The following is a 144179-nucleotide window of genomic DNA, read 5'->3' on the forward strand; positions in this document are numbered from 1 at the left end:
GTTGAAACCTGGCTCTGTCACATTAAATTTCAGTGTTACTTTGAAAAAACAACTTACATTTTCTTTGCTTTGGTTTTCTTATTTGCAAAAAATTTTTAAAAATTAATAATATCTGTGATTTCCCCTCTGAGGTTGTGGGTTGTGATAAGAATTATAATATATAAGGCAGGGCAGCATTTCTCAAAGCAGAAATGTGTAACATCAGAAGTAATGAAGTGTATTAAGCTGGTATTGGAAAAGTATTGTTAATATATTATAATAGAGGCATATCTGAATATAAACGTGTGTAAGTGAGTGTGTGTGACAGGAAAAAATGTATTATTAGTCGACCCATAATTCTAGAGAACAAGAAAGAATTAAAAATGAGTTCATTATAAAGAGAATGAGCAAAAAACAGGTGCATCCTTAATGTAACAAAATAATGAAAATGAAGTTTGCAAATCACTGTGAAAATTCATACCAAATTCTCAGAAGAGCAAATGGTATATAGAAAGCACTCATTACACTGTAGTTATTGTTGTAAAATGCTAGCATTGTCCTATGGGTTTTCACATACACTACTTTATGTAACCCTATCAGCAATCTAACAAGGCATGAACTGTTGTTTGCATTTTAGAAGATAGATAATCAGACGGTCACTATATTGAAAAGTGCTTTGCCAACATCACACAGCAGGTTTGGCTTATCAGGGACTCCAAACCTGGCAAGTCAGGATGACACTGTCCTTTTGCAGTTTTACTCTGTCACACCTGATTCTTGATATAACTATTCTTTGCCAGAAATGAGGTGGTTATTTTAGATTCTGTAATTTTTTTTCCTCTGGCAGATAGAGTTCTGTTTGCTGCTATCATCTGGCAAAACTATTTTTTTTAATTAAAAAAACTATATTAGAATTCTACTAGTACATGTAATCATCCTGGCAGTACTAAAACAAAGAACACCACCACCACCACCAACAACAACAACATGCCCAGTGAATGTGAGTACGATAAGCTGTTCATGCCAATAACTACCGAACTCATGCAATTATTGCTTGGAATTCTTAGTAACTGCGGTCACTACTAGCTCTTTTCAGGTTAAATGGGGACTTCTTAACAAAAGGAAAGGAAAGGAAAGAAACAACTGTTGTATTTCTTAAGATATCATTTTTAATAAAGTGATTTTAAAAAATTAATTGGTTCTATAATGATAGCCAAAAATAAAAAAGTCAGAATCTTAAGAGAGTCAAGCAATAAATTTAGATCTCTTGCATAAATTGCAGAGGTTACTTGAATTTTGGAGAAGAAGCATTTATTAAGTTGCTACCTTATTTTCACTTACTTTAATATATATTGCAGTAAACATAGAAGCAGAAAAAGGCCTATTTTAACTCTTATTAAGTAGCAAAATTGTATATTTAGGAAAATAACTCAGGAACCACCTGAAAGCAACATGTGAGAGAATGATTCCCAGAGTCTCTCTGTAATTAACAAAGAAATTCTAAGTGGAAGAATGTTTGAATCAAGGTTAAGCAGCGGCAGTGGGGGTATAGCTCAGTGGCAGAATGCGTGGTTAGTGTGCTTGAGGTCCTGGTTCAATCCCCAGGAACTTCATTAAAAAAAAAAAAAAAGATTAAATGAAACTATGTATGAGGAAATAAGGAATATTTTCATTGATTCTTCAGATAAAAGTGCATTTTGGATTGAATGCTGTGCAGGACAAGTTGAAGGACATTTGTAAGCTTAGTTTAGATGAGAGGGCTATGGATATTGGTTATCTGCTTATGATTCAACCCTTGACACATAAGTAGATGGGATCACTAAGCAAGCCTTGCCCATAAATACCAAACTTCCAGAGAGCAAAGAGTGAGTGCAGACAGACTATGTGGTTCCTTATAAATTCATTATTGAAATATGATGTATATGTAATGGACTTGTGTATTAACTATCAGAACTTTAAAGTATGTCTGTTAATTCAGAAAGGAAATACTGAGCAAAGGAAAATCAGGAAATCATCTTTCCTTCCTCCCTCCTTTCTTTCATTTTTTTCAATAAATATTTATTGATGTTAAACTCCATGAAAACTCTTCTTCTGAGCACTAAGGAGAAAGACGAAAATGTATATGAAATCTTTTCTGCCGACAAACACTCTTATATAGTGGAGAAAATAATGCTGGACTGTAAATACTAATTCAGGCAGAAGAGGCTAAGTACTATGCAAGAAAGAACCAGATAAAGTTAACTCCTAACAGAGGAAGGAAAGAAAGCTTCTGTGGAGACAATCAACAAGTCCATTAATTTTACCTAGAAACTGAACAGTCTGAGCCAGATGGAAGGTGAGAATGAGGAAGAAAGCCATCTCAGTATTAGGACTCTGGTAGTAAAACACAACCTTGGTGAAATTTAAATATCTGTGTAATTGGCTAATATGCTACTGTTCCTAGAGGAAGGGACACAGAGGTACACAGAGGTAAGGCTATAAATGTCCACTGAGTTCAGATGCTGTGTATGCGTGTGTGTGTGGGTGTGTGTGTGTGTGTGTGTTTAGGGGCAGGGAGCATCGGGGTTAGACTATGAGCTTTATTTATTTACTTGTTTTCCAGTAAGGCTTGGAGGAAAGCTTAAAAGAGATTTTGAGCAAAAGACTGACATAAAAGTATTAAAGCTCTAATAAGAAAGTGGCAGAGGAAGGATGGATTGAAGAAAAGAAGCTTTGAAGCTCAGACAAGAGTAGAATTGAGAAGTGATGAGATCCAAATTAAAGAGGAGGGTAAGTTCAAAACAGACACAAGACATATTCCAGAAATAAAATCAAATGAGGCATATGAAAGATACTCTCTAATTTTAAGTTTCAGTGACAGAATTGAGGAATACAGAGGAGGAGCTTTAGGAAATAGCATGGGCACTTCTCTTGTGATTCTCCTTCAGTATAGCACATGATGTAAACTAAATTATTAAAATCCGCTACTACAATTCATTGATACTGAATGCATCACAACAATTGAAAAAACAACAAATTCAAAAATGACGCTGGAAGTTTAAATGGCCCATAACTTTTAAAACAGATGATTATATTGCAAATATTTTTATAGTCTTTTGAATTCCTAGCACCAAGAGCTCAAAATATAGTTAGATGCTTTTATCATGAAAACAAGCTAAATGAACAGAGTATGTTACACTGATGTTGCATTAGCTTCAACAGACACATAATAAGGCTCTGATTACAATTCTCTAAAAAGTTATTAAGGGCTTAAAAATTCAAAATTTAGGAGGTTTTTATTGTAAATTTAGACTAATTAATACATTTGATTTAGGATAAAAATACTAACAGGGTTTCACCACAGCACTAATTATAAATATATTCAGGTTTTTTATGTTAAAAAAGCTGTCTTAAAAATTGCCATATTTTAAGTTCACATACATACTATTTCCTGAAATTGGACTCTAAATGTCTTTATGATAACCATGATGCAATTACATTTTAAGCTAAACATCATATGTGAGTGTAAGTTAAATGTTATTATGTAATGCCTCTTAATTACTTGTTTAATAACTGTCAGACCTCACAGGATCACAGAAATTAAATATGCAAAAATATATTAATTCATCTATGCCAGCCTCTTGACAGTGAACAAATATTCTCTTTTAAGTAAAATGTGCTTTTATAAAGTGCTGCTTCTATTTCAGTTTTAAATTACTTTGTCTTTTATATATATAAACATATACCTGACAACATTGCATTATGAAATGAAATGATTTGTGTATTTTATTTTCACAGCAAGACTAATATTTGAGCTGCGGAGTTTGGGGGAGAACTTAGATCAATGGATTAAAACAATACGCTGCACACATATACATGATTAAATTAGGTTAACATCATGGTAAATAATAATATAAGATATTAAAATAATATAGGCTTTACAAGTGTTTTTGTATTAAATAGTAAAAATCAACTTCCAAGAGATAAAATTGATAGGACTTGGTAAATGATTCAACGTGGTAGTAAGATAAAGAGAAATGCTGTGAAATGTCCAGAGATTTCTGGTTTGAAACATCTGAACGGAAGGTGGGACGTTAGGTACATCCAGGTCAGAAGCATGTGCGCATAAGAAAGAGAAGGAGAAAATTTGTCTGGAGGTCCACTCTAAGTACACATCTTTCCCATTCCTCTGAATCCCAATTGCAGGCTCTCTTCTTCAACTGCCCAAAGCCTTGCTCTACCCTTTGGCTGCATAGAATTCCATTGCAGGGCTTCAATACTTGACCTGCTCTCCTCCAGAGATAAGTATGACATAGCAATGCTACTTTACACATTTTGTACACCTCACAATATGGAAAGCATCTCTGCTTACCATAACCCAGAGCGTAGCGATAAATGTTATACTCTACATTTTGCAGAAGAGTAAATAAAGGCTTCACAATTTTAAATTATTAGAAATAGATCCAATACTAGAAGCCTGTTCTGCTCCTAAGCAAGCATTCTTTCCTCTTTTTCTCAGTCTCTCCAGGATGACCAGAACTTTTGTGGTGTTTCTAATATATTGTAGGTAATTAGAACACAGTTTACTGAATTACCCAACAGTCATTTCAAAATTTTTGGTAACATATTTAGCAAGTGATAGAAATATTTTAAGTGAAATTTGTGCCACTTAATAAAGTTCATAATGATACAATAATTCCTGGCATTTTAGCATTATAAATATAGATTGCAAGCATTTAACAGATAGATAGATAGATAATATTTAGAGTTGTATTTCAATAACAAGTAAGAGCCTTGAGTCTGATACTGAAAATGCACAGTTTTAGTAATGCTGTTTTTCTGAAATGAAGAGTATAATCCTCACTAACAATGAGTATTCAAAATTGTTCTTCAGAAAAAGTAAAATGAAAGAGGTTGTTGATTTTTGCTTTTGAAATCTCAAGTTGATGAAGATAACACTTTGACAATTGAGCCTCTCATGGAATACATTTCATCAACAAAATCTCACATATGCCATGCTCATTTATTTAACAAGTGGTATAACTAAGTCGAGTGTATGGAAACAGTTGTATTCAAATGTAGGACAGTTGTAAATTAGATTTTATGATGACACTTTATGCATGCTTTTTGAGGAATAAATGTCAAAACTATCAGTTCAATGAGCCACTACAGCAGAGAAGAGACTCATCTATATTAAAAGAGATTGATAATAAACATAAAATATATAATTAAATAAAATAAGAAATGAGGTCAAAAGTTGAATAATAAGCTATAGACAGGTGTGTACTCTTTTCCTCTCTCAAGTCTAAATAAAGAATATTACGTGAAGTCTGGACAACAGTTTCGGGGTTAATTTTTGTTGAAATGATATATATTGACTTTGATATTAGAATTTTCAAATATAAAATGGTTTGATTTAAGAATTATTTAAATAATTTGAAAGAGATGATTCTGATGCTTATTTTGCAAGGATGTGTTCGGTTGAATGGGAATACCAAATAGTATCAAATGTCCTTCATAAGGAAGAATCACTTATTAACCCATTAATTATGATGCTGTTTTGAAAGTTTGCCCTTTTAATTGTTTGCGCTACTTTTATAAGGCCTTTGTCAATGTGCTATTAGCAGGTATGAAATTGAATTCTGTAAATGTAAAGGATTTCTAGTTAGCTATTCAGCCACATCAAATGTTTCCTTTCATTTTGGTTCAATAAAATGTATTTTTCCTCTTCTGTAGGAAGGGCTATACTGTTTCCTGAGAAATACAAAGATAACCAATATATAGACTTTGCCTCTGGGAATTGATAATTCCTTTGGAGAATCAGACATAAACACCAGTAATAGGGGATCATCTCTGATGTAGGTAGAAGGGCAAAAGTAAAATATTTAAACATCTAATGTTTAGGATAAGAAAATTGCAGGTAATGAATTGCACTGTCGTTTTTCTTTAGTACAGATATTAGTTATATTCAGTTTAACCCGTGCAATCAATGACTTCTTATTCAGTGATGCAACCACTGGCCATTTTTCTAATCATGTGTTTCATTTCCTCGTTCTTTTTTTCGCAAATTTTAAAAAATTTATTTTCACATTCACTTAAGATCTCAGTTTTTCTTCTCTTTTTTTGTATTTTTTTGAATGCTATAGATTCTGATACAATTTGAATATTCTTGTGAAATTATGAGCTGAAAAATTAGCCAAGTTCATGTCTCAATATGCGTTAGTAACCAAAAGATTGAGATGATCCTTGTTCTATTTAAAATAGTTCAATGTGCAATCCCACATAAAATCATTGTTTCTCTCTTATATTTCCTCTTAGCTTTAATATTCATTCACTTATTAATCATTTAATCAGCAAATATTATTGAGCCCCTAATATGTGACAGATACTGTTTTAGGTACTGAAGGTGTAGTAGTGAAAGATACTGACAAAATTTTCTTTATGTTGAACTTGAACTGCCATTCTTGAGTGGGAGACTGAAAATATGTAAGTAAAATACATTGTATGCTAGATAATGAGATGCACTAAAGATTCAAATCAAAACATAGACTCCTAGTGCCAAACATAAATCATACACTGAAGCCTGGATATAAAGGAGTCTAAAAAAAAAATCTAGTTACCAGGCTTTTTATCTCTTGTGATTGAAAGAAGAGCAGAGGAGAACTTGGGAACAAATGCTGGGTGCCAAAAGAGATAATAGGCAGCAGAGTATATGCCACTTTGGCCAAGATTTAAAATTTCAACCTACAGCAATGCTAAAAACAAATGATTCTTTCTAATATAATGGAGCTTTTCTTCATACAAAGATGTCCCAATCTTTTCCCCCCAAACAGAGACCAAAAGTATCATCAATCACCAAATCCAACCCTGAGTGATGGATTTCCTTAAATTCAGTTGCAACTTCTTTTTGATATATTTAGTTCCTAAAAACTAATTTATATGAACCACAACAACACTATGTAAATTATTAAGTGAAGAGAAGTTGACTTAAATAGACAAAGATATACATAACAACATAAGTAAGAAAATATAAATATATATAGTTTTTTAAAGTTCTCTTTTCTCCAGTGGGTCACAGGGTTGTAGTTTGCATATTTTACTTTCTCCTTCAACTAATCATTCCTTGTTTCTTTTCTCTCAGCTAGCATTTAGCTGGTGGGTTTAAATCTTCAGTCAGGCTTTGTAGATCCCATCTGTAGTGAGTGCTTATAGTTCTCTAAGAGGTATTAAAATTCTCTCTAAGGAGAGAATCTCCCATGATTCAGATCTATGCCTCTTTTTCCCATTGTTAAACAATACTGTGTTGGACATTTTGCTGGATACTAGATAATACAGTGTTTCAACAAAAGCAGTGAGAAACAGACCCAAAATGGAAACATCTGAGATGAGTTTTCAGAGCTGACAGTGTCTGAATTCACTGGTAACTTCTTTGCCACCCTGGGGTGTGCTCAGTTGGCTCATATTCAGTGTGGCCATGACAGTCCAGGTGGAGGTTTTACACGGGCTTTAAATGTGAACTTTCCCTCAGCAAGGCTCACCTGCTGCCACCACCACTGCTGCTGAGTGTCTAACCAGACAACAGCAAAGGTCAACACTGACTCATTAATAGGGCTTTATGTCCCAGGGAAACCAGACAGTCACCTGGTAGCAGGATAATTATAGGAGATTCTTTTCAGTATGGAGAGGCCAGAGATTCATCCTGATAAAAATAAACCTCCTGGATATGGATTATTATTTCCCTCAATGCTTGCAATGCTTCTGCAAAAACCAACTTCTTTCACATCCTGAATGTTTTATTTTAATAGGGTTCCAGGGCACTCAAAGGGGAAAGATCTAGAAGTTGCTGCAAAATGCCATCTCTGTGAAGCCCATGTATTTGTGTGCTGCCACTGTGAAAGAAAGCAATGTATTTAAAATTTTTTTTCTATCTCAAAATCTAATATGAATAAATCGGGTTGGCAGAATGTTTATCACATTGAGAATCCTTGAAGAAAGAGAGTGATAAAAATAGTACTTGGCCTTCTATCCCTTACAATACAGGATAGAGTATAGGGAAGTGTACAGGTAACTACAGATTGAAATACAGGAAGGCACTGAGAGATTTTTGTCCTGATAGATAACATGATCTAACTTTCCCTTCTAGTCCTCTGCCCATGTGTCCTTTTCTGAATCAATTGCTTCTCTTTCATCACCTGCAGATTTAGACAATTTGTCTTAATTGGCTGATGCAACATCGGAACTATATTCAAGTTTTAGAATAGGTGAAATATTTTTCTTAGGAATCAAGGTTTTTGTAAGAGTTATCATAATCCCTTCATATACTAAAGATGTGTTGATTAGATGTAGGCATTGAGAATATAGTGTTTAATGACCTAGGCTTCTGGACACAGGATCCCACAGTTAAGTTGGGAATGTAGTTTTTTTAAAATATTATAAAAAGTTTCATTACTAACATGCAAACCTTTCAGAGAAGAGTATCTGATACAAACTGTAAGAGAAAAAGACTTAAAGACCATTATTGGTTTAATTGACTCTTGAAGGATAAGAAAAAATTAAGCAGTTGAAGAAAAATGGGAAAGATGTTCTAAGACAGAGTAGGTAGTAATTACAACTGTGAAAGCATATGCTCCTATCAGGGAAGAACAAGGAATTCCTAATTTAAGTAGGTTGTTAGGATGACTTTCCAGTCTCTAGAGGGAAGTCAAAACTGTATTTCCTCCTGAAGAGGTTAGCTTTGTTGTACATGTAGGAGAAAATGTATTTCTCAACAACACAACTGGACCACTCTACTCAGGTAGAGTTGAGTAGAAGAGTAAGTTTTGTCAATAAGAATAAATGGGTTATACCCAGAACTAAAAGGGGTATATGTTCTTCTGACTCACATAACTTGCCCTTGGATGCCCTTGTTCCTTCTCAACCAGCTGCTAGGTTAGTGCAATCCTGAGCAACCTAGAGGAGATAGTTAGCCTTGGAAGACCAAAGGAGAATAAAGTTGACCCCATGCTGGAAAGAAAGCAGGAATAAATAGGCCACAAAATCTTCTCTGTCATGGGTTTATTTTTATGGGAGACATCTTAGCTTCTGGTGGTCTAGCCCAACTCAACAGATGCAGAAGCTAGGAAGAGTTTTGTGGTTCCTGTCCTGGCAGTAAATGAGAATGCATTTTCCAGTAATGTTGTCCACGGCATACAGAATAATCATCAGATGAACAGAAATAGATGCAGCGTAAAGACAGCTAATCAAAGAATAAGGAATTGGGTCTTTATATTGACTACTTACACTCCAAAACAAGTAATGCCCGTAACAGTCAAAGACTCTTTGAAAAGCATCTGTTTTGTAATATTAATTTGACTAATAAAGTAATACTGAATAAGATGAAAAAGAATTCATGTTCAAAAAATGAGGTTTCCAAAGAAGATTATGTGGTAGTCTAAAAGCTTTATTTAAATTCATAATTCCTAATAGTTTTTATAATAAATTATTACTCAAATTTGGGGGGAGGTTCTACAATATAGGCAGCATTCTCCGTCAGGCTTTATGTAAGTAGAAGTATGGAGTATGCATCTGTGTACCAATGTGTATCATCTTGATTCTATTCCTTCCACAAAAATTAGTCCCACAGTTTAGAATTTAAATTTACATTAATGTCTTTTGTGTTACATAGATGTTATGAAATATTTTACCCTGTGAGCTGCTTAAAGGTTCCTACATTTCTCTAATTTTAAGCTTTGTCATCAACAGATACTTAGTAGAGGTTTCCTTAGTAAGAGATGGTTTTATATTAGATGCTGTAAAATCACAGTTCAAAATTACCTGAGTAAATTTATTTTCTTTAACAAGTACTTTATAAATATTCATTTAAAAAGTCATGTTTATGAATTGAAATGGTCCTTTACTAAATGTCCAATTACAATAATTTGACAAGTATAAATATACTTTGTGGCCAACAATACACTGATTTATGCAGATCCCATTAGATATGACTGTGAACTATAATTATCTGAGTGGACTATAATTTTGTCTGCCCAGTCATTCATAGAGTTTAATATACTCAACTGAGACTGAATTTTCAAAGCTGTTTCTAACAGTGGCAATGATGTATGTGTCACCGCCCTTTCTAATTCTGTTTTTGCTTGAATAAATAATCTCAGCTAGAACCTCATTCATGTTATTTTGCTCAATTCAACAGGTCCAAAACAAAATAAAAATAATATTAATAGCAAGTCATTCTTACTTAGTCTATAAGAAGGCTTGTTTGCAACCTTCGTAGGTACTTTTTCTCTTTGGTAAATTTGATCATTGGAGTTTAAACACATTAGTAGTTACACTATTGCCTTGATGAAGTAAATTGCCTCCGTTAGAGGGTATCATTTATGAGCAAGAAATGACAGTTAAAATATACGTGTCAAGTTTGAACAAAAAATTGCATGTCTACTCCCCTATTTTAAATGCATGATATCATTTCTCTTAACTTGATAGGTAAAATCTGTTTTTAGAATTTAATATGCCTTTAGTACTAGTAAATAACAATCCAACTTAATCACAAGAGAGCATATACAGGGAGTCCCTTTAGCAAGGTAAGTTTGCATGAAACCAAAACAACCATGTAGTTCAGAGGAATTACCTATTTTGGCATAATCCAGAAATACATGATACAAACACAATGGAATAATACTATACTGATCCTGAACAGTCTCAATGTTTTGAAGGTTTTCAGTTGACATTCACCAAATAGTTCTGGAATGTAGCCGTATTTTCTAATTTTAGATGATATTCTATGAAGAAGAGAGTTTATTGTCATAGAGCAGTTCTTTCATTTCTTCTCAACTCAGCAGTAAGATTCAACTATTCTTTCTGAAAGTCTTCTAGTACTGTTGGCCCTTGAACAACGTGGGGTTTAGGGGTGCTGACTCCCTGGGCAGTAGAAAATCCGAGCATAACTTGTAGTTATGCTCCATATTTACAGTTCTGCATCCTACTGAACCAACCTCAGATCATGTAGTATCGTAGTATTTATTGTTGAAAACATCTTCATATAAGTGGAAATGCACAGTTCAAACTCATGCTGTACAAGAGTCAACTGTATAATATTGCCTTTATTGATTGTTTTTTTAAGCATAAAAGTAAGGTAAGTCATGCAATCCCAATCAAAACCCCAGCAAGTTAATTTATGGATATCAAACAATCAATGCTAAGGTTCATATGGAGAGGCAAAAAGTAGATGCTCTTTTTGTTTTGTTTTGTTTAAGAGAAACTTGTTATGAAATTTAATTTTCCTTAATACAAACCTTTCTCCTACACCCACCCATTCTAGGGAGGAGTAGAAAACCCTCACCCCCTCCATTTGGGGGATTCCGTGTATAAAGCCTGAGATGATGAGGATGAAGAATATTAAGAAGAACAAAGTTGGAGAACTGATGCTATTTGACTTCAAAATTTACTATATAGCTATTATAATCAAGAAAGTGTTGTGCTGGCAAAAGAATAGACTGTTAGTAAAACAGAGTAGAGAACCCAGAAATAGAACTCCGTAAATATGATAAAAGGAGCAAAAGCAATACAATGGAGCAAAGATAGTCAGTCTTTTCAACAAATAGTGCTGGCATAACTGAATATCTACATCTCCCCCAAAAAAGAATTTGGACAGAGACCTTACACTCTTCACAAAAATTAACTCCAAATGGACCTAGACATAAATGAAGACAAAAGTATAAAACCCCCAGAAGATAACAAGATAACAGGAGGAAACCTAGATGACCTTGGCTATAGCAATGATTTTTTTTAGATAAAACACAGTAAAGACAAAATCTATGAAAGAAATAATTGATACATTGGATGTCATGAAAAACAAAACAAAACAAACAAAACCTTTTCTCTCTGAGAGATAATGTCAAGAGAATAAGAAGACAAGACACATAATGGTAGAAAATATTTGCAAAAGACACTTTTGATAAAGGACTGTTATTCAAATTACACAAAGAACTCTTAAAACTCAACAATACTAAAACAGAAAACTGATTTTAAAATGGGCCAAAGAACTTAACAGATGCCTCACCAAAGAAAAGCTAGGGAAGAAAAATGAGCACATGGAAAGATCATATCATATGACATCAGGAAAATGCAAATTAAGACAAGATAAGATACCATTAAATACTTATTATAATGACCAAATCTGGAACACTGACAACATCAAATGCTGGCAAGTATGTGCAACAATAGGAACTTTCATTCATTGCTGAGAATAAGAATGGGTGAGAATGCAAACAATACAGCTATTTTGGAAGACAGTTTGGTGATTTCTTACACAACTCACCAACTCCATGCATTCTAGCAATCATGCTCTTTGACACTTGTTTACCAAAAGGAGGTGAAAACTTATGTCCACACAAAAACCTGCCCACAGATGTCTATAGCAACTTTATTCCTAATTGCCAAAACTTGGAAGCAATCAAGATATCCTTCAGTAGGTATACAGATAAAATGTGGTGTATCCAGACAATGAATATCATTCAGAGCTAAAAAGAAATGAGCTATCAAGCCATGAAAAACCAAGCAGGAAACCTAAATGCATATTAGTAAGTGAAATAAGTCAATCTGAAAAGGCCTACATACTCCAACTGTATAGCTTTCTGGAAAAGGCAAAAATATGGAGACAATAAAAAGATCAGTGTTTGCAAGGGTTTGGTGGAGGTGATGAGCAGAGATGAACAGGTGCAGCACAGAGGATTTTTAGGGCAAAACACTCTAATTTCTGACATTATAGTAATTGATGTACGTTATACATTTCTCCAAACCCATAGAATGTACAACACCAAGAGTGAACCCTAAGATGAACTATAGACTTTAGTGATGATGTGTCATTTCAGTTCATCTTTGGTTTAAAAAAAACAAAAGCATCATTTTGGCGAGTAAAATTGATAATTGGGGGTGGGGATGCATGTGTTGGGGCAGGGGTTATATGGAAGTATCTGTATGTTTCTCTCAATTTTGTTGTAAACCTAAAACCACTCTAAGAATTTTTTTTTTCCTAAAGGTAAGCTTACAGAAGATTAGAAATTATAAAATTGAATGCAGCAATTTAAAAATCAATTGTAAAGAAAAAAATACTTGTTTCACAACACAAGTATTTGTTTCTTGGCCACTCCCATTTATCAAAGCAACTGGTCCCTGAATGTTCTTGAAGACTGTCTCTGAACTGCTTTCTACAAAACATAAACTCCATTGTTTGGTGATGTTTGCTTCTAGGATATCAGGGACACTATCATTACCAGGGACAGTATCATTACCAGGAAGTGCTACAATTAGACTGACCCCTGCACCTTGGACCCCCAACCAACAGACTAGTCTTGAATACAGTGTTGTGTTCCATGTCAATATATGGAAATTATTTATCTTATATTTTGCAGTTATACTGTTATATGACTTGCAAAACAATATTAATTTTTCTCTAGATATATCACTGAAATAAAAAATACATTTTTCATTGTTTTTAAAATAAACTTGACTCAATTTTAAAGTTAATCATGAGCCCATAGGAGGCTGGGCACAGTATATTCAAGGTAGGGAACAAATGTGAATTTTAATTAACAGCTGGCATGTATAAAACCGAAGGAATTTGAAATCTATAATCTTTAATGTCATTATAGGCAGGTGTACAAGACACACTCCCTTGGAGAGAAATTTTTTTCCCCAAGACAGACTATTTCTTTCCAAGGGGCTTCCAATCTCTTTTGCTGGAACTTCTGCCCAGTCACATTGTCAGTTCACTTCCAGAAGTCCAGACATGTTTGCAACGCAGCAAAGAGCTCAATTAAGACTCATGATGGACTTCTGCTATACCGTGAAATTATACAACATAACATTTCGTAATTCTATATATAGCATTAAGTATCCTGATACATGTTGTCATTTATTTTCTCCCTCATCTCCAAATTTTGTGTTTCTATGTTTTGTTCTGAATGTTTTCCTTGTTATTTGTATAAAAATTATTTTGATCACTTTATTATTGTCTATATACAGACACACTTTTTTCCCAATTTTATTTACTTGGAATTATGATTAAGGAGAAATGACAACAAATTTGATAATTTTTTCCCCACAGCAATTGCAAAATCATAAAAATTGCTATGCTCTTAAATTACTAAGGTCTATGTCCATTAAACTTTCAGTCAGTTTTGAAGATGATGTATTACACTACTTCAGAGGATGCTTGAGGTGAAGTTCCTTCTATACTAAGAATTTACCATTTCTATACACTTGCCTTCTATGCATAACACTAGTTTTGGTTTGTAATTTTTGTATTCACCTTTGGGAAACAAATTCCCAAATTCCACATTCAAATGGTATTAAAATTAACTGTTTCATTGAGGAAAAAAATCATTTTTTGAGATAAATAAGACAGTGGCATAGGCTCACCCATGCTACATCTGTTGTTCCACCCTCTCCAATGGCACATAAGATGTATTGAATGCTTCCTAAAAAATGCCTGCACAATAGACCCACTCTGAGATGAAATCAGAAAAGTTCCGAAGTAAAAGGAATGTTCCCTTTCTCAGTAGGCTGGCTAATTGTATGTGCATTCATTTTGATTGATTTTTAAGACTGATGGAAAAATGTGACTTTTCAGTGGAGAAACAATTACAGCAGGAACTGCTATCCTTTACTGAATGAACAATGCTATTTATAAAGGAAGAAAATTACAAAAGGTTTGTTTCCTGCTGCTAATTTTGCTAAGGTACTGAATTAGTATGTCACTGCTGTGAGCTGCAGGAGACCTTTATGATACCTGAGCAGGAAGGAGGCACCCTGATGAGTGGTGTTAATCATCAAAAGCTCCAGTTAGTGAACGTGTCAACACGGGGCCAAAGAGGAATTACCCCGCCCCCCACCTTCCAAAGTCAGTGTGAAAGGTAATGTTAAGTAAAATCGAAGGTGACCCAAATCATTGATTAATTTTTTACTTGAATCAATTAGAGGTAAGAAACAAAATTCTTGGAGGGAACAAGTGATTATGTTAAAGGAAAATCAACAACAAAATTAGTCCATCTCTATTTTCTTCTTTAAAGCTCTGCATCTAATTTATATTAGTTTGCTAGAGCTGCCTCAACAAAGTACCATAAACAAAGTGGCTTAAACAAACAGAAATTTATTGTTTCACAGTTCTGGACTCTAGAAGTGCCAAATCAATGTGTCAGCATGTAATGGAGAAGAACAAACCTGACTCCATATTGGATCTATTCTTTTAAATCTAACCCTTGCCTGTGCTTAGTCATGCTGGTTCTTTACCTTTGTAGAAGAATGCTGCCTATAGCCTGAATATACATGACAGCGCATTCTTGAGGCTCTTACCTTGAAAGATAACATTTTTCTATTCATGTAGAGATAAAAAGTTGCAGAACAGAAAAGAACAATGGTCTTGTTGGACGTTTATAGGAATATTGTGACCAGCTGTAAGAACAAAGGATTCTGGCACCAAGAAGTTTGCAACAACCAACCACGCCTCTATTCCCTTTAGTACAAAAGAAGCCTGAATTCTAACTTGGGTAAGGCTGTTCTTTGGGATATTTCACCATCTTCTCAATATGCTAGCTTCCCCAGTAAATTTGCTATGCCTTGCCCCAATAACTCATCTCTCAATTTACTGGTCTGTCATGTGTTGAGCGGTATGAGCTTGGACTCAGTAACAAGTGGGTTTAGATCTTTTCGAAGGCTGAGAAAAGAATCAGCTCCATGCATCCCCTCTGACTTCTGAAGGTTGTTGGCAATCTTCGTCATGTAGAAATATCACCCATCTCTCCCTTCATATTCACATGGCTTTTTTTCTGTTTGTATGTCTATCTATAAATTCCCCTATTTTACAAGGAATCCACTCATATGGGATCAGGGCCACCTTATGACCTCATTTTAACTTGATTATATCTGAAAGAGATCCTATTTCCAAATAAAACCATGTTCTGAGATGCTGAGGGTTAGGACTCCAACACAGCAACTTGGAGTAGGGTAGGGAGACACAGAATTCAACCAGCAACGTGACTGACAAATAGTAAGCTGGATTTTCAACATATAGCTAAAATAATTTAAAGTTTGCTTGAGGGATGAAACATACACTTATCAAAAAGTTTGCAAGGTGCAGAAAATGGAAATATGTATATATTAAAGCTTTCTGAAATATTTGTAGATTAAAACTTTTTTGTTGTATTATTTGTAAAGATAGGGTCATTGAACGATAGCTCTGTAACTCCATTTTTTACATGAAGAAACCAAAGTTACCTTGATGTTGAAAGTTTAAAGCTAATCAGAGGCAGGACATGCAGTTTAGTAAGAAGACTAACAGAACCCCTGAAACAGAAGGCACACTTTACCCTTTCTGGGTAAATTTTGTACTCAGTAGGTCTTTTCACCTTCTAGCAGACATAAAACATGCAATTATTTTTTTAAAATTTTGTTATGTGAATAAAAGCATCACATGTAGGTTCTGGAGTGAAGAGTAACTCTTAAAGATATACATGGTACCTCTGTGAGCAAATAAAATTTTCATCAGAAGGAAGAACACTGTCAAAAAGAATTAACATAGCATGTGTCGATACTGACCATAAAAGGATCATATTTTAATTTTCACAAGCCATGTAACATCTCTATTGTTATAAGGTCACTGCAAGAATGATTATTACAAGGGTTATTTTTCACTTTATAGGTGGTAAATGTCAATGTGAACATGATAATGCTTTCAATCATCAGTGACCATATTGGACATATCTCACAAACACATTTGGTTTCCACACCACCCATGTGTCCTAGGATTGACAGTTATCCTACTAGAAAACTGTTATTGAAACAGCTTGAGTAACAAAGGCTTGTTTTTCTCTTTATTTTATTTATTTGTTTATTTATTTATTTGGCGATGCAAAGATTTATTCTGTGGAAGACTTATTCCCTTCTTCGTAGTTTTCCTTCAATCTGGGTTTAAAATATGGGATTCTTGCCTCCCTAAGGCTATTTCCAGTGGTTGGGTACTGACAGGGAAGTCTGACCACTGACCTACTCCTATTTTCAGCTAATTATGTTCGACAAGAAAACCTTGATTCAATCATATCATTTAGCAACTCATTTATTCTCCAGAACTTTAAAGTTTTTCTAAAATATTGTAGGGTGGGGGGTGGGAAGGGATAGACTAGGATTTCAAAATTGTATGATAGATAAACAGGATTATACTGTATAGCACAGGGAAATATATACAAGATCTTATGGTAGCTCACAGAGAAAAAAATGTGACAATGAATATATGTATGTCCATGTATAACTGAAAAATTGTGCTCCATGCTGGAATTTGACACAACATTGTAAATGATTATAAATCAATAAAAATGTTAAAAAAATAAATAAAATAAAATAAAATATTGTATAACCAGCTGCTATGCTGTTTGCCTGTGTTTAGTCAAATGAGATTTTAATGCACTGTATTATGACGAAAGCTGACCACGTTGGCCAACCTGAAGCAGCAACTATAATAGTGTAACTTACATGAGAGTTTTATACATTTGTAAAGTCCTCCTATCATGCTTTTTTATTTTTTTAAACTAACTTTTGTTTTTGGAAGTGGATTGGCAGGAATTAAGGTCATTTATAGCATTGGGAGTTCATATTCATGAAATAATTTTTAAGAAAAATATCTACCCTAGTGCTAAAAGAATTTTAATTTTTAGACCCTCACTTATTGTTTTCCTTTGTGGCTAAACTTACCGTGCTTACATAGCACTCTCTGCAAGACTTAGTATAACATGTGTCACAACAAGTACTCAACAGATATCAAATGAATAGAACTGTTATGAGAATAACCAATAATTATTTTGAGCTTAAAAAAAAATCACTAGACCCTTTTCAAGCTCTTAAAATCGATCATTCCACTTAGTTATCATAGCAGCCCTAAGAAGTTAGTACTATTATTATTCCCATTTTACAGAGGAAGAAAAGGCTTAAAAAGGTGTTAACATTAACACAGTACAGATGGGTTTTAAACCCAGGGTGTCTAACCTCAGAACCCATTCTATAACAATTATACTGCACTACTTTTTAAATGTGGAGATAGTTAACAAAAGGTGCTAGAAAATATGTTTTGTTTTCATCACAGAATAATCTTATAATATCTGGAGACATTAAACTTCTGAGAAAGTGCTTTGAGACTGTTAAACCAAAGGCATCATTTCCTTACACTAGGTCAAGGCAGCCTTGGAATTTTCCTTCTAATAAACTTATGTTTAGAATTATGATTATCAGATGTTCTTACAATGGTTTAGCAGGAGTTTACTATCTTAGGTTCTCACCATGAAGAATCTTTAAATAAAAAAGTATTAATAATCATTCTCCTATATCCCCCCACCAAACCAAATCAAACCAAACAAAACCAGACAACTGGGCTCATATAAAAATAGCCTCAATGCCAAAGTTCTTTGTATTTGCAGGGTGCATTCACGCAAGCACAGCAATCATGGCAAATAATTGTGGATTATCTATTTCCGAATCATTAGTCAACAGAATTTTTTAAAAACCTCAGTATTTTGACAGAAATCAACTTATACTGAAATGTTGTATTCAGATATACTGTAATACATAGAGAAATAATTAATAAATTAGAAATAAACCCTGTGACATCACATCCGCCCTGATGCTAATTTAGGTAAGGATATGCTAATTACTTGACCAAGTCTGAGTCATATATCCCAGCACTGGAAACATTTTCTCATTTAAAAACCATTATTACTTGTAAAATTAACTAGCATACATATGCAATACTATTTATTTTGTTTCCTTTTTTGAAAATCTGTTTTATGTAATTTTAATGAAAATTATTTTTAAAAATTTCTTACTGATTTTTAAGGACTGAAAGAGACCAAACATATGAGTTCAAAGTAGTCAGTGGCAATATTATCTAGATTTAAAACTATTTTACAGCTATGTCAGAGAGGTATATATAATTAATACATGAATTTGAAGGGGAAAGCTAATGTACGGAGAACAGAGGAGCAACAGGCCCTACTATATTTAGTAACTGGTCATTTATTTTGAACTGATTACCTTGACTAATTCCAACTGTTGTAGAATTACTCAGAGGATCTTCCGGTATGGGGCGATTTCTCCTGTTCCCTGAAATTATAAGATATATATGACTTTCTGGTAAATAACACTTCTGGACTTCAATAAACAGAACAAACAGCATCAGCTTCATCTGGAAATATCTGAAGTTCCTAGTCACTATTGTTGTTTGAATAGTTTCAAATATGGTGCTCAAATCAGAGAAACATAACACAAAAGACTTCCTTGAATGAGGAATAATTTAGTTTCCTCTAAAAAAAAGCATATATTTGTGCATGGTCCCAGTGCTTGTTGATTTATGATTAAAAGAGCTAGACAAATGTAGCCACAGAATTCAAATCTGCCTTTCAGAGATACCTGCTAACCTAGAGGTGTGGCTGTTCTGGAGGACTTAAGCATGCTGAGACCACTGGCCTGTGCATTTTGAGGAGATTATAAATATCATTACATTGTGTACTACAATACAGAAGAGAGAAGTCATTATTAAACATCTGCCAATGGATCAATGCCAATCTTTCTTTTTTTTCCATAGGCTGAGAAGAAATACACTCAAGCAGAGTTCTTCCATGCTAGATTGCATAGTGGAAGTCAGAACTCTTGGTTTGGTCCACCCACTTTGGTATGAACCCAGGCCAAGATTGTAGCCGCATTTGCAAGAACAGCATCATTGCCCGGTACTCTAGGGTTTACTATTGGAAATGTTATATGTTTCTGTCCCCTTAAAATTCATCTGTTGAAACCCTAATGCCTAAAATGATGGTATTAAGAGGTGGGGCCTTTAGGAGGTACTCATTAGGTCATGAGGGTGAAGCCCTCCTGAATGGGATTAATGTCCTTATAAGAGACCCCATGGAGCTCCTTAGCCTCTTCCATCAAGTGATGTTACAGCAAAAAGACAACTATTTATGAACCAGGAAGTGGACTCTCACCAGGTACCGAATTATCCATCACCATGATCTTGGACTTTCTAGCCTCTAGAACAGTGAGAAATAAAATTCTATTGTTTATAAGCCATTCGGTTTTTTGTTGTTGTTGTTATAGCAGTCCAAGCAGACTAAGACAGGAGGGTTTGGAGAACTCCCATTTCACTAAGGAATTCCTGTTCTCTGTAGTTTTTGAGGGTCCTCACTTTTGGGCTTTTGAGGAGGGCAGAATATAGTGTCTTTAGCAACAGGCTTTATACCATAAAACCTTATTTCCACAATAAAGTGGTTGGTTTCACTATAAGAAAACTAAGCTACCTGTTTTATTTGTGCTTCTTCTGATATTGGCAAGAAAAGCAATGGCTGTGCTCCACCATTTACTTTCCTACCTTTCACCCCACTCCCTGGCTCCACTTCAACTAATTGATTCAACCTGAGTAATGACCAGTAAGTGTTCTAATCTGTGTCCTTATGCAAATATAAAAATGTATATACCCGCTGGTTGGTTGTAGAGCATGTGTTAGCTTATTGTGCAGCACTTAGCTGAGAGTCTTTCAAATCATTTTCTGATTGTGAATCATTCTAGAAAAGAAGAAATGAGGGTGCCTTATTCTATAGCACACTAGCCACCTATATCTTCCTCTTATGTGAGAAAATGGATTGCAAATTCTTCTGTATCATTTTAAAGCAGCATTGTGAAACTTTCTCAGAAGGGTGATTAGAAAACATCTGTAATCATTGCTGGAAAGCCAGCCAATCTGCACGAGCTAGTTAATCTGTCTCTCCTGTCTGGCCAGCAGGATGCAAGAAATGAGATCTTCCTGATTTCTTCAGTAGAATCCTATCTTGAATCACAAAAAATATACAGCTTCATGTGAAATCCAAATGGCTTTTTAATAGGCTGCCCAATGCTTCTCTGAAACATACACAAAAAGGCATTGCTGGAGAAAGTGGGCTTTCACAGCTCTGAGAGGTGAGATCTGTGAGTCTGTGAGTTTGGAGAGCAGTTTATCCACAGTTAAGAAAAATATGATATTGCATGCATGCTGTTTTTCTCTTTAGTGCCACAGTCTTAAGTCACAGGGGCTGGAAAATGTCAACAAGCTCATCAGTTTTGGTCAGGGACATATTCTTTGTCTTTGGCAAAATGTAAAAATTTCCCCCAAACTTTCTCCCATTTGAACTTGTCTTAATCTCACGAGGGCTAGTATATCAGGTTCTGAGGAAACTGCAAGGCAGGTATGTCATGAGAGAGATTCAAAGAGATGAAAATCTATATGGAGAACCCATATGATACAGCTCAGGAACTGAAAATGATAAGCAAAAAAATCCAGAAACCAACAGGGTACAGCAAAAAGTTGCAAGTTATAAGTCATATGGAAGTATGAACAAGTTAGAAAAATGTGTATAAACAAGGACAGAAAACCAATGATTCAAATGCAAGTCATCGTCCTTTATTGCTTGGTAATTGGCTAGCATATGATGGATTCAGGATGTCAAACTACCTGGGACCATTATAGGTAGGGCTAGGGATTGTTTACATTATTGAAGTAAATGTTATCACCCACGAGGTTGATGAAAGTGACGAAAGAAGTCAAGATAGACTCTGGGAGACCATAGGTTTCAAATTACGGGTGAAGGAAGAAGGGTGAACACAGAAGGCGGGAGGGTCAGAATGATGGCCAAGGAAGCCAGTGAAGAGGAGTGTTGTGACAAGGAAGGTGAGGTAAGAAAGTCAAATGCTAAAGAGAAAGGGAAGAGCTGGAAAATACCAGTCACTATGGCAATTAGACAGCAATTGGTTCAGTAAGAAAGTAAAAACAGTTAGAGTGAATAGATGTGGCTGAAGTAAGAAGTGTGAACAAGACAGTAAATTCAGGTGTGAAAGAAAAGAGGCAAATGGAGGAAAGGGGCTGGTTTGAGTGTGGATTGGTTAGTTTTCTAATGGGAGAAAATTTCTTACATATGTAGACAAATAAAGAAATAAAGAGGGAGAGGTAAAAATCAAAATGGGTTTTTATAGACATTTAAAATTATATTTTTATATAAATTTTATATTTCTATCTATATGTGAGGTGGGGTATGGTGAGTCAGATTGTAGAAACTAAATTTGTTTCTATGCCTGTAAGTGGAAAAATAAGTAACCTATAATGCTTCCGGAGCCTGGGCAAATTTTGACATCAAATTATTACAATCCCTTGCCAGAAAGTAATGAAAGAGTAGAGGAATCCTCCTCCTCTCCTGTCACCATCACTCCTGTCCAGAAACATGGTGGCCCTGTGGCTAGAACCAAAGGAATCAAACTGTGTGGCTACTGCTTTGAAGCCTTCAAAGAGATGCATTTGAATCTATGAATCCATGGTCAGGAGACAAGAACAGTGACGAACAGCACCCCCACCCCCATCCCTCCATGTACATATTATGCCCACATAAACTAAAGTAGTTGGGGATTCCTAGACAAATAACATTGAGGGTAAAGCTGGAAGTGCATAATATACTGGATTTTTTGAATTGACAAAGAGAATATCTGAAATATCTGAGCATTCCTAGAATAACACTTAAAAGATTTTTCTAAATAGTCAAGCATATGGGTAACCACAACAAATGTTTTGCCTCTACTCATTATAATTAAGAGATTTAAAAAATGTAATGAATCAAATACAGATCTCCCATTCTCTTGCTGCTCAGAACTATTACTATTAATATTTTGGTGCTTTTTCTTTGAAAATTTTAAATTTATTTGATCTGATAGAGATGTAGAAAAAACCTATTTTCATTTAAATATGCATGGTCATTTTTCCAATTGTATAAACTGTAAAAATAGTTGCAATACTTTCACAATATCCATCATATGCCAGCAAATTAATTTATATAAATGTCTTAGTGTTGAAATTTAGGTAATTAATTAAACTATTATAAACATGCAATGCATTTTTATAATATTTCAGAATTTTTCCTTGGTATATGCTCTCAGAAGTAGAATTACTCAAATACATAAAAATTTAAATGAATCTTGATAATGTAAATTTTCCCCTAATATAGATCCAGTTTAAATTCCTGCTTATCATGCAAAAGTCTGCATGGTTCTCTTTGTCCTCAATTAATTGCCTATTGCTGGTCTCATTAAATTCACATTTTATTTTGGTAAGATAGTATTTTACTGTTTGCACTGAACATTGCATTTTCCTTGATGATATACATTCTAAAACCTTGCAATATTATCTATTTATTTATCTGACATTTAAAACGCCCTTAATGATGCCTACTTCATAGGATGGACTAATCCACAATTGGACATGTAAGTGTAAAATTCAGGGGAAGGAGGAGTTGAGGGTTTGGGGAAAATAAAAGTTGAAGTGAAAGTTCTGAGACTTCTGCTAAGAAGTTGTGAAAATGAGAAGAGTTTGAGGCTCATAGACTGAGAAAAAGAGAATGGTCCAAGGGACTGAGGATCCCGATTTTAATATAAAAAATTAATAAATAAAAACCTATATTAAATGGAGTCAGGAGACCAGAGAGGAGAGCTCTCATGTCCTGTGAGGATAGCAGAGCCCAAAGGAAGAAGAAAGACTTCTTTCCTGGCAACAACTCAGCCAGTGAAAAGTCATGGAATCTGCTTACTCCAGCCCTCCCAACTTCCTTTTCTGCCCTATAGAGTGTTCTCCTTTCTGCGCAGGGCAGACTTGCACAGGGTTTGCCGTAGTTCCAGACCCTGAACAACAGTTTTCTGCTGATCCTGAATAAACCCATTTTTAGGGGGGAAGGCTGGGAGAAATAGGTGACAGTCTGTTTATTTTAGATTAAAAATACCAAGGAACAGATGTGCTTGCTTTAAAGGAAAGAGGGCATTAGCAGAAATAACTTTACTAAAGGATGAATAGTAAACTATGTTTGTACTTCTGTTTGATGCTGTGGTCCACAGAACTGTATAGAAATAGGGTACTGAGTGGGGTGAAACTGAAATCATTGGAATTGAAGTGAAAGAATGTGGCTATTGAACCTGACATGTAATTTACACATTCAAGGTGCTTGTAGAAATTGTTGCAAAGTCTCTGAACCTGAAAGCCAAGGTGAGAAGCCAAGTAGATGTATCCAGATAGCCTAAGCCTCAAAGGTATTTTTTTCCTTAGAAAGGGAAAACAATGATTTATGGTGATCAGTCATAATGGGAGGGGTCACAATAATGCTGGAGGTTTCCTCTAGCCAGGTAGGATATGTAACACAAGATACTTCTTAAGAGTTCTAGCCAGATATTATATAATCATATAATATAGAAAATCATATAATAAAGATCTTTCTAATTCTTTCCTCATAAATCAGATTTAAGTTAAACATTTTTGTACGTGTGTCAAAAATACTAGATGGGTGATTTCCTGTTGCACAACAACATTATGACACATATAAGAATGCCATTTTCTCCTTATCACTGATGCCAAGTTTGATTATTATACATGCTCTTGTCTTCTAGATCCTTGTATCAGAAAGGAAAATATTTTCCTTTAGTATTAGGTAAATAATACACGAGGTGTTGCTTAAAACATGTGTCAGTGATTTTTAACATTTATTAACAATCTTTGCTTGATTAAGAAATTATTTTAGTAGTCACAAATGATGATTTTCTGTTTTCCTAGTACATGTATATGTTAGTATTCTTCTGTTAAAAAAGAGCTTTTTTCTTCCCCCCTTTTCTTTTAGGTAGCACTACGGATTCATGCATAATATGTTATAATTAGTTGTGTTATAATTGACTACTCGTATTTTTAATGATGTTTATTTGTCTCTAATTTGGCCCTTGAGGGCCCCTTTCTTGCTAGATCCTGTGCAATTTGATATGTTCCCATTAGTTCTGGTGTATGTCCTTGCTTTCTGAGTCTCTTACTCATTTCGTAATATTCTCTTATGTGCAGTGAAGTATGGATGTAATTTCTCTTTTTTTCCAAATGATTACTTAATTGTCACAACATCATTTACTAAAAATTACATTCCTCAATGAGAACTCTCTAAAACCAGAGAAATGAACACCGATTTGTGATGCCATATTCATATATGTAATGCAGTTTCTTAATAAACTTTAATCTTTTTCCATAAGAGAGCAACACCTTTGGGCTTGAGTTATAGTTGGTCAACCTCATTCCATAAACAGTCTTTATATATAAAAGAAGCAAATATATATTTTAAAGACTTCACATTCAACAATCAATTTCTCTCTCTCTCAGTTTCTCACTCCCTCTCTTTCTTCCTTCCCTCTCTCCCTATTTCTTTCCCTCTCATTTCTATTTTGGACTTGATCTTAATCTCTTACAACACATAATTATGAAATAATCAATACAAATGATTATTGAAATATGAAAATAAAAATTAGAAGACATTTGTTTTTTAGTCTTATATATAACTATTTAGGTGTAAGAATTCTGAAAAACACTAAAACATTTTAAAAAATCTGAAAAACAGTAAAAACAGTAAAAAAAAAAATTATTTTACTTCTCTTTGACCTGGGCCTTTGATAGGAGTTAGAAAACAGGCACATTAAGATACATTAAGATTAATTTCTTATTCAAGGAGCCAAGGTCCTAATGTACTACATTGTGACAACCAAGATAAGTGAAAGAGGAGTTTTTATCTTTTCAATCCAAACCAATATCTGATCTCCCATCCAATTTTGGGAGAACTGACCACTGCAACAAAGAAGCTGAATAGCCTGGCTCTCACTTTCTCTGCCTACTTAGCAGCTTGGGCATTTGCCTATGATTGAGATTGGCCAGTCTGAGACAGAGAATTAAAAGTCTGTGATGCAAGAACAACAGAGAATTAATCAGGTATGTGGTTACCATGGCAGAAAAAAAAAAAAGTATCTGGATGAAGATACATTGGAGGAATATTTCCCAGTGCTAATAGGGGCAGTGAGGATAACACTAGTGTCCAGTGTCCAATGTTAGTGGCACTTTCCTTGTTGAGTCACTTCCTATGGTGTGAGTCTGGCTATGATACTTGCCTCTTAGTCTCCATTGGTGCATGGGTATTTTCTGAGTCTGACTCTCTACCACACCCATCAGTTCTGTAGGTCAGTCAATATTCTTTCAATAAATGCATTTTTCTTTTAAATGACTGGGAATTAGTTTTTGTTGCTTATGAGAAAGGGGTAGACGTTGCTGAGAAGTAATTTCACTTAATTTAAGATAGCAGTGAATTTAACTTTATAGTAGCTAGTATTCTTTAAAAAAATGATTAAAGAAGACAATTTATGTGCTACAAACTTTATTTAACACTTCATAAAGTGGACAGATTCCTTTTAAGGAACTGCAAAATGGCCAGAAGGAAAAAAAAAACTTTAATTTAACTAAAAAAATAAATAAATAAGGATGAGAAAAATAGAAAATATCTGATTGGTGGGGGCCACATTGTTTAACATTTTTATTAAGAGCAGACCAATAATCTAAAAAAATTTTCCTTTTAACAGAAAGAAAACCCAGTACTAAAATTGCACCAGTGTACTTTTGATATTAAAACTCTTTAAGAAAAAAAAAAACTTATCTATGTCTATTCTAACCTTAGCCAGTTTGACCATATGTAAAATTCCTTTCCTAAGAAACTCTTTCCACAAACCTTCTACAACTTTTTATATTCATTCAGATATTGTCCATTTTTTTCTATCTTTCTCTTTATGGAACTATCAGTTATTTTAGTTTAGAAAAAAATTACTCTCTTTTTCCCTTAACAAAAGCACATCTTCCCATACCTCATCCTTTTTCTTACCAAAAATACAATGCAATTCCCTTGCACAGACATGTTTCCCTTATTTCTAGTAGTTTTATTTATTTATGTTAATTAGAATGTTTAACATTAAAATCCTTAATTCCTAGTGAAAACTAAGAAGAAAGCAATTTGTGACCTATTACACTAGCATTCTGTGGATTGGTAAATTTATAAATACATTTCAGAAGTTCTAGAAGTATTTTTTTTACAAGATATGTAAAACATCATACACTGTGATATGTTTACATATCATAGTACTAGTAAAAATATACTATGAGTAAGTATACTTTTACTCATAGTAAATTTTTCAATGTGGTACAAAACATATTCACTAATATACCCAAATATTTTATCTGTAAAAGGAAGTTAAAGTGGATAAATGTATGTTCAGCAACTAATATTTCAATATTTTATCTTATTTGAAAATGATTTAGATATAAAATGAATATCCATCATTTAATTTATCTCAATATAACTTGAAGAACACAAGTTGCCAAAACAATTTTGGAAACTATTTTTAAGTAGACATACCATAAAGCATACTTATTGTCGAAAAATCCATTTGTTAACTTTTACATTACTCAGATCTATTAAATTTACTTGTTCTTAACCCCTATGTTTAGATTATTCATGAAATTTTTATGAGACATTAAACAGCTAACCATCATCTCAGTTATCTTTCTTGCTGACATAGTCTATAACAGAGATAACATAAGCTTATTTGACTTTCAGTTAACCTAGGTAAAATAAAAGTATTATATTCAATGCTGATAACTCTAAAAACATGATTATTTTTATTAAATCAACAAACTTAAACCAGCTTTTATTTACTGAAGATTATCTTGTGAACCTGACCAGAGCTCTTTACATATAGTACCATTGAAACATAGAAAAAAATCACACATTTATAACATACATACAAAGGAATACATAAATATACAGACAGACACAGATCTATAGCTTTTGCTTTAAAATTTTTGCCATGAGCTGGGTATGATAATGCAAAACTCACTAATTTATGAAAGAACAGTTAGATCCAAATTGAGTTTCTGGCAGATTAAATAAGTTAAGGTACTTGCTCAGATGGCTTAAACTTTTTATTATTATTTGTAGAGACTTCTAAAATTTTCTTGCACCTAGTTTTCAAATAGCTTTTCCCTTTTTCTTTCTTCCTAACAGAAGAAGTACTACCTCTCTGAAGTTTACATTTCAAGGAGATGGCCTTTAGGTCTTAGAGAAGACCAGGTAGAATATTTACAACTTAAAGGTTCAGAGAAAGAATGTGAGTTCCTGCAAGAAGGATTTTTGTTTCCTAAACCCAAAATTTTCTACAATGCATACAAGTATTTTGAGATGAATAGGGGAGGTTTTGGGATTGGTAAAAAGGATAAGGCTTTTTTCTGTCCTTGTAAAGACTCAACTTATAAGACAAGTTGTACAAGTTGTCCTCAATTTGTAGAATGGTTGTTTTTAATTTCTCAAAGAATTGAATTGCAATGGGAATGATAAAAGGGGACTGATCTACTCATCAAAGTACATTATTATCAATTTGCTTCTTTATATCAAGGAGGAGATCTTCAATTAAGGTAGAAATCAAAAGATTCATATATTCTAGATTTAGAGCTGTTTTTCTTTGAAATGTTTTTCTTTCCCTCTGGGTATATAGTTTCATTTAGCTTAGGAGAGAAGGCCTTAACAAAAAAGTTCCTGTCAAGCTCTGAATGTCAGTTTCCAATTTTGCCAACTTCTGACCATAGAAATACTTTAAAAAATACATCCTTTCAAATTTCTTGTCAGGTTTCAGCTGAGACAAACAGTAAGTATTCCTGGAAATATTGAACAACCTCATGGAACCAAGAGGCATCCCCAAAGAAGTTGTAAAAAAAGAAACTATCTTCCCAACACCAAGAGACACTCTCCAAGATAGCTCAAAGAAAGACTTAGGCAATTTCCTGAGCACTGGCAATAGTCAGGAGGACCCCAGCTGTGAATGCAGTGCGCTCAATTTCGTCTGGCAGTATCTAACCCAAGATGGGTTGCAACTCACATTTCTGTCTGGCCATATTTTGGGGCCTCCAACCTGACAGTTGGGCTGCCTGCATATGTAAGAACCAACAATCTACATGTCCCAATGTGAACGAAAATACTGCAATGTGAGTGAAAATACTGCAAACATATCAGTAAACAAAGAATGCTGAAACCAAGTCATCAGCGGTTGCAGCCACCCCCCAGTGTGGACGGGCCTGTAGCCCAGCCTCTGCAGCCACTCAACGGTGCACTCTGAGTGGACTCAGAATAAGAAAGGACAGGATACTGGCCCTAGATAGCTAGGTGCTTGTCAAATGAATGAATTCAGTGAGCCCAAATGTTTGCTTCCTCCCATACATAGAAAAGCACTAAATACTTTAACTTGAGATGCCTGGCCTTCTTTAGATTACAAGCAATCTTCTATTGTTCCAACTACCTGGTTTTTGTTGTAAAGCTCCTATATATCCTTGCTCCTCCCCTACCTCTTTGGAGCAGTCCCTCAGAGCGATCTGAGAGGCTGTCATCCCAGCTCAAGTCCTCCCGCCAAATAAAACATAACTCTTAACTTTTAGGCTGTGCATTTATTTCAGTCGACACCAGAATGGCAGAAAGCCAAGTCAAATTCTCAGGACACAAAATGAGACCAATAAGAAGGCAATAGCTGTCTCTGGGAGAGAAAAGGATTGGTAACCAATAAAGGACAACATAAAATTTTACTTTCCTCTCAACGGGGCACTACAGAGATCCAAGAGAGCTCACTCTGGTAAGAATTCTCATCCTTTGTTGATTTCTGCCAGTTTTCCCTGGATCCCATCTGCAGGCTCCAGAGTTACTGGGATTAAAGTAGAGAGTGTAGCCCCATATCTATTAGAATTATTTTGAAGGTCTTCCATTAATTTTAATTTTGGTTTCTCCTTAGCTATTTGAGGGTATAATTGGTAGCATTTTCCCAGAGAATCCCTCGGAGTCCCATCGACCACAAGAGGGGCTCTGTGGGGCCTGCTTTCAAGGGTAGATATGGGGGTGTCGGAGTTAGTGCGGAAAGCTTTGATTTTTGTCTATAGTATTGTAGCTTTTTCCAAGTGGAAAGGCAATTAAGACAGAGAATTAGTAGACTAAATATTCAGGTAAATAAAGATAGAGGGCAGTAGCAGACAGCACATCAGTCTTACAGTCTTTCGTTTTAGCTATCTCCTGTGTCTTTAATTTCTCTTTAGTCTTTTGCAATGAATCTTTTAATGAAGCTGTTTCGGAAGTTTGAAGTTTTTTGGAGGCTTCTGCATACCAGTTAAAATAGGTAGCCCATTCTGTTTGATTTGGAAATCCTTGCTTTCAAGTGCATCTCTTCAATGAATGACCTTCCTAATTGGAATTCTCCCCATAATGTTCACTGTAACTGTGGGTTGTCTTAGTAAGGCTTTGCCATTTTTGTAGATAACTAGAGTTTCCAAAACCACAGTTCTTAGACATAAAATAAGCAGATGTGCCAGAAAGTGACACGATTCTTTGAAACTTGAAGATTCCATTTCTGTAGCAAGCCTTGGTTCTCTCAGAGCCAAATTAATACCTAAGAGGGGTGTGCCACTGGGTTGGGGACTGTGTGGTGTTTTACAGTGTACTTTGTTGCACAGAACCTTCCTTGAGGTTGGTAGTGATCTAGTGTCAAGTTAACTTATCGTCGCACAGGAGTCTTAGAGTTAAAGTGGTGAGCACTGTAACAGCTTTTAAATGCTCCACCTCATGCATCAGTTTTGAAGCTTTGGCTTCCGAGGTTCCTGTTAGCAAGAGATCTATCGTTCCCTTCAGGAGAAAATTTCTCTATAGTGGTGAACACCCTAATGGCTTTTAATAGTGTTTCTTATGCCTACTTAGATTTTGATTTTGATGATCAAAACAGTCTGAATTTCTTATCTTATTTCCCCAAGTCCCCTAGTGGTTTATGCTGTAGGCTTACCTTAAGGCTTTGTGAGCCCCATGATGGATACCACCTGATGTGGACTTCCAATAAAGTTATCCTGGAAATTTTCTGGGACCCCAGAACATTTCTGGGAACTTTAATAAACCCTGGAAGCTCTCTGATGTATACTATCCATCAATCCCAGGAAAATTTCTGTGTAAAGAGGTACATGCAAAACATCACAAAACCCTTGCCCAGCAGCCCATTCCTCTTAGGTATTAATTTGGCTCTGAGAGACACAAGGCCTGGATAAAGAATATATATGTATATATGTGCGTGTGTGTGTCTGTCTCTCTCTCACTTTCTCTCTCTATTTATATATATATATATATGTAATCTTTTAAATAAAGTTTGCTTGGACTGAAGAGCTGTATGCAAGGGATTAGAGCTCAAATCCCAGAGTGACTTACCCATGGCTTTCAGTAATGGTGAGAGGAACAGTGAACTCAAAGGAATCAGCAAGTGTCTCCCTTGTGTGTCTTCTTGTTCTATAGACCACTGGCAGTCAGCTTAGGATCTCATTCCTCCTCACCAAAAACTATAAAAGAAAAAAAAAAAAGATTAAAGAAGACAATTTAGGTAATACAAAAAAACTTTAACACTTCATAAAGTAGACTAGTCACCTTTTGGGGAATTGCAAAAAGGGGTGGAAGGCAAAAACTTTTATAGGGTAAAGAATAAAGTACAAGGAAGGGACAAATACAAAATATCTGATTAGTGAGAGCCAAATAATCAACCTTGTTTGGGGTGAGGAGGCCCAGAGTTGATCTGGCACCTGTGAATTAGCTGACTGACTAGACTGTGTTTCTGGTCAAATAAAGTATTGACAGGAACAGGAAAGCTATCTAGGTTTAGGTTTGCTGATGTGGCACCCTGGGTAGGACGGGTTCCCTCTTGAGCCTATAAATTTATTTCAACAATATTAAATAATTATTTCAGTTATACATTATAGGATTTAAATTCTTTGGAAAAAATTTGAGAGGAATCATTGTGTGATGTAGTGTGGACCATGGTCAGGTGTTGGGATATCAGTTATACAGTGTTCACCTTTGAAAGATCATTCAATTAATATAACTAAGAGGTTCAAAAATAAAAATTTCACTAAGCTAAGGAAATAAAATATCAAAATATTGGCCTGAGAAGGCAATACTTTAAAGTACAAAGAATAGGAATGTTGGTTGTATTGTATATATTTTTAATTAGTTGTATATTGTGATATTTTGACTTCGTAAAGAAACTTTTCTGGCTAGGGAGAAACTGCCCCTCCTTGGGTTAAGCAATTCTTAGAGATGGCAAAGGGCCTAGCCTGGAGCATGTCTTTGATATGTAAACTAATCAATTCAGAGCCATTCCTCATCTATCTGGCCTGGGCACCCCAGGAGGCAATATTCTTCTGCCTTAATCATCCTAGGGCCAGGTGCAGGCAATTGGGGACCGCTCTTACAGCCCAAAACCCACAGAAATTATTCAAACAAGCCAATTCTAAACTGTCCATCCTGCCCTGCCTTGCCTTGCCTTTCCTGTGAAAACTCCAATAAAGACGGTTGCTGAAACCTTCCCCTTGTTTCTGTCTTCTACTGCCTGACCTGATGTCTTTCCTACGTAGCTCTGTGTGGTGAGCCATACCTCCTGTTTCTAGGAACTCTGAATATAAAAACTTTGTTTTTTCCTGAGCCACACCCCTATCTTCTCTGTGGCTTCACCTGTCTGACCATATCAGTAAAAGAATACAACACATTGGCAATCAGCAGATTATAAGGATTATTTTTTCACTTGATATTATGAATACTTGGGCAAGTTATTTAATCTCCTCCATAGGGGAGAGATAACTCTCCAGAAGTGCCGTGCAAGAATATGGTTGTACTTATGCTACTTAGAGCAGTAGTTTCAACTGTAGCTTTACATTAGAATTAGCTGAAGAGATTAATAACAAAAATAGATAAAAAATTAAGTAAAATAGAACAATTAAGTCAAAACTAGTGATAAAACTGGGCAACTGTGATTTTTTCACAGCATATGCAGGCAGTGTTGAAAACATTCCATGTAATGGAAATAGAGATATTCTTATGAACTCTTGTCTTTTCAATTTAGTCTTGGTTGCCCAGTAAGTGACATAGTGTGTTTATTTATAGACATGAGACAACAAAGATAGAACTGATTCCATTTAAAATGATTATTCCTGATCATCTCAGCAGGACCAAATATTTCCACTGACAGTGCCAGGCTTTCTGCCTGGTGGCATTTTCTGGGACTCAGTGCAGAAAAGACATAACCAGATCAGAACATGGTGGTCTCACAGAGTTGAGAGCACTGCATTTGGGGAGATCATCATGAAAGTAAATATAAAAATAAAAATATTTAACAAAATGATTAGAAATTCTTTTGAGTAATATATAAAAACAATATTCCATGAAAAGGTCTCCACCCACCCCAGGAAAGCAAGTTTAACGTTTTAAAGTTAAAAAAATGTATAATTAATCGTATTAATAGAATAAAGGAGAAAAGTATAGGATGGTACCATTAGATACAGAAATAACACGATAAAATTCAACATCCAGTCATAAGAACTGTCATACAAATAGGATTAAAAGGGAAAATTTCCATTCTGATAAACCTACTTATTTGAAAAATCTTTGAAAAACCTACTTCTAATTTTATACTTAGTGGTGAATGACTGATTGCTTTCCCTCTAAGATTAGGGAGGCAAGGATGCCCATTCTTACTACTTCTTTATAACATTTTTTTTTTCCTGGAGGTTCTATCTAGTACAATAAAGAAAAAAAAAGTTCAAAGCATGTTTATTACAAAAGATGATGTAAAAATATTTTATTTTATAGTTGATGGAATACCCAAAGACACCTGGGAAATATCAATTGTGTTTTTGTACACTGGGAAATAATCAGTAAATGAAATAAAAATATCATTTAAACTAGCATTAAAAAGGCAAAATAATTTAGGATAAATTCAACACAATATAAGAAAAAAAAATTTATAAATAATTACAAATATTACATTTCTGCCAATAATTTAAGACTACATAAAATTTGGAAAGACATGCCAATTTCATGTATTGAAATAAATGATACTGTAAAGGTCTTAGTTTTCCCAAAGTGGGTCCATATATTCAGCATAATCTCAATCAAAAGTCCTCAAAAAATTTTTTATTTGGTTTTGTTTTGGTAGATGACAAATTGATTCTAAAATTTGTATGAAACTACAAAGTCACAAAAAAAAGCTAAAATAAAAATAAAATAGAACAAAATTGGAAGAGTTACACTAATGCATTTTAAGACCTACTCTCAAAGTCTTAAAAGGGTGTGGTATTCACTTAAGGACAGATTTAGGTCAAATGAAGCAATTCACAAAATTGAGAAATATACTATTCACCTCTACTAAAATCCACGTGTGTCATTTGCTCAGTTCACTAAAAAATGAATCTTTCCCAAATCATGTTAATTAATTTTTCAGTGCTGCTATGGAAAAAAAATAATCTTTTTACTAAATAGTGGTGAAATGGTAGAATGGGTATCCCAAGAAATATATCTTAACAATTTCCTCTTTCCAAATGGTTATTAACTCAAATGCAGTCATACACTTAAGCATAAAAAAGATGAGGTGTAAAAGTTCTGGAAAGAAATGTAAGAAAAAAATTTCCCCAACATAAAATAGACAGGGGTAGGCAAAGATTTTTGAAAGAACTCAAAAAACACAAGGCATAATCTACACACATATATATTTACATGCGTATATATATGTATGTGTGTATGTGTGTGTGTATATATATACATATGTATTTATATGTATATATCTGTACAGTTGGCCCTCTATATTCCACAGGTTCCATATTTGTGAATTCAACCAACTGTGGCTCAAAAATATTTTAAAAAATCCAGAAGTTCCAAAAAGGAAAACTTGTTGCAATGGCAAAAATTGCTGCACAATGGCTACTATTTACATTGTATTTACATAGAATGTGTGTAGATTTTATGCAAATACTACTCCATTTTACATAAGGGCCTTGAGTATCCATGGATTTTGGTATCCACAGGGGTTCTGGAACCAATCCCCCATACATATATACAGTCATCTCCCGGTGTATACACACACACACGCGTGCGCACACACACACAGGAGTTTGGTATAAGCCCACAATATAACACTGTGCAGTAAGAAAGAACGAACCATGGATAACACAAGAACATGGATAAATATCAAAAGTATTTTGCTAAACCAAAAAAGCTAGACAGGAAAAAAGAAAAACATACTGAATTATTCTATTTATGTGAAATTCTATGTCAGGCAAAATTAATGACAGTGACCAAGAGCCAAAATGTGATGTCCTGGAGCCAGGGATGGATGGGTGGGTCTAGTGCAAAGCACTAATGGAAAATGAAATGTCTATGTACATCCTGATGTGTGATTACACAGATACTAATACGTTAAAATATATGAACTAAAAATTAAAAATGAGTGTATTTTATCATATATATCTTGTATCAAAATTAAGTAGATTTAAAAAGCAAATTGCAACAGCTAAATAAAATAATGCTCAAGCTCTGTCCTAGAACAATTAAATAAGAATCTGTGCATCAGTATTTTCTACAAAGCTTCTGGGGGAAATTCTAATGTGTAGGCAATGTTTAAAATATCTTATTTAATGGAAATGAAGGTGTCATTCTTATAGACTTCTAGTGTCCTGCCTGTCTCACTTACTAGTAAGGGATGTAATTGTCGATTTTATTTTGTTTTGTTTTGTTTGTATGTTCCTAGACCTAATTCACCAAAGATGAAACTACTTCATTATAAAAGTCTCCTGATGATAACCTTAGCAGTCAGAACATCACCTTTGACTCAAAAAAAAAAAAAAAGAAAAGAAAAAGAAAAAATGTTCATACACTTTCATACAAGGGATATTCTTCTTTTAACTTTCCTAGAGATAATTCCAAAACAATGGTAGCAAACATTTTATAAGAGGGGCTGATTTATTTAACTAGTTTTTACACAGCCTGTTGTACTCAAAAATATTTCAAACAGATAACAATAGAATTAATGTGCACATTCTAAAAAAAATGTCTGAAAGAAGAAAGAATATCAGTGTCTCAATGAAAATTTGTCCATGGACTCTCAGTTGTCATGGACCATGCATTGAGCAAAAATGATCAATAAAATAAACATGCGGGAGACATATTGAAGTAACAAAGAGTAGACAAATCCGATTATGGATTGTCTCCTTCCAGAAGATTAGAAGATTCAACATTGACTGATGCCTCTTCTTTCTTTCTTACCATTGCTGCCTGTGTCATAGCTAAGAGTTTGGGCTTTGGAGCCAGACATCTTACCTCCATCACTTACTAAGTGCAAATAAACCCATCTCTCTGGACTTCATTAGTAATCTTGGATAAAAATACTTGCTATTGGATAATGTGACCATTAATTGAATTAATGTATGTAACTTGCCTAGCAATTTTAAATTAAAATAAGTTTTGAATACCATTAATCTTATTATATTTCAAAATTTGTCCCTTATTAATGATCATACAAGGCAGAGACAGTGACTTTTATATCACCTAAATTCACATATGGTATGGTAAAACAAGAACTATACCTATACAAATAAGATGACAATGTACAACCATTTAATATTACTCCAACTAATGGAGAAAAGATAGTCTTTTAGATCTAAAAATATATTATTACAAGTTTGCAATATTGGAGGAGGAAGTTCTGCTTTCAATAAAAAGACTTACAAAGCTTGTGTAGGGAAATCTGGAAATCTGAGGCAATAGGTCAAGGTTGGCAAAAACAAGGCAGGCATACTGCCATTATCCCCTCTGCCCTTGGTAGACATCTAATAGATCATGAAACTGTCCTACTGTGTCTTCAGAGAGTCTAAGAATCTTTCTTATTTGAAAGCTCTAGGCTGCCCCTTCTATTGAAGTTGATATTTCTGATAAATTTGCTATAGATGGATATAGATGATCCTTATAGCTATAATCATTATAAACATTCTTGCCTCTGTTGATATAAATGTGAAAACAACATCCAATAATTTTTAGATTGAAAAATACAATGAAAACAACAAGAGTGAAAAATAATATACTTTATGTGTGGAGGAGAAGGGGGAGAAGGGGTATCTGAGAACTCTCTACTTTCTACTCAATTTTGCTATAAACCTAAAACTGCTCTAAAAACATAGTCTGTTGGTTAAAAAATTTTAATACAATCAAGGTGTAAATTATACGCATAACCAAACAAAAAAAGAGATAACTTTGTGTCAAACTAAGATAAATTATAATTAATTGAAAAGGATAATGTAGAAGAAAGATGGGTCATGGGTAGTTGAGCTATAATAAAATGAGGAAAATTACAAAGACACTGAGAAATTTTTAAAAAGACAATCTCAAAGAGGCAGTCATAGTTGGAAATGGGACAGGAATCAAGGGCTTCAAACTTTTTCTCAGCGACACCAGACCCTTTTACACTAAAAGAAATGGCAGGATCTGTAGGCTTTGAGATTAGATTCTACCCAAGACTTAAGGTTGAAAGCAGATTTTTCTCCAACTGGAAAAGTAAAGAGGTAAGAGCAAAAATGTTTGGCCTTTAAAACCCTTATGTTCACATTTGTTAGCTTGAAACTTCAGACTTCCAGCCAACATGTAAATGGAGAAGGCAGGGCAGACACCTCTCAGGTGTCCTCAGAGCTCACCTCTCTGTGTTCATATCTGGTCACTCCACAACGGTAAAGTATAAGCATGAACTATTTTTATTACATAAACTCACAGACTAGGTACACAGCTGAACAATCAAATTTGAGTGCTAGTTTCTAAAAACTAAGTAAACAAGGTATTTTCATTTCTTTGATTTTCCTTATAAAATATTGTGAACATTTATCTCGACTCACAGTTGATTGATTTTTTTATCCTTAAATACAGCAAAAATAAAACTCTTCTGGTTCTTTTTAAATCTACTCTCGTAAACAAAATTATTCCATTTATAACTCATTCCGTGTGTTTCACATACACAAAATTATTATGTCTAGAATAAGATAATCCATATGAAAAGCAGATTTTATTGCTTTTGGTATATTTGCCAAATGATTTTTGAAAGAAAAATATAATGGGTTAGATGGATTTATGGGGCAAATAACTTACTGTTGGCAATAGGATGCTAAGAAAAGGATGGTTTAAAAGTTAAGAAGCTCATAATGCCAACTCAGAATTTATAGCTAACAATTTTATAGGCCAAAGCCACGACGCAGGCATCCTTATCCCGCAGTGCGAATAGGATTACCCTTCCAAGCATTATCCTAATGTGGAATTAAACTGTCAAGTTGGCTTGCTTGCTGCATAGACTTGTGCATAAGATGAATGTAACTCTGGGTAAAGTTCAATATTGCTCCATCTGTTAAGCACCTTTTTCTTCTAGAAATACAAAAACTGTAAATACACACATGCATATCATTCCTATTTAAGTACTGAGTCATTGTGCATTGACACTGAAAAACATGATGACATCAACCCAGATCAATTTTAATTATAAATGCAAATTCTTCTATTTCTTAAAAGGCCTATTTCTTAAAGATAATATCTAGTTCTTAAAAAGCCGATGTAATTTGAATTACTTGACCATCATTAGAAAAGCCAAAAATAAATAATATAAAATTGTGAAAATGGATATAAGAATTTGTCATCAGTGTCAATCTCTGATAGCAATAAACATCTCCATAGCGAAATTCATTTTTTTTGATCATTAGAAACCCTTTGGATGCTTTTAATAATTTTGTGTTCTCTCCATGACATACCTTTGTTGGTAGAATCACTGCATTTTAACTATAATGATTGTGGAAAATTGCAAGGGTAGACGGGAAATTATTAATTGTTGAAACAGCAGTTGCCTGATAGTTTACTAATTTGAATTATACTGAATATAGGAAAAATTAGCTAAAAAGTACCTAGTTCGGATAAGAGGAGAGACATAGGAGAGGCAGTGGAACTACAAGTTTTAAAATTGCTTTTTTGGGGAGAAATTTGTAATTAAGCCTTCTATAACTACTTAGCTAATAGTTTAATTGGTGTTTTTTCCCGTTTGTTTATTTTTTAAAAAGAAACAAAAAATCCACCCTTATTTCACAAAGATAATAATTTAGCCCTAATCCAATGTAAGTATTTTTCATAAATTTCCTTTAAATTGCTTGTAAGGAGACGTAAGCATAGCTCAGTAGCTGGCCCTTATTTTTCAAGAACAGTATGCTAATGAGTATTTCACACTGTACTAACTCAAGAGGAAAAGCTGGCTTTTCTCTCTTTTCTCATCTTTCTTACTTTTAGGAGAAATATTACCAAGTAACAAGAATTTATTTAATTGCATACTTGTAACATGTTTCTATCCGTATTTAGGTAAAACAAATAGAAATAATCATGCAGATCTGCAGAACAGATTCTAAGGAGAATTTTTTTGTCACTAAATTCTGAAATTTTCACTCATAAGACCTGATTTATGAGCTAATCAATTATAGAGTACAGAGGGATGGATTGTTTTCTTCTGCTATTACAACAGTGAGTTTTTAACACATAAGTTAAATGAAAACTGATTTATGTACATTTAAATATATTTTTATTGTTCATAGGTAATATAATATACTATGCACATATAAAATCATAAAATCAATTATTGGAAGCAACCACACAAACTGTTAAATGGTTAACTCTGGGGAGGAATATGTGATTGAGAACAGAAAGTAATAAAATGTGTGTGTGAAGGGGGTGGGTAGAGGTGAGTGTTGTGTTGTATTATATAAGTAGTATAATTGCATTTTATGAAACAATAATATATAAAATGCTGACTTTTTTATTACCAAGATTTTTTAAATGTAAAAACTAGCAGACTAGCTTCAGTGTATACTGTGTTTTTATGATTGCCACAGCTAGTGTCACCTTACTTGGTAAACAGCAATATCTATTTCCCTCCTTTTTTTTCAGTATGTCTCTTAAACCATACTGTTTTTAACGTGCACTGGAATTTCCAGGATTTTTTATTATAACACCTGTGCTGTTATTTTGACATTCAATGTTTTTATAACCTGAAAGTATTTTTTATCTTATGACAATATCATCTAAGAATTAATTAAATGGCAGAATCAGTGCTAGTTCAGAAAAGTGCTGCCAGGCGACACAAACCTTGGAATTCAATTAGGTATGTTAAATTTCTATAAAGAAGGTCAAGGTTATAATTTAGATAGCTTTATTTTAGATAAAATTAAAAACATAATTAGAGAAAAAGTACATCTAGGAGATGTATGTGCTATGATTAGAAATGTCTGTATTCCAAGACTGCATTTCTCTATTGACTTTTCTATAGGAAAAATACTCTTGAATTATTTCAGACTTGCATTATGCAAACTTTCAATTAGGTAATATCCCAGAAATGCCTCTCTTAAAATAAAACACATCCTTCCCATATCTCAATGTTGTTGGAATCATTCGATGAGAAAGCACTATTTTATTTTGCAAATAACAATGAAGAAGAAAGCAAAGTGACTGTTAATAGAAGTTTCAAAAATGTAAAGAGATTTTTTTTTAAGTGACCCTAGTAATACTATCCACCAGAGATAATCATTGGTAATATTTTAGCAGGTTTCCTTTTAATATATACATGTATACATATGATGTTTTCTAAACTGCATGTAAATATGCAACATACTTTCTCCTATCATTGTATTGTGAGGTGTCCATGTAAATAAGGTATTTTTGAAAAACACAGTGTAGATAGCTATATAATATGTAATCATTTCCACTCTTTTCTTAATATAAGTAACACTGTACTAATTTATGGAAGATTCGTGGAGTTTCCAACAATTTTCTTAGGTCAGTTTCCATGCACTGAAATTATAGGATATTAACTCTTGAAAAGGTTATTTTAACGTTTGCTGTTTTGCTTGACTGAGGATAGTGTATCAAATATGAATGTGACTGTCAAAAATCAAATTCAAAAACCTCCACCACAAAATGGAAATCAATTTTATAAGAGTTAGTATTTTCTGTTTCTCTAAGCCTTATGCCTGCCTTGGGTAGATCTTGCAGTCATTAATACATCAATAATTCTTCATAGTCTGTTTGGTAAGCATTTTCTCTCTTTAAAAGTATGTTTTCTTCCTGCTTCTGGAATGTGACTACTTCTGGTTTTTGCTGCTCTGGAGAGACTGTCTCTTAGGGAGGAGGAAAGAAAAGAGTGATTGCTATGTGGTCTTATCATTCATGTCTAACACCCTCAATTAGGGCTCTGTTGGCACTACAGTGTGGCTGTTCTTCCTTGTGTGGAACTGGCCAGACCATCTCTTCCACCCCTGCCCAAATAATTGTCAGAAGAAACTTGCAAGGGCATTTTGACACCAAAAATTACTCTGATGAAAAGCACAGAATCTTGATCTTAGAATTCTACACTTGAGGACTGTGAGAAATAAATTTGTTGTTTAAGACACCCAGTGTGGTATTTTGTTATGGCAGCCTGAGCAGATCAATGCAGGCTGGGACTTAAACACCATCTTCTCATGAGACAACCAATGATAACCTTTTTAAGTTGTACTTTGTAAGGAAGTACAACTTCTACCCTACATATACACACACTCACGCGCGCACACACACACTCTCCAGTGTTGTTCACTACTTTGTTTCTTTCAGAGAAACGCTGTTCGCTTACTAGGATTTGGATTTTATAATATTTTTTAGCTTTTATAAATTTGTAGCTTTATTTTCTCATTTGTCTTTTATCTAGACTGTCAACTAGACTGCCAGTTTAACATGCAGAAATCATTCGTGTTTCGTTCATGTTTCTTTATACTCAGACTTAATACAGTGCTGTGTATATTGATCTTCTTAGTAAGTATTTCCCAGTTATTTGTATAGCTAATATTTATTGACTTACTATTTACCAGGTACTATCAAAATACTTTATAAGCTTTCTCATATTTATTTTTTCCAAGAACCATGTTGTATAAGTATTATTTTTTAGAGATGAGGAAATTATATATCTAGTCCAGGAATGAGAGTCAGTGTCAAAAGAGCTGAGACTCGAAAATGGAGTCTGTCTCCAAATTTCTCTCAACCATGACAGCATATTATACTTTTTCCTAGTAAAAAATGAATTCTTTGAATAATGAATATCATCTTATTGACTGTCACATTAGTTGGAAATGTTCTCCCACATTTCACCTTACATTTACATTTTAATTAGTTTACTATGATCCTTTTAATGAATTTAATTTTATAAGAGTAGTACATACACTCCATTTCAAAAAGAGCCAACGGACCAAAATGACTGGTAATGAAGAGCAGTCTTTCTTCCATTATTTCCTAGGCTCCTTAATCCTATTTGTTTGTGAGGTTTTGTTGTTGTTGTTGTTGTTGTTTTTAGCTATGTCTCCTTATATTTACCTGTGTATACATAAAATGTATACCTATACTGCTATAACTAGATACACAATTTTTAGACAGTATATACTGTTTTCTATTATGGTATGTAAGATCTTATCTCTAACAACAGAAGCCCTTCCCATTGTTCTCTCTCTTCTCCATTCTTATAATAAGCCCATACCACAACATTGGTTTAAATACTCAGTATATATTACTATGCAATTACACTTATCATTCAATGCTGAGCCAAGTAAGCACTCTTAAAAATCTTTTAACTTTTCTGAAATAAGTAGTTGCCCATTTAAAAATCTGTATTGTTTACTAATACAGTTCCTTCTTCTGAAACAGTCCATGAGATTCTAAAAAGTCTCTCAGTGGCATTTTCCGCATGTTTAAACCCATCAAAATATCTATCAATTAATTATTTTCAAGGTGACCTCTATCCTAAAGCCATCCTCCTTCCACACCCACCCCATGTGGGTGTTGCTGCTGTTCGCCATGCCTACTATACAGTTCTCCCTGGGAATTCCTTTCACTAACATCCTTTTGCTAGAACTAACTCTGAATCTTCTATGTTCTGGAGCAGAGGGCTTCTTTTTTTTCTTGGCGTACTCTCTAGACTTTTAGGGAGCACAGCCCCCAGTAGTTTCCATAAAAGGCATAGGAAGCAATATTTTGAGAAGACGCATGCCCACCAAAAACGTATTTGTTGTATCATAATAAAACGTTGTTATTTTGCCTTGGTATAGAACTCAGGGGAGAGGGATCACCCTTTTTCTTGGTATGCAAAGGTATTACTCTCTTCTAACTTCCATATATTACTCACAGCTGAATGTAGTTCAGCTTGATCATATTCTTATCCACTATGTTCTGAAATTTTATAATGCAGTTTTATTTTGAGTCTTTTTCATTTTTGATGTATACTCAATGGCCCCATTAACATGAAAACTCATATCCTTCTATTCTGAAAAAAAATTTCCTTGTCTATGACTAATATCTTCCCTCAATGTTTAATTATTTTTGGTTACCTATTCATGTTAAAAAGAAAGTGCTAAATGACAGTTCAGCTTAAAGTGGCAGAGTTTGTCTAATGGTGTGTATGTTAGTTTTTGTTTCTTACTGCCACACAGCAAATCACCACAAGTTTAGTGGCTTTAAAAAAAATACACTTTATTTATTTTTTTATTTTGGGGGGAGGTAGTTAGGCTTGTTTGTTTGTTTGTTTGTTTATTTAATTGAGCTACTGGGGATTGAACCCAGGCCCTCATTCATGCTAAGCATGTGCTCTATGACTGAGCTATACCCAAAATAATATGCAAACTAAAATATGTATGTATATGTATAACTGAACTATTATGCTGTACACCAGAAACTGACACAACATTGTAAACTAACTATACTTCAATAAAAAATCCATTTTAATCTCACACTTCTGTAGGTGAGAAGTCTGGGCATGGCTCAGAGGAGTTTTCTGCTCAGGGTTTCACAAGGCTGAGATGAAAGGGTTGGCCAGGCTGCATTCTCAGCCAGAGGCTCTACTGGGTAAGAATCCATTTCCAGCTTCATTCAGATCGTTAGCAGAATTTTAATTGCAGAAATTCTCACTGTTTCAGGACTGAGGTCCATGTTCTCTTCCTGATAGCTGGCCAGGGGTTGTTATCAAACCCTAGATAACATGACAGTTTTCTATTTCAAGACCCAAAGGAATATGTCTGCTGTTGTTTTAAGTCTCTTTTAAGGGCTCATCTGTTTAGGTCATGCCCACCCTGGATAATCTCCCTTTTTATAAACTCAGAGTCAACTGATTAAACATCTAAATTACATCTGTAAAATCCTTCCACTTTTAACATATAAAGTGACCTTATAACTGAAGTGATATCCCATCCTATTCACAGGTCCCTCCCATACTCAGAGGAGGGGATTATATGAGGCTGTGGGTCATCAGGAGTCATGTTAGAACTCTGCCTACCTCAGTGTGGACCACAGTGGTATAGTAAGCCAACAATCAAGGCCATTTCACTATGGGACGGTATACTCCACTGAGAGTATACTTTCTCTTGTGCTGATTAGTTAAAGGAAGCAATAATTCAATTTTGCTTCTTGAGGGGTGGGAGTTGTAACTCTAACTTTAAAAATTCTGGGAGGTTTTCAGGAAACTCTGGCTAGTTTCCTGCTAATCACCAAGAAACTTCCATTTAATTGATCTTATTAAATTGGCCACTCCTTTCCACAGCTGTGCCTTGTGTATCAGAATTTACCAACATTCCAGAGTAAGCTGTCTATCTTTGCCAAAATGGCAAGAGGTTATTGTTGTTTTGTTCTATTTTGTTTTTGAGTAGGAGTGGGAGAGGACATTTTAGAATCTAAGTTCTCCTTTTACTGACTTTCTATTATTCATCCACCTGTTTTCAATCCCACCTACATTCTGTCTCATATCACTTGTCCACTTGCCCTATAGTTTTCAAATTGTTACCAGCTTCCATCTGCTATGATGCTCTTTCTTCTCTTTTATTCTTGTATTGGATCACTATTACTACCATGTCACAAATTAGTTCAAATGTTAGCAAGTTAAAACAGCAAACATCTCTAAGTTTCTGTGGGTCAGAAATTCAGAAGTAGCTTAACTGGGTGATTTTGGCTCAGTGTGTCTCATGAGTTTGTGGTCGACATCTTGGCCAGTGCTGCAGTTGTCCTGAGTGGGCTGAAGAATCCAATTTTAAGATGGTTCATTTACACAGCTGTTGGCAGGAAACCCCAACACCTCAAAGGCAACTCACAAGAAGCCTCAGTTCATTGCTGCATGGACCTTTCATTAGACTGCTTGAGAGTCTCTACAACATGGCAACTAGCTTTCCTCAGAGCAAGTGATTCTTTAATTTAATTGTAGTGTGGTTGGGGAAACAGAAGAGATAAATTTATGTGTTAACATACTGAGGTCTGGACCAAAACAAAACAAAACCTTAATTCTATTAAGCTGTTTCTTTTTTCTCATTCTGATTCCAAATGTTGTTCTCTCTTTGTCTTATATATCTATAAAGTTTTATGATTTTGGAAAATCAACATTAAAGGTGAAAAATTTATCACATCAAGTATCTAGCCATATCTATCTATGTACTAGACAGTCTTGTGAATATACTAGATAGTCTTGTGATTTTCTATCTAAAGTTTTTCAAACCGATATTTTGGTCTGACATATTATATCACTTTTAGAACACATTGTTGTTGTTTCTTTCCTAGTGGGGTAAAGCTTCTTTAAATCAACACAGTCTAATATCGATTGAGGAACGATCCACATTTTTCCCACACAGCCCTCAATAAGCTTCACTCAAAGATAAGTTATGGTTTTCACTGCTTTTGTGTTATTGACTATTAAGAAGGATGTATATGTTCCCTGGAAATTCCCTAAATGTGATGAATTGCATTTTATTAAGAAAAGAGTTCTATTTTTTTTCATCTTAGTATCTAGTGCCTCAATAGTCAATAAATATTTTATCTAAAAGCTTACAAATAGGTAGGAAGCTAGAGAAGTCCATAAAGTCCACTATTTGCAGGGAGGAGGGCTTCAACTTAAAGTTTATATTAACTTAGTAACTACCTGTGTGAGTGCAAAAGTATTTATTTTGTAACAGTTTATTTGTTCATATCAGAAAATGCAAGTATTTGCCAATAAATTACAAGATTTTTAATATTACTGGGAAAATAAGACAGAAATAATAATTTTGAAAATATGCTGGGCATACACTCTGATTTTTTAGATTTTTTAACTAAGACTGTAAATGGTTCCTTTCCTTGGTTATTTAGATTGTTGTTACTGTTAAAAAGTGCAGTAATCTCATGATAGTCATCAGAGTTAAGACAACTATCTCCAGCTGTCAGCCTGGCTCAAATTATATGTCATTTTTGCCTTCTGTGAACACTACCACTTTTAATTTGTTTGGTACAATTTCCTCTTGTTATATGACTGAAGTGCTAACAATTTAGACCCGGTTACGGCATGGCTAGAGAGAAGAGAAAAAGAAAACAAAGCATACTTAGTGTTATCCTATGGCTAACTTGGGTGGTATTTAATTAAAACAAAAGGAAAAGACAACCAGATATAAATGAATTTTGCAACAAATAAATGGATTCTGGCAAAATTACTTTGACTTAACAATTTTGTGATTGAAAAATCATGTACACTCACAATCAATAAAACTACGTATAAAATATTTGATGAGAATAACTAACATCTAAAATTTTACCTATGTACAGGTACTGTTCTAAGCATTTAGTTTAATTCTGATGATAACCCTTTATGCATGAATCATCACCTCCATTTAAAAAAATAAAAAACTGAGGAACAAGTAAACTGGACAACATCACATCAGACACTTCCCATATGGAGCCAGAATTTGAACTGGAATAGTTTGACTCCTGAGACTGACACATTTGTTTTTACATAGATAAGGATTTCTCGATCTAAGCACTCTGGACATACTGGGATGGATAATTCTTCACTGCGGAAGTCTGTCCTGTGCATTGTAGGGTGTGTAGCAGCATCCCTGGCCTCCATCCATTAGATGCCAGTAGTTCCCTCCACTCCTCATTGTGGTAACCAAAAATGTTTTCAGGCGTTGCAAATGCTCCCCGGAAGGCAAACTCACCCCCAATGGAGAACTGATGATATAGATTTATCTGTTCTATCTTTAACAGTCATTTTAGTAACTTAAAATAAGATGCTATAAAGATGGGCTTGATATGAAAATATAAAGAGAAAATTGAGTTATCAAGAACTTAGTTTATCAGATATATCACATTCTTATATTTAAAATGTCAGTAAGGGAGAGAAGCAAGATGGTGGAGTAGAAGGACGCTTGTAGCTCACCCTCTCCCACAAATACACCAAAACTCACATCTACGGACCTACTCAGCCAACCAGAGCACCTAAACTCCAACAGAGCATTGCCCTCTTCGAAAGACAAGGACACCAAAACATCTGGTAGGAGAAAAGGAAAAAAGAAAGAAGAAAAAGCAAAACAGTATGGGACCAGTCCCATGGGGAGGGAGCGGCAAAGGAGGACTGGCGCTCGTTTGCTGGGTCTCCCCTCTCCAACGGAGAGGCCAGCGGGATGGAGAGGGAGCCTCTGAGGCTCAGATCTGCCCCAAGCACCCCTTGACCGACAGAACTGAATTAAACAGGCACAAAGGGTCCCCACGACACCGAGCCTGAGATGCCAGCCGGCAGCGGGGACCGGGACAGGCTGCCTGAGCCGGGTGAAGGACTGGGGCGGCTGCACTGAGGCAGCCCCGGGGGGACCGCAGGAGGCTGTGTGCCATGGCTGGGAGTGGATACGGAGCAGAACAACCTTGGTCCCCCATAAGCTGCGAAAAAAAGCAAAGCAACACGGCTGGTATGCCCTGGGGGGAGGGGCGCCGTAGCCTTTGTATCCTCAGACTTGTGCCGCCATTACTGGTGCATCTCATGAGAAGAGAGGCGGGGCTCTGCCACAGCCACTATCTCCTCCTGTGTGTAGCCTGGGTGGGGGCAGGGCCGAGACCTGAATTCACACCAGGGGACTCCACAACCTCCTGGGCAGAACTGAGACTTGTTTTTTAGCCCAAGGCAGATAGGATCTTTCTGCCCTTGCACCTCAGAGAACTTGTGCCGCCAAGACAAACAAGGAGCTGAGATTTGGCACGGAGCAGGGGCGGGGCCGTTCCGTGGTCTTCCCCGAGCTTGCCTTTGGAGTGTCAACCCGAGGCGGAGTGGGCAGCTGCACAGAGGAGCAGAGCAACCGGTGCCAGGAGAGGGCGGGCAGCCACTCACCTTCATGGCAGTTATGCAGCACCTGACCACGGTGCCGGGGGAGGGTGCAATACGCCCACCGGCCTCCCCGCCAAGCGCAGCATCTGACTGCGGCATCAGGAAGGGGAGTGACCCGCCCACCCACCAGGTAAGAGTTCAGGTCCTGACCCAGTGTTAGGAGGGGGTGCGATCTGCTAGCCCACAGCCACTGGGAGCAGCACAGATGAGGGCACCAACAGAGGGCCTCTGGAAACAGCAAGCTGAGTTCGCGAAACAGGGCGAAGACACAAAGAGCTCTCGATAAAATCATTAAGAGCACACCATCTCCAGGAGAACTAGATAACTGATACTCCTTAAGCCACAGTGCCAGAGAGATATGAGCAATATGAAGAAGCCAAGGAACCACTCCCAATTAAAAGATCAAGAGAAATCCCCTGAAAGCATGATCAAGGAAATAGACATTGATGGCCTACTAGATCAAGATTCCAAAAAAGGACTGATCAAAGTACTGAAGGAACTTAAAGAAATAGTGTTTAGAGATATAAAATATGTCAAAAATGAAATAGAAGCTATAAAGAAGAACCAAGTAGAATTAGTAAACTCATTTGCTGAGATGAGAGCTGACCTAAAGGCTGTACAAAGCAGGCTAGATAATGCAGAGGAACGAATAAGTGACCTAGAAGACAGGACAATAGAAAGCACCCAATCAGAACAGCTGAGAGAAATACAAATAAAAAACAATGAAAACAATATAAGGGGCCTATGGGATAATATAAAGCATGCCAATCTACGCATAATAGGGGTTCCAGAAGGGGAAGAAAGAACAAAGGGGATTGAAAAGGTATTTGAAGAAATCATGACTGAAGACTTCCCAAATCTAAAGGAATCAGATATCCAAGTAAGGAGGCTCAGAGGGTCCCAAACAGGAAGAACCCAGACAGACCCACACTAAGACATATCATAATCAAGATGGCCAGAGTCAAGGATAAAGAAATGATTCTAAAGGCAGCAAGAGAAAAGCAAAGAGTGAGTTACAAGGGAACCCCCATAAGGCTCTCAGCTGATTTCTCTACACAAACACTACAGGCCAGAAGGGAGTGGGCAAGATATATGCAAAGTCCTGAATGAAAAAAGGATGCAGCCAAGGATACGCTATCCAGCAAGGTTATCCTTTAGAATAGAGGGAGAGATAAAGAACTTCATAGACAAGCAAAAACTCAAAGAGTTTAGCAACACTAATCCATGCTAAAAGAAATATTCACAGGTCTACTCTAAATAGAAAAGAAGCAGGATGCTACAAAAATGAGAAACTCATAACTGGAAAGGAGATAACTGCCATGAATTACAAAAAGAATAAACACAAATTTGTAAAAGAAGACATCTAAATCATTAAGAGTGGGAGAGGGAAGCAAGGAAAGCCACTGTGGAAAACAGTATGGAGATTCCTCAAAAGACTAGGAATAGACTTACCATATGACCCAGGAATCCCACTCCTGGGCATATATCCAGAAGGAACCCTACTTCAAAATGACACCTGCACCCCAATGTTCATAGCAGCACTATCTGCAATAGCGAAGACATGGAAGCAGCCTAGATGCCCATCAACAGATGATTGAATAAAGAAGATGTGGTATATTTATATGATGGAATACTATTCAGCCACAAAAACTGACAACATAATGCCATTTGCAGCAACATGGATGTTCCTGGAGAATGTCATTCTAAGAGAAGTAAGCCAGAAAAAGAAAGAAAAATACCATATGAGATCGCTCATATGAGGAATCTAAAAACAAACAAACAAACAAACAAAAAAAAACATAAATACAAAACAGAAACAGACTCACAGACACAGAATACAAAGTTATGGTTGCCAAGTGGGTGGGGGTAGAAGGGACAGACTAGGATTTTAAAATGCAGACTAGATAAACTAGATAAACAAGATTATACTGTATAGCACAGGGAAAAATATACGAGATCTTGTGGTAGCTCATAGCAAAAAAAAATGTGACAATGAATATATACATGTTCATGTATGACTGAAAAATTGTGCTCTACAATAGAATTTGTCACAACATTGTAAAATAACTATTATTCAATAAAAAAAATGTAAAAAAAATTTTCAGTAAGGAGAAAAGTGAAGGTAATATAAGATACTAATTTAAAAATGCTATTCTAAAATTTTTAATGGTACTTAAGTAGTCCCTAAGAAGAGGGAAACAATTAAGACAAATACAGCAGAGAAGTTTCAGACGGTACATCAGAGGAGCAGAGTTTTCCAGGACAAATACTGATAAACCAAACTTGCCTAGATATCATAAAAGCCAGGGGGTTCCCAAAGTCAGTTGGAGAGTACATGTCCCCTCTAAAGCCATTCAAATTCATTTTTTTAAGTCAGCTATTTATCTGTTGCTTCTTATTTTGTAGTTGGCTTTATTCCTTTGATAACTATGTATGTTAAAAAAGCTAAAGATCAAATCTGTTCTTAGAAATAATAATTAGTATATATATGTAAACTTAAAAAATGCAGCATACTGTATATATGTATTTACATGCAATATAATGTGTATTGCAGTCAAACTATAATAGATCTACCTAATAAAACTGAAAAAGGAGAAAATGCATATATACATACATAGTTACTAGCTCATTCTCAAAAATAAAACAAAAAAATAAAGTCAGCTCTCTCTCTCTCTCTTCTCTCTCTCTCTCTCTCTCTCTCTCTCTCTCTCTCTCTCTCTCTCTCTCTCTATATATATATATATATATATTCTCTTCCAAATCACACTCTTAAGCACATCATTTTGAGACACAAAGTAATGGATTTTCTAGGAAGAAGAGTTATCATGTGAGCAGGCCCACATTTGAGGAAACTGAAAGTAGTATCATGTAGTTGGGCCATAAGATTTGATGGGAAAATAAATGTCTGGAAAGGTAACATATACACAGAATACTGGAGCCTTCTATGCTGTGCTAAGGAGCCTGAGATGTGTCTTAAAGAGAGAGTACACTGAACATGTTATACAAGGATAGCGTAATTAAATTTACATGTAAAATTTTCATTCTGGGAATAGTTTTGAGTATGGTTTGGAAGATACTAACTTTAAGAAAGCTGTGAAATAATCTGGCCAATATTGATCAGAATCACAAAAGTAATAATGGATTTGGAGAGAGAGAAGAATGAATTCAAACATTAGTAAGAGGTATCAGCCAGCTTGGGAATTATGTACGGAATGCATGTGAGGATTATGTGAGTAAGATTCTAAATTGGCTATCAGATTTCCTGTTTTAGAAACTAGATGGTTGGAATCATTCCCAGAAGATATACGGGAGGAAGGGTCAGTGAGCACGGATGGATGACGAGTTCAGAAATAACTAGATGTGGACACCAAAAAATGTTTATCATGTAAAAGTTGAATTTTAACTTTTTTTTTTACCTTATTATGATGCAAAAGCAAATTGGCATTAGTGTTCCGTTTAAGCAATTTTCAGCATTAGCTTGGCACCAGCTTTTCCCATTGGCATTCTTTAAACTTGCCCTGGCTTCAGTGCCAATACTGCCAGGATGTACTTGGCAGTCACAGGATCTAGGTGTCAAATTGTGAAATGATTTTGTTCCACTTTCTTTTTAAATCAATGATTTTTGCAAGCTAACTTTACTTCCTATTTAGTAATTTAAAGTGAATTTCCGAGGAATATTTTTCATTCAAGTATTTATTACTTAAATTCAGCCATTCCACTATGTTTCTGGTGATCCTGTCCATTTCACACACTTCTGTCACACTCTCAGGTCCACCACTCAATCCACTGAAAAGTTGGCCCTTTCAAATAGCGCCGTGTATTTAAATAGCTGCACTCCCACAGGCCTGAATTCAATGGCCATTCGTTTTACATTGGGTTCCGTGGAAACAGGTTCTAAAACAGGAAGTTCTGTGCAGAATGCTTATTGGGCAGTAGTCTTGGGAGACAGACCTGTCAGGAAGTGAGAAAAGCAGGACTAGATAGAGAGACTATTGTAACCCTTTGTAACCAAGCTTCCAGCTAATCCTACATGGAGCTCTGTAGCTGGGATGACCTGCAGGGTGGTTCCAAATTTAGGCAAAGGATTAGGCCTTAGTATTCCCCCACCAGCCAATCTCTAGTCACTGCTGGAAAGGTGAACAGCCTTGAGTGCAGTGGTTTCCTGTGACTAAGGTGATCTGCAGAGAGGAATACAGCTGTGAACAATTAGAAATCAAGATTATATGCTCAGCAGTTGGAGGATGGGTGACTTGAAGCTGAAGAAGGGACCTGGGTGAAACACCACCAAATGCACTATCCTATCATTCATCCTATTTCTGTGCCTACATGTCTTCCAGGAACCTAATTCCCATTCCTCAAATTCCCATTGTCCAGCTGGAACTTGCTGGTCCAAGTATATCTTTACCTTCACCTGTGTAGTCTATAAATTAGATTACTTTCTATTCATTTTTTGGCTTCTGGGTTTTTGTTTTTTCCTTCTTCTTTCTCTGTTTTCCATTTTTATTTGAGACACTGACAGAATATCGACCAGATCTAAATAGAATGTGGTACAGAATTACACATAATGTTAAACATGAACACTCACTGATCTTCAAAGAATTATGTAGTACTAGGATATAAAAATTTGAACAAAATGTATACAAATATAAGCCTGAGAAAAACTTAAATATGTAATGTATATGAATGTTAATCCCAGTCACTGGAACAAAAATCTCTTTCCTTTCTTGAATGTCTTTTCTAAATTGACCCAAAATACTAAACTAAGTACAGTTAGATCACCCATTAACTAGTTAGAACTATTTTTGTGTTCTTTTTATGGTATAATAATGAAAATGTTAATAATCAATATACTATACAAGGTATAACAAAATACCAAAATCAAGAATATTTTATTGATAGTTTTAAGTGAATAATACCTATTCTTTCCCTGATACTAGAGGGAAAGCATATCATTCAACATTAAGCATCATACTAGTTGTAAGGTTTTCATAGGTGCACTTTATTTCTTTTTAAGATATTTGGTAGAATTCATCATTCAATGTACCTAGACTTGGAATTTTATTTGTGGGAACATTTTAAGCTAATAATCTAATTTAAAGAATAGATCTAGAGCTATTCAGAATGTCTGTTTCTTCTTGGATGAACTTTGGTAGTGCCTTTCAATGAGTTTTTCTATTTCATCTAACATCAAATCTGTTAGCACAAGTTATTTATAATAATCACTTCTCATACTTTAAATGAATGTAGGATTTTTAGTGACATTTCTGCTTTCATTACTAATATCAGAAACTTGCATTTTCTCTTTTTTTGTTATTCAGATAAGCTATTCCTATTCCTAGTGCAGTTTCTTTCCTATTTTTTCTGCTTCAAATTTGTTGAGCTTCTTGGATCTGTGAGTACGTAGTTGTCATCAAATTTGACAAAAAATGCCATTATTTAATTTTTTTCCTGCCTCTTCAACTTTTGGTACTCAAATTACATTAATGTTGGATTCACTGATAATAATTCACAGAAAATATGAAATTCTGTTTACTTTGTTAGTCTTTTTTCTCTTTGCATCTTCACTAATCTTATCTTGTGAAGTGTCCAATCTGCTCTTAATCAAATTTGGTGTATTTTTCATTTCAGTTTGCATGTTTTTTTTTTAAATCTCTAGTAGTTTGATTGATTTTTTTTACATCCGCTGTATCTTTATTCATCATATAGTCTTGAACATATGCAGTGAAATTACCATAGCTATTTTAAGATCGCTGTGCTAATTCTATCATCTTAGTCATGATTTTTTCTGTTTCTATTGATTGATTTTTCTCCTAGTTTTTGGTTATTTTCTTGCCTCTTTGTATGCTTGTTAATTTTTCAATTGTTGATTACAATTTACTGCTCCCTTTAGATCCAGCAATTTTTTTCTTGTATGTTAGATGCTATGGATGATAATGTCAGTGAAACTGCAACACTTTTAAAGGTGTTTAGGTTTGTTGTGCTAGTAGGCAGTTAAAGTACTGACACATTATTTCCAGGCTCCCAGGCTTGGTTTTATTCTTTGTTAGAATACAGCTATTTTAGTTTTTCCCTTAACCCCAGGATATGCTTCATATTCAAAGACATATTTTTTTTCTCCCAAGCTTGAAGAGTCTACAGTCTCAACTAAATGTATGAGTTCGAGGAGGACTCTATCATCTGACTGGGCTAGAACCCCAACGTGTTTCAGCACTTCACAGTTTCTGGTATTTTTCTCAGCTCTTGGTCCCCTTGCAGCAGTGACTCTCTACAACCTCCTAGTAATCTCTTCTGCACATGTGCAGATTGTCCCTCAGTCATGGAAACATGGAGAATGCCCTGCAGATTTCTGAGACTTCCCTCTTCACACTCTCTTCTCTCTACTACCTGCCTTACTAATTTCAGCCACGTTAGCTGCCCTCAACTCCAGTGCTCCTCCTCAGCTCAGTGAGGCTGCGGTACTCCGGCCTTCAACTTACTGCACTGTGGTGAGAGAAGGTCTCCCTAGACAGAAAGCCTGAGTGCATGTGGGGTTTGCCTTGTTTGTTCTCCTTTTCTCAAAATCATGATCATTCATGACCTGTGTTCCAAAGCCTGGAAACATTTGTCTTATATCTTTTTTGAAATTTAATATTGTTTAAACTGAAATAGCAAGTTTGGTTCCATTTAACATACAATGGCTATAAGAGAAATTTTTAATTCTTCAGTTTTAAATAAAAATTTCTATCTTTATCTCTTTGAAAATAAACTGATAGAAATATATGGCATCAATTGTTACTATCATAAATAATGTAAATTAAATATATTTATATTTATTAGATACTCTAATAATCTGCTACCAACAAAACCCAATGATGACTTCCCTTTTTGTAATACATTGCAATGAATTGGTACATTTTAATCATTTTAAAGTGAATACATGAATCTAATTGCAACTATATTTTTACATGTGAAAGGTAAAACATTTGTACTTTTTAGCACTGGGCCAACTGGCAAATCATTTTTACATCATAGTGACTGTTTCCTAGGTACTTCCTACTATTTTAACCAACAATGAGTCAAGGTATATTCCTGCATTTACACACTAGTATGTAAGAATCATTACTACAGGTGGAGAAACTCAGAGACAAGGATAATTATTTTATATGATCACAAAGAGAAACAACAGTATTAGAATAACCATTACTTACAAAAGAACATTAAGTATGCTAACACAGTGCTCTTTTTTCCTTAATATAATTTTAGGGCAGGCACTACATTTCTCAGTATAGTCCCAAAACTAAGTGGCAGTCTGATAAGAGTTGCATTAAAGCAAACTTCACTTAACGATGACAAGATCCCTCTCATTTCCTTTGCCCTAGTTCGACATAAGTTGCAATTTGTGCGATGTCACCAACCATCAATCAATCACCCATGCAACACCAAATAAAGAGATGAAATGGCTAAGTAAATATATCTTTTAAAAATACAGGGAAAAAAAGAAATAAAATCAGCAACTAGGCTGCACACTGAGAAGACATGGCCCAAATACTCTTATTTTAAACACTTGTATTTTAAGGACATGAAGCCTGTAAAGCTTTGCCTATTTTCCCCCGCATAATACATTAACTATTTAAATCCCAGAGTAGTTTTAACATACTACAGTCTCAATTAATTTTGTTTCCTAAGAAGACCTGGAAGAGTTCTTTCACACTTGAATAGTTCTTATCTTATTGGTAGGCTTTGGATAGCTATGCTATAAATATTACTGGTTTAATAATACTTTATTTTTCTCAATCAATATCTTCATTATCAAAACAAGTCAATCTAGATGAGATGAGGATAATGATAAGAGCAGTGGTTTAAAAATTCATATTTTTGTACAAGTACTATATCCCCAAAACACTTGCAAGAAATGCAACTTAAAATTTCCAAAAGGAAGAATTTACTATAATCTATAAAGCATCTTCTTATTTTCTAGAATTTCTTGGGTATCTGCTATAAAATTAAGACTATTATGAGAAAACAATTTAAAAATAAAATGAATGACTCTGTTTTTAAATGTCTTCTAGGTGACAGCAGATAGACTTAACAAAAGTAATAATTTCTGTACAGATGCAAGAAGATACAGATTGGCATAAGGAGATGAGAAAGGATCAGTAAAAGATGAAAGCAGTGGATGGGCTGAATGAGGACATAATGATACTGCATCAAACCATACTAAGAGCCATACTAACATTTAGAGAGGGAGAATTATAAGTTAACATCACACATGCACTGTGGTTTTGTACGTGTGTGTGTGTGTGTGTGTGTGTGTGTGTGTGTATAAAACTTGTAGTTTTATGTATATATATAACTTATAGTTTCATTCATCTTTAAGTTTAAATTTCAAATACATAGAATTTTACTAGTTAGTATGTTTTAATTATTTTCTTACCAAATCCTTTCTATTAACTTTATATTTGATGTTAAAATTTATCTACTTAGTATATTTGAAAACATAGGTGCCTATGCCTGATGAATCCACAGAAAATTGCAATCCAGTACTGGTGGCCAAAGGGAGCAGAATGAAGAACACCATGCCTTACAGGCTGGTTCCTTTTATACCCAGGAAGCCCAAGATAGATCCTTATAACATGCAGATATCAACCTGTGAGACAGTGTCCTGCGAGGCACACAAGTATATATGTTCTCACATCAAAAATGATTTAGAAAGAGAAGATGTTTTAAAACAATTTTAACAAGAAATAAATTTAACTTTCTCATTTTAATGGCATTTAAAAGTACTGTAATGACATGAAAGTAATGCAACGATACAAGCATATATTCTGTTCCTTTTTAATTTTCTCAAGATCTTCTTTTTAAGCCCCTGTTTCTTCACTTATTTTTCTTAAAAAAAGTCTTACTTTAACCAAATAATACAGATATTAACAAAGAAATGTAATCATTTCCATACTCAGACTTTTGTATTCTGAATATTACATGGAAAGATAATGACAAAGGGTCTTGATTTTAGGAAAAAAATAGAAAAAGCGAATCATTTTTATCTCGGAATTATTTTTGACAAGCAATATAAAAGTGTATATGTATTTGGATTCAAATATGAAATGTATCAAAAAGGACGTAAACTGATTTCAGGTCCTTGCTTGCTAGTCACAAGGAATTAAAAAGGGAGTAAAACTAGCAACTATAAATCACTTTCTCAAAATGTACTGAGATAGTGTCTAGTAGTTTCACATTTCTCTCATAAATGTTTATCAAAATCACTGTAAAGAAGCCCTTTAAATTTCATGCCTTGATGAAAATAGTTTCATTTTCTTATATATTATTAAAAACAAAAAGAGGAGAAATAAAAAAGCATGGAAAGACTAAATAAATGAAAAAAATTTTCTACAGAAGTTTATAACTATCATATATATTAAAATAATATATGAATAATATGAATGGTTATAGTATTTGATTTGTTCACTTTTTATACACCTTAAAAAGCTTTAAAAAGGAAAAAAATGTGGAACATTTATTATCCATTTAATGAACATTTACCAAATAATATCTAATGCCAGCCACTATCTTAGCTACTTGAACTGCCAAAATGGCAAAAAGCCACAGTTTCATTACCCAAGGACCTCACAGCTGGCTGGGAGAAGACAGAAACACAGGTCAGTCACAGTATAAAAGAGGAAAATGGTACATGAGTGTGAATGGAATATAATACAGCAGGATTGTAGAACATGCTTTGAAACATGACATGAAAATATTCATTTCTTCAGCAAATTTTATATCTAGATTTGTTTAGGATTATAATGTCCAATAATAATTTTAATATGGAAGAGTCAAAATTGACTTTATTTTAAGTTCCTAATCTGAGAAAAGATAATTGTCTTTATTTCATGAGGAAAATTGGTACTATTCAGGCCAGGGGCTATATTTTAAGTTTTCAGAAAACCTTAGTGTGTTCTCTGCACGACTGCTGTCATGCAGAGTCCTCGTGCCGTTTAAGCTTTGCGCCCAGGAAACACTTAATTGGCATAGCTGGAACCGAAGTCTACCATGGATATACATTTTATGTTTAGAGGTGTTACAGATTGTGATGTCTAAAATCAGAGGTGTCAAATACATGTGTATGCTATTGTTGTACAAACAAAACTACAGGTGGCTTATTGGCTTACTTTCCTCATCATATGGTTAATTTACCCACACCCTTTCTCTAAAACATTTAAAGTGACAATATGCCATATGATCATTCACATAGTAAATACCACTACAAAAACTCTGTAATGCAAACATTTTTTGTGAATTCATCTTTCAAATTTTATATAAAAATGGAAATTTTTGATATAAGCATTTTTACAGTTTGCATCATATTTCTTCTACATCTCTGGACACTGGCTAGTGGCTACTTGCATTCTTATATAAAGTGTCCAGATCTCATTTCAAGGCAAGAACAATGATTTTACAGATTTTGATAACTTTCATTTCTTATTCCATGATACTGTTTTCTGAAGGAGTTGTCTATGTCTGCATATAGATGTTAAACTGCCTGTCATCGCATGATTCACATTTTCATCTTCCTTACTATTTTTAAGAAAAATAGGTCACAGTAAACATAGCATGATTTAAATGAGGAAATATACATTTTGCTTTATTTAATTTTATTTTTGTGATGAGAGTTCCATTTTATCAGTTCTTTGTTGGGGATAACATCATAAACAAGCCCATTACTGGAGCAATTAATGTGTTCATAGGTAGTTTGTGGAATATAAAGTTTCATTCTTTCATAAAAAAAATTCATATTTTAAATGAATAAGGGCAGTATGAGCTTAATATGAACTGATCTGGCTTGTTTAATGTATTTTTCTCGCTATAGATTATAGCATTCTATACTTCAGAGAATCTTGAATAACCCCAAAGCAAAGGATCTACTGTCTGTTTTTCAAAAGAAGGTGTTTTATGTAATAAAATTCTCCCTACAAACTGAATGTGAGAATCCTCGATCAATATTCACTTAACAGGGAAAATGCCACACATATCATTAGCATTATCTCTTCTGACATCACTTGTCACTGATTTGTAGCCTAGCTGAGGTGGTTTATAGTCACAAAGCCACAAGGTACCGATGATATGTGATTAGTCATGAAAAGAAGCCTTCTTACTACCAAGGAGCACTCTAATCATATAAGTGTGGGCACACAAAAACTGTAGACTTGCTCATCTCAGGCTGGGTAGCACATTAACATATTTGTCAAGGTAAATACTGTGACTCAAGATTTAAAATAAGCCCTGTATTATATTTTTCTGTATCTAAACTTAAGATTATTAGAATTCTAAGATCAGTCTTCACTAGTTTGACCTCATGTATTTTATTATATAATCATTAAAGTAAGGGAAGAAAAGTAAGAAGAAAGTAGAATAAGAAGAAGAAGAAAAATCACTGAGTATCTGGAAAGCATAATATGCTATTAATGTTTTCATTTATTTTTACTTGCAATAGTCATCAATTACTAGCAAAGATGTAAGAACTCACCAAAACAAGGCTTATAATACTTTGTATGAATTACAAATAATTAAGAAAATAAGCTTTAAGCTAATTAGACCCTAAAAAGTAGCAATCTCTTTTGTTTACAGCTTTCTTCTAAAGACCCCACGGGCTTTATTTAAAAGAGCAAAATCTAACATTCAATTTGTTGAATAATTACTATTTGCAAGGGACTATTCTAGGTATTAGAGATATGGAAGAAAACAAGAGAGCCAAAATCTGGGGCTTCTTGAGGCTTATAGTCTAGTAGGATGACAATAAATTAACTAATAAGCAAAATATATTGTTTGCCTATTTTGATAATAGCATAGTCCTTTGGTTGCTGGAAACAAAATATTCTCAGATTTAAGGTAGCCAAATGAACTACTAAATAAATCAGAGATTATGGATAGGAAAAATGACAAGGGGGCAGTTGTAATTTTATAAAATGATCACTTATTTTCACATAATGGTGATATCTGTGCCAAAATCTAAAGAAACAATCCTTGAAAACATTTGAAACCAGAGTGTTTTAGTAAATTCAAAAGATTGGGCCTGGCCTGGAATATGTTCCACAGTGTCTAGAACAGCTTGGAGACTGTGTGCTGGGAGTGAAATGAGCACCAGAGGGAGCAGCTCCAGGGGAGTCCAAAGAGGTTAGAGGGACAGTTTGTTAGGGTCCTTGCCCACTGTAACAACTTTGGCTTTAAGCTTAGAGAGATATCTTCTAAAGAACAATTATAACAATTCTGAAAAATTGGAGACAAGTGGTTACAAAGGTGACATCTCCTCATTTAAAATTGTCATATCAACTGGCATTGACTAGTCACCTAATCTGATGTTTTTTATTGGTTTCAGAATGTCAATGGTCAGGAAAAAAATACAGCTGTTTACCAATGGTCTTTCCATACAGTTTAACATAAACTTACCAAATAAACGAAGAGAGAGAGATTTCACTATAAAATATAAACAAAATAAAATATGGGTAGTTGTCAATACTCTCTAGTTCAGATTTCAACATTTGTGCAAACAAACAAAAAAAAAAGTTCCAGGTAAGTTTTTATTGAGATGATGAACTGATTTCTGAAACTACCTGACATTGATCTTGGACACATCACTTTATCTTTCTAGGACTCTATGTTTTTTCAACGTGTAAAATGGTAAGGGTGAGGCAGTGAATTTAGAAGTGTCCCTTTATTGGTCTACAATGTTATGATTTAAAAATGAAAATGATGTTGTAAATACAGCTTATATATCACAGAATCTATCTGAAAAGGCAATTTCTAATCTTCTGTAAAACTAATACCTAAATATTATATGCCTATGCATAAATATCGTATGGAAAAAAAGAAATACATGAAGCATACAGAAAAACTTTTTTTTTTTTTTTAAATCACCATAAAGGAGTTCTTTTGATTACTTAAAATTTCAGAACATTTCTTCCAAGCAACCAAAGAGCTATGCTGCCACCTTCTGGTTAAGTAGTCAGAACCAAAAAATGTCGCAATTCTTTAAAAAAAAAAAGAAAAAGAAAGAGCGAGCGATATGACCCCGGGTCTTAATAGAGTCGTTGCATTCTAAAATGAGGATTATAAAAATAAGTGGGCATTCATTTAAAACAATACATGGGTAAAATTCTATATAGATTTCTGTATTTACTATAACCCAAACAATACTGCTATTTTCAAGGTGTCTTAGCTAATGATAATCTAACATATTTTTCATGGCTTTTCTAGGGGGAAAACATCATTGATACACTGATCAATGTTATAGTATTCTATTCTTTTACAGTAACAACAACATTTTCTGGCACTCCCAGAAACAAAGCACTTAATTTTAGAAGCCAAAAGATAAACTGCCTTAAAAAAAGGAAAACCCCAAAGTAAGTCTTGGTTAATGACTAGCTATGTTAAAAGTGAGTCATGTAAAAGTTAACAATGTACTGGTTTTTTTTTTTTTTTTTGACTACTAAGGTCTCTAAAATAGCTATGGCACTTCTATTCTCTTCATTTAGAAACATTAGCACCTAAGCATCTCACAGAGCTGCTGAGAAAAGTAGCCATTTGTTCATCTGCTCTTTTTATTTTTGTTAGAAAAGGCATAGCAGTGTGTGCAGTTTTTAAGGTGCTATCCTGCTATTATACACTGGCAGTGAATCACGTTGCTGAATTTATGCCTCACCCCCTAACTGTGTGATAATGCGGTCCTTTGATATGAATCTTATTCTTTTGAAATTTGTCACATCCAAAACCAGCACTTCTTTTTTTAAACTAACAGTAACTCTTCATACCCATAAGGCAATTGAAAACAAAAATGGACGGGAAAATAGAAATCAAGCATTTAAAAAAATTAAGCTACCTTAATTTGTATTCCACACTTCATTCCAAAAAATGATCTTGTGTATGTTTCCTGACTTTCATTTGGAACGCAAATTGTAGACACTGGAGAAGGAAAGGGTGCATCAATCAAATAACTTCTGTGCTTGCTCTCAGAGCAAAGCCACACTGAGACGGTGTGAGTGCTTTGAACCATACCTAGCTTTAATGTTTCTACCCTTGAATCCTTAATCAAATAGATTGCCTCATCAGAGATTTTTTTTGTACACTTGCTTAAATTTTAATTTTCCTTTAACAAAGCAAAAGCCCACATTTCCCACAAATATGTTTCATGCACTACATGGTACTTAAATCTTTGATAAGAACTGTTTATTTCTTTTTTGTTACTAAATATATATATATACACACACACACACACATTTTTCCTCTCTGTCATTTTCCCTCATTTTCTCTCTCTCTCTTTCTCATTATCTCTTACATCTATGTTCTCTTAATTCTCTTTTTGTGTATTCCATATTCTAAAATACTGAATTATCAAGTATACTGAAGCAAGCATAGAAAACTTCTCTTCCATTTTTATAGATGACACTGATTTAAATTCATGCACTATTTTTTTAAACCTAGAATTAAAAAAATAATTTTATTCATAATAACATTCTAAGGGCTAAATGAAATCTGAATATCAGCCTTTAGGATTCTTATCTTTTATAATACCTTTGTCTGAATTGTCCCTGATGCATAGTGGAGAAGATTCTTTTGAAAATAACCCTTCTTTGTCACAATTCAGAAAACAAAATGTGAATTATCCACATAACATTTTTTTAGTTTTATAATAATGGAAAGTAAATGTCCTCAATATTTACTTAATTGCTTTAAGACAGCAATTACATTTTTGAAAGTTCATGATAATTATTGAATCTAATTTAACATAGGCATTTTTCATTATATTAGAAAATTTCTATAAATATTTTATTTCAACAATAATATCCCATTAATTTTGTGTATACAACTTATTTTAACTTTCTAAAATTATAAATAATTTGGAAATTATACTGTAATATAAAATATTTTTCTTTATTGAGATAAAATTGACATAAAATTGTAAGATATTTAAAGTGTATGTCATAGTGATTTTATACATATATACACTGTGCAAGAACTCCTATCATCTAGTTAATTAACATATTTATCACCTCACATATTTACCTTTTTGTTTTTTGATGAGAACACCTAAGTTCTACTCTCTCAGCAAATTTAAATTATATATACAGTGTTATCAACTACAGTTGCCATATTTTACATTAGATCTTTAGAGTTTATTCATCTTATAGCTAAAGTCTGTACTCTTTTACTGATCTCTCCCTAATTTCCTCCCTACCTCCTGCCTAGCCCCTGGCAACCACTTTTCTACTCTGTATTTCTACGAATTTGACTTTTTTTTTTTTTTTTAAGATTCCATATATAACACCATGCAGTATTTGCCTTTCTTTATTTGGCTTATTTTACTCAGCATGATGTCCTCAAGGTCCATCTACAGTGTCTTAGTGTCAGGATTTCCTTCTTTCCCATGGCTTAATAATATTCCATTGTAAACACACACATACCACATCTTCTTTATCCATTCATCCATTGATGGACACTTAGGTTATTTCCATATCTTCACTATTGTGAATAATGCTGCAGTGATCATGGGAGTGCAAATATCTCTTCAATATTCTGTTTTTATTTCCTCTGGCTATATACTCAGAAGTGGGATTACTGGATCATATGGTAGTTCCTTTAATATTTTGAGGAACCTCAATCCTGTTTTCCATAGTGGCTGTACCAGTTAACATTCTTATATGATATAAAATATTTCATGTATTTTCAATTCCTTTTTTAAAGCAGACCATTAGGACAGGGATCACTGACATAATAGATATTCATGATTTTAAGATTCTTGTCATTTCTACAAAGTTAGGTTAAGTCTTGGGGCAAGACTTAAATATAGTTTAAGTCATTATGAACCAAGTCCAAAACCTTGGAATCTGTCATTGCTGAAGAGAGGACCATGGAGAGGTTCATTTGCCACTTCCCCAGAGTAAAAGGTACAACTTTGGAACAGTAATCAGAGAAGCTGTGTTAACCAAGGGAGGTGTTTCCCTTTGGAGGTTTTCATTGCAATGAAACTCTCAGGAAATGCAAGCACATGAGCCATTAAACAGATTCCTTTGATGTCGATCCCACTGTATATATGTACAAGTTAAATTGCAACAATTGAATAACATAATCTCAATGTAAGATAGAGAGAAATAAAAGTTAATCAATATTCTGAATGTTATATGTTAAATATTATTTAATCATTCCACGTTTGATAATAATACTAGTATTCCATTACTACTGTAACAATCTCTACATACTTTGTTATTATAATTTTCATTTACTGTTTCTCATGTAAAGGATATACTGAGAATCTTTAATTCATGTGAATGTCTGTATACAGTATTTATACGACTGAGTCATGTTATCATTGGGTGACATAAAACAAAAAGATGAAGAACCACTTATGTGACTCCTAGTGTTTTGTGTGTTTGGTGACCCCAGTGCTTTCTACTTTCTCTTAAAGATATTCTAATAGTTTAGGTTTTAGATCTTATAACATTCACAAAAATTAACTCTTGATGGATTAAGGACTTAAGTGTAAGTCCTAAAACGATTAAACTCCCATTAAAAAAAAAAAAACATAGAAAAAAGCTCCTTGATGTTGGTCTTGGCAATAACCTTTTGGATTTTGCACCTAAAGCAAAGCAACAAAATAAAAAATAAACAAGTGGAACTACATAAGACTAAAAACCCTCTGCACAGAAAAAGAAACTATCATCAAAGTGAAAAGACAACCTACAGAATGGGAAAAACATTTGCAAACCATATATCTGATAAAAGGTTAATATCCAAAATATATAAAGGACTCATAGAACTCAATGGCAAAAAAACAAATATAATTAAAAATGGGCAAAGAACCTGACTAGATTTTTTTCCAAAGAAAATATATAAATGGCCAACAGAAATGTGAATAATGCTCAACATAACTAGTCATTAAGGAAGTGCAAATTAAAATCAAACTGAGATTTCACCTCATGCTTGTTAGGATGGCCATCATCAAAAAGACAAGATAAACAAATGCTAGCATGGATGTGGAGAAAAGGAAATCCTTGTGCACTGTTGAGGGGAGGTTGTAAATTGGGACACCAGTATGGTAAACAGTATAGAGATTCCACAAAAATTTAAAATGTAACTATCATATGATCCAGCAAATTCCACTTCTGGGAATATATTCAAAGGAAATAAAAACACTAACTCAAAGAGATACCTGTTCAGAGCAGCATTATTTACAACAGCCAAGACATGGAAACAACCTAAGTTGTCCATCCATTGATAAATGAATAAAGAAGTGTGTATATATACACTCACAATGGAATATTTTCCAGTTATAAAAAATGAGGAAATCCTACAATTTGCAACAACATGGATGATCCTTAAAGGCATTATGCTAAATGAAATACATCAAGCAGAGAAAGACAAACACTGTATGATCTCACTTCTATGTGGATTATAAAAGAAAACAAGAACAAAAAGCTCAAATTCATAGAAAAAGAGTCCAGATTTGCTGTTACCAGAGGCAGGAGGTGGAGTTAGGGGAAGGAGATTTAGAGGAAGGTAGTTAAAAGGTACAAACTTTCACTTATAAGCTAAAAACTGGGGATGGAATATACAACGTGATGACCAGTTAACACTGCTGTATAATATATTGTCGTTAAGAGAGTAGATTCTAAGAGTCTTCATCACAGGAGAATTTTTTTCTTTTCTTTTTATTTTATGTATATGAGGCAATGGATGTTAACTAAACCTTTGTGGTCATCATGACATAATATATGTAAATCAGATCACTGTGCTCTACATTTTAAGCTAATAGAACGATGTATATTAATTATTTATCAAAATTAGAAAAAAATAAGATTTGGGCAGTCAAAAATATATCACTAGACTGCATATACCCACTCTTCTTCACCTTTTCATACTTCTTTCTTAGGTTTGAGGCTTTGGGGAGTTTATTCATGGTGTGTATTTTAAGACTCCAGAAAGACACTTGGAGGACTGTAATGGTAAGAAGAGACAAGAACACTTAACAGCAGAGTTAAGCACAAGCCTGTCCCTCTCTTAGGAAACATAGCCCACTGAGGGGAGGAGCTGGGTTTCATCCCTGGTGTGCTTTGTTTATGGCATATCAAATGACAAATCAAAGCTACAAAGAACTCAGAAAAAGGGTATTTGAGAGCTGAGATTGCTCCAAATCTATTCAAAACCAGGCTAATCAAAGTAAGACTGTTTTACCTATTGGGGAATTATAAAAATTATAAATAATGTCTTTGCTTTTTCCCCAAGGGGTAAATTTCTAAGGCATTGCTTCTATATTTAAGTCATTGACAAGGCAGTTAGAATGATGTCATTTACACATACATACACACACACAACACACACACACACACACACAACTTTCCACATTAATATAACCTCTCAGGTATTTTTATCTTAGTATTATTATCTTAGAATTAATTAAGATGAGGAAATGAGAGAGATCTGTAAATGAAAAGTCTTTAATTCAGAATCTTTGAACTTGAGTTAAGACTAGACAGAAAGGTGGTTAGAGTAGTCAAGGAGACTTGTGATGTGGGAAGGAGAAACAGTGCAGAGCCTTTGGGTAGCTCTACAAGTCAGCATTTCATTATGTAGTGACTGATGCTATAATCCTTTATTTTATTTAGCTGTATATTATTACATTTATTCATATTTGGGGTCAGTGAGACAAACATAAGCAGATTATATGTAAATACAACTTTATAATATTATTGTACCAGGATATTCTGTTTATTTCTCATGGGTTAATTTAAATAATATCACTTGATAGTTTTTATTTATTGTGGGTAGTTATGTCCTTTCTTGTTCTTCATTATTCTCACTCCCAATTAATCTACAGGGTGGGGTCCACTAGGAACTGTTTATTGAGAGTTAAATACATACTTATTGATTTTAGTTCAAGTGCTTTGACATATCTTCAAAATGTGATATACTTTAATGAAGATAGATAGTAGATAACATATCCATTGTGAAACATCAAGAAAAGTAAATATTGAATACTTTTCAAATTGAGAGGAAAAAAATTCAAATAAGTTCAAATAATTCTCTTCAGGGAGAGATGGACAAAAAAATCAGCTTGTTTTCATTTGTTGGAAAAACACTCTGAAGAATGGGTTGTAAGAGCCTCGCACTGTATGCAACACATAATAGTAGATCATATCTCTTTTTGTTTCCTCCACCACAGTCACTGCTCAAACCAGTTTGTTTATGGGAGGCCTCATTAATGGCTCTTTACAGCTGACCCCTGCTGTAGAGGGTATTACCACTCCACAGGTTTCTATCACACAATTTTCTGGGTATGTCAAAAGCGTATGTCAGAGCAGAAAGGGCAGAGATAAACCTTGGGGATTCTAAAGAGTGACACCTGGCTGGAATTCAATTTGTCAGGAAATGTAAAGCTGTGTTGCAACGCACCAAGAAGCTTGGGTTAGCTTAAAATGACTCATTTACTAGAGTTTAAAATTAACTCTAAGGACCGTCTGTGACAGCGTTCAAACTCTGTACAAACATAATGCTGAAATATTTAAACCCAGTGCAAATTACGTTTTGATTCAAGACAATGAATATGCTTAATTAAACTGGCACTGAAAATGTAAATATTTTAGCTAGCATCATATTAACGCTAAAACCCTGGGAATTAAATTGTACATTTCTAATCTTTCATAATGATGAAATTCAAAATGTTATTGTTGTGTTTATAAAGGACTCTATTGTTAGGCAGCATATTCATTATGAGACAATGGTTACACATCTAATTCCACAGCAGGGAAGGGATTCAATGGTTCAATATTGCATACAACAACAATAAGAGATTTTACCAAAAAATCAATACGATGTAATATTGGATTCCAAATTCTGAAGTCATGGAAAGAAAGAAGATATCACAACCAGCTGACATTTATAATTATAGTCACATTGCATCTTAGTGCACTCTGTAAGCAAATTTTTTGGTAATAAAATAAACTGGCATTCCAATTAACTAAACTAAAACCAGGGGCCATTTCAGGAGAAAAATGTAATGCTTTACCTAAGAACTAGCAGCAAACAACTACAAAATAAAAATAACAAGTCTAACACAACCTTGATTTTTCTAAAGTGTGGGAATGGGAATCTTCACTAATGAAACAGTCCCTTATCATTTTATGCAAAGACATTTTGCCTTCTTTTGATCTAGTGTTGTCTATACTTTGTTCAACAATTTGTATAAAGACAAAACATGGTAACTGGATATCTCTTTGCCCACTATGGGAAAAATCAATGCTATGAAAATTATTTTAAAATCAGAAATTCAAAGTTTGGTTGTCTTTTGTTGAATTTTAAATATAGTCTTAAATGCTGGTGGAAATCTGTTGATATTTTAAAACATTTAGTGAGTTGATATTTTAAAACATTAGAAAGTGAGATATCATGCATCTGTAGCATTTAAATTTATTAATCTTCTCTTTCATATGGTTAACTTCCCACCCTATCCCATAGCTACCCACAGGATTATCTTCAGAGTGTGTCTGTTCTCCTGTTCATTTACCTGTATTTTCTTTAATCACATGTGTGAGAGAGAAAAAAATCAAACGGATTTTTAAAGAAAATAATTTGTGTACATCAGCATTGTTAACAACACCCTTGTGATAGGTAGTTTCTAACATGATCCCCAATAATCCCTGCCTCTTTTTTTTTATCATTCCCTTGTATAATCCCCTCTCTTTGAAAGTGACCTAGACTTAGGGACTTAAATGAAGCAAAAGTGAGGGGACAGAATTCCCAAGATTAAAAAGAAAGTGACTTCAGCCTTGGGTGCCCTCTCTTGCTCTTTTGTTCACGTACTCAGAGAGAATCCAGCTACCTGCTATGTTTTCATCTGTGACATGGAGAGGGCTTCACGACAAAGAATTAAGGTGGTCCTTCAACCAATAACTGGTGATGAATTGAATCCTGTCGGTTCCCACATGCATGAGTGTGGAAAGCAAGTCCTCTCCCAGACACATATTCAGATGCAACTACAACCCCATCCTACATCATGATTGCAGCTTTCTGGGAGACCTCGAAACAGAGATAAGTCACACTTGGATTCCTTATTCACAGAAACAGCCAATGTTCGTTGTTTTAAGCCACTGAGTTTTGGGGTCATTTCTTATGTTAACAATAGATAGCTAATACAACTTTTTCACCCTCACATCTCATATAGAACCTGTCAATCACTGAACAACATTTACTGAGTCAACAATAGGTGTTCAAAGGAAATCTAAAATTTAGTTTCTGATGTTGAGCTAAGTAACCAAGATCAAGATTCATTTCCTTCCTGTTGATTAGTGACTCTGCGGGCAGCTGATACTGCAGAGTGCCACAAATCATACTGTCATTTTATACTTTATATTAATTGTCAAAAACTTTTAATATGACATTTTAAAGAAGTATAAGAAGTATTGGACACAGGTTAATTTTATTTTTCAATTTCTATAGCCCAAGGGGTTTTGACCTAAGCCACAGTGTCTTTAGAAATCAGTCCTAGATATAAAAAGATTCTGAAAATAAGAACTAAGTTTCTTCCCCTTTCAGGTATCACCACACAAACCTCCCACTCTGAGCCTGATAGATATCAACACAAATGTAGGTATAGATATAAAACTTCAACTACCATAGTTACCAAGTATTTTGAACATCTCAAGTATATAGGTTATCTACTGACTGACACGCCAAAAGTCAAATATAGAGTAGCATGGTTAGAAATAATTCCATGAAAAGGATTCTGTAGAACCCATAAGGTGCCAAACAGAATCACTGAAGGGAAGAAGTCTAAGAGGAGGATGGAGGATTATTGTGGTAAAAGTCCCCTTACTTTAAAACAAAGTTTTTAAACTATGAAAATGATAGCACCTGCACACACAGATGCACACTCGTTCCCTGGTTAGAAATGGATAGGAAAATGTTGGTCCTGATGCTGATCTGATTCTACACCATCCAGTCATTTATTTGTCTCTGTAAACAAATAAAGATAAACTGAAGTGGCCCTAGGGACTTCTATGTGACCACCATAATCACTAATGTAAGTCACCTTTTGCATTCTCAAGTTTGTGAGGATGTAACTGGAAATATGTAGAAAAAATTAGACAACTTGGCTTTTAAAACCGAAATAAAAAAATAAACATAAAACACAGAATCTGTAAAAGATTCCACTTAAAAGCAAGAACTGTGCAAAACTAATACATGGATTTAGATATAAGCATTACTTTTTTCTTATAACAACTATCTTTATAAAATGAAACCTTTTTCTATCGCTGTGACACATGCCATTAAAACATTAAACCTAAAAACAGGATCCTTAGTCCCTGCCACTTTATTCATATTTGTTTTGTTTGTTTGTTTGCATCCATTAGTGGAAAAAAAGAAAACCTAAGGCTTGAAGTAACTTTTATAATAACTGACAACATAACTATTACAAATATTAGCTGATTAATATCTCAACATGAAACAAAGATGAGGCTCACTATGGTATATATGAAAGTTGTTAAGAGAGTAGATTCTAAGAGTTCTCATCACAAGGAAAAAAGATCCCATTTTTTAGGTATCTATATGTGATGATGGATGTTAACCAAACTCATTGTGGTAATCATTTCACAATATATGTAAGTCAAATTATTATACTGTACACCTTAAACTTATACAGTGTTATATGTCAATTGCATCTCAACAAAATTTCAGGGAAAAATAGAGATGAGAAGATCATATTATAACCAGAGCTGTTTTATCTTTTACTTATCTCTTGCTGTTTATAGCCAAGGAGTTTACTGGTAGCTTAGTCAGACTAATTTGTTAGGTAATATCACAATCACACTGCAAGTGTGTCTACCATTATCCATATGCATAGTAAGTAGCTCTTTCTTATTCAATAGCTGCTCAATATACTGTATACATGCACACCAACACACCCACATGACTAATTTTACTAATTTATGAATGAAAATGGTAGACACGTACCATATAAACTTCTTTGCACAAAGTCTAAGACTCTTTTTTGGTGTCTTATTATTGCCACACTATAAAATGTATTTCCAGTTACATTGGCTAAAGTTCAAATAACTTGTCCTAACTACTGCACTAGGGTTTGAGGCTTCCCTATTTAATTATTAATTTATGTAGATTACATTGCTTAAGATTCCTTGAAAAGTATACAAGGCAACATAATTAATAATTACCATTAAAATTTATTTTTATAATGATAAAACGACCAATCAATCATAAAGACATAAGAATAGTAAATTGTGGGTGTATGCTACCAAACAAGAGAGCCTAAAAATACACACACCAAAAACAGAACCCGAAGAGAAACAGACAAACCCACAATCACAGTTAGGGATTTCAATATCCCTCTCTTGTCAACTGATAGAGCTACTAAACAGAAAATCAATAAGTATATAGAAAAAATGGATTACACTCAACCACCAGGATCTAACATATAGAACACTCCAGCCAACAACAGCAGAATATACATTTTTTTTCCCGAAGATATTCACCAACATAGACTATATCATGGGCCAAAAACAAATTTCAACAAACTGAAACTAAAATTATGCAGATTATGTTCTCTGACTATAATGGAATCAAAATAGAACTCAATAACTGAAGGATAAGAGGAAATCTCCAAACACATGACAATGAACAACACACTTCTAATTAATCCATGAGGCCAACAGAAAGTGTCAAAAGGAAGTTTAAAAAATCTATGTAGAACTGAATGAAAATAAAAGATATTAAAATATGTGGAATTCAACTAACAGTGCTAAAAGAGAAATTTATGGCACTAAATGCTTACCTTAGACACAAGGTAGGTTCTCAAACCAATAACATGTATTCTACCTTCAGAAAAAAAAAAGTTACTGTAAAATAAAAACAAAGCAAACCAAAGGAAGGAAATAATAAAGATTAAGGCAAAAATTAATAAAATTTTCAATTTTCAATAGGAAACAATAGAAAAATCAATGAAGCTAATAGCTGGTTCTTTAAAAAAAGTCAGTGAAATTGAGTCACTCTGTCTGGTGTTAGGACTTATTATAAAGTGACTGTAATGAAGACAGTGTGGTATTGTTGGAGGACAGTCCCACAGATCAATGAAACAGAATAGAGAACTGAAATATAGACCTATAAATATGTGCCTGAGACTGACAAAAATGCAAAAGCAATTCAATGGATAGAGTATAGAATTTTTAGTGAATAGTGTTGAAACAATTGGATATTTATAGGCAAAAAGAAAGAGGAAAAGGCAGAAAAGAACCTCAACTTAAATATCACACTGTAATACAAAAGTAACTCAAAATGGATTATAAACTTACATGCAAAACATGAAACTGTATAACTTTTAGAAAAGTACATAAAAGAAATTCTTTGGGACCTGCAGCTAAGTGGCAAGTTCTTAGACTTGTTACCAAAGCACAATCCATTAAAAGAAAAAATCATAAATTGGACCTCATGAAAATTAAAAAAAAAAAACTTTTCTCTGTAAAAGATTCAGTAAAAAGGGTAAAAATCAAGCACAAACTGAGAAAAAATACTTTAAAGTCATATCCAACATAAGATATCTAGAATATGTAAAGAGCTCTTTAGTTAACAGTGAAAAAACAAATAATCCAATCAGAAAATAGAAGACAAAGCAGTTATTTAACTAAGAGGGTATAGAGATATCAGATAAACATATGAAAATATATTCAATATTGCTAGTCATAAGAAAAATACAAATTAAAACCACATTAATATTTACTACACACCAATAAGAATGGCTAAAATCAAGTATAGTGATTATATCATATGCCATCAAGGACGTCCAAGAATCAGATCCCTCATACATTGCTGGTGGGAATGTAAAATAGGACATGTATTCTGGAAAAGGTACGACATTTCTTAAAAAACGAAACATCTGCTTATATATGACCAAGCAGTTCCACTCTTGGGCATTTATTCTAGAGAAGTGAAAATTTATGTTCAACCAAAATCATAGATAAATGTTCATTGCAGCTTTATTTTTAATAGTCCAAATCTGGAAACAACTAAATTCTTTCATTGTACGAATAGTTAAATATAGTACTACAGTTCACCTAATCCATGGAATACAATGCAGTCTTAAAAAGGAACAGGATATTCATACATATGAAAATTTGGATAGATCATAAAAGAATTATGCTGAGTGATGGGAAAAAACTCAAAAGGTTGTATATCATTGAATTCATATAACATTCTTGAAATGAAAAAATTATAAGGATGGAGAACAGGTAAGTGGTAATCAGGTATTAGGGAGAGGCAGAGGTAAGGAAGAGAGCTCTCATTATAGAAGGGTAGCAAGAGGAATCCTTATAACTGGAGTTATCCTGTATCTTGACTATGGTCATAGTCACACAGATAATATGATAAAATTGCAAGGAACTAAATACACATACAAACACACACAAATGAGTATATATAAAACTTGTCAAATCTGAATAAGGTCAGTGATGTATCAATGTCTATTTCTTGCTTCTGATATACTACAAGTAATGCAAGATATTGAGACTGGAAGGAACTGAGTAAAGTTTATACGGAATTGCTCTGACCTATTTATTAAAACTACATGTTAGTCTACAACTATCTCAAAATAAACATTTTTAAAAAGTAATTTTAATGATAATCAGAATTAATGATAATGATCATAATAGCTACTTACTAAGCATTATGTACAGTGCTAAGTCCTTATAATATCATTTTTTAATTGTTGTGAGAGCTCTATGAACCAGGTATATGTTATTAATCCCCATTCACAAATAAGAACATTGATGTTTTGGAAGTTAATAAAATTCACCTAAAAGGATAGAGCTTATTAGTAAAAAAGCAGGGATTTAAACTCATGGTTAGTTTGAGTACAGAGCTAAGGCTTTTGGCTACAATACTTTTTGTTATGAAATAAAGTTAAGTTTATTATTTCTTATGTTCTTTATACTTGCACAATGGTTGGCAATAAATCTATAAATATTTATGAATAAATGAACACAATCATTAAACCACCAAATTTTATTCTCTGAAAGCAAAAGAATAATGGCATAAGGGAAAGAAGCAAATTCCTTGTTCCTGCAAATCATGTAATTTGGAACTCAGTGAACATTTGAACTTCAGTTTCTTGATTGCCTGACTAGAGAAATGGATGCTTCATATATCTTTTAGATCCTAACTTTCAAATATCAGATGTCTCCAGCAAGTTTTTGGCATCATAGTTAATTTATGATTGACATTTTTAATGAGTGTCTGAAATGCCAATATTTTGTGCTGTTGATAAAAGGATCCATATGCTTTACATTTCAGACACTCAGGCAGCTGAATTGACATTCTGTTGTGAAATGTTAAATTCCTAATATGATTCCAAATCTAGGCAGTAGGCTAACCCATTTCCATAAGGAACTTAGAATATGCTCAAGATTTTTCTCCTTATTTTCATCTGACACCAGGGGTTTTGAAATACCTAGGATGTGCAAATACAAATGTTATTACAGATTAATCTTAATCAAGAATGACAAATGCTCTGTAGAATTAGCAACATTATTTGCTAGCACGAGGGACTGAGTTAGTAATTTTATATTGAAGAGCTCAGGAAACTCACTAGCACTTTAACAGGAACTTGTTCAGGTGTCAACTGTCCACATCAGGACTTCAGGAGAGCAGGGAGTTGGTGTGTTTCCCTTACCACACTATTTCCAACATTTAGAACCGTGCTTGGCAAACAATGAGGGTAGTTGTAGCAACAAAGTAGCTGAAAAATAAACTAGTAAACATTATAAACAAGCATATTTAGATTTCCCCCCAACTATTGTATATTGATCTCAATTGCTGTGTTTATTTGAACCACATCCCAGTTAGTCTTCTCTCATTCTTTTCTTTAGAAAACAATGAGGTATAGTTGATTTACAATAATATATAAATTTCAGGTGTACAACATAATTCTGAATAGCTTTTGCCCAGATTATGAAAAACAATCCACCAAGTACTCCCTTTCTCCTTCTCTTGCGTCAATAAAGTCCATTTGCTAAATGGCATCAATAATGTTTCTTCTATAAGTCATATAGTATCACTTTTCTGCTCAAAAACCTTCCATGGCTTCTCTACTCACTAATTCCCTACTGACTCATTAAGCCCAGAATTTAACAATGGCATAAACCAGGTTCTAGCAAACTTTTCTGTAAAGGTCAATAAGTAAATCTTTTCAGTTTGTAGGCATAAGCATAACATGCAAACTAATCAACTCTGCTGCTGTAAGGTGAAAACAGCCATAGACAATGTGAACAAATGAATAGGTATGTCTATGTTCCCAAAAAAGTTGTTACAAAAGAAGGTTGTGGGCAGAATCTGACAGGTCTGCCAACCCCTGGCTTAAAAATCTAGTTCCTTCTTTGATCTTAGAACCTAACTCACTTCCTTCATTCACTTCACCCTTTCCCTGAAACCAGCCAGACACTATTCAACCCCAGGTCCTTTGTACTTGCTGTCCCTTCCTCCTGGGATGATCATTCTCCAGATAGCTGCAAGTCTCACTCCCTCACTTTCACCCATTCAAGAGTCTCCTTAATACAAATGCTTTTCCTTACTGGCCTCATTCTATTTCCTTACTCTGCTTTATTTTACTTTATAGCACTCATCACAACCTGATTTTTTTTTTTCATTGTAACTACACCCTCTTTACTAAAAGTAAGTTACATAAGAGAAGGATCTGTCTGTTCTATTCATTGCTGAATGTCTAAGACCAAGCACCTAGTTGTCTTTCAGAAAGTATTATTGAATAAACAATTAAATTAATAATGTAACATCTGCATCTAATATTATATTGACATATATATCACAATTTATGAACCTATTAATAGTTTTTGTATTTTTTAGTTAACTATTGTTTCTTTTTTTGGCAAGATTCCATGTTACTGAATAACTTGATTTACCTTACTGTTGGCTGCAAGTATGTCTTTGAATTACTCTTTATTTCAAGAAGTAAATTTTTTGAGATTGTCTATGACTAGCTATAAAAATTTGAATCAGATTTATTTTACTCAAAACTCTATGGAAATGGATTCACTGTCTTTGGCACTTATTTTTGTAATTCTCATGTCTACCTTATTAGGCACCAAGTTGTTGTTTTGTTTCTTTTTTTGTAGCGTTTTAAAATGTATTTCTGCATGAATAAGTGTAGTTTTTGTTGTTGTTGTTGTTGTTATTCTTGAAGTGCAGTTACTTTTCTAAGATGTGGGTCTCTTCAACAATAGAGTTTGGTATAGAGGTGATTGGAGTGAAGGACTTAGGGAAAAGCTCTGTGGGTTTGAATCCAGGCTCTAACTTTCATCCTGCACTTCAATTTCTGCTTCTGCAAAGTCCTTATAACAGTATTCCTTTAATAAGGTTTAATAGGGTTAATAAGTTGCGAATATTAAGTGAGTGTATAGATACAGAGCCCTTTGGAAGTTAATCATAATTATTATAGGCATATCTTGCTTTATTATTCTTTACTTTATTGTGCTTCACAGATATTGTGTGCTTTGCAAAGTAAAGATTTGTGGCAACCTTGTGTTGTCAGATGATGGTTAGTATTTTTTAGCAATAAATTATTTTCTAATTAAGGTATGTACATTTTAGGACATAATGCTATTGTACACTTAATAGACTACAATATGCTGTAAACATAACTTTTTAATGCACTGGGAAATCAAAAAAATTCAAGTGATTCACTTTGTTGGGACTTGCAGTGGTCTGGAACTGAACTTGAAATATCTCAGTTATGCCTGTAGTTCAATGTCAGTTATCATCATCATCATCATCACTACTATATTGTGAATGCTTGTACAAAAAGAAATTTTCTTCAACTTTTAAAAAAAATCTTATTTTTATTTATCACCTGGCATGGATGTAGCATTACTTTTCTGCAATTTTTCATCCTGGCTTCTGTTTATGCTACTACTAAAATTGTTAATATTTCACGTATGTTTATTTCTCTCATTATTTTAATTTTTGCCACTATCATTTATTTTTAATTATATGGGAACTTTTTGTGCTTATTTATTATTTTAGTGCTGATTTTTTATATTTGAATAACTCAATCTGATACATTTATATTTTTAAAATCAGAAATCTTCCAAATTCAACAAAATTGAAGTCAACAAGTATTTGCTGAGTTCCTACTGTGTAATACATATTATCTCAGGAGCCCTAATCCTTTTCTGAACTCAGATTCATCTCTCTTTGTGTCTGCAGCCTCTATTTCCTGTATAAAGCATGCTCTTGATTTCTGGCTTAAGAATAAAATCCGTGAAAAGGGGATTATAATATAATTTATTATAGTAATAAAATGTTAATATTTGTAATGCCTTTCGAAGAGCACCTGGCAAAGAGTGAGTTGTTTTGGAAGTAATATTAAATTTAATAAATAAAAATACAAATTAACAAAATTACACATTTTCTGTAGGTTTTCTTGTGTCATTATAATTCTTTGTCATAGGGAGACATGTTTGTTTCTTCATACTGTACTCTTTCGTCTGAATTGCAAAATTTTTTTTCGTGTCAGATAATATTTTCCTTTGTTCCATGTTCAACAGGAAGAGAAATTAACTTCCATATTGTGAATTGAGGAGGGTCTGCCAGAGATTATTGGAAACACTCATGTCTTCTTTCAAGTTGAAATGAAGGAGAACACTTAGATTTCCTGCAGTCTATTTGGTTGTTAGAGAGATATGATAATAGGCAAGATATTGAGAGAAGACAGGAGAGGTTGGGTGATTTTCCTTTGCTGTGGAAAGCATCTGGACTCTAGCTGGAGCCAACTAGTTATCACCTGGCATGGATATAGTAGCCGAATAGCAGCAGGGTCAGTGCACAGTCACTTTGCCTGTGACTGATACTTTTCCTTTGTCAGATACCAGCTTTAAGCCACAGCCCACAGTTACGAGCACGGCAGGATTTCTATTCAATAAGGCCTCACGAGTGTCAGAGAAATACTGCTGGAAAAGCTACTGATTTCCCAGATGCAATCTAGTCCTTACTCCTTCAAATCATGAGTTCCATTCTCAAATTACAAGTGCTTTGTGGCAGGTCATGTGCCACATTTTTCCTTTCTGTTTTTTTTACCTGTACTTTGCTGGCAGACATGTCTTTATACTTTTGACATGTATATACAAGGGTTTTTTTTGTGTGTGTGTGTGGTTTCCAATGCTATTCTTTTTCCTGTTTCATAGCCATTTGAATATTTGAAGATGAATCTGGGCTGTGGGCAACTTCGGAACATGTTCTCACATATTTCATATCACAAGTTTGATTCTTACTAGTATCAAAGTAACATTTTAAGGAATGTCACTGCACTTCACCATACTCATAAATGTGATACAACAAAGAATGATTTCTACATATAAATGGAACCAATTACTGAACAATAACAGGAATTTAGGACAAAACTTTTCCTAAAACACAACCTCATATATATTCACCTTGCACAGATTTTGTTGTGAATGTTTCATGTATTGCCATGTGTTTATATGAATCTTAGAAGCATAGTTCCATCCAGTTTAAATGAAAGCAAAGCTGCAAGTGCAGTATCTCAATTATAAATGTTATGGGCCTACTGTTTGAGAGGGCTTTTCTCCAGAGATTACAAATAGAATGAAGTACATCCAATTAAGTACCAGATTGACAAGAATTTTCCCTTATGCTTACCAGCAACCTTCAGATAACTCATTCAGAATTAGAGATTCAAGGACTCTCAGTGACAGCAGGACTCCACTTTCTACTCATTCTGGCATTTCTATCTCAGCATAATGAAAATACTGAAATTCCTATTCTATTAAAGTGTGTGTGTGTGTGTAATGAAAGTAACAGAAAAAGGAAAGAAAATATGTTTCTGCCCATTTTTCTCTGCATCCAAAGAGATTTTTTAAAATTTTCTTTTCTGAACATGTTATCTACAACTACATAACTCAAAACCCAATTAAGAGCTATCTTCTTCATGATAATGATTTAGTGTTTACGTAAAAGGAATTTATATAAAAATGTACATGTACACATATGTTAAAATAAGCCAGTTATTACTGAACATATACATATTTAATTAATAATGTATTGACATAATATAGATAATATAATAATATATATAATCTGAAATTAGGATAGTATGACTTATAGTAAAAGAAGAAAGTGGCCAAACCAATACAAAATCTTTCCAGAGAGCAACAGTTTATCTTTGTAAATTTATAAAAATGCAGTCTTAAAAGATAAAACGATTTATTTGTCTGTCTACCACTTAGCAAAGATGAATACTCAATATAAATAGACAATTTTTTGACAGCTGGGATAATGTGCCTTAATGGTTCACTGACAGCAGACTGGTTTTGACCATCTGCATATTTATTTCCATTTCTGTAGTGGTCCAGCTGCAAGTGTTACTGCATTTGATAATGCTTTCAATTAGAACTGCACTCTTAATGGATATTGTTATTTTCATAACCATCCTCCCATGGGTTTCATTCCAAGTATGCAACAATAAAAATATATATGAGATACAGTTAACAGTCAGTAATTTTATGTCTAATTTCACTATAGGAGTGGCAAATATTGATAGATTTTAGCAAATGTATGGCTTTGTACTAATTCAGTGTATCTCAAGTTTTCCCCCTAGTGGTTTTGTGAACAGTTCTTTATCACTCTTATAAGTTAAAATATATTTTAATCTGATACATTTTACATGAAAGAACCAGGTCATGTATATTAGCAGACACCTAAAGATCCATTCCTACTTATTTTCCTTTATTTTGTGATTGATTCCTGCTTTCTTAATCAGCTCTCCCTTTAATATTATAGAAACACTATGGTTCTCCATGAAGTAAGATGAAAGCTAAATTACAATTCACTTTTTCCTTATGGCCTCAAATGATAAAGGTGCTTTAGAAATCTGAGACATGCTGAGATTTAAACAAAAGCAAGAAGAGGCTTAAATCATCCTCTCAACAGAAAATTACCTTACCTGCAGGCAGGTAAGGTGGACCAATTAAAACATTCCAAGTCATTCCCAGTGGTTCTTTAAATCAGATGTTAATTATCACTAGACTCACTGGGGACTGAATAGTCTTTCTGTGTATCAAGACCTACTTCATCCTTAATCTGACTTTGTCAAAATAACCTTTGTCTGTCACAAATCTTCTTTAACTTCTAAGGTTGATTAAGCTCTAATATATAATAATGGTGAACTAACTTTATTTTAGAAACCCTTTGATAGTCACACTAACTAAATTCCTGTCCAGGATACATCTACCAGTTAAATACTTTCAAATTAATCCTCAGAGATAATCTTGAGCCATTTGGAATTTTTTTTTATTATGTAGAGTCAATATTATTATAATTGTCTTAATCATTGCACAAGAGAAACTGCTTTTTAATAGCTCATTTTGTTTCATTTAAAAATAAGAAAATAAAAAATTAAACTATCTTACATGTGACAAATAGTATGGTTTTAATGTATTACTTGAAGAAAAAGAATTTGGCTAATTGGTGGGTAAATGTGTTTGCCTAACAACCCTGAACTAAGACCTCTGTTGGAGTATAATATACACACAGAAGAGCTATATTACCTTCCTTTGGATCCTTACATCCCCACCATTTCTTTTTAAATCAAGAAAATATATTTCCCATAATATATTTATTTCTTGACCATTATATATTTTGTGATGGAAATTTTTTTTATCAGACTGCTGAGCTTGGTGCTACAATTTAAAAGGTACATGAAACAAAACTGGGTTTGAGTGCTGGCCTTTTCTTTTACCAGGTACATGACCTTTGGTAAACGACTTACATGAGTCTCAAACTCCTCACCCTTAAAAAGTGGATAATAATCTCAAGTGTGCAGGGTCTGTTGAAAGGATTCAAATTTAATGTGATGCACTTAACACAGTGCCTGGCAAAAAATGAATGTGTGTTAATATGCCTTATCATTGTTCTTATCATTAGAATTATTCTGTTAAGAGTGTTTCAAATTATCTGATCACTTCTACATTAAGAATCCTACATAGCCATGGAAACTTATTATGTCCTGCTGTAATACTATTTTATATTTGGGGACATAATAAAGAATTAACACCTCTTGTATATTTTAAATGTTGCAGCTTCAGAGGAATCCAGAATATTGTGTTGAAAGTTGTTTTCTGCAAATCAATCTATGCTGAAGAGTGCAGTTTAATTGTAAGCACATGGTGAACGTGGGCACATGGAGAACTGTCTCATTTGTGTCTTTCTGTCTGCCAAATCATACAGAACCTACTAAAATAACTTAAGTGGAGAATGAGCCAATTCTTTGAGATATAGTGGAGAAATGCAAGACAAGAAATAAGCAGCAGTATAGCACAATCTCTTGAGAAAAGTGACATTTCCAAGTCTGGGCTAAATTTCATCAGTTCCCTAAGATGCAAGCCAGGAAGTGATTAGTATGTAACTCTGTATATGGCCTAGTTAGAGTTTCTCTCTCAACTCTCAGCTATATAATTTCAGTTTCCCCCAAATCTCAAAAGGTTCAGTTTTCTGGAAAATTAGAGTGACTGTAAAAGTGCATGAGCAATAGAAATAGAAATATTTGTGTTTTTGAAAGTTTCACTAGATCATGAGGGGAGTGGAGACAACAGAAGCTGAGGTCAACAAAACAAGTGCCCCCATCTGGCAGATACTGCGGGCAAGAGACTGACATGGTCTAAAGCTAAAGGCTTATATACTTCAAGTAAAATAAACAGTCATGTTATGCTTAAAGATGGATACTTAACACAATAAGATGAAAACAGCTTTATGGTGAGAGCCATTTTGCATCAAAGAAGCTAAACTCAGATCATCACCATATGCAAGTAAAATACCAGTTACCAAAAGTTTGTTCAATTTTTATAACCCACTAGAAAATTACAGAAACAGTCAGTGATTCCCCACAGTAATTGTAATCACCTGTGCTGTGTATAATGTTGTTCTGATAACATCAATTGCTTAAAATTGATAATAGTTCCACCCTAGATTTACATAGCCAATTATGTGTCTCTTTCATTTGTCACACCAGATTAGATTTCTGGCCCATCTAGTTAGGCAGACTGCCTCTGCCAGTGACCAATACAAGCAATGTTTCAATGTGACAAAAAGGGAATACAATGTTATTAGAAGTGAAACAAATTAGCACATCACTGTGTATGCTTCCTGGAATACTAGCATGCAGTCATATACCCTAGGTTTTGCAATGTATATAATACAAATACATAATCTGATACAGATACATATGACACATTTTGACATAAAAATCTTTAAGGACATTTAAAACATATTTCAGGACAATTTATTTATATCATTGTGAATATCAGTTAAAAGTACTGTCATATTCACTGGTTTAAAAGGAAAACAACCTTGATTGTCTTAATAAAGTGAATGCATTGACTTATAGGATTGAAATGTTTAGCGTTAAGGCAGTACTCAGGCAGTTGTGTTTACTGGGCTCTAGTTCTTTTCCAGTGTCGCTGTGTCTTCAGGCTAGCTTTCCTCACAGTATCTTGAAGGCTCCCACATAGTTCCTGGGGGCATTTTTTTAACATAAAAAGTAATAGAAGCTACCCTGTTCTATCACCAGACAACAAAAGTCCTACATTTTCTCTAATTTTGTCATCGTAGGCCACATGTATTAGAAAAGAACACCTATTTTCTTGGTTTCCCATTTCTTTCAGGAGACTTTTGCAAAAATAGCCTTTCTGGCCACTCTTTCCACATTTCCTCTCTCACTGTAATTGAGGGAGGCACATCCTGTCTAATTGGTGAAGGGCTAAGGTCTTCCATTCTATAGCAAATTCTTCCTGGGAGAAGGTATTGTTTCCTATACTCTTGTGACTTCCTGTACTTACACTGTTACAGCAAATACTGCAGTCTCCTCTGGGGTTTTCTCTCTTTCTTGGCTGCAAACTTCTCACAGCAAGGATGAACTATTTATTGCTACGTCTACAGCCCGTTGTATAGTGCCAATTCATAGTAGATACTCAATATGTGGTGGATGATGAATACATTAAACTGAAATTTAATTAAATATTATAACATGTTTTAGATTTGCCTCTGAATTCATATTGCATTTCTTTGCTGATTGAATCATTCACTCATTCAACTTTCTTCAGTTTCAACTTGCTATGTGTTATTCTTGTCTCTTGGGGAAGAAGTATCGCAGTATCATAAGAATCTTTACTCATTTAAGCTTCCTTTAAAGATACTTGCTTGAAGGCTGCTGAATTGGTTATTCGAGGACAAAGGAAAAGCCAGATGTTCTCATGTAGGGTATCTTGTTGACAGAGGATATATCCAGTTCCTGCATAATTACTGAATGAGACTACACTATTAATCATTGTGTCTATTTATCAGCTCTCTATCGGTATCCTGGATAATTTATTCATACTTCAGTTAATAAAGTCTAATCATCAGTATTACTTGTGGATTTCAAATTAAAGTAGAATTAATTCTGGGAAGAAGAGTACAGAGTCAACGTGGGAGAATGAATTCACAATCAAATGCTTGAGAAGCTTTTTGATTGGTTAAGGGACTTGTCCTGAGCTATATCATCCAAATTTTGAGGTTCTGGTCTAATATTACAGGTAGCCATATAGCTTGTACCACCTCTTACAGGTAGCTTTGCTGCAGTTTTCCAATAATATGGAAGGAAAGTAAAAAATTCTGTTTCCCTTTCTACTATGTACCTTTGATCCCCATCTCTAAAACTGGTAGGACCAGGACACATTTATTGACCACCTGTTATTTGGTTCCCTAAGGTACAATACACATATTTTATCTCATGGACGTATGTCAAAGATCATTAGGCTTCTAAACTGAGATATACCTCTCTTTATAGCCTTCTTACTGCATGTTTCCCTTTGAAAAAGTAATGGTCAAAGAAAAGGTAAAATGTAACATTACTTGCATCATGTATCTCTAACATTAGACCCCTGCTTGGACTCTGTTGGGCTGGGGAGTAAGATTGGGGGTAGGGGAAGGCAGGAAACTCTCTGCACATGAAGAACATGTCTTAACTATTAAAATTTGTTCAGTGTTAGGCAACAGTAAAAAGTAGCTAGGCTTTTCAGATTTGGGGGAAGGTGGTCTTTGCAGTATTCTAAAGTACCAGAATGCCAGCATTCTAGAGTGCCAGAGTGCCAGAATTCTAGTAAGACACAGATCATATATTTATGGCATTTTTTGTCTAGTGAATACTAAATATTTGTATAGCTGAATGGTATACTTAACATTACTTGTCATGTGTGGGTTTATTTATTTATGTTTTGTTCACCTTGTCTTCAGCAAAGAAGATGCCACTTCACTGAGGGTATCTTTTTTTTTAAAGAGAAATAAAAGAGAACACTATGAAAAAATAATAGGTGGCTTACTTAAGAATTACAAATTTAGGTTTGCATTCTTAAATTCAGGAAAAGGCAATATAATCAGACATTTGTTTTATGAAACTCTAAAAGAAAAAGCTGCCAAATATTTAGAAGTAAATACTTGGGGAGTAGAAAAAGTTGAGCAGTTCTTAGCCTATGAGGTGATAAACACCAGAATCTCTCTTGAATCTACCCCTCTGAAAGCTCTCTGCATTTTCAAACTGAAGTATCCAAGTATTGAGAGCCATAATCTTTGGGAATTCAAATACTTGGCATACTTTTCTCACCAAAGCAACAAGAGAGTGAGATCATCTTCTCTGGAAGAACACAGTGGGATGTGCAGCCACACAGACAAGAGATTCATAAAATAATTCAAAAAATAAAGGACCAGCATCACGTATTTCCACATAGTTGAACTGTGAAGCAACATACCCAAAGGTGGAAGGAATAGATATAGTGAGCTGATCCTACTTACATAATTCTGTAGCTTAGAATTGGAAATTGGACATTTTAGACTATAACTTTTTGCCAAGGTCTTTGAAAAATTCATGGAGAAAATACTGTACTTCCTGATACTATGGATAATGACATTTGGAGCAATAAGACATTAGCATACTGTTTTAGTGGAACACTTTATTCTGATAATTAAGACATTGTGCCTTCTAAGTAGTTACCTGAACATTAATATCCTACAGTCTCCTTGTTAGTTTGAACAGACTCGTTCTCTAGGGTTCTTATAACATCCAGTACATCATTTTATTGTAGCTCTTCTCATATTATATTAGAAGACATTGTTTGTCTACATGCATTTGATAATGAGGCATGTCTTACTTGATATGAATCCTTAGTACCTACTATGGTTTTTATTTTATTTTATTTTTTTTACTATGGTTTTTAGCATACAGTAAGAATTAATTATTTTTTCTGGAATGATTGACTTAATAACCAGATTTCTAAAAGTCTGTAAACAAGAGAAAACTCTCAGCTATCTTCCAATCTGACTGCAACTTGTTTAACTGCAATTGGAAACCAAAAAAAGAATAAAATCCAAACTAAAAACAAAACAATACCTAGTTATTTTGCCTTGCTTTCCTCCAATAAAGTGTGAACCCTAATCCTTACATATACAAGAAGAAACACCTAAAGAAAGTAGCAAAATTTGCCTGAATAGAAAAAAAGGAAAATGTACTTATTAAATCTCCTTTACTGTTTCACAATGATTTTATGATGGCTGGTGTTCCCAGAAAGAAAAGTGATGCTGACATACACACACACAAAATATATTGCTTTATATAAATTTTATTCAAGTAGACTATTATTCATCATCTATATATTTTTAGCATCTAGGATAGGAATCTATGGCCCTTGGGTCAAATCTAGCCTTCAGCCTGTTTTGTAAATAAAGTTTTATTGGAACACATCCACCCCATTCTTTTACGTATGTCTGCTTTTAAACTACCATGACAGAACTGAGTAGTTACAATAGAGACCAATGATTTGCAAAGCCTAAATTATTTACTAGCTGCTTCTTTATAATAAAAAGTTTGTTAAGCCCTATTAAGATATAAACTTACTCAAAGTTCCATCCCTTACCAAACTTTTTAATATCTTTCATAAAGTTCTTAAATTTTATATGGCCTTTCATAGTTTTATAATTAAAACCAGTTGTATCAACAGTACTGCTCCAAGTTGTCATCTTAATTTACATTTCCAAAGCATTTTAAATATATTATAGACTAAGGCTTTTTGGTGTTGTTATAGAAATCTTGATGATTTGAACAAAACAAGTTACACATATTTATGCCAACATTTCTTATTTAAATAAATTAGAAACCCAATAAATTTTCTTGGGAAAAGAATGAACTGAGACTTTTTGATCATTCTTGAAAAAAAGACATTTAATCTTTATATTAATTTGCTTCAAACTTAAATTTTTAATATTTTCCTTTTTAAGGTTTTTTTTTTTTTTTTTTTTGGTGGGGGGTGTAGAGGGTAGTCAGTTCAGGAGAGTTACAAATTCCAGTTTCTGACTTGGAATAACAGTAAGACTGCCCTTTCCTAATCGTCTTCCTTTCATTTCCCCTGTTGCTGCCCTCAGCCTTGGCAAAAGAATCATTTCTGAGATCCACAGGCTTTACTTCCTGAGGAAAAAGGCAGAACTGACAGGACTGATTAATAGGAATGACTTTACTACACTGCTTTAGCAGAGACTGAAAGATCAGGGACAATATAAACAATATATGAAGGAGTATTTCAGAAAGTCAGAGGCAAATACTTGCCAGAGGTCACACTGTCCTATAATTAAGAATCTCAAGGTACAGTTAGTTCTCCTTTACTTCTCCCCAAGTCTATCCTGAGATTAGGCTCCTGCTTCAAGAAAATATCTTTTGCATCTGCTCAGGGTTTCTAGTTTGCCCAGGCCAAACTAGGATCAGAAAAAAGCTCAACTTTTTCTAATACATATATACATAAACCCTACAGTCTTTACAGATATCCTCAAGATTGTCCCATTTAGACAAATAAGAGAAAGAAAAACAGATCTCTTTGCTCCTGGTTTTTGTTCCATCATTACTCAAATATTAAAAATTTTTCCCTTAAAGAGGCCCTTCATTAATCCAATCATTGCACAGCTACTTCTTTCTCTCTTCTATGACAGAGCAAAATTTCCTGATATAACCTGTTAAATTAATTGTCTCCTTTTCCTCCTTAAGTGATTACTATTAGTTTTCTGCTCCCATAATTCCCCTGAATCTAGGACCCAAACCATTTAACTTGTTCACCTTAAATTCACTGAAGATAGATATTTTTCCTTTTTCATTTGCATTTAACTGATCTTTTGGCAACATTTGTTTCTTTTGATCCCTCCTTTTATTTCTATTAAGCTACAAAGCTGTTGTCTCAAATCACTCCACTCTCTTGATTGCTAGAGATAAATGTTCAAGTGCCAATTGCAAGTGTATGCTTGAGTGTTTTCCAGACACATCATACTCAACATTTGAACATCTAAACTCATCATCTCCCAAACCTGCCTCCTCTCCAGTGATCCCTTTTTAAGTAAATAGTATTGATGTCTAACCAGTTGCCTAACATGGAAGACATTTATTTGAACATGGCACTTCTCTCTTTTCAACTCAATGGCTTCTATTTCCTATTAGGAGAAAGTCTACACTCATAAACATGGTTTACAAGTGCCATCATGGTCTGGTCCCTTCTCTCTCTAAACCTGCCTCTTAAACTAGTATTCTTTACCCTCTATAATACAGTAGCTATCACTGAATTTATTTAATTTAGTCCCTATGGTCCCATATTTTTCTCATCTAAATCTTTAAATGTGCTCTTTCTTTCTGCCAGAAATATTTATCTCCACCCTGCGTGATGACTACAGTGGAGATGCAGAAAGTCATGTCCCTTGTGTTACTATTATCCCCCAACCCCAAGACAGGACTTGGTATTGAGTTGGCACTTGGTATGGACTGTATAGAAACACTTAGTAACTATCAGTGACTCTGTTATAGATATTCTGACCCCAGAAGTTATTGTCATTGTGATTTGTTTGCTTGTTTTGAGGCAGACTGATTTTTCAGTGTGCCTTTATAGGATACTAAAGCAGTCTGAGAAATAATAGGTACACAACTTACCACAATCTGAAAAGTCTCCATGTTTTGATGAAAAGCAACAATCATACTTTTGGAATTTAAGGTCCATGAGAGCAGCCCTGGTTCTCCTCACTGTAGGAGGGATACTTCCCCAACGAGAGCTATGGGGAAGGTGAGTTACCCTCAGGAATTACCACCTTAGACCACTCTTCCTCACTGTACGTTCAAATATAAGCAAAGTAGGTAGGTTATTTATTCCTAAGTCATGGAATACCTAGACAGGAGAAGTTATAATCTCAATGATTTTATATACGTTGCAGATATTTTATCATTTTCACCAACCTTGTTGGATTTTTGTCTGCCAATGTAGTTTTAAATTTTAAGATGTGTAGACTAAAAACAAAGAAAAAATGTAAACATTATTTTGACTTTCATATTTCTAGCTTTAAATTGATGTTATTAACAATGTGAATTTGAAACTTTATTTTTTTGGATTTATTTTGGAATATTCACTTTTTAACTAGATGCTCTTATTTTTAACCAAAAAGTATTCTACATTCTTAATGGCAATAATAAATTATCCAACATTTTTATTACTTTAGGTGGTCAAAGTGCTTGAAGGCTGCAATGTAAACAACATATGCAGTATGTTCTGAGTCCTTCCACATGAAGTGCTACAAACCTACAGAAGTTACTCAAGCACTCTGAACAAGACATATGACCTATAAATGCATTAACACCATTACCTTTCCAAGAAAATAGTCTCAATTTTAGTTTACTAGATTTTACAACTGGAATCAAAGGGAATTTTTTTTTTAAAGTAGACATCAAGGTAATTCGGAATAGTGTATGCAATTCAATTCAACCTCAAAATATTTCTGACAGCTTTTGCAGATTTTGCCACTATCCCTCAAATTTTAAAATTAAATTTCAACAGCTAGATGATTATGTCAGAAGCACTGAGCCCATCAAAGTGACAGAGTATCTTAAAGACATACTAACACATGTATATCATTAGCCATTAAACATTCCCCCCCCCCCCCAGTTATTGGAACAGATGATAGGAAAAGCACATATTGGAAACTACTTGGCTAATAGGAGTATAACTTATCTGGAATAAATAAAAAATGCAAATTGATGTACTTTGCTTCAAATCCTATTGAAAACATGTTAAAAATTTACATAGTAGAGGTTCAAAAATAAAAATTACTTTTTTTTTAACAGAAGGCAAAAAAAAAAAGAAATGGAATATAATGTAGGAAAAATATAGAAAATCAAATGCAGAGATGAGTGCATATCAGCCACATTACAAAAAAAAAAAAAAAAAGCTGTGGTAGTAAGGCGGGGGTGGGGTGGCTGTATCTGTTTAATATACTACGTAGTAGCAGCAGAATGTCCAGCCAAAAGCAATAGTATTTGACAAAGACTGTCACAATTTAAGTAATGATGACTATTTTTGATGGCACTGCTGCTGGTATGAATAGATTTTTAACTTTACACAATTCAGCCAGAGATTGGTGATATACACTTCCATTAAATTTAATTCTGTCTGTAAACTTTAAAAGTGCTAAGGTTGTGTACATATACATTTTTGATGTAAATAAAGTCACTCAATCTTTTGAAGAGCCACACATTCATCAGCTGACCTATTTACTTACTACATAAACTTATGAAAGTTAATTCGGTTTCCTGGGTCTATATGATGAAATCTTAAAACATGGTGGTGATATATTATTTGCATGAATTGTGAGAACATGTGAAATTCCATTTGTTTTAGTTCTTATGGTAAAGATGCTGTGGTAATTAGAAGGCATCACAGATAGAGTGCTGTACCTGACAATTGTGTTTTTCCATATGGCCTAATTTTTATAACTTGTACATTAAATTAGCACACACATATCACATCTGTCTAAGTAAAAATAACATACTACTATAAGATATAGCATTTGAACCATAGAATATGGACTAGCAGACATTTGGTCCTATTCTAAACACCCATGGAAACATTTGGTCCATGCCAAAAGATCCTTGAAATTTGGTCATTTCAAAAATATCCATGAGCATAATTTATCCATGACAAATGGTCCTTGATATTGGTCCTGTCAAAAACATCTCTGTTTAGAAAATGTCCCTGGGTTCAAATAGTCCATATGTTTATTTATACTTTTGGTTTATGAGATTAATACATAAAAATATTACCATATTTTATTGATCTTATAACTATGTTATGGTTGTATTGCCAATAAAAACCCTTCTCACCTTGGCAGCCTAGCTAATAATGGGACAAGGAGTTAGGGAGATGGGTTGGGGTTTGAATCTTGCAGAAAAGCAGAAGTTACATTAACTATGATTACTGAGGAAGAGTCCTACAGTTAGTGAAATGCATAGAAAATAACAAATCAAGGATAGAATCTTATTATACATGGTGCATTAATATGTCACTGAACACTTGGTTGAATGTGGCTAGGTCATTCAATAAGGGCAGACTTTGAAAGGAAGAACTTGGTCAGACTACTGTGCAGACTACTGTGTAAAACAGGTGGTGAATGTGTTGATATAAACACTTTACAAAGTATCTCACTTGTCAGTGTAATGTTCACCATGAGGAGTATACCAGCATCTGATTAACCCCCCACCAACTATCCTACTGCCCAGGGTTAATGGGCAATGTTTTCCTTGAATTGATTTCCTATAGAGGTACAACTGAAGTAAATCTCAAGAAGCATAGAGAGGTTTTAATGAGTGTGATGCCCGCACTTACCTGCCAATCAGTGTGGACCAGGAGGGCCTCAGCTGGTGTCTAACTACTGGTTGATCCAGAGTGGCTAAACAGGGCATTGAATCCATAGGATATTAATAAGACTTCCTCTACCAGAAAATCAGTGACCATTGGTCAGATGGCTACAAAAGAAAAAAAAAATAACCCTTATTTTGTTGCTTGGCAATATGACATCTTCATTTGAAAATTATTGGTTGAATATGGCAGAAACAGTATACTCACAAAAAGTTTTAAAAAAAAAAGTGCAATGTTATTATGGTTTTTCTTAACATTTCATTCCTTTAACAAAAATAGGATTAAAAGGTACCAGCACTACAAGTGGAGATCCTGCAATGTCAGATATGTAACTAGTCAGGATTTGGATAACTTTCCAACTATTCAAGACGGGACAGGAAAACATCAGCATAATGCTGGTGTTAAAGAGGAAGTAAGGAAAACCCCAAATAGGTTAAAATAACACACAGAAGAAAAACCAAATGCAGTGCCACCACAGGCACTTTAGAGAACTCTCTGTGATTTTCATGATATTCATAATGAAGAGGTCATTAAAGAGGGACCTGAATAGAATTGAAAATACACATCAACCTCCAAACTCTACTTCATTGCATGAGGTTGAAATTCCTGAGGCGTATACAGTGATCAGATGTGGAGAACTATTTCTTATGTATGACTCCAGTGCTCAAGATGACGAAAGAATTCTTATTTACACAGCTTATGACAGTTTTCAATATAAGTGTCAGTACCACATCACTCAGTGGTACAAGATGGCACCAGTTATTTCAAATCATCCACTCAGTTATTAACTGTGCACAGTGTAGTACTGGGGTATATTACACTAGTGATTATGCACTAATAATGAAAAGGTGAGAAGACACAGATATATATGAGAAAGTATTTGCATTTGCATGGGAAAAATTCAAGATTATGTTGTGCGTGATTCAACTACGCCTACCAAATGGACAAGTAAAAGAAAGCCTGTTGCACTTTTCAAAATCACCGTGGCAAAAAAATATCTTCGTGGGGTCTAACATGAGAGTATATGACAATGAAAAGTAACTCCATGTTGTTTGGATTTTCATGCCTTTGGAAGATATAAATGAAATTTTGGTGTACATTGTGGAGAATTCAAAAAAAAAAAAAATTAGATGACCTAATGGATTACAGTGAGAGTGTACGTCCCCAGAAGGCGTGGCAGAGGCAGAAGAAGACCAGACGCTCCAAGATTTCCACCAGAAACTTGGACTGTTTATACATCAGAACTGAACATCAAACACAGGATGAACAATGCTGCAGAAGGCTGGCATAGCAAATCTCAAAAGCTGATGGTAGTGATTAATACTTAAATTTGGAGATTTATTAAAATGTAAAAGATGAACAGCAAAGCCATGAATAAGATTCTTGGTGGTCACACTCAAAAAGGCCATTAACCTCATGATGATACAAATAAAATAAAATTCATATTATAGAGATTGTTAACATATAACAAATACAAAGTCAATAATCAGATCGATATATACCTGAGAGCAATTGCTTATTGACTTAAGAGTAATTCTGGTGAACTTCATGATGAGGAAGAACAAGAATAAATGTGAAATCCAGAATTCATCATGAACTGCAATAAAAATAATGTAAATAAAATTTTAATGAAGTTAAATGTTTGTATTATCAAATGGACCAAATGTCTCAATGGGTGTTTTGGACAGGACCAAATGTCCTCCAAGGTAAAACATATAATACCATAAAATTAATTTTCTGGTATTCATTATTTTTTAAATGACAAATGGCTTGAAAAATTGATCATCTTGGATATATAACCCTCACATATTCTTATTATAAATCTTCAAGTATAATTGCAAAGGTGTTATGTTCCTATTACAAATACAAAGACCCATCACATCACTGGTTTGCTTTCCTGAGTACAGAAAAAATTTAGTTGGCAGAATTTAATGCAAAGTATTGGTCATAGAGACCTCTAACTCCACCATTTCCCACAATAAAGAATTTGTTCAGAGTCAGAGACAGATTTTAATCAACTGCAAATTTGATTTCAATAACTTCTCATAAAAACTTTCCAAGTCTATTTTCTCATCTAAATGACAGACTGATGACTTCTTTTCATCTTAAAGGTTTGGGGAGGAAAGTTTATCCTAAGGCAGAGATGATTTTAGCAGAAAAAGAAAGACTGATGCTAAATTCTACCCCATCTCTGTCCTGGTGGGTAATGTCTGTCTGTCTGTCTTTATATTTATTCCTCTTATAATATTTTGTTTTCCTCCACAATCCTTATCATCTGGCATATTATGTAGAATCTCTATTTATTATTTGTTTCTCCTCCCTAGCACATAAGCTCCATAAATGCAAGGATTTTGTCTGTTTGCTACACCAACATATCCCCAGTACCTAGAACAACAGGGCCTGCCAAATAGTGTACACTTAATAAATATTTATTGAATTAAAGCTTTTCCTATATCTCCTTAATTAATATCCGAAATCACCTATGACCAGATTAATTACTGCCTTTGCCAAATTTCAAAAGCAAGTTGGCTACACAATTTGTCAAGCTCAGTAAAAAATAAAATTGCTCAAGAAAATTCTTAAGAATTTCAAGACAAAGACAGCAAGCATTATACCAAGTGCAGGCACATCTGAGTGTTGGGCCCCGTGTAAGTGCGTGGGGCCTCACACCTATGAGCCCTGTTGAAAATCTTCAATGTTTAGACTTTTATATAATCAATACAGGAACAAAGAAATTTTTAACATGCCTAGATATACCGTTGTTTAAAGATATCTGACTATAAAAGGGATCAAGTTGGGATACATATTTGTTTAACTAAATATATAAATTGAATCAGCAGAGACGCAAAAGATTACAGCCAAGCCAAGGTAGACTGATATTGCCATTTAAAGCACACTTTAAAAAAGTATGCACCTTCCAAGATGACTGTTAATTATGTATTAATCTTAGGTCTCTGTATGATTAACAACATTATATCTCAAAACCACACATGTTGGGCTGTGACACAGAGTGCTGTGATAGCTGATGATAGCTGATGATGGCGGTTCTATGTCAAGTGGTATTTGCTCTCAGTTTAACAGCCAGTGGATACCCAGGACTGGTAAAATTAGACATCATTCAAATTTGAGGGGACCAAGTGGAAAGTTGAAAGACTGCGAACAACTGATATGCTAAATAGGACTGCCTAAGCAGAAGAGGAAACAGTTGATCAAGACTCAAAATTACTGTAGTCCAAGGCAAAATGAGACATATAAGGGATCAAATGAGAAATTTTAGTGCTAGTAGACATTATGAGCACTTTGGCATGTCATACACAGGTGAATTTAGCAGGGTCAGAATACAAATTTAACCATGTATATTTCAAAGCCCAGATTTTCCCTGGAATTTAGAGTTTACACAATCACAATCCCATAAGTGCCAACCACAATAATTACATAAGTATATTTAATCTGTTGCAAAACCACATTTATCCCAATGAAAAGCTACATTTAAGCCAGTTGTACAGTGTCAAACTTACAGCCCAGATTTATTCTAATGTCTAAGTGCAGCTCCTAAAGAAAACCCATTTTATTCATGCTTGCACTCCAGGACATTAGAATTCATTCTATATGTGGTATTTGTGAATATTCCCAGTATCTGGAATTAGAAAATAAAGTCAGTTGAAGGACACTATGGAGAAGAAGGAACACTTCCTTTTTAACATAGAAAGAAATGCTGACTATTCATTTGAAAAAGAAAACGTGCATTCAGGGATTCAGGCTTGCTTTCCTATTCTAATGTAAAGCCTAAATCTTGTCTATAAGAATAAAAAGAATAAAATGCTATAAAGGCATGCATTTATAATGCATTAATTAATTAATTATATTAATTAATATAATGCATGCATTAATAATTTTATGATATTCTCATGATATATGTTTTCTTTTGACTAGAAGCTCTTCTACCTAAACCTTCTAACAATAAAATGCACCCTCCCTGTGACCCTTGGTTGGATAGTTTCTGGTGGTTTACTTTACAATGATATCACAGATGAGTAATAGTTGTGAACAGCAGTTAGTAGCCAATGTTAAGGATTTCTCCAATTGGAAGTGATTTATGTGTAAAAAAGGATAAAAGAAGTTCTCATGGCAAAATTACATTTGAAAATAGGGTCTTTAGAAGTAGGAAAATTAGTTTTCTCGAAGCAGTGATCATACAAGAACAGCTGTGATGACTGGATCTCAGCCAAAACCCTTACAAAAGCTCAACCCTGTTAGAATATAGCAACGAGGTGTCAAATTCAACCATTAGTTAATAAGAGATAGGTCTTAATTAAATATCAGGCCTCTGCCATCATCCTTATGTTGAAAGAAAGTCAGGCAAGTATACTTGATGTGAAAGTAATCATAAGAGAGGGTGAGAAATATCCTTTGTAAAAATATTCAATTCAGGTGACTTAGAATTGTGCCCTTTCTGCCTATGTACAATTCTGATACATTTTGTCACTTGATTTAGAAATTAAAAATTTAATTTATCAATTAAATAGTTGAGGTTTAAAGAGATGGTACTGAATCCTTTTGTAAGTGACCCACATTGGGCCTATGGTTGCATATTTTTTCCTTGAATATTTCTGCCGCATGCGTGGAGGCAAGAAATCAAGAAAAATGCTTTCCTCTTACCATCCTCTCTACCTTTCTCTTTCTTCTTTTTTTTCCCTTGAATTAACAATAGTTTATCAGGAAAGGCTTTTTTTTCCTATCAGATAATAAAAAAGTTAAAAGAGAGAGCTGTAGTCTCTTGACAATCAGCCCAAATGTCTTTTCTCTCCTACGCTTCCTGCCTCTTCACTCAACCTGTATCACTGCTTCTTTACGCAGGGTCAAAATATGGTTTACTCTTCACTGAAACTCTAACTTTTGGAGAAACCTAAGACGTAACCAACAGTATAAGACCCACGGTGCTCTTACAAATAAAAAATATGACAAATGTGGCAAATTATAATATCTAAAATTTTAAAATAAAGGTAATTTAAAACAGAAACTTCACTTTTTAATTTAATTCGGTATGTTATTTTTGAACTTCAGCAATAAAAACATTTATCCACTAGTTATTGTGTGAGATACATATATACAAAACTTAGAACAATTTTCTGTCTTCATGTATATTATAATCTTAATGAGAAGGAATGATATACCACACAATATTGCTTAATAAAAGCAAAAGATCATATGGAAACAAAAAATGACTCAAATGACTGTCTCATCTACTAGAATGTGAACTCCACATTGGCAGGAATTACTCACTCTTAAATCTCTAGATGATAGAGCAGCAGTAAAACACACCTATGCACAGTCACACCACACATACCTACACACACCCCCACACACAGGGAGTAATTTGTCACAGTCAATAAATGCCATATTAGTTAAGATAAATATCATCAGGGGTTAGAGTACTCACACAAACAATAAATATCCATGTTCATTCTAGCTCTGCACAATAAATTTTGAAATATGAGCAACTTTTGGGTAGGTAAAGTCTGAGTGGGCATTTCAGGGAGTAGAAACTATAGGAAAAAAGCACACAGAAAAATAAAACCAACATTATGTTATTGTGGAGTGGTGGTGCACTAGGCTTGCCGAGAAGGCAATCAATATTAGATTGAGGAGCATGTGCACAGTGTGACTGTGTGTCTGTGTCTGTACAGAGAAGGGGTAGAAGCAATATGTTGAAGATAGATAGTAAGGGTTTGAAATTCAGTTTGAAAAATTAGTAAAGAGAACATACATATTTCAGAAAAAAATTTCCTAAATATTTTATTTCAGGATAATTTGATTTCCTGATTTTTTATACTGAAATGGTATCTCAAGATAGTTCAAAACTGAATACATTTGTAGTAAAAGAAGACAAGTAACATAGTGATGCTCTAACCAGGCATTAGCATTAGCAAACTACAAGCCATGGGTCAACTTCATCAACCACCTGTTTGTGTAAATAAAGTTTTATTAGCACCCAGCTACATCCATTCATATTACCTATGGCTGCTTTCACACTACAATGACAGATTTGAATAGTTGTGATGGAGAACATCTGGCCTATAAAGCCTAATATTTAACATCTGGCTTTTTACAAAAAAAGTTTGCAAGCCCTTGCTCTAGATAAAAGCAGAAAACAGGGTACTCATTCGAGAGACTGTATTTCTACAGAAATATATACACCATATGAAGATAGGTCTCAGAAAAGAGAGCAAACAACTCTTTCTGAATCTGGAGGAAGTAGGAGTGCAGGGAGTGGTTTAAGGCCTTAGAGTCACAGTCACATCTCTAATCCTTGAGCCTCATGTCCCAGGACATAGAAGACTGTGCCATCTGTTAAAGTGAAAAGAGTAGTGTCAGTAACCCCAGGGCTGGGAAGATATGGGTAGTTCAGCAACCACTGCAAGAATATCAAGAAGCCAGTATAGCATAGCCAGTGTAATAGCTGCTCTCCATTGCATAAGATAACTATTTGGTTAGGTCACTCTCTCTCTGCCTCTTTATGCCTCTCTCTGCCTCTCTGTCTCACACACACACACACACACAGAGCATTTTACTAAAACTCTCCAAAACACTGATAAATTTTATAAATTCAAGGAAAAAATGTTAGATAATCTGGGGCTCAATTACTTCAGCCTTTAATTTCTATGTAATTCTGGAAATCTGTATTTTAATAAATGGTACTGGAACTTTCAGTTTGACTTTGAAGGCACTAGATGCCTGTATTAGCTCTTTTGCTACTCAATAAAACTTATTTCAGAGTAGAAACATCAGAGAACAAATAGATAAATAATTAAGTTTATGCCCTTCCTCTCAACTTGTGCTCAGTATATGTGCGTGCTGCAGATTACGACACTGGTGATAAAAAAAATATGACAATGAAAACACAAAACATTAACTTAATACGACTAACCATATTTGCAAAGCCAATCTTTGGGTCTTCTGTATGTCTTTCTTCAAAGTAGTCCGTGATGGAAAGACCATGGTCATTACAACAAAGAGATTTGGGATTAAATTTGAGTGCTTTCAGTTCTTAGATACATGGTTTTGCAACTTGCTTAAACTCAGTGAATCTCAGATCCCTCATCTGTAAAATGGAAATAATAATGCCTGCTGAGAAAGCAAGAATTAAGACAAAATGACTGAAGTGTCTAACCCAGTGACTGAAAAAATAAATGCAGGTACTGTTGTTTTTGTTGGTAGGTGATTATGCCAATTTTTATAATAGTTTTTCTTTCTGAATATGCCACTATCTAGAGCTTGTCCCCTAAATCACAAGACTGCTTATAGTTAGATACCTATATACAAAGGACATTGTTGACACTGAGACCCCAACAGGTTGTACAGTCCCTGTAGGAGCTCTCAGGTGAGTAATTCTGTAACAGATTATGGATCATTCTAACGTATGAAGTTTTTATAACTTAACCGGCTTAAGTTCTTTAATACAATAGTTTGCACCATGTAGTCCAAACTGTTAATCCAAACAACAGCAATTTTAACTGGTTTCCTCCTCTAGTACCATTCTCCAACACCACTCCAAACCCAACTCAGAATAAATAAGAAGATAGAAGTCCAGAGCTAGTGCTGGCTTCATATAGATTCATTCATAAGCCCAATTTCATCATTTAAAAGCCAAATTCTTTGTATCTTTCTTTTCTGCTTCTCAAATTGTCAACTTTTCATGAAGTAGTTTTTCTTCAAGTTTCCAGGATGGTTACCAGAAATAACCAGGGCCTTGTTTACATTTGGCAAAAGGGTACTTTTACACAATTAGCTAGAATTATATTGTATTGCATGACAGACCTAATTTCTTGGGGTTGGTTTATCCTTAGACCAAAAAATTGCAACCCTAGAGCTGAGACTACAACCTCCCCTTAGGTATTCGAGCTGCAAGTTATCTTTTAGGATGATGAAGACAGCATATGGATGCTAGGTAATATTTGTAACAAGCATATAATTTACTACATAGTTCTGTCAGTATCTTCCTTACACCTTGAAGGCCTAAGTCTCTGCCCCATCTGTTGGCCAAAGATATGGGCCACCTTCAGTTTACAGCACCTGTGGATAAACACATCTTTTATCCTCTGCAGCTTCTATTGTTGGCACTCAGAGTATTCACCACATATCTCTTGTATGTAGCAGATTCTGTGCAACATATTTCTCAGTCTCCCGTAGGTGACTTATGTGTATCTCCTGCAAGGGATTTGATATTATTGCTCTGAAATGCCAAAGTGTCCTTCCAACTGATGTCCTTAATTGCCTTCAATCAAGGTCATGATGCTGTGCTCTCCTGGGTTAGTCTTGAGCCATGCCCAAGAGAGACTGATGTTCCTTTTGTAATTTGGACTTCTCTTCATATTCCACCCACAAGTCTTTTGCCTATCTTCCTCACTAAAGCAAGGCAGAGGTGCAGTCAATATTGAAAAAGATCATTGTAAGAATGTAATGATTGTGACCTAAAGAGTTCAAGAGAATACATGGTTGGAAGATGGACTTTTTTACATTTATGCTATAAAATTCTAAATGGTAAATTTAACATGACCAAAAAATGAGTTAGCATTCACAATTTCCTGCACACTCTGGGTAAGACTTATATTTGTAGTCGTCATCAATGAATTGAAGTTGCAATCTTTGAGAGAGTCACTGAAAGCCAGTATTTCATGCGTGACATATTAGATGGTGCAGTATCACCAGTGCATTAGCTTCCTAGGGCTGCCATAACAAATTACCATAAACTGAGTGGCTTAAAACAATATGAATTTATTCTTTCACACTTCTGGAGGCCAGAAGTTCAACATTAAGGTGTCAACGTGGTTGACTCCTTCTAAAGGCTCGAGGAAGAAACAGGTTCCATGCCTTTCTCCTAGATTCTGGAGGTTGCTGGGAATCCTTATCATTCCTTAGTTTGTTGACACATCACTCCAATCACAACCTCCATCCTCATATCATCTCCCTTGTGTCTTCTGTGTCTGTGACCAAATTTTCCTCTTCTTATAAGGAAGTCATTGATTTACAATTCATTAGATTAGGGCTCACTTTAATCCAGTATGGCCTCATTTTAACTTGATTATATCTGTAAAGACCCTATTTCCAAATAATATCATATTCACGATGGGTTAAGAGTACCAGAGGTTAGGACTTGACCCTATCTTTCAGAAGGATACAAATGAATAATAAGTAATATTAAATACATAGTATTAAGGACCTTCAGAGGCAAGCAAATCTATATTGTTTAAATACAAGTAGGTAATGAAGAGCCATGGTATCATGAGTGGTAATACCATCTTGACTTTATGTCTTAGTGAGGGATATGAAATTAACGAATTACGGCACAATTGACAATAGAGAAAAATGGCACATGGGCATTAAGAAGACTCTTCATGTATACTGGTTGGGTGATAAAAAATACATAAGAACCTCTTCCCTACCCATTGTTCTCTAAGTCTTCATTGACAGATCATTGTAGACACATGGTCTTATGAATTTTGTGAGTTTTTAAATGTATTGTTTATATAGACAGGGCCTTCCAATAATTATTTTTCTGAAGCCTCAGCCATCTAGCAGATTTAGTAGCAGCCTTAGTTACTCCCATGATAAAATAATGTCAAAGACTGTGCCTGTAGTACATGCCCAATATTTCCTAAGTTGGACATTAATTCCTATTTTTCCACTACATGAACTAATTCAGAATATTATTATGCTAGGTTTAAATAGCTAGCCATTGGAATCTCTGAAGATATTTTACATCCCCCTGAGTTATTCCTAGGAAGGAACATAAAAATGTGTCATTTATCTTACTATCCATTTATAGCACCATATTCATACATCTTTATTCAAACTCACAAACTATAATTAGATTGCATCTTCCTCTATATTCGAAATTTGATTTACAATTGATTATATTAAGGATTTCACCAAGTCTTCTAAGCAACATATTTATATATCATCTCTCTGGAAAAGGTACCTCTGCAGATGGTTATGCCATTTCTTTTAGCCTAATTTTTAATAATAGTTTTGCTCTCTGAAAATGTCACTTTTTTAGGCTTTGTCCCTTAAATCACAAGACCACTACTGTTAGATGCCTATGTACAAAGTACAGCATTGACACTGACATCCCAGCAGGCTGTACAGTCCATGTAGGAGCTTCTCACACAAATAATCCTGTAACAGATTATGGATCATTTTAAGGTGTCAGTTGCGTGCTAAGGACTGACAACTAAACTGTATCTTACATGCAGCCAAATCTCTTCATAAGAGGTGCAGCACTGAAAGCTGTCACTGAATTCTCATGCCTCAGCAGTAAGCTTTTCACTGATTCACTGAAAGTCAACTCAAATCAAGCATTGAAAGATAACATGAAGGAAAACCAGATCAATAACATCCCCATGTTTTTGGGAGACTCACTGACAGACTGTGGCTTCAATGCAGCATGAAGCTCCCAACCAAGAAAATGTGCTGTGAGCACAGCTCTATTCTATAGCTGTCCAGGCAGGAGGATAATACTAGAGTTGGACAGACAAGGGAAATACATAATGGGGCAGCAGCTTAAGATTTTTAGGATTCTCCATATTAAATAAATTTTCAACCTGGAGTACAGAAGAGAGTTGCATGAAATATTACCAAATATAACCTATGAATAGCTTTCAAATCTAATATTTTGGAATCCAACCATTTAGAATGCATAGCTAAGGTTTTACAAAATATTTGCATAAAGTTTATGTTTAGATATAGACCCTTAATTCTATTTAGCCTATATTCTGATTGCAATTCAACTAGAATATAATGTTTTCTTTCTGAAATCAGTAATATATTTGAAAGATTTATTGATGGTATTGGGAAGGGAATTTGGAGAAGTTCATGGCAGACAAGTGCTTATAATTCCAGCTGTAAAAATTAGGCATCCTCTTTGATTTTATCTTCTTGTCACACACAGAAAAATGACTTTATTATTTATTTTGAAATATATCCCCTATGCATTTCTTCCTATCTTATCTGGTAGTCACAACTATAATACAAATACCATCATTGATAAGCTATTATATATTTTACTGCACTACTAGAAAAATATTTATCCAAATAAAAGATGTGAGATAAAGGAAGACTACTTCATTTGTAATAAAGGATATGTATATGTAATAAAGTGACCATGATATGTAATAAAGTGACCATGATAACTGAAATCTGAAATATCAATCTATACATTATAAAGTATCTAGTATTTGGTTTTATTGTAAATTATCTAGCATCAGGTGCTGAAAACAAAAACATTAACGATAAAATTTTTTAGTCCAATGGGGTAAAGTGATATTTTCAAAATGAAAAATGTATTCATGACATCCTTCTGTTTTGAGGCATAAAGTTCTAACAGCCCTTTAGAGAACTAGGAAATTCAAATTACAGAGAGTTGATTTCAGATACAAAGAAGATATTTTCAAGTTTCTCTTTCAAAAATTATCTGATTAGGAATCTCAAATAGGGACATTTAGCATTCAGGAGTTAAGATTAATGAGACTATGGTTAAACTGCTACAACATTTAAGAGTTAAACTTCATGGATACAGGGTTAGTGTAAATTCATTTGTAAAAATCAATTTCTTTTCACAGGAGAGTTCTGCTTTAACAACAACTCCAAGATCATCAGAATTCTAATACTGGCCTATGAATTTAAGTTAAATTAATACAGAATTTTAATACTGTTATAATACTATCCTCTATATTTTAATTTCTCATTTATGTCATACATGTGTATCACAGATGTGATATATCCAAATGTCAAACGATTCAGGCAAGTGACTCATAGCACTGAAACTGGTGTAAGAAAAAACGTGGGAATCTCTGGACCATGACAAACTGGACAAACAACAGGAGATATGTTGGGGGTGAAGAAGAAATTGGTCTTTTCTGATACCATTTGGGAACATGGCTGGGACTAGTGTTTTTCAGATTTTTTTTTTCTGAAAAGCCAGATTATTTCCCAAATATTAAATATTTATTCAAAATAAAATTTAAATACAGTGCAGACCCAACACAAAAAGTTTAAACAGATCTTGTCCAAGAACCAGAAGTTTGCTGGTTCAGGTTGGAAAAAGTTTTCTAAATAATTAAACAAAAACATGCTAAGTTTTGGGATATAAAAATAATTAAGTTCTTTTTTGTCTTTCAATACATTCATAGACTTAGTCAGGGAGATTAAGCCCACCAATAACAATTGCATTTGTAGGGCCAACTCAAGAGTACAAACGTAGGCACCTAGTGTATCCTCTTCTTTTCTCCCCAATCCCTACCCCTTCCCTTAGTAAAAGGAAAGTCTTAGTCCTCATGTCCAAGCTCATTAAACAACAGAAAATATAAATTATATAGGCATGCATCTGGTCTTGGGACAGAAAAGGGCTTTCAAAGTTGTATATAAATAAAAATATACTACCAAAAATAGTTCATAGAAATCAATATGTGAAGTTTTTAACGTGAATTAAAAAGTAACATAACATAAAAAGCAAAAAGAATATGAGGGAAACTATTTGCCCCATATCTGGCAGACTAAAAGAAGAATTTTAAAGTTATAAAAAAAACAATTAGTTTTCCAGTTGAAACTGGAAAAAAATACTGAGTATACAAAATTTAAATTTATAAAAGTATATGACAACCATGCTAAGCTTGTTTTACTTTGCAATTAATAAAAGTAATTCAAACATCAAAAATGTCACATTTCTCCTTTGAAAAGATAATTATTTGTCACACATAATATTAATACCAAGAATGGTGATTGTGCCAAAAAGCATAAAATGGCTCATTCATAGAAATCTCTCTTCTTTACCACTATCCTAAGGAATTAGTAATACTTTTTGTTGTTGTTGTTGTTAATGGAGGTACTGGGAACTGAACGTAGAACCTCATGCATGCTAAGCATGTGCTCTGCCACTGAGCTACTCTCCCCAGCCTCAAACTCTCATTACCATATTTTTCCTTTCTTTTTTCTTTTTTTTTTGGGGGGGGAAGGGTAATTAGATTTATTTATTTACTTGTGTATTTTTTTTAATGGAGGTACTATGGATTGAACCCAAGACCTTATGCATGCTAAGCACACACTTTACCACTGAGCCATATGCCCCTCCCTATATGAAAGAATATTCACTGAAACTTTGCTGTGATTATGAGAGTTTAGAAATATCATAAATGTTCAACAATAGACTTGTTTTATAAATTTTAATACTACCCTATAGTAAAAGCTGTATTATAGCAGGAAATTTTAATGAGAAATATGAAAATGTTTATAATAATTAAATAAAAATTATAATGTACAACTTAAATATACAATATATTTCTGTTTTTTTTAAATAATGATCATATGCATATAGACAAACATATTTATATATATATATATTTTATATTTAAGTCCACTTTTTTTCTGGGTGAGTGGCTTATTGATGTGTTTAAATAAAATATGTCTACTGGGAGAGGGAAGAATCAGTTCTTTGAGTTTTACAAGCTTATTTGGTAAGGGATTAAGTGAATAGGCATCACTGAAAAATCCCCTGGACCTCCTTTCTTTTCCTATAAGGAAATACAATGATCACTTTCATTGAGCACTGTTTGGTAAAGCAAAATTACTTTCTTGTTTTTTATCCATTTGAGAGCAGTTATATACCCCAAATCAATCAGAGTGAAAAACACCTCATAGGGTTCTTTAGGTCTCTGTATGTTATACAAATGTTGTCATGGCATTTTGCTGAATAGCAGCACAGGGTGATAAATGCATGAAATGGTCCCTGAAGTCCAGTAAAATATTGGATATAGGACACTGGTGATTGTGCAGAGCAGTGGGCTAGCACTACTTTTTGCAAATCAATAAGGCAGAACACTAATGTTTAATCTGGAAGAAAAAGAGATAAAAATATGCAAATAAAGTTGTGTTAAAATTAAACTTTCATAAAGCAAAGAAGAAATGTATTCTATAACATAAATTAAATGATTTTTCTCATGATATACAGTGACATTACATCTACTCACCACTAACGACATTTTTATAAGTAGAAAGACTAAATCATTTATCTATTATTTAACCAAAAATGTTTCTCCAGTAATTAGTACCTAATACTAACCAGTTTTTAGTACATTTTGGGACAAGTGGGTAGTGGGTCAGGATAGAGTCAGCCTGGTGACAGTGTTCTTAGGCATCGTTACATAGACAATGTAGGTATTAACCTTTGTGAAATCACAGAATCATTAGCTTTAACTTCATGACTATAATCAGAATTTCTCTCTTCTCTTCTTCATCTTGCCCTCAGTTGAGAGGAATTCAACCTTTTAAGATTTAAAAAATATATTTCTCTGCTATTAGGAAAGATAAGGAAGGAAGGGGTGTTTAATTTCCTTAATTAACGTTTTGTAGTTCTCCATGTATAAGTCTTTCACCTCTTTGATCAGATTTATTCCTAAGTATTTTATTGTTTTGGATGCAATTTTAAAAGGAATTGTTTCCTTATTTTCTTTTCCTGTTAATTCATTGTTAGTGTAAAGAAATGCAACTGATTTCTGTATGTTAATCTTGTATCCTGCTACCTTGCCAAATTATTTTATCAGCTCTAATAGTTTTTGCATGGAGCTTTTAGGGTTTTCTATATATAGCATTACTTAAAGAAATGGAAAGATACCCCACACTCTTGGATTGGAAGAATCAATATCATTAAAATGGCCATACTGCCCAAGGCAATCTACAGATTAAATGTGATTCCTATCAAATTACCCAGGACTAGAACAAACAATCCTAAAATTTATATGGAATCACAAAAGACCCAGAATTTCCAAAGCAATATTGAAAAAAAAAGAACAAAGCTGGAGGAATAACCCTCTCAGACTTCAGACAATACTACAGAGCTCCAGTAATCAAAAGAGTGTGGTCTTGGCATAAAAATACATATATAGATCAGTGGAACAGAATAGAGAGCCCAGAAATAAACCCACAGACTTAGTCAATTAACCTTTGACAAAGAAGATAAGAATACACAATGGAAAAAAAAAAAAAACAGTCTCTTCAGCAAGTGGTGTTGGGAAACTGGATAGCAGCATGTAAATCAATGAAGATAGCACATTCCCTCACTCCATACACAAAAATAAACTCAAAATGGCTTAAAGATTTAAATATAAGACAGGACATGATAAATCTAGAAGAAAATATAGGCAAAACATTCTCTGACATAATCTTAGCAATGTTCTCCTAAGAGAGTCTACCTAGGCAATAGAAAGGAAAGCAAAAATAAACAAATGGCATCTAATTAAACTTATAAGCTTTTTCACAGCAAAGGAAACCATAAGCAAAACAAAACAACAACCTACAGAATAGGAGAAAATATTTGCAAATGATGTGACAGACAAAGGCTTAATTTCCAGAATATATAAATAATTCATACAACTTAATAACAAAAGTAAACAAACAACCCAATCCAGAAATCGGCAGAGGACTTAAACAAGCAATCCTCCAATGAAGACATTCAAATGGCCAATAGGCACATGAAAAAATGCTCAATATCACTAACTGTCAGAGAAATGCAAATCAAAACTACAATGAGGTATCATTTTACACCAGTCAGAATGGCCATCATTCAAAAGTCCATGAATGATAAATGCTGGAGAGGGTATGGAGAAAAGGGAACCCTACTATTCTGCTGGTGGGAATGTAGTTTGGGGCAGCCATTATGGAAAACAGTATGGCAATTCCTCAAAATATTTAAAATAGAACTACCGTATGATACAGCAATCCCATTTCTTCTGGGTATATATCCATAGGGAACTCTGATTTGAAAAGATACATGTACCCCAATGTTCATGGCAGCACTATATACAATAGCCAAAAAATGGAAGCAACCTAAATGTCCATTGACAGATGACTGCATAAAGAAGTTGTGGGATATTTATACAATGGAATACTACTCAGCCATAAAAAAGAAGAAAATAATGCCATTTGCAGCAACACGGATGGACCCAGAGATCATCATTCTAAGTGAAGTAAGCCAGAAAGAGAAAGAAAAATACCGCATGATATCACTCATATGTAGAATCTAAAAAAAGAAAGAAAGAAAGAAAGAAAGAAAAGAAGAAGAAGAAGAAAGAAAGAAAGGAAGAAGAAGGAAGGAAGGAAGGAAGGAAGGAAGGAAGGAAAGGAAGGAAGGAAGGAAGGAAGGAAGGAAGGAAGGAGAAGAAGAAGAAAGAAAGAAAGAAAGAAAGAAGAAAGAAGAAAGAAAGAAAAGAAAAGAAAAGAAAAGAAAAAAAGAAAAGAAAAGAAAAGAAAAGAAAAAACAGACAATATGAACTCATCTGCAAAACAGAAACAGACTCACAGACATAATAAGCAATCTTACGGTTATCAGGCAAAGGGATGGGAAGGGATAAATTTGGGAGTCTGAGATTTATAAATGTTAGCCACTACATATAAAAATAGGTTTTTTAAAAAGTTTATTCTGTATAGCACAGGGAACTATGTTCAATACCTGGCAATAACATTTAATGAAAAAGAATATGAAAATGAATATATGTATGTATATGTGTAACTGGGACATTGTGCTGTAACCAGAAATTGACACACTATAACTGACTATACTTCAATTTAAAAAAAAAAAGAAAAAGAAAGAAGGGGTGAAATGGATTATTATTAATTTGATCTGTAATTTTAGAAGTAGCTAGGAGCTGAGAGCTGGAGATCACTTGCAAAGAATAATAATATAAGAATAACTTAACCTGCCTGCTCTGTGACTCTCTACACAACATCCCCTACTATGTTAAGTTATTTATAGCTATTTATCAGTTTCTGGAAACAAGAGATACCTATACACTCAGGTTCTAAGAAGACAATAATACAGAGAAAAGAGTAAAATGTCACTGTTTCACAGCTGGATTCAGAGAAAGAAGATCCCTAAATACAGTCATACCTCATTTTATTGCCCTTCACTTTATTGTACTTTGTAAATATTAAGTTTCTTACAAATTGAAGGTTTATAGCAACTCTGTTGTCAGATGATGGTTAGGATTTTTTAGAAATAAGTATTTTTTAATTAAGATATGTACTTTTTTAGACATAAGGCAATTGCACAATTAATAGACTACAGATTAATGTAAAGTAAATTTTATATGCACTGGAAAACCAAAAAAATCATGTGACTCACTTTATTCAGATATTTCCTTTATTTTTGTGATCTGAAACCAAACCCACAGTATCTCCAAGGTATGCCTGCACCAATATCTTCAAATGCTTTCTAATCCCTTGTGAGACAGGAAATAGGAGGACCGAGTGTCTGGAATGACTTTAGACTCCTGGCTTTGGAAATATTGGTGCAGAGCAAACAATATCTCTAACGAATGTAGTTCTTATTAGACAGGCATTAAATCATGGCCAAGCAATTATATATTAAAGTGACATGTTTAAGGTCCAGTTTCTAGGTCTGATGTAAGGATCTTAAAAGTCACCACACTGTCCTAACAACAAGTAAAAAACTGAACAGATTGAAAAATTAACTACCCTTTGTGGATCCGTAAGAGAGGGAAGGACACAGAACAAACCACCACTCCCAAGGTTGGAGATAGACAGGAGAATACAGGGAGTACTGGCTGGCCCGAGCAGAGATCCCAAGCAGAAAGCACCACTGCAAGGGATGTGGGTAAGAAACCTGAAGAATTGCTGGAGGCTCAGTGTGGAGAAGTCTGAGAGTTTAAAACTCAAGGGGAACACAGTCATACATGGGGTCCCCACAACATTATAAGGTTTACTTCAGGTAACTTGACCAGATTCTCAGAGTAAATATTAGAGAAACATCCCCTTGGGCTTCTGGCAGGAGTAGGGGAAAATGAACCATTCTGAAATACTCCAGAGCACTCTGTTCTTAAGAAGGCCTGCCCTCTGGAGAAATTAGTTAACTAAAGCCCAAAAAGAGAGAAAGGAACAGAAGAAACAATTATGACTGAGAATTTCCCCAAATTAATATTGACACCAAACCATAGATCCAAGAATTTCAGAGGAAAGTAAGTAGGATAAGTGGAAAACAAACAAACAACCCTTACACGTAGGCATTGTCTTTTTCAAACTACAGAAAATTAAAGGGAAAGAAAAAAAGTCCTGAAAGAAACCAGAGAGGAAAAAATATCTTACTTATAGAGAAACAAAAATAAAAATTGCCTCCCACTTCTCCTCAGAAACCATGCAAGAAGAAAGTAGAGTGAAATAATTAAAATGTTGAGAGAAAAACCCCGCACCAACCTAGAAGTCTGTACCCTGTGAAATTCTCCTTCAAAAGGAAAGGAGAAATATACTTTCTCAGATAAATAAAAATTGAGGTAACTTGCTGCCAAGAGACTTGTTTTGCAAGAAATGTTTTAAAAAGTTCTTCAGCGGGGGAGATGAGGCTCAGAGGCCATTCCTGCCTCCTCCTCGGGAGATCTTCCCAGGGCTCTAGAGCACTCTTAGCCAGGCTTACCTGAGTACTGAGCATCCTGGAGGAAGTGAAGCTGCCTGTCGCCAGGGAGGCCACCATCCTGAGCTGAAGACGAAGAAAGCAGGCCACTTCAAGTTGGGCTGAGGGAACAGAGGACTTTATTTCCTGCAGCCTGGCCCCAGCCAAGCCCCCAACATACTTCCTGATTAACCCCACTCCACCCACCATGCTGAGTTGCTGCAGGCCTCTTAACATTGCCCCTCCCTGTAGCTAAAGGAGCAGAAATAACTCTTTGTCTGCTGGGAGGAAAGAGGCCCATCAAGGAGGGGGCAAATGACTGGTTGTCTAATCATAAGGCTGGTGGATAGCTGAGAAGCCAGCCACACCTTTGGAGCCCAGGGGGCCAGTGTGAGGGATCCTTTCTAGGCTGGACACATCTCTTGGTCCCTCTGACCTTTTCACTTGGGACCAAGCCTTGCCCACAGCAGAAGCCTCAACAGATGTGAGCTAAGGTGGGATGATTTCAAGATGACTTCCATCTTGACTTTGAAAATCTTGCCAGTATGTCAAAATGGGCCCTCAGGTTTTCTGTAAGACTTCTGAGCTGTTCCTACCAGCTACCAGCTGCCCTACCCACCCAAACCAAATCAAGAAGACTTTGGCTAAACCTTGTATAAGGAATGTGGTGGTGGTATTCACATTCCCTTTTTGCTGTCAGGTACTTTATATAAAGACCAGATGCCACATGATTCAGCTAGAGAAGCACTTCTGGATTTGCCGCATCAGACCAATGTCCCAAGGGAAGTTGCTGATTATATAATTTTGGGCACAGTTGTACAGGAAACGAAAACAAGCAATGTGGCTAAAGGATGCCCTATGAGCTGACCTTTCTGACAAGACTCTTGCTCACATTGTCACCATGGCTTGCATTTCTGCAAACCAAGCCAGGACCACGAGTGTTGGCTTGATTACCTCTGGCCAGTAAGATGTGGTCGTAGCAGGTGGTGTAGAGTAAACATCCTACATCCCTATTTATCATTCAAGGAATATCAACCTTAATCTCAATAAGTCTAAGACTCTAGGTCAGTGACTATCTTTAATCTCTAAATTTAGATTGAATTTCCTATCATCTGAGCACCCTACAGTGGCCAAGTTCTCCACCACTGAGACTATGCATCACTCTGCAGACTGACTTGCTTCTGCCTTGCTATTTCTCGACTGGAACACAATGAGTGTACACTGATCTTGCACAACCTGGCCAAGAAGGCATAGGATGAAGGACTCCTTTCTGATGCTGTATGTCTTCAAAGCAGGAAAAGATACAAATATCAAATAGTGGCATTTGTCCTTCCTAGAACAAACGGTCAAACTAAAACGTGCATTCATCAAGCCCTACAGCACAGTGACAGCTACAAATTCTTCTTCTCTGACTGATGTTGCATCTGCAATGCTGATTATAGCAAAGGAAAAAGCTCTGACCATGGGTTATATAAGTCAAAGGCATATTTGAGGGATTTTGTGTATCTGTCTCCAGATTCAAAAGATCAACTTCTACTCAGACCAACATATGCTACTCTAAAAGTGCTAGAAAAGGAAGGATTAACAATGAATGATATTGAAGCTCTTGTATTTCATGAAGCTGTCTTAGGTCAGATTTTGGCTAATAGTAAAGCTGTGGATTCTGATTGGTTTGTGCAAAACTACATGGATAGAAAAAAACAAGGTTGGATTGTATCCTTTGAGTAAGTTTAACAACTGGGGTGGATCATTATCCCTGGGACACCTGTATGGAGCCACTGGCTGCTGGCTAGTCATGATAGCTGCCAACAGATGATGGGAGGAAGCAGGCCAGTATGGCTTAGTGGCTGCCTATGCAGCTGGCGTGCAGGGCCATGCTATGATAGTGGAAGCTTATCCAAAATAACAGACCAGGAAGAAGTGACTTGGGGTTTCTGTGCAACACTAACACTAGACAAGGCCATTTCAAACATTATTAAATGGCATATATAGTTCCTAGCTCCTCTTAGGAAAACACAGTTTGTGGCCTTCTGTTAAATCTTTACCTTGCTAGTGTTCTGAGCTTTTCAATAATCACGGTTTACTGCTCTTTCAGGGATTTTTTAGTCACCGGAATCTTACACAGTGATATGTTTAAGCAATTGTTTTTAGTCTCTATTTTCATTAAAGATTAAACAAGTGGTTGCAATTTCTCAAGAAAGAGATTAGCTGAGGGTTTGAATCAACTTTGTAACACTGGCAAATTATATACATTCCTATTTGTGACCTAAAGATAAATGGTTTCTATAAAATACAAACCAATATGCCACTATCTTTATGGAAAGATAATTCAGAATTTAAACATCACTGAAAACTTACAGCAAATGTTTAGATACATAAATACCACATTGGTTAACCTTAAAGTGGAGAAGTGTTGGGGGGAAAAGTTCTTTAGAGACAAGGAAAATAAGATAATATTTGTTTGAAAGTGATACTAACAATGTATTTGATTATACATGCTTATACATATATCATGTACATATATGTGTATACATATATGCTTATGTGTACTTATATACAAGTAAAAAGAACAGCAATGATACATAGGATGAAAAGAAGGAATTAGAATTATTTTGTTATTATAAGATACTCATGCTACCCATAAAGTGGTATACTGTCATTTGAAAGTGGACTTATCAGATGTAAATGTCTATTAAAATATTTATGTTTACCCTAAGACAACCATAAAACTAGTAAAAAAAAAAAAAGAGAGAAGTATATCTATATGTTGAAAAAGGGAAAAATGGACTCAAAAAACGCTCATTTGAAACTACAAAGGCAGAAAAAAAGTGGAAGACGAAAACAGGAACAAAGAAGGAGAGCATTAAACAGAATACAGTAACAAATATGGTAGATTTGAGTCCAAATATATCAAGGATCACTTTGAACATCAATGGTCCAAATGCACCAATTAAAAGATTAAGATTATTGGAACAAATTACAAAACAAGACCCAATTATCCGATGGCTACAATTAACTTATTTTAAATATAAAGACACACACAGATTAGAAGTAAATGGCTGAAGAAAAATATATCATAGTTATACTAATCAAAAAAGCATGAGTAGCTATATTAATTTCAAATGGAGCAGATTTCAAAGCAAGGAAAGTTATCAGGGAAAAAGAAGGGCATTATGTAATGATAAAGAGGTAAATTTTCCACAAATTATAATCCTTAACGTGTATATGCCTAACAAGAGAGCATCAGACTATGAGAGACAAACTGATAAAACTACAAGGAAAATAGATGAATCTACTACCATAGTTGGATATTTCAAATCTCTCTCTCTCAGAAATGGACAGATAGAGCAAGCAGAATATCAGTAAGGACATAGCTGAACTCAACAACACCATCAATAAACTGGATATAAATGACATTTATAGACTAAATCTTCTAACAACAGCAGCATACACATCCTTTTCAAGCTCATATGAACATTCACCAACCTGAAATACATTCTCTATCTAAACACATTAAAAAGTTTAAAAGAACAGAAATCATAAAGCATCTACTCTTAATTCACAATGAAATTTAACTTGAAGTCAGTCAGTAATAGATAGATAACTGGAAAATCCCAAAATACGTGGAGATTAAACACACTTCTAAATAACACATGGGTCAAAGAAGAAATCTAGGGAGAAATTTTAAATATTTTTTCCTAAATTAAAATTTAAAAATAGCTTATGAAAAATTGTAGGATACAGCAAAAGCAGTACTTAGAGGGAAATTTATAGCATCAAATGCATGTTAGAAAAGACGATCTAAAATCAATAATGTAAGTTTCCATATTAAGAAACAAACAAAAAATAACAAATTAAATCCAAAGTAGGCATAAGAAAATAAATAATAAGAATTATAGCAGAAATCAATGGAATTTAAAACAAGAAATAGATTAAATCAACAAACCAAAGCTGTTTCTTTGAAAAGATCAAATAAACAGTTACATTTCTAGCCAGACTGAGAGAAAAAGAGAAGACATAAATTACTAATAATAGAAATGAAAGAAGTAGCATCACTACAGATTCAATGGACATTAAAAATACAATGAAGGAATACTATGGGCAACACTGTCCACAAATTTGACAACCTAGATTAAATGGATCAATTTCTTTAAAGATATAATTTGCCAAAACTCACAGAAAAGAAATAGACAATCTAAGCCCTACTTTTATTTAAAAAATTGAATCAATAATTAATAACCTCCCAAAACAGGAAGCATAAGGCCCAAATGGGTTCACGGATGAATTATACCAAACATTAAAGAAATAAATTGTATCAATTATCTACAATGCTTTTCAGAGGATGAAAGCAGAAGAAATATTTCCTAACTCATTCTATGTGGCCAGTTTCACCCTAATACTAAAACCAGATGAAGAGATTACAAGAAAAAAAAATATATAGACCCAAATCTCTCATGAACATAGATGCAAATTCCTCAGTAAAATATTAGCAAGTTGAGTGCAACAATGTATAAAAAAATTGTGCCTTACAAACAAGCGGGATTTATTCCTGCTAAGCAAGGCAAGTTGAGCATTCAAAAATCAGTTTATGTAATCCATCAATAAGCTAAAAAAGCAAAGTCACATGATCATAGTAATAGATGTAGAAAAGGTATTATATAAAATCTAATCACCATTTATGATAAAAACTCTCAGTAAACGAGGAATAGAGTCAAACATCCTCAATTTGATAAAGCATATTTATAAAAATTCTACAGCTAACGTCAAACTTAATAATGAGAACTGTGAAGTTTTGCCACTAAGATCAGAATAAGGCAAGGATGTCTCTTCTCATCACTCATTTTCAGTATTTTAGTGGAAGTTTTACCTAGTCCAATAAGACATGAAAAGGAAGTAAATGGTATACGGATTGGGAAGAAAGAGATAATTAACTTTGTTTGTAGATGACATGATCATCTCAGTGTAAAAACACTGCAAGAAATGACAAAAAGCCTCCTGAAACTAGTAAGTGATGATAGCAAGTTTGAAGGATACAAAGTTAATAAACAAAAGTCTATTACTTTCCTTTATATCAGCAATGAACAAGCAGAATTTGAAATTAAAAACACAATACCATTTACATTAGCACTAAAAAAAGGGAAACACTGATGAAAGAAGAACTAAATAAATGGATAATTCATGCTCATGCATAAGAAGACTCAACATTGTCAATATTGTTAAGATGTCAGGTATTCCCATCTTGTTCTATAGATTTAATGCAATCCTAATCAAAACACTAGCAAGTTATTTTGTGGATATGGACAAATTGATTCTGTGGTTTATATGGAAAGTCAAAAGAACTAAAATAACCAATAAACATTTAAGAAGAACAAAGTTGGAAGACTGACATTACCTAACTTCAAGACTTACTATAAATCTACAGTAATCAAGAAAGCATGGAATTTGTGACAGAATAGAGAGCCCAAAAGAAGACATAAATATAGTCAACTGATTTTTGCAAATGAGCAAAACAATACTATGGAACAATGAGAGTTTCTTCAACAAATGGTGCTGGAGCAACTGGACATCCACATGCAAGAATAAATACATAAAATGAGTTGAGACACAGAGCTTACATCCTTCATAAAAATTAACTCAAAATGGATCACAGATGTAGGTGTAAAACACAAAACTCTAAAACTCCTAGAAGATAACAGAAGAAAACCTAGATTACCTTGGGTATGGCAATGACTTTTTAGATACAACATAAAAGGCTTGATCCCGTGAAAGAAATAATTTATAAACTGGATTAATTAAATTTACAAACTTTTGTTCTATGAAAGATAGTATCAAGAGAATGAGAAGACTAAACCATAGACTGGGAGAAAATATTTGCAAAAACACATCTTGTAAAGAACTGTTACCTGAAACATACAAATAATTTTTAAACCTCAACAGCAAGAAACAAACAACCTGATTTTAAAAACTGCACAGGTAACTCATCAAAAAACTGGTACACAGATGGCAAATAAGCATATAAAAGATACTCCTCATCATCTCATCAGGGAAATGAAAATTAAAACAAGGAGATACCAATACAAACCTATTAGAATAACTGAAATCCAGAACACTGACAACAAATGCTGGAGCAACATGAACTCTAATTCACTGCTGATGGCAATGCAAAGTGGTACAGCCACTTGCAAAGATGACTTGTTTCTTACAAAAGTAAGTACACTCGTAGTATACGATCTAGCAATCATGATTCTTGGTATTTACTCAAAGGACTTGAATACTTGTTATGTCCACACACAAAAACCCGCGCATGGATGTTTATAGCACCTTTATTCACGATTGCCAAAACTTTGAAGTAATGAAGATGTCCTTCACTGAGTGAATAAATATATAAACTGTGGTACACACAGACAATCGAATATTATTCATCACTAAACAGAAATGAGCTATCAAGCCATGAAAAGACATGGAGAAACCTTAGATGCATATTACTAAGGGAAAGAAGCCAATCTGAAAAGGTTATGTACTTATGATATCAACTCTATAATATTCCAGAAAAGACAAAACAATAGATACAATAAAAAGATCAAGGGTTGCAGGTGGGTGTGTGGGAGGGAGGAATAAATAAACAGAGAGAATTTTAGGGCAGTGAAAGTATCATATCATAATGATGTATACATGTCATTATACATTTGTCCAAATCCATAGAATTTACAATATCAAGAATGAACCATAATGTAAATTATGGCCTTTGGGCAACCATGATGTATCAATGTAGGCTCACTAAGTCTAACAAATGTACCGCTCTGATGGGGGATATTGATAATGGGGGAAGCTGTGTGTGTGTGGAGGCAGGTGGTATATGGGAAATCTCTGTACCTACCCCTCAATTTGTGAACCTAGTACTACTCTAAAAAATAAAGTCTTTTTAGCTTGTTTTAATATAAATCTGGATTCAAAAATGTCTCTTTGCTGAAACTATTGTCTCTAAGTTTATAGGCAAAATTGTACTTATTTAAATCAAACTGCTATCAGTTGAGCTGAATTAATTTTATTCTTAACAGGATGAGAATATTTTTATTATTAAGTCAAACTCAGTTTAAGGCATTTGCAGAATACTTAACAATAAAGATTAAAAATTCTGAGGTAGAGTCAGATCTGATAGCTTTATGTATTTAAAGTTCCTTTTGTTATTTTTAATCCTCCTTGTACATATTCTCAGAGAATGCAATTCAGTGTTTGAGGCAAACTCAATTACTGAAATTCACAGTGTATGTGAAAATTTAAACTATGTTTAAGGACATCATTGAGATGTGGGGGAAAATATAGACTACTCTAGAAAATCATAACTAGGAGACTAAGATGAACATTTATTTACTCAAGGGGAAAAAATATAATTACTCTTGAGATCTGCAGAATTATTTGATATAATCTACAGTGCTTTTTCATATTACAAAGCAAATAATTGTAGGGGACTTTAAAATGTTAAAAGCATAAAGAAGTTTAAAAATACCATTTTTTGCTTACTTACAACTAATATCTGCAGTTACCATGTTTTGTAAACTGGTAATATATTTGTTTTCTACTATTCATATATTATTTCAGGAAGTTTCTATTCATTTATCAGAAATTTTTTACGAACATAAGGATTATTTAATATACCTATATCTTGGTGTTTTATCATCAAGTAGAGGAGATATGTAATTATAATAATACTAAGTGCATATTTTAAATTCCCTACCTCCATTTTCCCAGGTGACAAGAAAGAGTAAAGTATGACATAGGAAATCAAAAGGGGGGAAATACAAATTTTTAAAAACTCTAGTAGTTCTTAGAGTTAAGAGAAGACACAGAATGGAGGAAAGAAAGTGAAAAGAAAAAACAGGTTTTATTTTAGATCAAAACACCTTCTACTGAGATAGGGAAAAGGGAAATAAGTAGATAAAGACAGATAGGTAGATAGAGAGAGACAGAGACAGAGAGATAGAGAGATAGATAGACAGATAGGCAGGCAGATGTTACAGACTGAATTGTGTTCCCTGAAAATTCACACATTGAAGTCCTAGGCAGAGCCTCAGAATGTGATTATATTTGAAGATGGGGGTCTTTAAATAGATAATTAAGTTAAAATGAAGCCTTTAGTGTGGGCCCCAATCTAATCTCACTGGTGACCTTATAAGAAGAGAAAATTTGGACACACAAAGAAACAGTAAGGGTGCACTTACACAGAGGGACAACTATCTAAAACCATCAAGAGGCAGCAAGAGGAGGGCCATCTACAATCCAAGTAGAGAGGCCTCAGGAGAAACCAACCCTCTGACATTTGAATCTTGGCCCTCCAGATACCAGAACTGTGAGAAAATAACATTTCCATTGTTTAAGTTATCCAATTTGTGGTATTTTTCTATGGCAGCCTGAGCAAAACAAAACAATAGATGTTTTCCCTATCCTCATTTAGGATTCTGTGAGGAGACAACCTTTTCGAGTGTCTCTGTGTTAACCTGGAGCAAGCCCAACAGAGAAATGTGCCACCAGGGATTATGTCCACAATTGCCCAAAGCTCCTACAGTTTAGAGAAGAGAGCTTTTTCCTGTGTGCTCCCTGTGGGAGACAGAAAGAGTCCATGGAAAGTCTTTCACCGCAGTAAGAGGTGAGGTGACCCTAAATGGAAGTTGTCAGGTGGGATGACCTAAGCCATAAATACAATAGAGGCTGTGACTGTGTCACAGAAATCTGCAGTGCCAGCAAGAGTTGGCCAGCAAGAGTTGGCAAGGAACCTAGCATTTAACACCAAAGAGCCTCAGGACAGAAAAAGGGCAGCCCCATGGATCTAGAGTCACCTTCTCTTAGCAGTAGAGGCAGGTAAGCTTTTCTCTCAACAGAGAAAACAATCTGGGAGGGAGTAGGGAGGGAGAAATCCTAATAGAGCCTATGTATTTACAAAATGCCTAATAGAGATTTGGTTAAATCACATATACAAGCAAAGAAACTATAATCACCTATATACTCCCACTGTTGGTATATAAAGAAGACTCCACAACGAGTACATGTTTCTCTTTTGTTGAACTCATAAAAGGAAACCTTTGGCTAGGCTATTAGAAGCATTTAAGCTACTGAAATTGCTGATTTGAGTGATGTTACAGTTTGATATTAAAACAGCAGATTGCATTTTATTATTTCATAAGAAAAGAAGTCTGATAGGTGGCAAGGAGACTAAACTTTAGAAGAGTTTCTAATTACTAGCCCTTATGGAGGGTCTATAGGAGCTTAAGTACAAGCAGTGTCAGTCACATCTTAGGAAGTGGAGCAATTGTGTCTTCAGTGAGGAAACATAAATAAAACTAATTATAAGGAATTGGGAAATGAAAGAATGGAAAAGAAAGATGAGGGAGTAAGTAAGGGGCAAAAAAATTAATGAACACTAATGTTTAAACCTCACTGAAATTGTATGGTTTCAAAGTATTTCCACCAAAACATATTTCTAAACCTTTGTTCCCTCAAATGTCTATGACAGGAACCCCCAAACTATAGCATGTGAGGAAATCCAAACTTTGGCCAGGCTAACCAAGAAAAAGAGAGAAGGCACAAATTACTAATGAAATGAAAGACGGGCTATCACTACTGATTCAATACACACTAAAAAGATAATAAAGGAATATTATAAACAACCCTATGTCCACAAACTAGATAATTTAGATGAAAAGAACCAATTCCTTGAAATACACAAAATGCAAAAACTCACACAAGGATAAATAGAAAATATGAATAGGAAAGTATACTCTAAAATAATTGAATCAATAACCAATACCCTCCCAAAAAAGAAAACATCAGGCCTACATGAGTTCACTGGTGACTTCTACCAAACATTTATGAAAGAAATAATACTAATTGTCCTCTCCCTGTTTCAGAAAATAAAAGCAGAGGGAACATGTCCTAATTCATTCTATGAGGCTAGCATTACCATAATATGAAAAACAGATGAAGACATTACAAGAAAGGAAGACTACAGACCAATATCTCTCATAAGCACAGACACAAAATCCTCAATAAAAATATTAGCAAATGTAATCCCAACAATGTACAAACAGAATTATACGCAACTATCAAGTGGGATTTATTCCCTGTATAGAATGGAAGCAGAAACTGTATTCACAAAGCCACAAACCAAGGAATATCTGGAGCCACCAGAACTCACAAGAGGGAGAAAAGGATTTACCTGTAGAAACTTTAAGGGAACCAGGGCTCTGCTGGTACCTTGATTTCAGACTGTATCTGCCAGATCATGAGAGAATAAATTTCCTGTTTTAAATCAGCAGGTTTGTGGTACTTTGTTCAGCAGCCACAGAAAAATAATACGATGCCTAATGAAGTTACTCAATGTTTTGAATCCAAATGTCTTATATTCCTTTGTAAATATTCATAATATGCTGAAGATAGTTGAGCGAGATCCTCCCCTCGTCATTCAAGATATACCCTACTCAAGATGTGTTGCACATAGATTCAAGTGGGAAAAGGAACATGATTTAACTTTATGTGCCATGTTCTAGTGTACCAGTGTCACAAGTCTTCTCAATATATCCTCTTTGATAAAATGTGGAAAGCAAAAATCGACTTGGCTATTATTGCTTAGTGCAGAAAATAGAAGAGTCACAGCAGGCACGATATAAAAGCTAGAAGGTGATTCTTCAATCAGTGAAAGAACACAGTAATAAGTAAACACTAGTGGCTGTCTGCTTGCTAAGAAGGAGACTAATTTTACCAGGTCTGAGCTAACTGCCATATTCTGGATTTAAATTAATAAAGTTGTAACAAAATTGCTTTTACACTAAGAAATCTTCTGTGTCTTCTTTGAGGGTGAGGTATGACATGTACTTAGTAAGGTATTAAAACAAGTTGTTGGAAAAAATAGACTGAACATATGGTATAATGAACTCAACAACTCAGCAGTTTATCCATTCTTAAAATTTTATAACAATGCTGATGGTTGAAGTTTTATGACTTTGTCCTAGATTTTTAAAAGGTATTTAAAAGTATCTTTTACAAAATAAATCATTCCACAATTAATTATAACTTAGTACTGATCAACAAAATAGGTAACCACTTCTTAATAGCAAATATAACTACTTTGGCCACTAATAAAAGCAATAATTATCTTTTGAACTTGAAAAATAAATCTTTACATACTATGTCATTCTGTGTTTATCTTATAATAATGTTAAGATTACTTTCAGATAGTGTGCACTAATATATCGATGTATAGCAATCTATGGTAATTAATATTACTAGGATACATTTGATATGATACTTTGAAAATCACTCTGAAAAACATTGTAACACAGAAATATTGCAAAAATATGTCATTAAGAGAAAAACACAAAAATATGACATGATCCAAGTTAAGAATAATAAATCTGAATATATATATATAATTATGCATTTTTCCATAAAAATACAGTATAAGCATCAAAATACTCACAAAACTCATCTCTATAGTTTAACTTTTCATTGAGTTTTACATTTCTAAACTTCTTAAAATGAATAAGAATTCTACTCCAATAAGAATGTTATGTCTTTGCCTTCCAGGTCATTCTAAAGTAATTTTGATTTGCTAAATCTGAAATCTGAGTTTCTCTGCATATCCTTCATAATATCATACACTTCAATAAGGAGAGCAAATAAAAATAAACATAACTTACAGTTCAACATATAAGGGATAGGGATTACTACAAACCTCAATTTATGCATAAGTAGATAAATAAACATGATACTCTAGTAGATGGCTCATACAAGAGTCCCAAGTTGAGAATGCAAGGAATATGAAGAGTTTGCACACAAAAAAGAGGAGAGCAGAGAACTCATGGGTGGCAGAGCATAGAGAAATTCATCCCAGAAAGAAAAATTCCTTTTGCTACATTAAAAAAAATTTTTTTTAAATCAGCAATAGGACCAACTAAAAACTCCTGAAAACAAGCCTGAGACCTGACAGATCTCAGCAGGAGATAAAGGGAAAATATTTGAATACATATAATAACTGAAGCAGAAGTCATAAATACCAATTACTTCTGGGAAAGTAAGAAGTAAGCAGAAATGGGCAATAATGTGTGGATACTCAGAAGCGAATAAAAAGAAAGAAGAAAGTGAGGAAATTAAGGGATCCTGAAGAAATAAAATTAAATCACAAAGATGAAAGACACACCAAATGCTCCCCTCAACACCACCAAAGGAAAAAGTTACATATTAAAAAAACAAAATTACACTTTATTACACTTAAGAAAGTAGTCTTGAACTGATAGTCTTCTGAGATACTTCTAACCCGTAACAGCTGCCCCCAAATGAAATAACAAAAAAGAAATCTAAAACTGGGCAAATACCTATTTAAAAGACAATAGAAAGTGAGAATCAAAATAATTCAGCAGATGCAATTTTTCTTAGAAAAAAAAAAAAGGAAAGCAGAAAAAACTCTAACGGAAAACTTCAAGCTCAACTTAATATATTTAAGCAAGCATTCAGAAATATTAACAGGGAAAAACACACCATAAATCAGGACTTTAAAAATAAGAGCATAAATGAACAATATCAACGAAGACATAAAATACTGATTGAGTTAGAAATCAGAAATAAAGAAAAAAGAAAAAATTATATCAGAAATGAAGACTAAATTACAGGATCTATATGGGGTAACAAATTCAACCCCAAATTAATGAGGGGCTTAAAAAATACAGGAAGAAAACCAAGACAATGAAAGTGGGAGACAGAATTTAAAGGACAAAGGAGAAAGTAGTTCAAATTAAAGAGAAACAAAAATCAAGTACATATGCAGTTGTAGATTCTGAAGGAAAAAACAAAAAGAGGAATTAATATTTATAACTATGATCCAAGAAAAATCTCTGGAATGTAAAGGAGATACCTACATACTGAAAGGGCCCAATTTATACCTGAGAAAACTGACCTTTAATAGTTAACTGCAAGACACATCCTAGTAATTTTTTAGACTAAGAACAGTATTCAACTTTAGGGGAAAAAAGAGAAAAAAATCCCCTAGACTCCCAGGAAAAAATTCATATAAACATTATTTCTTTTTGAAGAATCTACTAAAGGATGAGCATCATCTGACATAGACGTGACTAATGAAACATCACTAAGCAAAAGAACTGATGGTGGGCAATTAACATATGCAATTGTAGGTTTATGACTAATACAAAAGTAATGTAAGAATACAATGTAAGTGTTTTGATGAAATAGAAATAACAGAACTAAAATACCTGAGAAAAAGAGATGAAAACAGAATAAGCTCATTGCTATATAGCTAATAAGAGGAAGTCAAAGATATCATTTAAAAAATACAAATCAGATAGTATTAGGTTGAATGTATATAATTACTGATATTCAGTCATTTTTGAAATAACAATTCAACTCCAAGGTACGCACCCTAGAGAGACAAATATTTATGTTCACCAAAAGATACATGTAAAGATGTACATAGAACTTTTATTCACAGTAGTATCAAACTGGGAATAATCTAAATGCCCATGAAGACTACAATGGAAAAATAAATTATTGTGTATTCATATGATGGTACAGTAGGGGTAATAAAAACGACAAGCTGTTTCAAGCTCTAGAATGTATGAATCTCATAAGCATTATTCTGAGCTGGGGAATACAGACACAAAAAAGTATATACTTGTATGACTACATCTTTAAAGTTCAAAAACAGAAAAAAATGAATCTATTGTGATTAAAGTTAATATAGTGGCTACCTTTGCAGACGGATTGACTTGGAGGCTTAAGGGGCTGGTAATGTGAGTGGTGATGATATAGGGGAATATATTTATATAAATTCATCAAATTGTACATTTAATTTTTGTATACTTTATGCAAACTTTATGTATTTACATAAAATTTTAAGAAAAAATTAAGCTAAATAAATATCAAAATAATTTTTGTAAAGTGACAAAAATCATTCAGAATAATTTTTCTCTTATACTGAATGTGAATAAGTTATGCAAAATTTATGTTTTTAGTCATGATTTTATCTCAAATTTGTTGTGGTTTAATGAAATTGGTCCTAAAACTTCAGCATTCATTTTCTAAGATTTTTTGTAATGTTTCTTATTGTTATTGTCTATAAGTCATCCTTCAAAAGATATATTGATGTTTTACCTATTATACTTACCTAAAACATATTTGAAATTAGAGGAGTTACTCCAGAGGACATCAAAGATTACTCAAGCATGACTTTATGCTATCTTTAATGAAAATAACATTAAGTTAAAGGCACATTTACTAGAGTATATAAAATCTGCAGGGGATTAACATTAGACCCTAATCTAATTAAGATTAGATTAGTTATTAAAAATATCAAAACACTATATTGGGAACAAATAAATGAAAATATTTACAAGATGATATAAGCCTCAATGTATTTGTTTGGTTAAAAGACTCTCCTCTACTGGTAAATTTTATGGCCTCACTAATTAGGTATAAGAAATCCAGATACCTATGATTTTTACATTACTTTAAGGAAACAGGTTCTGGACCTAAATCTCTAGGTCCACTAGAACTATTTGGTATTAAGTAGTTCTTCCTTTTTCAAGATTGACAATACAATTAAGAGTAATGTTCTTTGCTTTCATTGTAAACAAGTACTTTTGTTTCTGCATCATATACTGGTTTAAATACTGAAAAACAAGTTGCGTATCCAGTTTTATTTTTATTGATAAGCTATATGGCAGGCTTGTTAGTTAAAACATAAAGGATCTGTGTGTCAGTGTCTATGTGTAATTTTTTAAAAAGCTGGAAGAAAATCTAAGCACTCTATTTTGTTAACCATATTGATAGAAGAGGTATGGAATGAAAACACTTAGTATCTACTAGGAAAATTACTGTGCTTGTCAAAGTTTATTTAATACAAAAGTCTATGTTGCCATTTTTCATTATTTTAAAATATAACTAGAATGGGGAATTTCAGGATATACAATTAAATCTGTACTCAGAATATTGATCTTGAAATAAGTATATGTGCAGGTTGAGGAATCAACAGCTAAGTGAAAATGGAGAGGTAATTAATTACTTCAGCTCTCTGCAAGTTTTGAAAAGTAAAAAGAAAATGTACCGGATTTCTCTATTGTCCTATTGGCCAATAGCATAGTGCTTACTCTCATCTCTTACTGCTTATTCAGAAGCTGGCAAAGTAATATGGTAGCTGGTGTGATTTCAGTCCTTGTGTTCTCAGAAACGTTTCTTTAATTCATTCAATTTTTTTTCCAGTGGATGGCATTTTTTTTAAAGGGGAAATGTAAAAAATCTTATTACTCTCTAAAATGTAATTCTACTCCTACTGCTTAAATGTCTTGTAAATAAAAGGCATAAAAGTTAGACTGAGAAAAATTACATTGAAAGAATTTTAATTTCTTTTGAAATGTATTATCACATTTATTTTAATTTCATTGAAATACGAATAAAACAGTATCTTGAAGAGTTTTCCTACAGTACTGTAAATAAAATAAAAATGACATAGTATATCCATAATTTTCTAATACTTTAGCTATCTTCAACTTATAAAGAAGCATAAAATATGATAAATTCTGACTTCAAGTCAAATTTACCTAGACTTTTGTGTAAGTATACGAGAGTAAAACACTGATATCTGAGGAAATTTAAACTGTTCAATGTTTCTTTAAATCCAAATATCATATTCCATAACTAATTGGCTTCTGAAGGGCCTCATTATGAAAACTGGAAACTAGATTTTCGAAAAGTTAACTTTTAGGAGTTTTTAAGTCTACAAAGTTCAACCAAACTGGATAAGAGAAAAACGTTTGCATTAATGATTTTAAAGACATGAACTTTCTCGCTATAGACATAGTCAAATTCCTCAGGGCAATTCTTTCTGTGGCCTCTTCTTGTGCATGCCTTCCCACATGTGCTTTTCCTTTGCTTAGGACTTCTTTTTTTTGCCCTCAACTAAAAACAATATAAGTATCATGTGTTTCAAAGAATTTGAGAATAGTTGTTAACAATTCTTATCTCCAGATACTCAATGAGCTTACATCTCAGAAAATTTAAGTATGACTTTTGGATTATCTCCCTACTAATTATCTTACTTACAAATTATCCTATTTGACTTCTTAGTTTCCGTGTCCTTAACTGTCTTAAATCATAGTTTGTTTTCTGGAAGGATTAAATGAGTAAATGTATCTAAAGTACATATCCCAATTTCTGGGATATAGCCTCATAAATTATTAATGCAACACTAACTTTGAGAAAATTTGAACAACTTTGGTTTGGATATTGAGAGCCATTAGAAGTTCACAGGATTGAGGATTGGGCAAAATGGGTGAAGGTGGTCAAAAAGAGTAAACTTCCATTATAAAATAAAGAAGTCATGGATTGTAATGCACAGCGCGGTGACTACAGTCAATAATTCTGTATTGTATATTTGAGAGTTGCTAAAAGATTAGATCTTGAAAGTTCTCATCACAAGAAATAAGTGTGTAACTATATATGGTAATGTTTGTTAACTAGACTTATTGTGGTGATCATTTCACAATGAATACACATATCAAATCATTATGTTGTTCACCTGAAACTTATATATTATACATAATTATATCTCAAAAAAAAATTCATGGATGCATCCCTTGAACTATAGTGCTCTCTTTCAGAGATACTTACTGTGGCAGATACTGGTAGTTACCTATCCCATATCTCTTCTCCCCATTTTCTTTACTATGAGAATGATGATTTAATTTTTACTTTCAGTGACAATACCTGGGCACCTGCTTCCTTTATAGTTAGAAGTGTCTGTGTGACACTGGCCTTAACACTGCCATAAATGACAGTCACAGGAGTAGAGTGGGGTGGGAGAGGTTGCTCTTTGAAAGCCTTTTAAAGGGGTACTGGCTTGTGTGGCTGGCCTCTTTAATCTTTTCCTACTTAACTTTTCTTTCTGCAAGGGAAATTCTTGCAGACATGAGAATGAAAAATCAACATTAAAAATGATGAACTGGTAATATAGAAAAGTCTTGAGGTATTTTTTACTTCACTGGGCTACTGCATCACCTCTGGACTGCTTGCATTCCAACTTTTCAAGTTATAAACATAAAACCCTCTATATTTAAGTGCTGTTTTTCTGGTATTTACATGCAGATCAAGAAAACTGCTCTCTACAATTTTCAAAGTAGACTGTAGATGCATTCTTGTACTTCCACAAAGTTATACTTGCCCCCAAATCCCAGTAGGGATATCTTTAAAAAACAAATAAACTCACATAAACCCTGTAGTTTACATTAACATTAGGTTTGTCTTTTTTTTTTTTTTTTTTTTAGATAAAGGCATAATGACTATCAAAAATTATATATATTCATATGTGTTGGTGTGTGTGCAACAAATTTCACTCAATTATTTCACGGAAAAAATAAATTCACTTTACACATGTATCATTGAATCTACTTTTCAATTCTTTGCCATTGTACACTAAATCTCTATGCTTTTTGCTGAAACAGCAACAAATTAATGTTTGAATTTTAATAGTAAAAGATCTTTATAAGGAAATATAAGAATATTTTAGAATTATTCACAGAATAAAAGTATGACCCAAATCTTCGAATTTATTTTACTTTGATACGTATTTATTTTACTTTGATAAAACTTTTAATTGTGTACCATATTTTACATCTCTCAGCTGTGATGTGTTTGCAATGCAGGAGAAGTAGTATTCTTCTTACAACATGGCTGTTGTGCAGGAAAATTAGCATCACATATGAGTTGTGTAAGTCAAAAGAGCCAAAAAAAAAGTATTTTGAATTAAATACAATATGTTCTGCTAAAGAATAAAATGATATATTTTGATCAAGCCTTGAGCAAAAAAACAAGCAAACCCATTTTAACTTTAAAAACATATCTCAATAATATTGTCTTCTTTATTGTATAAATCATCCTGCAGATTTTTCTTAAAACCACATTTAAACAGAGAAAGAAACTACATGTGCATATACCTTTTCCTAGTTTATTACTGATAGTATTTAACCTCTGAATGTACTAATTTTTATCAAAAATATTTGAGAGGAAATTATGTGTTCATAGATGCAAAACACAAAATAATTCACCAGGGAACACAATTGTTTTTACCCCTTTTGAAATTACAGAAGGGTTTTAATAGTATTCCTGTATCATTTTGTTCTTTTTTAAAATAAAATTTTATTTTAGAACAGTTTTAGATTATAGACAAGTTACAAAGTTAGTACAAAGTTCCTATATACTCCACCTTCCAGCTTTCCCAATTAACATCATATCTCATTATGGTATGTTTGTCATACTAATGAACTAATATTTATACACTATTATTAAGTTCATATTTAATATGAATTTCCTTAGCTTTTAGATAATGTGTTTTTTTTTTTTTTGTTCCAGAATCCTACTCAAGATGCAACATTATATTTAGTCATCATGTCTCCATAAAATTTTCTCAGACTTTTGGATAACCTTAGCTGTTTAAAGGAGTACTGATAAAAGTATTTTATAGACTGTCCTTCAGTTGGGTTGGTGTGATATTTTTTTCTCAGTATTAGACAAGGCTTACGTGGTTTGGGGGAGGAAAATCAGAGGTAAAGTTCCATTCGTTCTCATCTTACCATATCAACGGTACATGCATGCTATCTATGAACAACTATTTGCCAACAAAATGGACAACCTAGAAGAAATAGGCAATTTCTTAGAAAGGTATAATCTCCCAACACTGAACTAAGAAGAAGTAGAAAATATGAACATACCAATTACCAGTAAGGAATTTGAATCAATAATTTAAAAGTTCCCAACAAACAAGAGTCCAGGACCAGATGGCTTCACAAGTGAATTCTATAAAACATTTAGAGAAGAGTTAACAGCTTTCCTTCTCAAACTGTTCCAAAAAAATTGCAGAAGAAGGAACACTTCAGAACTTACCCTACGAGGCCAGCATCATCTGATATCAAAATCAGACAAAGACATCACAGAAAAGAAAATTACAAGTCAATATCACTGATGAACATCAATGTAAAAATTCTCAACAAAATACTTGCAAATCAAATTCAACTATACATTAAAAGAATTATACACTATGACCAAGTGGGATTTATTCCAGGGATGCAAGAATTTTTCAATATCCACAAATCAATCAATGTGATACACCACATTAAAAATGAAGAATAAAAACCATATGATCATCTCAATCGATGCAGAAAGATCCTTTCATAAAAATCTAACATTCCTTTATGATAAAAACCTCCTCAGAAGGTGAGCATAGAGGAAACATAACTCAACGTAATAAAAACTATTCATGACAAATCCACAGCTAGCATCATATTCATCAATGAAAAGCTGAAAGCATTTCCTGTAAGATTAGGAACAAGGCAAAGATGCCCATCCTTGCCACTTCTCTTCACCATAGTATTGGAAGTCCTAGGCACATCAACCAGACAAGAGAAAGAAATAAAAGGAATCCAAATTGGAAAGGAAGAAGTAAAACTGTCACTGTTTGCAGATGATATAATACTATATGTAGAAAATCCTAAAGATGCCACCAGAAAACTACTTGAGGAATTAGAAAAAAACAAACAAAGCCGAAAGTCAGCAGAAAGAAGGAAATAATAAAGAGCAGAGGAAATAAATAAAATAGAGACAAAAACCAGAAAATATCGATAAAATCAAGGGCTGGTTTTTTTTTTTAAGCTAAATAAAATTCATAAGCCTTTAGCCAGGCTCATCAAGGAAAAAAGGAAACAACCCATTGTCACAGAGATACAAAAAATTGTAAGAGAATACTGTGAACAATTATATGCCTACAAATTAGACCACCTAGAAGAAATGGAATTTCTAGAAACATATAATCTTCCAATACTGAATCAGGAAGAAATAGACAATCTGAACAAACCAATCTCTAGTAGTAAAATTGAATTTGTAATTAAAAAACCCCTAGCAAGCAAAAGTCCATAACAGGATGGCCTCACAGGGGAATTCAATTCAACATAAAAAGAAAAAGTAATATCTATCTTTCTCTAACTATTCCAAAAAGTATTAAGGATAAAAATTATATGATCATCTCAATAGACTCAGACAAAATTCAACAGCTACTCATGACAAAAACTCTCATCAAAGTTGGAAAAAAGGGAAACTATCTCAAAATGATGAAGGCCATTTTTGACAAACTCACAGCTAACATCATATTCAGTGGTGAAAAGCTAAAAGTTTTTCTTCCAAAATTACCAGCAAGACAAGGATGCCCACTTTTGCCAATTCTATTTAACACAATATTGGAAATTCTAGCCACATCAATAAAAGAAGAGAAAGAAATAAAAGGCATACACATTGAATGAGTAGACATAAATCTGTCACTGTTTGCATATGACATAATACTATATATAAAAAACCCCTAAAGTCTCCACCAAGAAAACTATTAGAACTAATAAATGAATTCAGAATAGTTGCAGGATACATGAATAGTATAAATAAATCTGTTGCTTTTCTATACACTAATAATAAACTATCAGAAAGAGAAAACAAGAAAACAATTCCATTTAACATCACATAACAGATGACTGAATAAAAAAGATGTGGTATACACAACATTGTAAACTGACTATACTTCAATAAAAAAATACATATACCAAAAAGATGTAATATGTGTGTGTGTGTGTGTGTGTGTGTGTGTATACACAATGGAATTTTTCTCAGCCATAAAAAAGAATTAAAGAATGCCATTTGCAGCAACGTGGATGGACTTAGTGATTATCATATTATGTGAAATAAGTCAGAAAGAAAGATACCAGATGATATCACTTATCTGTGGAATCTTAAAAAAAAAAAAAAAGATACAAATTCTATTTAAAAACCAAAAAAAAAAAGACTCACAGGCATAGAAAACAACCTATGGTTACCAAAGGGTGGGGGGGGGATAAATTAGGAGTTTGGGATTGATAGATACATATTACTATATATAAAACAGATAAACAACAAGGATCTACTATACAGCACAGGAAACTATATTCAATTTCTTGTAATAATATATGATGGAAAATAATCTGAAAACATGTATGTATGTACATGTATAACTGAATCACTTTATTGTATACCTTAAATTAACACTGTAAATCAACTACACTTTAATTTAAAAAAATTTTTTAAATCACATTAAAAAGACTCAAATCCCTAGGAATAAACTTAACTAATGATGAGAAAGACCTATACTTTGAAAACTGTAAACCACTGACCAATGAAATTGAATATGATACCAAAAAATGGAAAGATATTTCATATTCATGGACTAGAAGAAGTAATATTGTTAAAATGTCCATACTACCCAAAGCAATTTACAGATTTAATGCAGTCTCTATCATAATATCCATGGCTTTTTTTTACAGAACTAGAAAAAAAATCCTAAAATTCATATGGAACTAAAAACAACTTTGAGTAGCCAAAGCAATCTTGAGAAAAAAGTACAAAGCTGGAGGTATCACACTCCCAAACTTCAGACTATACTACAAAGCTATAATAATTAAAACAGTAAAGTACTGGCACAAAAACAGACAAATAGATCAATATAGCAGTATATAGCCCAGAAACAAGCCCATGAACCCATGGTCCATTAGTCTATGACAAAGGAGGCAAGAAAATACAATAGAGAAAAGACAGTCTTCTCAATAAGTGGTGTTGGAAAAAATAACTGCATGTAAAAGAGTGAGATCAGACCTTTATTCACAGCATATACAAAAACGAATTCAGAGTGGATTAAAAACTTAAATGTAAGACCAGAAACCATAAAACTCCTAGAAGAAAACATAGGCAGAACCCTCACTGACATAAGTTGTAGAAATATTTTTTGGATCTGTCTCCTAAGGCAAAGGAAACAAAACCAAAAATAAACAAATGGGACACAATTAATTGTAAAAGCTTTTGCACAGCAAAGGAAACCATCAACAAAATAAAAAGACAACCTATTGAATGGAATATAAATATTTGCAGAAATACTTGCAAATATATGACCAGTAAGTGGTTAATATCCAAATTATACAAAAAGCTCATAAAACTCAATACCAAAAAACAAACAATCCAATCAAAAAATGGGCAGAAGACCTGAATAGACTTTTTCCAAAGAAGATATACAGATGGTCAATACTCCTAAAATTATCTACAGAGTCCCTATTTCTGGTTCCCCATTATCCTCCTTATGTCTATCCCACAGCAATAATCTTAAACTGTTATTCATGCATTATATGTCTGTAAGGTGACTGTACAATTTACCATACAAACCAGGACACATACCAGAGTGGAAGAAGCTGTTATCAGTAATTTTGCCAAGACAACAAACATAAACCAACACTATTTTATCTAAACTTTATACAATCAATTTCTTATAATAGTGATGATAGTATAAATTTTAAAATATTTACTAATTAAAAGTTGCCACTTGACAATGTGACACAGTTATTTGTTGACTAGTTAGAGATACAAATTCACAACTATCCAGAAAAGACTGTGCTCCTTCTATATCAAAATGAAGTATTGCCCAGGGTATTTGGTAAAAGGAATACACCTAAATCTATCAGTCATTCAGTCTTGTTAATTAACATTTTTTTCTACACATATAACCTTTACAAAATAAGAAAATTAATTTTATATGTATCATTATGACAATGAGATATGTATCCACAGCTTCTCAGTTCGATTTTAAATTGTAGGCTTTTTCTCTTCACAGGTAACATTGTTCTAAAATGTGAAACTAGCAATATATTATGAATTAATTTAAAAAAAAAAAGGCCCTTTTCTGAGTTGCTTTCCTCTGGAGTCACTGTAAAGACATACAATGATGGGTGGAAACATCTTACACACCCAAAATCAGAGTACTGCATTAAATAAATCTCATAAGAAATCATAGTATTACTTATGCAATTTATTTATGCATTTATATATTTTAATACATAAGTCATTTTGTATTTATTAATTTGTTTATACATTATATCATGTTCCAGTAGAAGATTTAAATTTGAAAAAGATAAAAAAATGTGAAAATAATACATATCTAATTTGTGGTCCTGGCAATAACTTGGCTTAAATTACTTACAGAATAAGTGACATAAAATTATTTTTGGAATTGGATATTTTCAGATATTTTTTACTGCTGATGCCTTTGTGTGTGTGTACGTGTGCAGTGTGTGTCTGCCTGCACATCAACCTGAGACCGACAATACAGTATGCACAGTCATGTAATATCTGACTTACATGTATGCTATCATCTCAAGGGCTTAATAAACATGCTAATATACTAATATACTAAATAAGTATTTGTTGTATTGAATTGAGTTGACTCTAGGAAGAAAAAATAAAAGCAGTATCATAATTGAGTATCATTTTGTTTCAGATAAAAATTCAATATGTTAACATTTTATGTATCTGCCCTAGTATCACAAAGAATTTTAAAAATGCCAAATAACTTATTTTAATTGAGTAGATGATTTCTAACTCCTTAGAACTTAAAGTAATATAACTTTATAATTATTTATAAATGTTCCTAGAATCTTAAACTTTATTGAGACTCTAGTGGTTGAAGCTAAAATTCCTCAAGCTATAGGTTATCTAAAATTTCTAAACCACTTTATCCCTAATGAGTATTACTAAAATGTACATCATTCTATGATAAACTTCCTTGATTCATTTTAATTAAGAAATATATTATGAATGACACAATCAAATATCTCCATGTATTTTCATTGGACATGTCTCCTAGAATTATACTTGTTTATATTATTTCATAATAATTTGTCAGAAAAATGGCATGTGCTTAAGTTACATGAATTTAATTGTACACAAATTACCAGAAAAATACTAAAGAATTATTTCAACCTTTAAAAGCAGCTGCTTTCCAAAGACTTCAAATGTTATCACTGTTAAATGGTAGTTTTATGTATGCACTGGGAGAACAGCGAAGTTGCCATGTGTAATTTATTCAAGAGTCTGGCTGATTATATTCTTGCTAGGTTTAATCAGATAGCTGATGAGTAAAATTACTTTAAAATATTCTCTACAGAATGTGTGGAAAATTCTTCATTGCAATGAGTCTATTACTTATGTTGCATAAATTCATGGTGAGGAAAAGTAATAAACCAACATTTTCATAAAGAGTAATGTAAACATTTTACATAGCCCAACTATTTTTTATCAATTTATTCTAAAGAAATGCTTTTTCTAAAATCCATAATTTGTGTGACAAACATGGTGGGCATGCTCTGTGTGTCTATGAATCAGCACAGTTTGCTTGGAACTTAGAATAGCTCTGAGTTCTACAGAGAACAGTAGCTATATGGAGTGCTTTCTACATCTTGGGTCCCAGAACATTAATTGTGGGCAGAAGCTGCTACTGCCCCTGCCTGTGCCAAGGAGGTATGGGGAAAGCCTTTCAGTTCTGTTGCTCTGGAAAGATTCTTTATCACCAGACCAAATTCCACACTTCCATACGCTTTATCCATAGACTATGAATTTTAAGACTTAAAATACACTACACATCTTTTCTTTCAAATTTTAGGCTGTGTTTTTCTCCATCAACTCATATTGGGCTAAGTTCTACTTAAAGAAATTATGATAAGTTCCTTGTTACATAACTACAAATGATTTATTCTCCACTTAAAATATCTTGTGTGTGTATGTATGTGTGTGAGAATGTGATTCGAACAGGAAGTATTGGCTTAGTCCACCATCTTTCTTCATTATTTACTTGCTGCCCCAGACATAAATATATAGTTTAGATACACCCATATATACATACATTCATACATAGGTGACTGGATAATCAAAGATACTGCTAGAATAATAGCTGTCAGTAATATTATCAACAGAAATAATTTCCTTAGGGGACCAATGTGTTGACTAGTGATGCTCCAGTTATTTCTCTTGTCTATACAACAAATTATGCTATTAATAAAAGGAACTTTTTAGAATTTTTTTTACTAACAAGTTTGTTTTAAACCTCTACTTAAAAACCTCAAAAACAAAAATGAGATTTCAAGCATTCAAGGGAATTACAATTATGCTTCCTAAATCAGAACTTGCCTGTAAAAAGTAAATTTGATAAAGAAGTTCTACAATTGAGTTTCAGATGACTGCTACTAAGGAATCCTTTGAAGGGAGTGATATTTGGTAGCAAAGAAAGGACAGCTTCTTAGAATAAGAGGGCTTGAGTCTGATGAATCTGTAGTAGTAGGTGCTTGAGAAATTTTTTTTTACATGACTAAATGAAAGCAGTATTTTAGTAAACTCTCTCTCTATTAGTAAAATCTACTTTTGATTACAATATATTGACTCCCAATCTCAAAAAATGTAATGGTCAAGTACATAATTATGGTCATACCCATTTGTACATTCAAGGCAACTGATAAACAAGAAGCTGTATGACTTGCCCAGTTTGGTACAGCTACCCTCAGGCCACCAGCCGTCTAGAAAAGCAGAATAGCATAGGAATTAAGATCACAGAATCTGAAACCAGCCTCCTACATTAGAATTTCTGTGTCTTTCTCATAAACTTCAAGTACCTTGGCAAGTTACTTAAACTTTGTGGCTCTGTCTTCCCACAAGGGAAAGTGTATTAGAAGTACCTAATCCCAAGGTTGTAGTAAGGATTAAATATTATGAATTAATAAATGTAAAACAGTGTAATATATGAGTTTTTTATTATTATTAGTCTGAGATTAAGATCTTAGGCCAGATGCATATACATTTTAGCCTAATTTTATGCTACTCCTACCACATGAATGTTTTGCATTATTACTCTCCTCTGAACTATCAGTAGTTACCCTCAGTTACTCAGTCTTAGTGGAGTGAATATCTGATAGATCACTTCTATGCTTAAAAGATTTTGCTCTCTCTTATCAGAAAGTGAATCTATATCTCCTCTTCCACTGCCCATAAACATGTGTTCTTTTTGTTGTTTTCAACATTCCATCCACCCCTCTTTTTTTTTAACTGGGTTAGCCAACTTCTTATTTGCTCCTAATCTGCATGTTATCTCCTCCAGCATGCCTTCTTTAATCCACTCAATCCAGATGGGTCTTTAACTGGTCTCCTAGTCTTTTACATTCTCATAAATCTGCATGCACATCATACAAATTCCTAGTACATTTGTTGGTCTTTTCTATCATACTGTAAGATTTTTCAGGGCTGGGGCTGTTTTGTGTGTGTGTGTGTGTGTGTGTGTGTGTGTGTGTGTGTGTGTTACACCCAAGTCCTAAAAGGGTCTAGGACAGATCTAGCTTTTGTTGTGTTAGTTGTATCTGTAAATTTACGTGTTTTACTTGCTAAAAACATATAACCTCCAGAATAAAGTAACTTATTCCACAGAAAGTTACCATATAAGCAGTTTAATCTTAGCTTGCGATATATAGTGACATTAATGATATGTTTGAAGTCAGAAGACCCTAGCCTTACTATTTATTAAATGTACAATTTTGTAAATGTTACTTAAACTTTTAGAGCCCCAGGTAATTCCAGTAAAAAATGTTAATAACTACTCTGAAGAGTTATTATACAGATAAAAAAAATATGATAAATCAAATAACTTAATGCAGAGTTCCAGGGATTTTTGAATAAAATATAATGAAACCTGAAATTTACTATGAATAATCAACAACATAAATTATTTGCAGGTGTAAAATTTAGAAGATACATATTTTACTAACCTTTTATATCATATCTTTAAATTCATATTATTGCTTTATGTTTCTACCTTTATTATTAATATTTAGTTAACTAACTTGTATTATTTAGTAATTTAATTTACAGGGAGTTATATAATAGCTTCCAGAATTACATTTTAATATTACTCATACTTTCATGAGTATGGGCAAAACAAAGTGACATTTGTGGATTGCAATAATAAAATAAAATGATATAATTCACTACCAAAAAAAGTTCAGGACAATTTAAGATAAAAATTCTGATGTCAGTAATTTGGAAAGCAAACTCTTATTCACATAAAAAAGAAGCAATCATTTGTGTGTAAGTGATTAATGAAATATCTGACTACTAAAGTGTAATCATAAAATAGCTGATGAATAAAATTCCTATGTAATAACTCTAGCAAATGCATGTTATTTTGTAACTACAAATTTTTGCTGATTCTCTAGTGGCTAAACATAGAGTGAGAGCTTATGATATATTCATACTTCCTAGATTCATGAGCAATTTTGTTTTCTCACTATATTGTTAAGCAGAAGAAAATTGAGCATCAAAATATGTCTGATTCCGCTTTTTATAATTTGCTTGATTCTAGTTTCATTCTTGCTGTTTGTGCAGGCAGATAGCTAGATACAGGCACAGAAAGGGGGACATAGGCCAAAGGGCAGCAAACCATGCATCTTGTGAACAAAGGGGTTCTTGGGCAGACAAAGAAAGGCAGGACCCTCCAGACTGACAGGAAACCACACATTTTGATGTGATAAGAGTCCTGGAGACAGACAAAGGAAGGTGGGAAAAAGCATGAATCTCTGGCTTCAGAATGTAACTTTGGGATCATTCCACACTGCAATAAAATTAGCCTTGCATGTAAGAAGTAACCATCATGTACTGACACCATGACGCTTCCCATCCAGACTAAATAAGGACAAAAAGCTCTCCTCTCCTCAGGAAGGTGGAGGTGGGATGAAAAGAAGAAATATAATGGAAAACCACTCCCTCTCCAATGAATATTTCACCCATTCACTGTTACATCCTATATTACCAGCTTGCCAAAGAAACTCAGGGCAGTTACTCACCTGCATCTGCCTGCTCCCTATCACTTAACAAATCCTCATTTTACTTTCCTGACCTCTGTGTCTCGTCTGTGAATTCTTTCTGTGACAAGAACCTCCTCTTTGGTAACATCTCTACCACATTTGCTTTTCAAAAAAAAAAAAAAAGAGTCATGGAAAAAAAAAGAAAGTGGCACCAACAGTATCAGGAAGAGACAAATATCTTCATGCCCTCTGTTCTTAGATTTTTGGTTTTCCTTAGTTACCAACAGAAAAAATGTGAATCGAATTAGGTAGCCTAAATTGCCACTGTTACCCAGGAAACAATTGTATCTTCCTTAGATTCCACTTTTTCCTAGACAGGAGAAGGATAAATTATAAATATTTTATAATTTACTGTTAATACTTTTTTTACACAACACTATGGTTTTCAACAGAAGATCCAGGTAAAATTCTCTGCTCTATTCAGAATACCTGTAGTATGGCAAAGTACTTCATTGCCAGTTATGAATGTTGGAAACAGTATTCTTTTTCTTGCTGTATAAGCCTATGGATTTCATGCTTACAATTTGTGTTGGTCATCATTCAACCTACATGTCAGACAATTAAGTTCTATCCAAATTAAAACTTGAAACTCTTAGACTATAAGCTCCATCAGTGAAATAAAAGTGGGTCTACTGAACACTTGCACACACCACCTTGAGCCATTGGACACTGATGTCACTCCAATCACCATTCTGTGCCTGTGTCATTGATAGTCTTCACTGAGATCAGCTCCCTGCTTCATGTCTGTTATCTTGACTGCTAATTTCACCTTGGGCTTCTATTGCCTCTAATGTATTAGATGCCACAGGAACTGCCTGCTGTCCAATTATGCACAACTTCAAATACTTTCTTATGCTTCCTAATAAATTAGTAGTACATAATTTTGTCTTAGACTCTAGTTTCTGAGAAATTCAGTCTGAGACTGTGGTGTATATCGCCTTTAAGATCATGGACTTTGAAATCCAGTAAACCTGAAATTATTTCAAGCTGTGCTTTTGGAAACATTACTCAAATTCTTTGAATTTTTTCCTTTAAGTAAAATGGAAATAACAAGACTTATTTCACTGAACTTTGGCAGCAATGAAGAGGAAAGGACAGGCAAAACTTTCAACAGAATGCCTAACATATAATAAGAGCACAATAATATACTCTAGCTACTTAGGGACCATTGACAATTACTCTTTCGCCTGTTTTCTGAATTCTACACAAAACTGTATTTGGAAAGAACATCTGTGAGCTAAATAAAATTAAGAAATTTATTTTAGAATTTACACATACACAATGCAATGAAGTATGCTGAGGAAAATCTGAAGTGGGATGGTATTTTTAAAAAATACTATATACATACTTAAAGATAAGAAAGCACATAAAATTATTTCGAAAAAGTTTGCCTTAGACAGTGTGTTAAATACTGGCCTTATCATATGGTTGTGAGGACTTAATTAGAAAATCCATTTGAAGCGCTTAACATAGTTTCTGTCATATTGTAAGTAATACTTATTATCATCATACATAATTGATCAATAAAACAATGAAATTTTATTACTTTGGCTTCTTTAATCTTTTCAGCATCACTTTGTCGTAAAGGGGATTTGTTAATTTACAAAATTATGAAAAATAAAAGACACTGAGTAAATTAAAGTAACATGAACCATTTAATGTACAAAATCATTATATCATTTAAAATAATAATTTACATGCAAATGATAAAATGCATGAAGATATCCAGATACTATTTACTTGTTGTAAAATGTTTTAGTTACCATCAGCTGGGCAGTTATTACGTGCCAAGCCTTGTACTCTGCTCTTTATTTGCATGACTGCTAAAAATCCTAACAAACTCTTGAGAAAATTATCACCATTATAAGGCATATTAGGAAAGGAACAGGGAAGTTCACAATTTGTCCAAGATCAAGTAGTAAATATTTCTACCAGAATATAACCAAAGCTCTCTGGTTCTAGAGCATGTGTGTTTAATCAGTATGAATACATAAAAAAAGGAAAGGAAAGGAAAAAGGAAAAATGGATGAAGGTAAGGAAGAAAGGTTAAGAAGGGAGGGAGGAAGGGAAGGAGGAAATGAGAGAAAGAAGAGCAAATAAGTTCAGGCAGCTTAAATTCAGTTTCTGTCATATAATATCAGTCTTTTCATTTGAAAGAGATAATTCCTAGACAAGAAGCCTATTAACCTCTATGCAAATTTAAGTAGGTCACTATTCGACTTTAATTGATTTGGAGTTGTATTTCTATCAATTGATTTATTTCTACTACAATTTTCCCTCTGCCTCTTGCATTCAGTTGAAACCCATTTATTGGAGCTATACATGTCAACCTTTAAAGACTAATTTGCCTTCATTAAAAAATGGCAATTCAGAGTTAATCATAGTTAAAACCTCAAAGAGATTATGGGATGTAATTAGAAGTAATATTTGACATAAACTGTCACTAAAAATGAAATCAAACTAGTTTCACTAAATAATTACATGTGAATTATATACATGAGATCTGTTATAACTCAGAGAGCCTTAGTAGTGAGGCCTAATGATATAGTACATATAGTACTTGGCCAGGAACTTTTTGACAGCAGATAATCCAGAAGTTACTGCTGTCAAACTGGCATTAGATAGTTTTTGTTTTGGTGATACACATTACTGAATCCTAGTTAAGTAGAAAGTAAATTTTCCAAAAAAATTTTAAGGAAAATATTTTATATGTACCTAAAATTCTTTCTGTAAAGGCAAAAAAAAAAAAAAAAAAAAAAAGACACAGAATCCTCAAGTCAGATAGATAAAGAACAAGAGTAAGGCACAGACACAAACAGTTTTGTTTCAAAACATATTATATGGCTAATAGGCACATGAAAAAATGCCCCATATCATTAATTATTAGAGAAAGGCAAATCAAAACTTTAAGGAGATATCACCTCAAACCAGTCAGAATGGTGATCATTATAAGCCCACAAATGATAAATGCTAGAGAGGGTGTGGAGAAAAGAGAACCCTCCCAAACTGTGGGTAGAATGTAGTTTGATGGAGCCATTATAGAAAATAGTATAGATTTTAAGGATATTCCTTAAAAACTAAAAATAGACTTACCATATGATCAACCAATCCCACCCCTGGGAATATATCTGCAGGAAATTCTAATTCAAAAAGATACATGCATCCCAATGTTCATGGCAGCACTACTTACTATTGCCAAGACATGGAAGCAAACTAAATGTCCACGGACAGATGACTAGATGAAGAAGTTCTAGCATATATCTATAATGGAATACTATTTGGCCATAAAAAGAATAAAATAATGCCATTTGCAGCAACATGGATGGACCTGGAGATTATCATACTATGTGAAGTAAGCCAGAAAGAGAAAGAAAAATACCATATGATATTACTTACATGTGGAATCTAAAAAAATAACATAAATGAACTTATTTACAAACCAGAAACACACTTACAAACATAGAAAAGAAACTTCTGGTTTACAGCAGGGAATGAAGGGATGGGTGGAGGGATAAATAGGGAGTTTTGGATTTGCTGATACTAACTACTATACATCAAATAGATAAACAATAAGGTCCTACTGCATAGCACAGGGAATTATATTCAATATCTTGTAATAAACTACAATGAAAAAGAACATGAAAAGGAATATGTATATATATGAAACACTATGCTGTACACCAGAAATTAACACAACATTGTAAACCAACTCTACTCCAAAAAGAAATTTTAAAAAAAGAAAAATGAAAATAAAAAAGAAAAAACCAATTAACTAGAAAAAATACTCCCATAGAAACAACAGATAAATACCTAAATTCTACACTGATACAAACATAAAAGGCAGAGACTTCATTGGTACTTAGAGCACTGAAACAAGATGTAGGCATCACATGGTAATGTCATGGGAGAGGAGCCATGTTTTCTTTAGTCATGATGATCAAAGGGGATTACACTGATACCTTGATAAAAAAATAAGTTGCAGATTCATACAATCCACTCTTTATCCTTTAGATTTTGTTGCATTTAAGCATACAAAGTAAATGGAATATACAGTATTTTATCAGTTCTAAGAACCACATTCTTCCCAAATTTTAGCATTTCTTAAATTGGAGTGACTCACAATCTAAGGTGCATTACCATAACAACTATGAATGGTCCTTCATTCCTTCCTCCCTCCCTCCCTCCCTACCCTCCACTTCGTCTTGTCTGTTCTTTCTTTCTTCCTTTCTTTCTTCCTTCCTTCCTTCCTTCCTTCCTTCCTTTCTTTCTTTCTTCCTTTCTTTTTCTTTCTTTCTTCCTCTTCCTTCCTTCCTTCCTTCCTTTCTTCCTTGTAGGTTACATATAGGACTGTACTGAGACTAAACAATGTAGGAGCAAGGGCAGATGTACAGAAAACAGTAAAGGAGTCTACTTGAATAATACAGGTTGGAGACGATTATAATTTGAACTGGTAATAAATGCTCACACTCTAGTTATTTTTGGAAAGTACTAATTCAAAATATGGTCTATCTTCATTATTCATAGGTTCCATACTTAAGAATTTGCCTACTAACTAAAATTTGTTTGCAACACCCAAATCAATGTTGGGGATGCTTTTGTGATCATTTGTGGACATGTGCATAGCTGCAGAAACTGAGTTGCCCAACGAACAAGTTTCTGGCTGAGGTCAAACAAGGAAACAATTTGCTTTCTTATTTCATCTATCACTTTGTAAACACATCTTGTTTTCACCAACTATTTAGTACCACAGTTTTCATATTTTTGTGCTTTTTGTTAAAAAATGGCCCCCAATTGTAATGCTAAAGTGCTATCTAGAATCCCTAAGTGGAAGAAGGCTACAATGTACTTTTTGGACAAAATACAAGTGTTTGATAATGGTTGTTCAGGTATGAGTTTTTGAGCTGTTGGCCCCAGTTAAATGTTAGTGAATCAACAATATATATTAAATAAGATATCTTTAAATAAAAACACACAGAAGACAAGGTAATTTATTTATTCAGCTCACTTCATATGTGGTGTGAAAAAAAAGAGAAGAGATAATAACTGCAAGGTCTTTGAGCGAATCAACTGACATGATGGAGTTGTCATCAATGGCTACAGAAAAGGATATGGATAAAGCTGGTTTCAAGATGAAGAATGAGGGTTTAGTTTTGTCATACTGACTTATGATTGCAGCATTAGAGTGAAGAGAAGAAACAAAAGAGACTAAGATGGAGCAATTAGTGTGACAAAGAAAGTCTGATGTCCTGGAAGCCAAGTTTAAAAAACAAAAACAAAAAACAAAACAAAACAAAAAAACCACAACACATCAAGGAGGAGGAAATAAGCCACTGCTGCTCTTTAAGTCAACAAAGATGATGACGTGTAATTGCTTACTAGATTTAGCAACTTTAATGTTATTGTCAATCTAGTCAAGAACAGTGTCAGTCGAATGGTAGAGGATAAACCTGATTGGAATGCATTAAGGAAGGAATGGAAGAAGAGGAGTTAGAGACAATTTTTTTGACAATTTTACATTAAAAGAGAACAAACAAGTTCATATCTAGAGTAAAAAGAGTCAAAAAAGTGTTTTTGTGTCTATTGCACTTAAGATGGGACATAAAAATGTTTGCATGCTCTTGGAAGACATCTAGAAGAGTTATGAAAAAATAATGATGATGTAGGAAATAGAGGTTTGCTGAAGCAATGTTCATGAATAAGTAAATGAGGAAGAATGAAATTTAGTATATATGCGGGGGGGGGTGTGTGTGTTGAATTTAAACAGGACCATCCTAGTCATAATTCATAGAAGATGCAGAGACAAGATTTGTGATCCCTGACTAGGTTCACAGACATAAATTTAAAATTAAATTTAAAATTTAAATTGAAAATTAAGTTTGTTTAATGTATTCTTCCATCTGTATTTAATGGCACACAGTTACGTTTGCAATGAACAGAGCTGGATCTAACCAGGGTTGTAATTTTGCAAATATAGCCTGATTATGTTAAAGAAGAAAAAAACACTTGAGGGATATGCAAAGGAGTAATTATGATGTGAACAAGTATCATAGCCTGAGGAACCCTGAAAACAGATTCTGCAAACCTTACAACCTATTAGGAGTACGGACTCAAAGTAATAAGATGAAGGGAGAGGGGTAATGAGCTAAGAAAGAAAGGGAATAAACTTCTGGGAAGAAACTACTAGGTTAGCTACAGCTCTCTGAGAATTCACAGCCGGGTAAGGGAATCACTTGAACTCAGAACAGTCTCCACAGTAAGGGAGAAGTATTTAACTGCCAATTCATTGCTGTTTGCTGATTCTCAGTGATCAAGTTTGTCCCCTAGGGTGAGTGCTAAGTCTCTACATTTCTGAATTTTGTTCTCCAGCCCTTCTAGTAGTCAGTGGGGAGTGTGGTCCCCCAAAGCATAGAGCTGCAGCTGAGTCATGGAGTGAAGGGGGGAATCCTTTCATGTCTACAAGGGCGTGGCTAGGTGGCAAAGGTCCCTGGATCTGCTGAGTCTTTTATGCTTCACAAAGCAGAGTCCATGCTGAGTTGGTACCTTAATAACAATAGAACTGGAAATTGATAAGATCCACTGCAAATTCTTTAGGTTTTGTTCTACATAAGAATATAAAATGAACAGAATAAATTATATTTCATCAACATGATTGGTAACAGGGAAAATATGAATATATGGCTGCAGATGGATAACTTGAAATTACCAAGCAAAATCACGTTGGAGCAGATACAAATTTTGGTAAGACATAATGTCATTTTAATGTAAATAAAAGAAAGTATTTTTAATAAGTTAGAAAATCCATGGAGCTGAAATAAACTCAGAATTAGCCTTGGTTTCAGTATAATTCATAATTGTACAGTTGAGAACTCTGACTCTGCTTTTATCTTCTGTCATATGACTGTAGATGATGTTTTCAGCTATCCTGTGCATATAAAACATAAGGAAAACTATTCAAACCAGTAGTATTTACAGGAATGCAAATTGGAATAATAAGATTTTGCTTTGCTTAGCCCAATAAATTTCCAAACACACAAATTATATCAGTTTTAATCTATGTTAAGTAAGTTGTAAATTGACCCAAATTTCATACAGGAAATTTTATAATATGTATCAAAAACTTTAAATCGTTCACAAGGAAAAAGTAAGTCATATATGCAACATTTTCTGTAGAAATTTATTTCTTGCATTATGCATTTCAGAGAATAAAATTGCTAAAAGCCAGACTAT

At 33.9% G+C, this 144179-nt stretch overlaps 1 pseudogene; it reads left to right on the top strand.

Moving 5' to 3' along the window:
• Nucleotides 1-21645: 21645 nt before the first annotated feature.
• On the top strand, nucleotides 21646-111138 carry LOC116659262 (annotated as a pseudogene).
• Nucleotides 111139-144179: the final 33041 nt, after the last annotated feature.

Source organism: Camelus ferus, chromosome 2 (assembly GCF_009834535.1).
Source record: "Camelus ferus isolate YT-003-E chromosome 2, BCGSAC_Cfer_1.0, whole genome shotgun sequence".
NCBI lineage: Eukaryota > Metazoa > Chordata > Mammalia > Artiodactyla > Camelidae > Camelus > Camelus ferus.